This window comes from Cottoperca gobio, chromosome 19 (assembly GCF_900634415.1).
Source record: "Cottoperca gobio chromosome 19, fCotGob3.1, whole genome shotgun sequence".
Lineage (NCBI taxonomy): Eukaryota > Metazoa > Chordata > Actinopteri > Perciformes > Bovichtidae > Cottoperca > Cottoperca gobio.
This window is the reverse complement of record NC_041373.1, coordinates 12,217,444-12,352,989: the sequence shown is the minus strand read 5'-3', so window position 1 is coordinate 12,352,989 and position 135,546 is coordinate 12,217,444. Positions and strand designations below refer to the sequence as shown.

Genomic DNA, 135,546 nt, shown 5'->3' with positions numbered 1-135,546 from the left:
TATTACTTCACCTGACTGGTTTGTAACCATGTTGCTGAGTTTAGTTAATTTAACATAACCAAAATAATGTTACGTAACTTTAACCACACATCTACATCACAAAAAAAAATATCTAAAGATAAATAAAGTGCTTTTTACAATTATGCTGCAAAGACAAGTCTTTCAGTTTTATTCTGTCAGAGTATTATACAGAAATGTGCGCTTGGTTAAATTTGGAGATGGACATTATCCAGAAACATGTTGACTTTTATTATTCTGGATTCCAGCTGTTTAAGTGTTGGGGCAATTTAAACAGTGGCAGCTGTTAATGACCATCTAACACCATGTCATCTGCTGCCCACAAAAGCATTGATTTACACAGCACACAGATATAAATTGTCCACCACCTGTTATTTTCTGCAGAGGGAGGCAGATGTTTCGTATCGTGTCTGGTTTTGTAGCGGCGTAACACAGATATGTTTTGTTGAGGTGGCAGAGCAGAGGAGTGCTCTGTTGGATCCTGTATGTATCATAGAGTACAGTTCTCTTCCCACCTCTCCTGACTTCTATATTTCCCTCTCGGTCCCTCTTTTCTAAAATAGAAGTGGTGAAAAATGGCCCTACACACTCCAAGTTTAGCACCACTCGGTACTTTTGGTTAACCTCAGTGGCCCACTGTTTCACTTTGAAATCTTCCAATTAAAATAAAGGTTCTAATTGTTAGTTTGCTCAACAATTCTTCGTATTTGTGCCTTCTTCTTCTTCTTTCACATCAGACAGGAAAATCCTCTCCTTCACGTCCATAGGTCGTCACACCTAAAATTACACGTCGTGCGTCTGAATGTATGCGTTATGTATGTTTATCCTCTCACTAGAGTTGTCATTAGGAAGAATGCAGTGCATGTGAGGTCTTGCATGATAACAGGGTTAGTTGTTGTGCTGTGTGCGACGTGCACTCTATATAGACCATGTCTGTGTGCGCTCTTCTGGGATTGTGCTTGAACGCTGCAGCAAAGCGGGCAGACATCTCCAGCAGCAGCCACCAAACAGCTCCTGAAGGGGCGGTCAGGCAGCAGCTGTTTGTTTATTTAGATCTAACTTGTAATTACGTCTGCGACAGACTGCACCACATAGAAAAGACATATTTGGCTCCGCTCACCAGCCAGTCGTCAAAGGGCGCTCGCTGTCCCTCTTGATTACAGTTGTGCACTGTAGCCGTGCCATCCCAACGGCACTGCGGAAAATAAGCCACCGGGATCTCATTTAAGAAGCAATTGTAAGTGACTCAACTGTTCTGAATGTCTTGGTATGTGTAAACATTTCACATGACAGAAGAGCACTTTTATTTCTCACGATTAAATGGGTATCTGCTAAGTGCTGCCTCTAAAAGTGGAGGTTTATAACTAAGCAAACAGGAGCGAGTGTGATTGTAGGCTCGGTCGGCAATGCTGTTTTTGTGTTCTCAAAATGGCAGAACAGTCTTGTGATGTGACAATACTTTGTCCAGGTCGAGGAGGATTTTTGCTTATGATACAAACTGTATGTAAATGTCCCTCTACAAGCACAGATGCTTGCCGTGTTCCCTCATTTGGCATTCATAAGCAGTTGTGACGACCTCATCAGTTAGACGGAGCTGACTCCAAGACGGAGACGAGACAAAACCACAGACCTCAAAATGAGGTGAGCAGGAAGACAGAGACTCAACTTCACAGGAAAGTGTGCAAACTGAGCCAAATTCTCCCTCTCTCTCTACCCCGTCTCTCTTTTCTTCCCTACCCTTTCTTCCCTCGCTAGTTTAAAGTTGTCCTGGCTTTTATTTTGAGAAATATTAATTTGGTAGAAGAGTGGTGTCGTATCTGAAACACAACACAAAGAAAGAAAAAAGAGAAAGGGAGAGTGAGAAAAAAGGGGGAAAGAGGGGAGGAAAAAAAAAAGAGGCGCAATGCGTGCACATTTCTCTCGCTTGACGTTTTGCTGAAGTTTGTACGCCACTTGAGCCCGCCGTTTCCCTCGCTAATGATACCAGCGGAGCCTCTCTGGGGAATGGCGTCCGTCGTGCGCCTGGCTTTCACATTTCCAGCACCAGGTATTTTGGGATACGCAAGCGGGGACTATGAGGCACATCATTCCAAGAGCTCATCGGGCTCTTTCTCTCTGTCTCTCTGTCTCTCTCTTGCTTCCTCTCTCCTCTCCAATCGGCTTCACTCCTCTCCTCTTTCTTGTTGTTGTTGTACTTCTGCATACGCAGACATTCTCTGTCTCACTCTAGTTCTCTCTCTTTCTTTCTTCCTACCTCCGGTCCTCTCTCTCTCTTTCTCGCTCTCTCTCTCTCTCTCTCTCTCTCTCTCTCTCTCTCTCTCTCTCTCTCTCTCTCTCTCTCTCTCTCTCTCGCTTACTTTTTGATTTGGTAAGGATGATTTCAAGTGTGGAGGGAAAAGAGATGCGTGCACAGGAGAGGGAAAAAATCTTTTTATTAACTTATTCATTGTATGTGAAATCAAGAGGTTTCTTCCTTTCTCCCATCCGCTCCCTCTCCCCCTTCTTCTTGGTTAAGGCAAATGAATGTTTAAAGAGGTAATTTACTGGGCCCTGGCAGGATCCACATTGTGTATTACACAAACAGGCGGCAACAAAAGAAAATTCTAATCTAGACAGTAACACGACTGCACAGAGGATCCTCGACGGGGGGTCCAGATGAATTATACAACAATCTGTGTTCTCTCTCGTTTAATTTAAAGGTCTGCTTTCAAGGCTATCGCTAGCTCCCACTTCAGAGGAGAGACTTGGCCCGCTAAGGTCAAGCCCATATTGACAAATATCAAGAAAGGAGCGCCCAAAACGGAGATATGAATAAATAAAAGCAAAGAGATAAGCAAACATAAAGCAATAAGAGAGAGGGGAGGCATTCAGACAAGCATACACACAACATCGGCCATGAAACATGGGGGCCTAGACGAGGTTTTCCAAGGAACTGAAAGAAACATGAAAACTAAGCATGTGAATGCATTTCTTTTGTAAATAGGAAATAATCGTTTGTTTGATGGCAGTGTTTTCACACAGACACACTCACGGGCCTGTTGGACCTTGCTCTTGAGGTTTTGTCAGCCGAGGTAGAAATAGATTGCATACATACGTTTGTTGAGAAGCTGCTTCCAAAAAATGATCCAAGGCATTTCATGAATTTTAGTTTGTTACATAACAGCTATGTGATTGTGCCAGGTACCTCATGGTGCTTTTATTTTTAACTTCCACTGATGCGTTTTCAAATAACTCTGAGTGATGTCTGAGTCTTTGAACTGAAATATTCTTAGAAGAACAGCCCCCTGCTGGACATATTTTTCCTCTCCCTTTATCCTGTCTCCTTGCCTCCGCAGTTTCAGAAAAAAAAAGAGTCAGGTGGTGACAGAATTGCCCAGCCACCCCGAGTCACCTCTTGTCGCCACTGATTTCCTTCATAGTTCACGGGAGCCACACACTGCAGCCTCCCCCCTGCCCACCTCCCAGTCCATCATACCTCGGACAATCAACAGGTCACAGCCCCCTAACCCCTCCCTGTGGCTCACCACCAGCCTGCTTCTGACAGGATGAGTTTGACCTCTGACCCCTTGAACAGACAGATCAATCAGTTTTTTATGGCACCGGTCATAGCAGAGAAAGAGAGAGCATAGCCACATCACATAGCTCTCGCGGGGTAAAAAAAAAAGACAATGGCAGCTTCTTTGGCAGTTTCCTTTCTCATTGTAACCCTTCCTCCGTTGGTTTTGATTTAATAGCGTGACATGTCAAATCGCTTTCATCCTGTTACTCACCGCCTTTATTTTCTCAAATCATAATCAGACCTCTGTAGGAATCTAAAGCTTCCGTAGCTTTTATTTTGCTTGCCCATACCTTGAAAGTCATAACCTAGTGCTGAAGAATATGATTTGATTGAGGAGGTATTTAAAAAGAGAAGAGAACTCTGATGCAAATTTGGCCCCTCGTTCACAGCAGAACCGCCAGTGATGTTTGCTCCCCTAAGTCCTCTGAGCGCCACCGCTGATTTAACCTCCAGGGATGAGCAGCCAGTGATCACAACGCTCAGAGGAAGTTAGCGGCCTCCACTCTCCAGAGGCCAGCACTGCCTCTTGATTTCGCCTGTTCTGTCGAAAAAGAAAAGGAAGGTAAAGATAAAAAAAACACCCCTGCTACGCTGTGTGTGTGTGTGTGCGCCCGCGCGTGTGTGTGTGCGTGTGTGTGCAGTGTGTGTGTGTGGGCTTTACACAACTGTAAAACTGCGTCATCAGCACAAAGATGAAACTCTTGAGTGTGTGTGTCTGTGCATGAGAGCATGTGTGTGTGTGTGGATGTGTGTATTTTAGACAAGGTGCCTGCCCTGGAGCTAGATAATGTGAACAGAAGCAGATGGGGAAACTTAAACGCACTCCCACTAGGGTATAGCAGAGCTGGCACAAAGTAAGAAGAGGTCTTAGAACATCTCCCAGCTCTAGTGGATGCCAGCACTCTCGCTAGCACTGAGACTGGATGACAAAGAGAGTGGAAAAGAGAGAAAGAGAGTGTGTGTGTGTGTGTGTGTGTGTGTGTGTGTGTGTGTGTGTGTGTGTGTGTGTGTGTGTGTGTGTGTGTGTGTGTGTGTGTGTGTGTGTTTTGTACAGTGCCTCTACTTTTTGTTCTTTTTGCATATTTATTCTTTTACTGTCGGCCCTCTGTCCTTCTGTTTTGTGTCTCTATTGTGCCAACACTGAGCATGTCTGAGTTTAGGAAATGCCACCCAGTGCAGTCCACATACAAACACTGTATTTATTTGTTATTTGTTTAAAAATTAAAAGATGCAACCTTGAAAAGAAGTGAATGTAAAAGCGTTGAACTTGGATGTTGATTATGTCCAAATGTAGTAAATTTGAATTTAATCGAAGAGAAAGCAAAAGCACTGACTTTAGCATGACTTCACAGTGCATTATTACTATCACCGTTGTGAATGAGCATTTATTAAGTTTGTCAAAGAGAAGTGTGTTCATGTTTGTTTACATATCCCATTAAATTCCAGATCAAATGAGTTTACACATTAAAATAGCTGACACCAGAAAAGTACAACGATTTCAAACGGTCCATCCTGCAAACACCCAAATGCACTACACATTGGGCCTTGCTGATATTCCCCATCTGCCTCATCATTTACTACAATTAATATTCAATAAATCCTTCCATACAGGCTTAATGAGGAATAAATGTGTCAATGAGGAAATGCATTTAATTGGAAACATGGATAATTAGATTTGGGTTTATGCACTTTACAGATTATAAATAGCTTCCAGCACTCCAGCCTCCATAAGGGTTTACAGAGGCTTTGTTGTACAAATGTCAGTAAATGTTTGTTATAGGTGATTTGTCCAAGCTGCTGCTACACTGGTGACATAAAAAAAAACTAAAAGATGTTTCACACTTTCTACAATCACGACATCCTCAGTGCCAAAGTTCCTAATGAGAATTCATCCGTTACTGGATACAACTCATTTAGATGTGATAGGAAAAGTAAAGGAGGTGGTGTTCAATGTCACTGTACATCTTCTCAACATCTCATCAGTGCCTAAGAAATGTATTTATCTGTAATTATATGTAGATCTGACTATCATATGTTAAATAAATCATTTTCTGTGCGCTTTGATTTTGTCAAATCAAACCTCTCTGATAAAGTTCAAACTGTGGTTGCTGATGTTTTCAAATCAAGACCCCAAATGGTTGATGAAGGTGTCCCTCAAGGAACAAACTTAGGCCCCCTGCTATTTCCTCTCTACATAAATAAGATTTATTTTCCAACTCAGCAACTTAATGCTCACATGTATGCTGATGATACCATCATTATGCCACCGGCCGCACTCCACTGCTCATTACCTCAAGACATCCCTATTTGTTTAGACAGAATATTGTCCTACAAAACTAATGTTGATCATCACAAAAATAAATCATAAAACATTGATTCTTATGTTGACAAAGAGCTTGTTTCTCCTTTTAAAACTGAGAAACCATTTCTCCATCCGCCACACTGTCTGCATTAGATTATGGAGATACCCTGTGTGCTCATGCTGCTGCCATTACCCTTAAACCGCTCGACGCTCCCGACCACAGTCGATTCATTACACATGACCACTGTGAGTTATATGAAAAGGTTGGATGGTAATCAGCATATCCGCGTCTTGCTATTAAAGCTGCAGAGATATTTAAAACCCTTAGTTGAGTTCAGCTGGAAGAGACTCATTCTCTAAACTTTAAAACATTAATATACTTTACTTGTAATTTAAATAATATTTGTGATTGTTTTATTAGTTGAATTAACCGTGTGTGAGAGATAGTTGTTTTAAATAAAGGTTTGTTTGTTCACAGATCTCAATGAGATCTGCTAAATAAATACAGCTTAAATAACTGACTAAGTAACTCTGCCTGCTCAGCAATCTAACAAGAAGCACTTGTCCCAACCTTTAGTCATGCATCACATTTTGCAAAGCATCTGAGTCACTTGGGACCAATCCGTTAGGCCCATAAATCAGCTGTGGTTCTCCACACGAGTCAGCCGAGGCAGGCCGGGGGTAAAAAGAGGGCCAATGAGTCCTCCCACAATGAGATGCACATGTTGCTGCCTGGTGGGTGGGAGCTGCAGAGGTCAGAGGGGGTGTGTAGGTTAATAATGAGGTGAACTTGATCTTCTCCAGTCCCAGAAAAGACCGCTCTCTCTTCCCCCCCCCCCAGAGGGGAGGAGACTATTATCTCAACATGGAAAGAAGAGGAAAGTGATGAGGGAGTAAGTGGTGGTTTTTTCCGAACTGCTAGGTCAAATAATGGTCGTGAGATTGCAGATGAATAGATTATTAGTGGCGGTAATAATGACGACATTAGTAAAAGTCATAGTTGTACTAATAATATTCAGAAGGAGAAAAAATAACAGGATCAGGTTAATAGTTCATATTAAAAATGTTAATCTCAAGCAGCTGTACAAGAATGCTGCTTAAATAAAAAGAAACTATGTGTACAAAACAAGTATTGAGGTTATATACCAATATGTGAAGTGAAGTCACTGAATTTAATAAATAAAATGTGTTTGCCTTTTCAGTGTAATTGCATTGTGTAAACTCCACTTTCACTTTCACAGCTTGTCTGTACTACATGTAAATGTCATGTGTGTGTGTGTGTGTAATAAAAACACTGTGGTGTGCATTTGTCACGTGATCTAAACTCCAGGTACAGTGATTGTACTTGGCAAATCTAATTTAAGATATTTCCAATATTTAAAGAAATGTTTAGTGAAGTCTATAAACGGGCTTCTGTACGATGTCATGCTAGCTGCCAAGCTTTCTGCTGTCTGCTGGGATTGCCAGAGGCGTCTTTCTGCCATCATCAGCGTGGTTCAATTAAGCCAGTGGGCAAAGGTGAACCTCGAGCTAAGTTGCTTTTGGGAAAGCAAGCCCTGATCTCCCCAGGCACATTGTTCCTAAGCTTAATGGTCCTTAGACCTTTAACACAGTCTAGCCTTTGGAAATACCAAAAGGGCTGCGACTGAGGTCTTATTCACACATAAGAAGCCCCTCTGCTTGTCTCAAATTTAAATAGTTATCCAAAATAAAAACTCTATACAAAGCTAATATCTAATTAAACCATCCAGCACTGTTAATCGCCACTGAAGTAACCAGCGTCACGATATTTCATTATTTTAAGATTGAAGTTTCCAGTCATTGCTGAGACCAACAGGATTCTGAATAGGCTTTTTTGAGAGCAGTTTAAATACTTTCTGTTTAAAAGTGTATGAAAAATGTGCCAACAGCTAAGTAGCTGTTGATAATAGATTTAAAAAAAAGTTAGGACTAAATGTATTAAGTAGGTCTTTGGTGAATTTAGCATGATAACATCTAGTGGTCAGCTAGAGGATCTTATATGAGATATAGTTTAAGGGCTAAAGGCGCATTGAGTTCAATACAGCTCAACAGCTGAATGCTCTGAAGTTACTGATAGCAGGGCAGCAGGAAAGAGAGCGGGCTGTTTTGGAAAATAAAAAGATAAAAACCCAAAAAGAAACCCTCTCCTGTTTTCTTTAGCTAGGTTAAAATTATATCATGACTGCAGAGGGAATTCAACTGGAAATTTGTATTTTACAAAGGCATCAAAATGTTATCTGGACAAAAACTTCTGGAAAAGAAATCACTGAGAATTGAATCCATAAGATTTAACTCAAATGAAACAGAATTGAAATCTTACTCGTAGATAAAAGAGCAGTGGAGCGGATTGCTGCACTCTGTTGATGTGACTTAATGCCCTTCAGGTAAGGTCTGGAGATTGCTGATGCCTCTCTGTCTCTAGAAGTGCACACACACACACACACACACACACACACACACACACACACACACACACACACACACATACATAAACACATATCCCACCCCCTTGTAAGAACGCTCAAGTTTGATTGATGAGGAAATAGATGGCAAATTGCAGTGTCCATCCTGATGGATGACATCATTTGGCCCAATGTGCTGATCACGTATGCCAAACCAGAGCCTTGCCCCCTCCCTTCCTCCACTGCCTTTTGCTTACAATTGATCATTGGGAGTTTTGTACACCAGACTCCTTTGAATTTAATGCATGAGGAGGGAGAGCAGTTGACGCGGCTCTTTACTGCCTGTCCCAGTCCCTCGGCCCCCTCCCTCCTTTGCACTCCCCCATCCATCTTTATCTAGAGGGGTCCAAGCCATGACAGATCCAGTAGCACTCTGTTTGTTTACCCTCATACATGGACAATCACTCTGTGTTAAATGGCCCTTCTGCTTTTAGATGGATTATTGTTTACACAAGTTCAATTATAGGGGGTGTCTGAACGGAGACTTATTGAAGGGGAGACTAAGAAAGATGGGCAGTGATTGTCAGTCCTTGATATTTTCTGTCAGTGTTTGTTGTCATCATCAAACTAGAGCAAACATTGTCAAGTCTTTCATTTCTAGCCACCTTGTTTGCCAAGGAATTTTGTAAAAACAATGAGTGTCAACATTAGAGGCACATATTCAAATTGATTTATAAAAGCGTCGACTTTTTTCTACAAGATGGTGAGATAAGCCGTGCGTGAATAAATCTGGAGACGACCTCTGACTGGGGTGAGAGGGGTTGTCACATCCGTTGGCACCAGGAGAGCCATGCATATTCCTCAATCAAAATTCCTACACGTGTAAAACAGCTTTGCCAGGCCTTGTTCTCCCAGAGGCTTATTTTGTGGAAGCCATCCAAGCGCCACCTCATATTCAAATGGGCTGACAGGTGAAGAAGAGTTGGAGGAGGAGGGGTGGAGATGTCTTGATTGATGGGCCGATGGCACGCGTTGGCGGCTGAGTTTATGAGCCAGAGCAAATCTGAATATTGAGAATGCGGCCATCGTGTCACACTCGCCATATTAAGAATTATTTGACAATGCATTATGTTGGAGATCTGTCACGCAAAAAAGATGAGCATGCCCTCCCCTGTGGCTGAAATTACAACCTGCGGTGCAGTGAGGAGTAGCTCCCCGCCCCACTTTAGGAATTCTCTGTGGACGGCTTTGACACGGGGGCCATTGACAGGGGCCCTCCTCACTTACTCAGAGTTAGCAACTGCCAAAATAAATGATAAAAAATATCAGTATGCATGGATTCCACTGTCGTCCGATTTGTACTGTATTGTTGACCATAACCTTAACTTTGCAATGCATTTCTTTCCTCCACAGACATGACTTTTAAACTCGAGCTTGTATGCCTAAAAAAATGTTGCGTAATCTAAATCTAAGAAAAAACTCTGAGGTCTTGATGGCATGTCAGTTTACCAGATGATTGTTTAAAGACTTCACAGCTCTCTCCCGTCTACTGCTCTACTGTTTCATGGAAATTATTTGGCCTATAAACATGCCACCCGAGGTCCATCCCCAGGTTATTTTACTCTGTGAACGACATGGTGTTAACAAATAGCTTCCACCTGGGCCTACTGGATCGGGATCGTCCTTCCTGGCTCTCCACTGCAGCTAATTTTAGGTCTACGAGCAGCACGTGACCTATTTTTTGACCGTAAAGGAAGCTTCATATGGTTACAAGAGGCCTCGCTAGACGGCTGTAATGTGACTGATATACAAGCGATCTTTGACTGTGTGTGCAAAGCATGCGTCTACGTGTGTGTGTGGATATCTCATTACAAGGTGTCAACCTGTTTCGTATTTGGACATTTTAATGAGAGAAATGAACCCCGAGGCTGTTTCTGTGTTCTTTGTTCACTAGACGCAAACACATGAAAAAAAATGAAAACGAAAAAAAAAGAAGAACAAAAAAATCTCTGGAGCTTGATCACACTTGAGCTTGTTTTCTTTTTTCCTCTGTGTTTAGCTTGTTGTGGTGCACGGACTGAACATGACAATCAAGAGTGCGACGTAATGACTTCAAGGTGTTAATCTGACATTCATTTAGTTGTGAGCCGTGTTCCTCCAAATGGTGGAGGAAACAAATCATTGGCCCTTTAATAATAATCAATGCCTGATCCCCCCACCCACCACCACCAACACCACCACCCCCCCCCCCCCCCCCCCCCCCCTTCTTTCCCCGTGCATCATCTGGTGTGCTGTTTGTGTGTGTACGTGTATATGGTATGGTGTGTGGTGTTTGTAGGTGTACTCTATGAGCCATGTTTTTTCCTCTGGGGGTCTCTTTGGCTGACCCCCCGACCCCTCTTTCTCTGAGGACAGTCAGCTAAGAACCAAGCAACATATCAAAGAGTGGGGGGGCACAGCCAGGCCACTGGGTTTCTGGCAAAATCATCTCAATAAATAAATATCACAAGACACCGCTGGAGGGAAAAGCTTTGATGTGGGGGGGTTGAGCCCCATTCTCTCTTTTCTCTCTCACTCTTTCTCAACTTTAATACAGGCGCTTCTCCTCTAGTGTCTTCACTCACCGCCAAACCCTCACCGCTTGCTCTGACAAAATGGCTCATGTGTGCTCCTCGGTACACATCTCGGCAGCACCAAACGTTCAGGGGCTCTCAGAGGAGGTGAGAGTTGGAGAAGCACAGTTTTGTTATCAATAGATCCAGGGCGCTGGATTGGTTACGAGTAGCTGGCGCCAGGCGAGTCTTTATTTTCTTCCACAATGTTGAGATGCTCAGGAGAAAGACAAGTGCTCATGCTTTGAAAAGATATTTCGCAATGCCCGTTCACTTTTAATTGTTTCCACAAGGTAAAATGAGAAGGGATTATTGTGTGTAAGTACCCTGTCAATCATTCTTCTGATTTCTTATATTATGAGCAATGCTGCATGTCAAGGCCCAACTGTGAGGAAATGAGAAGGAATAGAAATTGTACAGACATGTCTTGATATCCACAAAGCTTCTCCACAACATAGAATAGTATTTTCCACCAAAGCTTTATCAGCATTCAGTCTTCCTCTAATTGTTTCATTATTATATATATATCAACTTTATCAGCTCTTATACATAATAAGACAGTCAGGAGTTTTGTCACCTGGGAGCGTTTTCAGCCCTGGAAAAGATAATAGTTGAAGAAAATGTCCTGATGTAAGTGTCCCAAATTTGTTCAAGGGAATTGCAACACTTTTGCCGGCTGTTGCCTCAGTGTGTCACTAGACAGAGAAGCTTTTTTTTTTAGGGTCACCCTTAGGGATGCATCACAATGTCTACTTTATGGAGGAATAAATACACACACTGGACAGTTAAGCTATTATGTTTTTGTTTCCCTTTGCAGAATTGCCTCATGCCTGTGTCTGCAAACACTAAACATGAGCATTAAAAATAGCTGACTACTCTAAAGCAAATCCTTTGCTCTTTCCAACAAATGATGTGATACAATCTGTAACTGTCAAACGCCGTCCGCAGTGTGAATGGCCGAAAGCAAAGCTGACAGCAGAATTTTCAGTTATTTGTTATTTTGTGTGATCTAAAATAAATATACAGCAGTATAAACGTGTGGTCTAAAGGGCTTCTGGTATTTTGTTAAGGAGCATTTGTACTCAACACAACTCCAACAAACCAGCCACATAATTTAGCTGTTAAAAAATAAAAAAAGATATTAAATGATGTCGATCACAGTGAGAAATCAAAAATGTTTGTTTTGTCAGTTTATTATTTGAATATATGACTTTAGATAAGTTTAGAAAGGAACGCGCAGGGCATGTCACATTGATTTATTTATTTATTTATTAGTAGGCAGGGCTATATTTTAATATAATCATTTGTGAAATTGTATCATGATGATCATATTTTGTTGCTTTGTCTTAAACAAAATGAAGTATTGTTGACTTTTCTGATGTAATGCATTACTTTTGCACATAATTTACTATTATGTGTGATTTTGCATATATTTGCAATATCATAATTTTTTTAATCATAATATCGATTTTGAAAATAAGTAAAGTACATTAAAATAAAATAAAAAGTAATAAAATTGCTTCTGTAGTCTTCAAGCAAGCCACATTTTTAGGTGCAAATAAAGATTATTTCCGAGGTTAATCTCCTCAGATAAAACAACTTGTTTTAAAATCATCAGCTTGGTCTTCGCTGTGATAACTTTCCCGCCACAACCCCTCGCATCACTGTCTCCCGTCGCTGACACACTCCGTCTAATGGTGCATCATGAATAAAAGACAACGTGATAACATGACGACGCCATAAAAGCGAGTGGACTTGGTGAGGGTGGATTGCCTGGAGGGTGAAATGTAGGTACATTAAGCTCAGAAATTGGTCAATAATGCTTTCCCCTCACTATTGAGAGGCAACTGAGTGGAATGTGGATTTAATACGCTGAGCAGTATGGGGGTTAAACTGCGTGTCTCTGGGGAGCATGTTATTGACTGTTGACCAGGCCAAATTAATTTTCAACAAGCCTCTTCAGGGGCACAATGGAGATGGATTATTCTAGCAAAGGGAGGGCCTCATGTGCTTTACTCCAAGGTCAACTAAGTGGATGACTGGCCTCTTAATATGCCTCTACCTCAGTTGAACAACTGCATTTGTTACCAATTGTTGTCTGTTGGAGTATTTGTTGTGATTGTGAGCCCCGCACATACACTTTAGATTTTTAACATGGAGGTATGTTGACAGAAAATAGCTTTTGTTATCTTCTTTCCACCCAAATTCGTTTCCCGATGACGCTGAGTGCAGTCATTATTTCCAAAGTCTCGTCCTCATATGGATTTAAATGTGCCTGTGTAGATGATGTGCCTCAGCTGAGGAAGTCAAGCAGCTGAGTTAAACAAGAGGCCTCATTGTTAATTTGAGCATCCTGGCTTATTAGTTTGGTTTTGATCTATCGGAGGCGGCTAGGTGTCATCTCATCGCTTGTTTTCCCTCTCCCACTTTGAATGGTACAAGTGACAAAAGGCCTCCCACACACAGTAGCTGGCGCAGTGTGATCACTGCACGCTGAGACACAGGGAGGTGTCAGCACTAATCTCCTTTAAAATGGCTCTCTTGTCTTACATCCCATGCTCACAGCATATCCTCAACACTGTAATTGTGTCGACTCGATGAGACTTGCCGTCCCACTTTTGTACCACTTTTGTTGCATACAGTGCGCCACTGAAGTTATGATACATTGCACTTGACTGAGCAGTACCTACTATTCTCAGGCACGTCTTGTGCTTTCTAATCTCCCATCACTGAAAGAGGTAATAAGAAGTAATATGCGGTACAAAAACACAATCTGCTCCCATTGTCAGCCTTGGGATGAAACCAACTTTTTAAGCATATACTCAGGCAGAGTGATTGCGACGGTTGAATTTCACAAGGACTAATTGACGACTGCCTCTTCTCCGGGATTTATATTCAGCATCTTGTTGGAAAATTGGAGCAGGATTTGAGGTTTTATTTTAAGGACTACTCAAGTTTTTCTTTGGCAACTGAAAAGAGGAGGACTGCTGCTACTTTAAATTGATTACAGTGAAGTTCTACATCCAGGACTGCAGCCGGTGCATTAGTGCTTCACTCTCCTTATGTCAGTTGTCACACACACACTTTATCTGTAGACTCTTTTTCTCCTCAAATTCAATGGCGAGTGATTCTCTGTAAGGCCATTCTGGATCTTGCTTATTATTCGTAAGTCGGAGGACAAACTACAGTACGTGTAGATTTTGTGCCTAATAATACAAACTGATTTTAATTAAATGTACACATTGATGCAGCTTTTTTTTTTGCGAAACATGTCCTGTATCAATGGAGCTACTTACAGGTGAACTTTGATAATAAGACATTTTGTCTTTTCAATGTCTTCTCCGTGTCCCCGTGGCCTCTCAGTGCCTCTCTTACAAATAACAGTTGATTCATGCAGCCGAGTGGACCAAGTGGAACAGATCTTCCACATTATCACACAGCATAGGTCAGGGTCATCTCTCACGGACGAAGAAGACTGTAAAAGAGAGGAGGACGTAAGCCACTCCATTGATTCAATATTAACAAAGGTTCAGAGATGCAGACGTTTGGCATTTGTAAGAGACGTTTGTTACTGTGGAATTTTCTACTTCTAATCCCTGAGCAGCGAGCGTGGTTGCTGTGTCTGCACGGTTCTGTGAATATGAGAGCAGGCCCACAGCTGAGGTAGTTTTCCCAAGGTCACAGCCCGTGATGATGAGGAGCAGAGCTGACTTGGTGCATCTGGACTTCATTATAAGAGGCTGGAACATGCACTGCTATCATTCCTGCTATCTGCTGAGGGAGATGGAAGACAGTCGCAGAATCTAACTTAGCAGGGGTTGTCTTCCATCTTTCCTCGTGTTTGGGGGTTCGCCTTCCATCTCCCTCTCGTTTTCCCTTTTGTTATTCCACTAACTTCATCTTTATCTCCACGTCTGCCTCTGAAGTGCTGTGTGTTTATGCAAAATCCATGTTTGGCATACTTGTCGAGACTGAAGCGAAGATTGAAGTGCTCGTCAGTGCTTTAACTTCAAGTCTGCCTTACTTGGATGATCCCCCCAAACCACCCCAACCCCCCCCCCCCCCCCTTTTTCCCCTCTTTTCACTTTGCTGAGAAAGTTTCCTCTTCCTCTCCCGTGCCTCGCTGATGCCCCGGAAAAGTCAGAGCTAAGTCAGAGCTCTCCGCGTCTCGCCCCCAGGACAGAGAGCACCTAGCCACATGCCTTGTAGGCTCGCCAGGAGCTCAGCGCCTCTGAACTGACTGATTGCCACTCAGGAAAAAAAAGAAACTCCCACACTGTTGCCATTCTGCCATTTGCTGCCATGCGTGGAAACATGGAGCACATCAAAGGAGCATATTCACTTTACCCCTCTCCGCTCCCTCATCAAGCTATACACCCCCCCCCCCCCCCCCCCCCCATGCGCTGCTCCTCCTCCCTACCTGTTTGGTTTGCCTCTCTCTTTGCCGATTGTACATTTTGCAGATGAAATCAAACAGACTAATGTTCATTGGTGTGTCAGAAGCGGTGCACTGGACTGTGTGGCTAAGAGGAAAAATCAATGCAGCCCTAAGTGGGAGATCAAACTCAATATGTAGGTTTGGTTTGAGCCGTAGTGTCTTCATTAATATCTATCATTCATTTTAAGAAACAACAGGGATCCATTATTGATATCTGGCGGCTAAAGTTGCATCACCTTGAGAGTTCCGAAGGTGAAAAACAACATAGCACAACTAGGTGTTTTTTATTTCTTTATTTCTTTCTGTTTCCCTCTAGTGAGATGTCACTTCAAAAACAACCCGACCAAGGAATGTTATTATGCTGAGAGAATGTCAGCCAGTTACAATAGGCTGCTTAATGAGGTAGTGTGGCAAACTTTCAGGCAGGCCATAATATGAATTATTTGTCATTGGCTCTCTTTCTGTGTGTGTGTGTGTGTGTGTGTGTGTGTGTGTGTGTGTGTGTGTGTGTGTGTGTGTGTGTGTGTGTGTCTTTGGAAAGGGCCCAGTGTAAAGCGGGATGAAGGCTGGCCTTGATGGAGAGATGTGGCACTAGCCTGGGGGCTCGCTCCACTGTGAGGGTAGTTAGCTCGCTGCACACCGCCATCATTAGGGACTAGGGCACTTGTGCTGGGAAGGTGACACACAAGCCTACATTCAGACAGCAACACATACACATAACACCTGTATATATGCTGCACCTCTCCTCTGCAGCCCTCTCTCTTAGTCCTGGCCTCACACTTGCTCTCACTGAGACAGTTCCCACATGAAGCTCTATTTAGCTGAGATGCAGTTAATAGGGTAGTTAATCAATACCCGTGACCTAATGGTGACTGGCAGAGGTTTCTGCCTTTTGCAGGCCATGGTTTCTCTGCATGCTGTTAGCTGTGCTGAGCTGGCGACATCGGCTGCCTAAACAGGTTAAATAAACCTGCATTAACTGATTTTCTGACCACTATGGGTCAGTGGAAAGAAGCTATCAGCACAACATTGATAATAGCATCATTATAAAGTTGTTCACAAACGGTTGCTTAACTACACATCACACAGAGATGGAGCAGCATTATCATTCCTTTGGAGTCTGGCCACCTGATGAAGATAAGTCCCGTAGTCATTCTTATTTTAGCTCTGTTTTGAATTCCCGAGAGAGATAATGTGACTCTTTAGCTGCTAAATAATCCAATGTTTCCACCAGCGAGTCTCTAGCTTTGTCCGTCTGCGTTTGGTTTTGGGCACGGTGAGTTTTAGGAGCTTTTTTTCTGAGACGGCTGTTGCTAGGACTGGAAACTGCAGTCTGATGATGCTTATCTGTGGGTTTGTCACTGCGTTTGTCCCCTTTCACTCACACATAGCCATTTGAGCCATCGTTGATATGAATACATTGATTATAGCAGCTTTAAAATCATACAGTAGATCACTGATTACCCCTTTAAACAAGAGGCCATGTCTCTTTCAGCATTGTCTTTTCACTTGATTATTTATTCCACTCATTTAGTCTATATAAATGCTTTTTAAATAACTTCCCAGAGGCACTTTTTCTTTCCAACCAACAGATTTCCAATGATGTAAAACAGACGAGCAGTACATTCTCACATTTGAAAAGATCAGCAAATATTTGACATTTTTGCTTAATCAATGTCAATGAAGGGATTGTCACAAGTGTTGTCATTTTCTCTCAATCAAATATTAAGTTAATCAGCTAGTCATTTCAGAACTCATCTCATCAGCCGCTTGTGCCTTTGACTTCATCATTCATGACGGCTACAGATTGGAGGACTGTGCATCGAAAAGGGTTACGACACTTACATTGTTGTCTAGTCAGACATAGCTACGCTTGTCCCACATGTGAGGGTGCTCTTAAAGCAAATGATTCTCCTGTCCTGAGGGGAACACGGAAAGATATTCAAATGTGTTTCTTCTTTCTGTGTTGTTGCCCAACTGTTGCCCCTGCGTGACCTTTGGTTTATACATCAGACGTTGTGGCATTTGATTTTTAAAGGAGGACAGTAAGTTCATGAGAGATTGAAGCTGAAAAGGGAAATGGGCTCTCCATGTTGTGGTCTGAATTGCTGAAATGTTCTCTGATGGAACATCCCTGCACTCCCTGTTGCTTATTCCTCTCCTCTGTGTACTTGATCGTTGCTTTCATTGTCCCTCTTTTAAGAATCTATTGTAGTGCAATACACACAATATGGCCTTAACGGATCCAAAATCTTTCTGATTAAAGATGGCCTTGTTAGTGGCACACCACAGGATAGTCCTTTAGGGAAAGCATTGTGCACCAAATTGTACCAAAATTTCCCTTGTGTGGTAGCCCTTATTTATTTCTTAGATAAAAGAGACTCTTTCATATAGTAGGAAAGAGAAAATCTCTCAAAATACCCACCTTTCATGTGCATCATTTTGTTCTTCAAGGTTAGGGGACAATTGTTACTGAATAAAGACGGGACTATTCTTTCAAAAACTAGTTCTGGAAAAGAGTAGGATATTTAGTCTACACGTTACTTGTTGGTGTGTACTGTATTAAAACGGATAAAAATAGACATTATGTTTTGAGCATCAAATGCTGATGACATACAGTATGCAAAGAAGTAACCACAAACATTTTACTTTCCAGGCTCCTGCCATCCAGGAGATCTTTCATGGGTTTACTCTATTTATAAAGAACTGGATTTATTTTTATTTTAAAACTGCATGTAGCTCATATAGCAACATATGGCAACAGATCATTCTAAATGAGATTTATTTCCCCAACAAAGACAAGAAAATGTGGAAAAGGGATTCATCCGATATCAAAAATAGATTTCATTTTCATTTAAATGAATTTAAATGAAAGTCTCATGACCTTTTCTTCTGCCAAATCAAATCAAATGTATTTATATAGCCCAATATCACAAATTATACATTTGTCTCAGTGTGCTTTACAGACTGTACAGGTTACGACACCCTCTGTCCTTAGACCCTCGCATCGCACAAGGAAAAACTTCCAATCTTTAAAAGGTTTTTTGTTTATTCGAGGAAATCTTCCCTTTAACTGACGAGGGCCAAAAGTGACGGCATCCGCATGAACGCTTTGACCTTTAATTAAAATACTGTACCACTAGATTCCTCTTTCAAGTTAATGTAATGTGATGTTAATGCATTTCGTGTCAGTCAGCTGATTCTGATAATATAGGCCGTACTCTTTAAAACTAAAATAACTTTCTAGAAAATGTCCAAAAGCTCTCTAAATCATTATCCTCATTCCTTATCACTCCACTGTACACAGATCCTTTTGACATGACCTCAGAATCCTTTATCTCTCTGTCTTTTTTCCTACAATACTGCAAAAAAAACCCACATTTGACTCCAGTTCATCCTGTGACACAACTAACATCTTTAAGATCATGAGATACGGCCGAGGCCGAGGTATTCCAATTCCCAAAGTATTACTGAAGTGCTTTTTGAACCAAAGGATGTTGTTAGCTGAACAGTGGTCTTCTTCAGGGAGCGACGTATCAAACTGCACGAGGACTGAATGAAGGTTTGCTCCTCGCTGATGAAGGTCACAGCTGGCCTTCAATGCATTGGAGTTGGTTTCAATATGTTCTTCTGAACTATCCGTGCAATTCATAATTCTTTATGTTTCGCTTCAAGAGCATTATCAGAACTCCTTTTCGTAAAAAAAAAAAAGCAGACAAACTAAAGAGCACCTTCGAAAACTCGCCTACACACAGAAGACGGACGGTAACCCTCTGCTCTCGTCCCTTTTAACTTCATAATAAACCTAATTGGGGTGAAAAGAGGAATGTCATTATGGAGGACAACATAAATCTTTGAATATGAAGCTGTAAGAAAATATGTGGAATGTTCAGCAAAGGAGATTGTCAATGTTTATGCTTTACGCCGCGTCCAGTTCTACTAACAGGGTCAGGGGTATACATCCCTTTTTTAAATAACATCCGAAACAACAGCTTTTTGTGTTTTGTTTGTTGTAACCTAGGGGACATATTTAATGTTCTGCAATGTTTTCTGATTTGTATGCTTGCCTGCAGCGATGGCCTTCAACATTGTTCCTCCATGCCACACCGACATCAAAACACGTCATTTCTTTACTCAGGTATTCAATGCCTTTCCTGCGTCTTGAAATGTAATAGAACCGTCACGGACGCTTCTGCGTTATATGTCGCTAGTCCAATGGTTTATAGTTCAAGGGTATAGCTCACACAAATGCATTAAGTGTGCATATTGTATACTGTACACTCAAAGGGAACAAAGACAAGTCCCTTGATCACAACTGAACCCATCCCCCGGTTTCAGTTCTTCTTCTCTTGGTATTCACTAGAGGACGGTCCATACATTATGGCTCTGTTCATGTACAACGTGCACGCTTGTATTTCAGCTACACTTTAATACTTTTTTTTCCGTTGTTTGCTCGGATACTTTGTAGATTTAAGCAAACTTCAAATAAATAAGAAATCAATGCGGCTCTCCTCAGCGTTCGGAGTGAATCCATAAAATGTTGCTCTCGCTTTCCAGCGTGTACACACAAAGATTGTTTTCTTGCAAAGCTGTAGTTGATCCATTGAGAACGTCACGTAAGAGGAGCCCAGCCCGAACAACACAGCCTGCTTTGACTGCAATGTAACGCCTGTGCTGCTTCTAATACTCAACATTTGTACACAAGATTCCTGACATAACTTCTGATAGAACTCCACGGGAGGAGCTGAAATGCTGCAATTAAACATCAAAACGTGAAATTAAATCATCACTATATAACATCCAACAACCTGAGCATTAAAAGCGGTTTTGAAGTGCTGAATGTCTCGCTGTCAGATTAACGGACACCCACAATACACACAGCAATGTACAAGCCCCTTTGTCGGCAGCCTTGTTTGAGTGTTCATCAGCGAGTCGCTGCATCTCTACCAGAGGTGCTGCTTTGAGCTAATCCTGAACTCTGACCTCCACGTAGACGGAAGCAAGGGAATAGAGAGGTTCCCTCCAGGGATTAGACTTTATTATTAATTTAGTGCTCGGAGTCCGTTTGCATGACATATATGGGCAGACGATGTAGGGATCTTACGTAAGTGTTAAGGATTGGAGCATCGGAGCAAAAGTTGTTTTATTCTTGCATTTCCCTCCAATTTCCAGCATTGGACCTAAAGTCTTATCTACGTATAGATGCTGCTCTGTTCTCACCCCCTTTTTCTACAGATGTGTACACAATGTAGTCTTCTTTGTCCTCTTTTTGATACTAAAATGCATCTTCGCTGACGCAGGCAGTTGAATACAGACTGTCTTTGTACTGCATGTGTTACAATGTGAACCTTCCAATAGGTTTAATCCACACCTGACAGAGAGCAACAAATACTGACCATGATCCTCCTCTCTGTCTGTATGTTTGGCCTTGTGCAGACGTGTGTTCCCCCCCCCCCTTATTTAGCAGCAGTTGTTGTTTCCTCTTTGATAAAAATCCAAACTGAGCGGAGAATTAAATCACAAGTGGTCACACAAGCTGCTACCGAGATGCATATTGATGCCCGTTGGAACACAATCTGGTCAATGTTAATATCTGGACAGATCTACTCTGAAGAAGACATTTGTTTGAAAAATAAATGATAAATCCTGCGCTGAAGTGTTTCAGTTTTTTGTCTATGTACTAAAAGACCTGGACAGAATTTAAATGATGTCCCAGCCTTATTAATATGTCAATTACATTGATCTCACTGACTTGTATTAAATGGGGGAAAGGACGACAGCAGTGAGTGTAAATGATCCCAGGTGTGCTTTACGCTGGTAAAATAGTGCACTACTATAACATTACACAGAAAACATGAGTTTGCAGTTATCTTGGTGAAAGTCTATGTAAAACTTCGATGTACGGTACAAATACGCAGTATGTAAAAATAAATCTCATGTCTTGATGTAACATTTTGGACTAACACGTTTATACATGATTTGCCTGCAGACCGTGCATATAATTAGATATTTAGATTCATTGGTATTCTTTTATCAGATGTCTCCCGTAAAGAGGAAACTATTCTCTTTTAGCTGATGTCCAAAGTTGCCTTTTTAAAAAATTCCACATCATTTGAGATAAAATGTCGCCGAGTAAATGCAGTTTAGGGAAGTCTGTGATCATTTGAACGCAACACCACGGAGAAAAAGTTTTATTATCTTTACAATAACCAGTAAATTGGAAATGGGTGAGGATCTGATCTTTTCTTTCAGAATGAGGCAAGAAAACACTTGATAAGAACTTTGTTGTTTGCAGCTCAATACATTGCTAAGTGAGGGACTTTGATGTGAAACAGGAAGTGTTTGATGGGCTGAGAGCTGCCGAATAATTACCCAAATGTAGCATTTTGTTAAGTTTGCATGCGTGCAAACACACAGTAGTGCAAACTGAAGATTATGTGGGAATTGTTTCTTGAGCTGACTTAAAGTTCCTCTCCGTCTTCATTTTTGTGTATTACATGTTTAAAAATTAGAGTTGGGAATACTTCCTCATTGATCATTTCTTGCTTTCAGTTGGTGACAGTGTGTACTTTGTTTACAAGGTTGCCGAGTTTGAATATAATGACGACTAATTTGGCTATTGCGTTTCATAAAACCTGATACATTTTTTTTTCCAATTTGCAACGATGATTCTCTATCAGACTTTAACTTCAAGGTATCTGTCTGTTATAAACTGCAGCTGAACAAGAGCTATGTGTCGAGATGCTGTTGAAACACTCTCGGGTCGCTGCACCTGCCGCTGGATTTCGTAAAATAAAAAGGAAGACGCAGATGTGCACATACTAAGTTGCTTTTATTAATACAGAACTGCATGCTACAGAGACTGTACAGCATAAACATTTATTCATTACAAAAAAACATGGTTTTGGAACCATTTAAAATAACAGGAAAAACAAACAAACAAAAAGATAAGAGCATAAAATAGAACAGGAACATCACAGCCGTTAAGGAAACATTCAAACTATTTATCATTAGCATCTTAATAAACCAGAGAAGAAATCGACAGATTACAGTCGCGTCATGTCAACTACAATGGCACCGAGTGGATGATTCTCTTGTAGCTTTTTTTACAGCCTCTTGCAACATCAACATGCCTATTTTTTCTATCTACCTATATGTAGTAGTGTACTTAAAAGTGGCAGTTTGTGTATTTTTTTGTATTTAATAGTTTTTTTATGAACCTCCTAATATACATAATTTGGCCCTTGTGGGTTTATACAGTATGATGTCCGCCTTTTTATTAAGTTTAAATTTTAATATTTGACAATTTTGCTACCAAACACATTTGTTATAGCAACATTTATACTACATACATAGCAATCTATGTAACGTCACAGCAAAGAATGGTATCGAAAAAAACAAAATAAAAACAAAATAAAAACGACAACAAAACAAAAAAATGGATCCCTACAGCATGGTTAGAGGGGCAGAGAAAATTATCACAAAATTTGGCACGGAAAAATCTGTACACGAATCTACAGTCTGAGAGATGTGACTGTGCAATAAAAAAGAAGGGCTTTCGACACTTTTCCAACTACTGAAGACACGGTACCCACTGTCTTGTTCAAGTTTTCTTTTCTTCTTTTTGTAAAATGGCTTATAGACGCATTTCTTGAAATGAAGTTGTGCATACTTCTGTTCATGAGATCTACACAGTACACTGAGTGGAATCCAGGTTTTCAGTGAGGAAAGAAATCAATAACAAAAGATTTGCCTTTTAAAACCTCCTTGTAAAAATGGATCATTCATATATAAGTCGCTTACCTTAAGAAAAAATATTTGTACAATGTATTAAGAAAAAAAAAGTCAAAAAGAGACACATACAAGATACAACAAGCAATCTCTAAAGCAATAAATACTACTGGTCCTAGCGTTGTGACATTTTGAATTTAATAACCCTCAACCCTCCCACCCCGACCTCCCCCCTCAAGCCCACCCAACTTGCCTGACTCCACCCCAAAAGGTAAACAACAAAGAAAAAAGACAACGCAGTGGAAGAATGCATATTTAACACAGTAATCCCCCCCCTCCCCATTATTCTGTACATTTAAACAAGAACAAGTAACATCACAATTAAAGTTGTTCCTCGGAGAGGTGTCACTGCTAGCCTCATGCCCTCCTAGAGTTTGAACAGATGTCAAATGATTGGTTCGCAAGCTCGTATTTAATACAAATAAAGAAGGAGAACCAACTCTTTCAAGAAAAGGGCTCACTGAATAATCTAGCCTACCTTTTTATATCCGTCTTTTAAACATTTTTGAAGTTGAACTAGATAATTTTTCTGTTTGCACTGTTTAACACTACAAAAAAAAAAAAGAAAGACAAAAACAAAATTCATAAAACTTTTGGCAGATTCACAAAGCTATACTACAGCTCATTGTATCATTTCTTTATAATAATTAGATTTTTTTTTTTTGATAATGACGGGTCAAATATTGACCAATGAACTTTAATAAAACAAAAATTAAAATTTTCAAAGCCTTGTGGCACAGAAACGAAGAGAAATGAACCGATAGCGAGTGAAATATAGCAGAGAGAGGGCCTAGAAAGGTGTGTGTGAGTGTGTGTGTGTGTGTGTGTGTGTGTGTGTGTGTGTGTGTGCAGAGCTAGAAAAGAGGAGTTGAATAGGGTAGACTATTCTATAGACTTGGTCACTAGCGATAGAGGCTGAGGGGACGTGTTGGGGAGGAGCGAGAGGGAATGACACAGCGATGCCGAGGACCGGGCCATTGAGGACGCCACAGAGGAGCCCGGCTGCCGCGAGGACGAGACGTCACCGTGCTCCAGGGCTCCGTTGTGGGAGGAGGCGCCGGGCGTTTTCCTAGCTGCAGCAGAGTTTCCCAGCTGAACCAAAGATGGCGGTGGAGGCCCAGCCAGGAGGTGCGGGTGGTGGAGTGGCTGGTGGGCCGGTTTCATAGTCAGTGAGAGAGGTTGCATTTGTTCAGTCTGAGGTTTGGACTCTTTTGAGGAGGGGGAGGGAACCACTGAGGAGGGGGAGGATGGGGGGGAGTCTAGTAAGCTTCCGTCCGTAGAGGGAGGACTGGCACAGCTGCCTTCACCTTGGATGTAGCGAATGCACTTTTTTTTTCTCCTGAGGGACAAGAAGAGAGAAAGAGAGCATCTTTAAGCATCACATCGTCAAACTGCATCGCACTGCAGCACTGTTGCTCGCTTAAATGCACCTTTAACTTCTCTAAATGTCCATTCCTTGAGACTGGTTTTGCGTAACGGATTTTTGCAGGTGCATTTAAGGAGCTTGTGCTAAGACAAAACAAAAAAGTGGTAGAAATGACAGTCGATTTTCCAAACACTAAACCGTCAGACAGGACAGACACGGAGGAGAAGACCACAGGTGAAGCAGCAGGGAAAGGAAATGCACACACAGAGATGATGAGGAGAGAAGATCGGATGGAGTAATGGTTGCTCTCTGGATGTAAACTCAGCCTTTTCTTACAGGCAAGAGCTACAGCTTGGGGATCAGCCTGCTCTCTCCAGCAACACGAGACAGGTCCTGTCCTACTGGACCTGTCTCGCTCGTCTAACTCAATCTGGCCCTGGTCTCTCTTCTCCTGAGGGGGCGGAGTTTGGATACGAGGCGAAAAAGTCAACAAGAGATCCACACTACTCCGCATCTGCCCCACAGACACGAGTCTGTGTGTGTGTGTGTGTGTGTGAGTGAGGGGTCAAGGCATCATGTTTGCATTCCTGCCTGGGGTCGGGACCCTCCCCCCCTGCCTGCTAAGTCCCGAGGCCAGGCCCGTTGCGCTCAGTGGAACCCGATGAACGGGGAAAGGAGGAGGGGGGGAGTTAGGAGAGTAGGGGATTGTTGCGTTTGTCTACGGTGACTCTGCTGCGAAGGCTGTGTGCAGATTTGGTTAAGGGGGAATCTCTGCCCACCTCATCTTTACCCTGACCCTGGCAGTGACCCCTCTCTTAGCTCTCCATTCTATTACAAGGATGCCTGAAGGCCATGGAGTGTTAGTATTTAAGACTCACGGGGACAGGGAGTAAGTAAAAAAAAAAAAGAAGACTAAAAAAAGTGTTTTGGAAAAAAACAAAACATTGAGGCTTTTGGAACATATGAGGCTGATCTACGCTTTAATTAAGGTCGTCAAGTTGAACCTTGTCCTGCGATTCTGAAGGGGATAAAAGTGTACTAAAAGAGAGCACATTGCTAAGAATGAAAAGGAAGAGGCACATCAACAAATCACATTTACAAAAAAAAAAGGGCTCACGAAACCTTGATCACATGCTAGGATGAAAGACAAGCATGCATTTGAGATGAGCTCGACAGTACAGGCACACAACAGCGGACAGTGTGGAAGGCTAGAAAAGAGTGGGAATAAGGCTTTTAGTGCGTCCTACACGGATACTGTAGCGCTGGGTGGTGCGGAGTATCGACCGGCCGTAAAAAGGTATCATTTGACACTACATAGACATCTTGCTCTCAATAACTGTCTGTCAAACTGCAACAAATGAGCTAATATCCATCTTTTAACAGACATATCGATTCATAGTATGTGCCTGTGTATGTTATTGATTTTCTACATCTCGGGGGAAATTACACCAGATGCATCTTTTAGGAAATGGAGCCCAGAGAGAACTTTTAACCTCTGCTCTTAAGACGAAGACTAAATCACGGCGCTTCCCAGTTTCCTGATCTCGTGATCTGCCGTTATTGTTTAAGGAATAACGCAGTATTTTTGATAATGCGTGTTTCAGCTGGGAGGGTAATAAGAGAGCCAAAGTGGAAACACCAACGATGGCGGGACTGCGTGGAGGTTAGGGCGACTGTGAAGAACATTTTCAATATAAACAAAAAAGCCTAGATTAAAATTTTGTTGGACATTCAGTACACTTGTAATTGAAAAACTATTTTAAAATAGGTTTATAAACGGCGAAGAATGACAGCTTATTGCAAAAACTACACTTTGAGCCGACACATATAAACGTTTGAAACCATACAAATGAAACGTGTAGCAGTAGGAAACAAACAATGTGTTACAATGGTTGGTGTTGAAAAGAGTCAAGAAAGAGGTGGGGCGGGGGGTGTGGTGTAAGCCAGACACAGAGAAGGGTATTACTTAGCAGAAACAAATACCTACCATGAAAATATTCCCAATTCAAAGACTGCTTGTGTCAGAACAGAAAGACAACAGGTAGGGACTAAGTAAGGGTTATTGAAGAGGAGTTTGGAGGAAGAAGAGGTGGAGAAGGAGGAGGAAGAGGGCACAGAAAAGAGTGTCACTGAGCAGGCCCTCAGAGAAAGCAGGGCTAAATTTGTAAGCATAACATTGTTATTCAAAGGACGCCAATTAGAACATACATGACAGTTACGATGAGAGGGGATTATCCACTGCATGGCGAGAAAATGGATTTCAATTGCTGTTCCGAAATGACATTAGGAAGCCGTGATCTTACGGCGAGATAACAAAATATTCAGTAATCTTATTTAGAAATCCATTTTCTGCCACTGGGCTTGAACTGAGTTCAATGGAGGAAAAGTTGCTGTGAGGGAATTTACAGCAGGAAGCTCCTCAGTAAGGAAAAGGAGCAGAGGAGTTTGCCATCTGTTACCAGACTGATGGAAACACGTTTGAGAGGGATTACTGAGCACATAATCAAGTAGAAGAAACTGCTCATTGTGGATGTCTTCCTCCCATTGGTACTACAGCAGTTATACCTGCATGGTTTGCACCATAAACTCAGCTGGTCAAGCCCGAACAAGGCACGACACTTCTTTGGGGTATTTGCATCTGTTAGCCAAAGAGGTAGACACAAACACACACACACACAGAGACAAATAACAAAAGAAAAAGAAAGAAAAAACAAAATGGACACGTCATTGCACAGACAAAAACATGTAGCCAGGGCTTAGGTTTAGGCTGGCAACACTGGGATGTCCTCCATATTGAACAAGCCATCAGGCTCCAGGATCCTCCAAGCCCCGACCTGCCAGTTTCTGATTTCTGACCAATCTCAGAGAGGCTTATTGTACTGTACATCCTGCAATGAAACCCCTGAAATGTTTCTCCATCAATACATACGCACAGACACCATTCATACAAACACTCTGGCATATGCTGTTAATACCCTTTTTCCCCCAAACAGTAGGTAAAAAATAAAAATAAAAAAAATAGTGGGAACCTAGAGATAGACCGGCAGGGCGTGGCTGGAGGAAGCTGAGAGATCATGATAGCCTGGCGGGACAGACAGAGGGGAGGGGAGAGAAGAGGAAGAAAAGGCAGCAGCAGAAAGCGAAGGAGGAAGTCCCAGTGCACAGTGTCCAGCCTTCACCTGGCCCTGGCCGGTGCATGCACACACCATACACACCTGCACGGGCCACACCAGTTATTCTGTTGATCGAGCCCAAAGCGCGCTCGACACTTCTTAGGAGCGCTCAGGTCTGATGCCGCAACAGGGAGGGGAAGCCAGCACAGAGAGGAGGGAAAAGAACCAAAACCAAAAACAATAAGGAACAGAAATCAAAAAGGAGGAGAGAAATGAGGAGAAAAAACAGGTAACAGTGAATCTATGAAGCTTGGCAGTGGATCATTGCAAGAAATCCCCTCACCCCCAAAAACACCCGTAAAGCCATTCTCAAGTGTGCCTTCAAAAAAGGACAGGACTGAACACAATTAGTGTGATTCAGACATTAGTAAAAAAAATCAAAATGCATGCAAATTATGACATTAATATGGAAACAATCGCTTTTAGTAATCTAAATTCTGACTGGAGTTAAAGCGGAAGATAAGATGCTTAATTGTTTTTCGAGAGGGTACAAAAGGAGCGAATAGCAAGTTGGATTAATTTACTTGCTAGATGTTATCAGTGCATGTTTTTAGAGAGAAGGTGGGGGGGGTGGGGGGGGGAAGAACTAGGCGGAAGCAGAGTGCTGAAACAAGAACGGACGTGAGTCGGCCCTAGTCAGGGGAAGGATTAAAAAAATAAAATAAGTCTGGAACCTGAAGAGGGAATCTACTCCTCAGACCTGGCATCAAACACGTTGACTGTTTTCCAGCAACACTGTAAAAGCTGCCAGTCACCTGCTTAGCTCTACCCAGTGACCGTGTGACCATCAGAAGCAGAGCAGAGTGACAGCAGAGTGTTGTGCTGGACGGTTTGAGACCAGGTCTTGGCTGAGTAGAGACAGATTTTTTTTTAAAAAGGGGGGAGGAAGCCAAACTCATGCTGGCCTATTGGAAAAAGCGCAGCTACTGAAGCGAATAGATTAAGGAGGTTTACCCTGACAACACATCCTTCAGGTCATACTGCACAATGATACTCTAACTTTATATAATGAGTTCCTCAAGCAGACTGCATAGTGATTATGCATATTACATGAGTACGTTAAATTAAATAAAGAAATCTAGCTTGAAGTTAAATAAACAATAGCAACATTTTAAGAAAGGATAGCAGCAAACAAAGCATAAAGAGCATATTTAGATAGAATTTTTATCTTAAACCTGCCTACTATTGCACATTCATTGATAAATAAATAAATAAACATTAATTTAAAAAAAAGAGAAGAAAAAATAAATAAACAAGTTAGTAATTTAATACTCAAAATGACATTAGCACCTGTAATCGGAGGGAGTGAAAGGCAAGGATTTGGAAAATATTCTCTGTGTTCTGAAAAAAAAGAACAGACAGAGAGGCCTTCAAGAAGAAATCCGTCACCAAACGAGCGCAAAATACATAATAACAAGTCGCCACTGCTCCTCACAATACGATCAGAAGAATATGAATCATTAGAATGGAAAATGGATAAATCATAGAATTAGCAAACCTCCTTAATTTTAAAGATGTAAGTGATTTTTTTTCTTCTTAGGTTGGTATAAAAGCATGCCATGAAAGCAAGCAAGGGGCAGCCCAACACACACACACACACACACACGCACACACACGCACACACAGTACTGTAGTGCAGTCTATCTGCAGGGCACAGGCATTATAAAACAGGGCCACGCACACAACACTAGGCAAGTTAATGGCTCTCACAATGCTTTAACTTCACATTCTCAAAACATACATATCACAATACCAGAACGCTAAGGGGCACAGTGGGGAGGGAGGGGGGTGTCAAGAGGGGAGGTGAGAAGGAGTGTGGGGGGGTCATGCATATTCAATTGTTATTAGCTGGGGAAGGCTAGGGAAAAATGGGAAAAGGGGGAGGTATTACAAGCAACTCTACTATTTAAATATTGCATTGGGTAGCATAACTATATATATATATATATATATATAAAAAAAAAAAGCCAGGCACAATAACACACACACACACAAAACATAAAACAAAAAAAAACTAGCTTGACTTTTATCTTGCAAGATGTCACATCTGCCTGACACATGATGGGGCTCTTCTAATACGAGAGATAATTGCAGCTCACTTACCATTGCTCTCTGCTTGCTGCTTTTCCCTTTTTCTCTTCTTCCTTTTCCCCTGTTGGTTAGCCGCCAAAAAAATAGAAAAAAAAAATAGACACAGACAGGAACCTTAGTTATTATATTGCAGAATGCCCAAAACATGAAACCGAGAATAGGACTTTTCTATGTGTATACTTATTTATTCATTCATTCTTTCCCAGCCTCTTTTTCTTTACTGTCTCTGCCCTCCGGTTTGTAACAGCCACTGCAGGCCAAACCAGAATTATCTCTGTTTTCTGCTCTTTTCTTCTTTTTCTGTAATCTTTTGTCTTATTTCCCTCTGCTCTGTTAACATGGAGACATCTTGACAAGCCTCTGCTTTGGAAGACACATTTCAGTTTTTGGGATAAGGCTGCTCGTGGTCAGCCTTATCCCAAAAACTGCATAAAGTTGATGAGAATCTGTGCACTTGTGTGTCAGAACAAAGTGTCTCGGGAGAAAAACTTTCATGGAGGACTCATACGAACAACATCATGGTCGGACTGTTACACATATTCCTTCATGTCATAACAAGGTGGGCTTAGGTGAAGCCCATTTGTCCAGTGTCAGATATACAAATCAAAAGGCAATTACGAGAAGAAAGTGATCCCTCAGGCTAGATAAGAGCTACATAAAGAACTCAGCATGGTCATGTCACCTAGTGAAAAGGAGAGAAGAACATCCTGTTACGACTTGTAAACTTAAAAACTTACATAGTTGTCTCGTGCTGACCAGCCGGGGTACAGCTGCATGTGGAGCTGTCGCTCTTTCCTGGCCAGCTCGTAGTACTTGGCCTGCTCCTCCCGCGATAGGGCGTGCCACTGTAATATGAGAAACAAGACATTAAAAAGAAGCCATAAAAAAAAAAGACAGGAGAAGTATAGGTGTGCCGGTAGTGAACTGGACTTAAACCTACAACACGGGGCCATCACCAGGCTGTTCATTTAACTTGAATCCCAGGTGTATATCAGCCCATGTTTAGAATACGATTGTGAGCACCAGGATTAAGAACCACTCTGGTAAACCTTTCAGTTTGACCATTACAGTGTTGTCTGTTCAGACTTACCCTCCTTCCCAGGATCTGGTTGATGGCAGCACTTTCCTTCAGTGTGCACTCAGCCACAACCTTGGCCCGCATCTCCTTCATGTAGAGCATGAAGGCATTCAGAGGCTTCTTTATGTGGACCTGTTTCTTTTTCTCCTCTTCCTTTTTAGCATCTGACTGTTTCCTGTGGAGGAGCAGCAGAGGGCAGAAAAGTGAGCAGAGTCAACCTGCGAGCGAAATGAGCGAATGAGTGAAACGCGTGTTTAGGGGCAAGCGGATGTTGTACTCACGAGCTGTTGAGAGAGATGTCGCTGTGGGAGGATTCCTGCTTGACGTTGGATGTGACGATGGCCGGGTGTGGGATGCCCGTTGCGTGCAAACTGTGGTGAGGTGGCACCATGTGTGGGGGGAACCTAGAGGACAGAAGACTGTGTAAATCGACACCGGTGAAATGAGGAAATGGAACACATGTATAAACAAGACCAAGTGGGCTAAATTACATCTTTCAATGACATGTCAAAGAACAACATGGTTCAATCTGTGTCATAGAAATGGAATTGGATGCCACAAGAAATGCACATACTAACATTGACATGAAAATGTCCCATGGCTGAGTCCAGTTAGCATAGATATATTTACTACTAAAAATGTCACAGACACTTCAATAACAACACAAGTTATGACAAACCATCAACAGAACCTTCAGTAAGATATGATTCAAATCACGAACGCTATATTGTGTGGCAATAATGAAGTGCAATTGTCATCTATGATAGCTGAGGAAACGCTTTCCGAATGAGATTTAAATTCCATGAGCAAAAAATAAAAAAGAAGCCAATCGCATAACTTCAAGTCATTGTTATATTTGAGGAAACTGCATTTTTAGCATTTGCGCTGATATGAAAATGCCAGGTTTACGGGACGGGTAAAGCTTGAACCATTATGTCTTATCAAGGAATATTGCTATATAACTATAACTAGATTAAAGAATGTTCTATCCAAGTCTAGTATCACTTCAGGTTTTGGGTCTCTATTTGCCTTCCTCTCGTTCTTTTCTGCCAGTCCAGCAGTCAGCAGCACTGACATTTGTTATCTTCATCCCTCTACGCTCCTATCCTCATTTCATCGTCTCCAAACCGCTCCGCATATCGAGGCCAGAAACCCTTATTTATTAAATCATTTCACCGGCCAGAACAGCCATAAGACACTGTGTGTGCCGGTGTCTGTATGACACTAATTATTTGTGTCAGATTATTTGAACGCGTACGCGTCTTATCTGCATGTGTATGTTTACAGCGCGGCTCCACGTGACCACACACACATTTAAGAAAGGAGAGGAGGATGAAGGAGAAGGAATAATTCTCCTTTTTTTCTTTCTTTAATATAAAGCAGCTCATTATCCGGCTGTGTCTGGCTGCATGGCTCCGAGCCAGAATATAATGATGAGGATAAACTCGCCAGGAACAACTACTTTCTGTTGGAGGCCATCTCAGGGGAGTGCCAGTGCGCTCCCCCCTCAAACTCTTTCCCTCTTTTTCTCCTTTCCCCTCTTCTCCCTTCATCACTGACACATTGGTGTTTGTGCCATGTCATCCGTTGATGGGGAGCTCGGCAGCAGTGGCTGCATATCGCCCATCATTAGGGCTGCTGCATTTTCCTCGCTCACTCCGTTTCCTCTCTCCCTGTTCACCCTCCTTACTTCTCTCTCTCTGTGCACTTGTTAAAATTTCCTCTGTTGCAAGATCTATTTTTTTCTCTCCTCTTCTTCTTCTTCTCTACTCCTCCCTGTCCCCTCCCCTCCTCCTGCTGCCACTGCATGGCCCAGGTTATGGTTTAAACATGACGGCCATCCCTTTGAAGCGTGGGGGCATCATCATCATCATCCGGGCTCATCAGCAGCAAGCAGCGCCTAGGACCAATTTAACCAACACAGAGAGGGAGACGCAGCAGAGAACCCCCACCCACCCCAACCCTGGGGCTCCTACGTCTCAATCTAAAAAGGTAAGAATGGCTGGCGGTGTATGGGGTGGGGGTGAGGGGGAGGGGTCAGTGGCGCAGCAAGCCCAGTGTAAGCCAGTGCCATTTAATTGCCAATGCGAAGCAGTAGCCCCCGTGCCTGTTTAATGTATAATGATCCGCCCCGGTGCGCTTCTCCCGTTCCCGAGGAAAAGAGAGGGAGCGGGATGATGGGGGAACATATCAAAGGGCAGGCTTAAGCATAAGGGGCAAAGGGGCCTTCACATCCTCCTACCTGTCACACTTACATTCACACACACAATATCAGGGACCTGCACTGACTCCAACCCCATTATCAAAATAATGTCTTTCATTTGCTCCGCTGACTGTCTCTACTCTCCTTGGCTCTTTTTTTTTTCTTCCTCTCGTCCAAAAAAAAAAGAATGCATTTTTTAACAGGACCTAGGTGTAAGGTGCTCATTGCAGGACGACGAGGTACCAGATTCCTTCCCTGCATCCTAATTCAGTTCGGGCTACAGCGCAGAGGGACCGATACTGAAGCAGCGCGCTCCTGCATAGAACTGGCTCCCGACAGGAGTACAAGGCCAGGAAGACTTTCCTCCAGTCAGCCTGTTCCCTACAAATCGTTTGAGCCATCACAGCCTGGTCCATTCTGTGAACAAGACCAACTGGCTGAAGGCTATGTATGAAAGGATTCTGCCATTTTGCTGACACAATTAGACGGATATTTTACTAGATTTACTCAACAAATTGATTTTCTTTTCTCCTCTGCCCTGTCAAAGCCAGAATTTTGTTTTTTTGGGAGATGTGTTAAACACTCCCATTCTCCAGAGAGCTCCCAGAGCCCTCCATCTATTCAGTTATACTAATTCAATTAGGGGCCTCATCACAGGGCATTAGCTCTTCCCCATGGCCAGCCCCCCCCCACACCCCAGCCAGTATATTCAATTAGCTGCACTGGAAATAAGATGATCACAATGTAGAGGCTGTCATTAAGGGACCACATTAGCAGTCACTTAAAGCCCAGGTTGGCTGCGTGCTGCTGCCAGATGCCGATGTCTGGACAGACCCGACGTCTGACCCTTTGCACCTGAGACCGGGATGGGAATATCTTACTATAATCCAGACACCCTTCTCCATGAATGAGTTTTAAATGTAACGTTTGATGCAAGAAGGTCTTTATATTGGAATCACTAAAAGGACGGTTTAATAGCAACAAAGAACAGCTGAAACACTGAATTGTACAAACTCAGTTTTCCTTTATTCTCAGGGCTATGCGTAAAAAGAAATGTCACCCCCCCCCCCCCTGCAACTCCTCCCTCCCTACATCTACATGATCCATCAATGTCACAGAGGTCTAAACACGCCGCCCTCAGGAGCTGCTTTTCCAATCAGACTGTAATTAAACTGAAGCTTGTCCTCATCCCTAGACTCTAAACCAGCCCCGTCCATAGTCCCCTGCTGCAAGGGCGTGAAGGGGAGGAGGGGGGTGTTTGTTTTCTGTGTTTAGTGCTTTTTGGGGCTTTTAGTGATCTAAATTTGATAATTTCCCCACACAATATAGAGGACATGCGTCCCTCAAGGGAACAGTAAGCAGTTTAACATCAACTGACAAACACACACATGTTTACAAGATGGCAACACATACACATACCCCCCATGGGTGCACTAATGTCCACAGCAGCACTTGAGCTGGACCCTAATGGGCTGGACCAAAGCACTAGCCAAGTGTCAGGGCCCCGGCTTATATCATCAAGTTCCCTTCAAAGTGTTGCTGTGTTTGTTTATCGGTCTGGCTGCTCAAACTCACAGCATGGACATGCCCCAGCTCATTTCAGATCTGCCTGACATGCAGTGGGGATAAATGTTCTTCAGGGGCCTCATTAGAAAATGATAAATATAATTAATATTTGAGCATGCTAGCTGCAGCCCCACACTGGAGAATTGGCCTTTTGAACACATAGATGGGGAGTGTGAGCTCCCCTAAGGGAGAAGTTGCAGCTCACTGTCTCTGCGTGTGTGCGTGTGTGTTGCTTGGGCATTGCTCTCAAAGCCATCACAAACACACACACACACACACACACAGCTGAATGTAAGAGGAGGTGTGTGTGTGTGTGTGTGTGTGTGTGTGTGTGTGTTTAGCTCTTAGGTCTCAACTCACCTTGACATGGATGCGTTGACAGTGAGCGCAGTTGGGTAGGGGTGTCTGAAACCCCCTGTTGTGATTGGATAAACAGGTTGACCTTGCCTGGGAAGAGGGAAGAAAAGAAGAAAGGGGAAAAGGTAAAGGAACAGGGTTGATGGAAGAGGAGAAGTTAAAGCCCTCTGTCTCTCTCGTCTCCCCACCGTGGGCCTCTTTATTCTCATTTGATCAGGACAAAAATCTAGGGGATTGCAGAGCGCAGATCAAAGGGAGGAAAACTCTGAACAATTTGAATGCCACAAATCTTGATAGCAATGGCTAATTAAATTTCATAACCCTTCGCTCGGTGTCGACAGAGTGGGGCCCTGTTCCTCCCCGAGCTGGAACTAGGTGTTTTGTTGTGATAATTAAAGACGAAGCGCGGGTCTCTTTAATGGAGCCATCACGCTAATTGAGGTCTACACATCCAAAGACAAACAATAATGAATGTAAATTTATACCAAAATAAAGTGCAGCAAATCAAAGGGCGCCATGGCTGCGCTCGGGGCCTCTCTCGGTATTTAGATCGCGGTGAGAAAACATTAAATTAACAGAGCTTAATTTGTAGCCTTTTGTCATATTAACAAGTGTTGACAAGAGTTACCAGGGGAAAGCCCCCGTGTGGAATTGTGGGTAAAGTACGGGCAATCGTGGTTCATTACTCTAATTGGACCATACAGAGACATGCAAAATACTATTTGCCACAAAGTAGCAAGTTGAGGGTTGGTGAGGGTGTGAGGACGCAGCGACGGGCTGTTCTGGTCCAGGAGCGAGTGTGTTAGAAAGTTACGCTATTATCAAGTTTTACACGCCTTAAAAACACAGAGAGGAGACAGAGACAGCTTCCATAATTGACTTTGTGTACGTAAAGAACAATGTATGTACAAGTTAGGTAATATCTGCAACTGTTGTTAGCGTTTCTTTCTCTTTTTAATGATCAGAGAATGCAGTAAAAACAAAAGTCATTAAAAACTTACTGTGGTACTAGCCATCCTAACGGATGGGGGATCTGGCCGACAGCTCCAGGTGACAGTGGGTAATAAGGAGATATATCTGGAGGATGCGGAGGTCTTGGAATTCCTGCGGAAGAAAGAGGATGACAGGAGCAGTGAGGAGGTGGACAGACAAGATGATGACAGAGAGAGAGAACCAAATCTTTGTCAGTGCTCAATTCATGCTTTGTTGAGAGTTTCACATCTGAACGGGGCACACATCACAGGAGTGCAGATGGGAGGATGAGGAGGAGGAAGAGGGCTTGCTGCTCGCATGTACACAGTGCTAAATCACACTTCCTGATCAAAGGCCTTTGAGGCGGCGGCGGCGGCGGCACAATGTGTTGGAAGAGGCAGAGGGGAGAGAGGTGAGGAGAGAACACCAACACGTTTCTTGTCACATTTGTCTACTGATTCAGGAGATTAATTATATAAAATGACTGAGGTTTAGAAGTGAACAAAACACAATATAATTAAAAGCCTTCTCTGTGATCAGAGAGCTGCTAATACAGGGCTCCAGGTTGAGTCAGGTGGATTTACACTGACGTACTGGCTGGATGGATATGGATTTTACCTAATGGTATACACGAGTACATGAGCTGAAAATCAGCATCAATGTAACTGCGAGTTTATTTTTCAGTCAAAGTCAATATTCTGACTGTTAATGTGAACGCACGTATAAACTGATCCTCATATTGAAGGAAAAGCAGTGCTGAGTTTAGATTGTTATCCCCCCACAGAGGAGCGGTGACAAAGATGTCCATTTTGAGGACAGCTCTCGTTGAGGGATTCTTCGAGCAATCGCAGCGTCCACGGTGTTGCCTTTGCTTTCTGTGGCAGCTGACAGGCGAAGAGACTGCATCGACAAGCTGCCCTGAATGAATGCCTTGAAAAGGTCTCGTACACAGCCTGGTGTAAAAATAACTTTCTCTCTCATGGCAAACTTGAAACAGGGAACACAAGACATGTGTAAAAGCACAGCAGGGAGGTGTATGCGCTCAGTAGACCAGGAACTGGGGGACTTTCATTTGGCTTTTTTTTTTTTCTTCTTCTCCACACAGCTGGCTCGCCTGTGCAGCTGTTGTTGCAGATATTTCGACCGGTGCAAAACGCGGCCGAAGGAGAGCCAGATCGATCTTCATAGATCAGAACTTTGGCTGATGTTGGTGGTTACACCCAATCCCTGCAGCGGATCCAGGTTCTGCAGGAACTGGCTCTTGAGAGGGATTCTGTTACTGATGGACAATGTGCTGCGCAGCACTTTGTGTCTAAGCGGGAAAAAACTACTAAAACAAAGGCAAATTATATTAAAAAGGAAAGCCTTGTGAACATTATCCAATCGCCACCCAGCGCTGAAGACCTAATACAGCTCATTAATTAATTAAACACTGAGCCCAATTAAGCGGTCCTATTAAGCACTACATTAAACAGCAGCTGGCACATTATTTCCCCTTTGTAAGAGCCATCATAATAAGGGAACATTATTACCTAAAACATTGACTGAATCCACCAGAGAGCATGAAATTATTCCTCGCACTGAAAACGCATTAACCTGAAAGGCTGGGCTGAATGACAGTTAGCTAAATGAAGTGCTGAGTCAAGATGCTCACGGAAATGAATGAAATTGCCTAAAAATGAATGCTGAATGGTTCTGGGAGAGGCAGAATCTGACTGCTTAACGGGAACTCTGCAGGATCAACAGGCTGTAAAGATGTAACTACACTTCTGACAGGCACTGAGCCTATAATCAAAAACCTCTTTAAATCCAAGAGCTCAGGTCACATCTTCCATTTTGAGGATTCTCGTGTACTTAGTCGAAGACATCGTTCTGAGCAGACAGTCTAGAGGGTTTTTTTTGGTATTCACTGGATGTCTTGTTTTGGAGTCTTGGCAAATGGAGTTGCGGTCACGAGCGAGTCGTGGTTGTTTGCTGAATTGCGTGTTTTACGAGGAGGTTTACGAGCCGCCGTTCAGGTTCTTGTTCTCGAATGTAAGGCCACTTTCCACTGACGCCAAACCACATTAATGTGAGCGCGAAAGCTAAATCAATCAGTAACAGATGAGGGCAGAAGTCGTCAACAAGAAGTACTTTAGGTGACTATGGCTATCGGTCCCAGTTAGGTTTCTGACGTTGTTAAAGAAGCGATTAATGACTAATTTAACATTTCCTTAAACTTTCTCGCTTAATATATGGCCGGTTTAACATCAGACAGTAGTTTCAACAACACAGTCTACTTAATAGAATACCTGGATTGTAAATATTGCATTTGAATTGTGTGTCCTACAGACTTGACGGCATTAAAAACAAACACAGTCCTGTATATGTGAACTGTGGTGGCAGGGCATAATAAAACATTTACACACCCCTCGGTGCAAAACACTTTCTAAGAGCTGACGTGCCTCATCGAAGGAGAGTCTGTGGTTTTCTCAACTTCTTGAAAGCATATTGGGGCGGTCAGTTTTATCCTGCGCTGTCTGATTCAAGCAGCATGTTGCTAACTGTAATACCATTTTTGAATAACTGGCAGTCAAACAAACATGCACGCAGCGGAAATAAGAGTTTACCTGTTTTGGGATCCACGTCTGTCTGTAGGTGAGGTGGGGGATTCCCCGGTGTGAAGTGCTCATTGCTGTAGGTGATCAGAGGTGTGAGAGGGTGCACATGGTGAGGGTGCTGTACCACTGGAACCTTATTAGACTGAGAGAAAGAAGAAGGATGGAGAGAGAGAAAGAGAGAGAGAGAAAGGGGGGAAAAGAGAAAAAAAGAAGAAGGCCAGGATGTTAATATTTGGGTTAAGGCTGAGAGATTTCAGGCGCCTGCCGCAGAATTACAACTTGGGTCTGAAGGCTCCCGAAAAGAAGAGCTATCAAATTCATGGTGCTCTCGAGGCGCCAAACCGCCGAAGCCACAGTGAAAATACTGTGGTTTGTAATTAAAAACACTTCTGTGGTGTCACCCTGGAAATTCAGTAACACAATCTAAGAGGCTTGGAGAGTTGCCAGTTCACATTTGGGTCTGATGTGTGATGGGGGCACTTTTAACCACGGCTGCAGTCGAGTAATCGATCATCTGTAAACCACGAAATCAAGGCAGCGCGTGTAAATCCACAGTCATTAGCAGCTGCAGTCAGCGCTCCGCTCTCCTCAGACCCGCTCTCAAGCCTCCTCCTGGTCTCCCCTTCCCTCATCTATTCCCCCAGGGCCCGGTTCACGGAGGGTAGGGGTGCATTGTAATAAAAGGGTTAGGAGAGAGGAGGTGGGGCTGAAAATCCATTTCTGCATTTTTGCCAAATTAGTTTTAGCTATGTAATCTTCTCTTTGTGCTCCTAAGTGGTGCAGGCCCCCTTTTTTCAATTACCCAAAGATTACAGTGGAGCTTTAGGGGTGTGCTGCCGTGGGCCCCTGTGTTAACCGGAGCTCAGCCCCTCTCATCAGGCCGGGCTGAGATAGACACTAATACACACACAGTCCCCCAAACCACAAGATAACCAGATTAGAGCTTCTGCTGTAGATTAGGCTGGTGGAAGAGGCTGCTCTCGCCTCTTTACCCACACATCCTTATCCTGCCCTCAGCAGTCAAAGAAGCAGCACTAATCAGGCTTATCATAACATGGATGATATGTTCAGGGGGAGAGGAGTTAGACACCAAGCTGCTTAGTGTGTGTGTGTGTGTGTGTGTGTGTGTGTGTGTGTGTGTGTGTGTGTGTGTGTGTGTGTGTGTGTGTGTGTTTCAATCTGCTCTCTCACAGGCCACACACCCTCATTAGTGACTTTAACCCATGCAAAAAGAAGAAAAAAAGCGCTCCACTGTGGCACATTTCCAAAAGACTTTGAAAAACCTTAATGGGACTAGATGTTGGCAGGGGGGCATACATACAAATGATGCTCAGTTGCCCGATGCTCATTGACAATACAAATGCAAAGCTGTGGGCCCAGGGCGAGACAAATGTGAGCAGAACTTAATGCTGCAAAATAATCATGTGCCCGGGCTGTTTGAGGCTGAAGTTAATATCTGGCCCGTGCGAGGGCTTAATACACCAACAGTCCATTCAGAGACACGTACTAAATTTTCACTGGGTAGTTAAAGCTGTCCATCTGTATGGTCCATACAAGCCTGGCCATCTAGACCTCTATTCTGTAGTGGCAGTGGTGGGGGAGTGGAGAATGGGAGGGGTGGGAGGGGGGTGCGGGGGGCATTCCCTATTGCCATGGTCCCAATGAAAGATTAATGAACCCCAGCAGAACTCCAGGGAGGCAGAGAGACTCCTGGGACTCATTCACAGCCCTGAGCTGAAAAGGCTATGGAGGAGAGAAGCAGAGAGAGGGGTTGGGGGGTGTGTGTGTATGTTTGTGTGTCGGGGGGGTGGTGGGGAGGGTAGGCGGAATGGGATTCGTTAAAAAGAACACAAACCAAGGCTGCGTAGGGGCTCCTGATCTGATCTGCACATCTAGAATAGTGGGATGAAAAAGAATAAACTGGTAGAAAAACAATCAGGATGGGGGTTATGACAGCTGCCAAATGCAGCTGATGAGTCTGCAGCTGAATGCTAGAAGATGGCCTCTGTCTCCCTCTCCCTTACACCCTCTTTTTCTCTCGTCCCCCCCCCCCACATCTCTCACCTCCTAACCTCCTCCTTCACGACTCTCTGCTCCTCCCTCGGGTAATGATGTGAAAGAATGTTGTCAATTCTTCATCTCTTGGTGCTGAAAAGCTTTAGTGGCCATTTAAATTAGTTCTTTTGTCCAGTGGCCCGGGCCATTGAGAAGACAGTTCAAAATGCCCATCCACTGAGTCCACATTTAGACAGAGGGTGTTAGAGAGGGTGTGTATGGGACTGAGAGAGACGGAGAGAGCTAGAAGCCAGCAGATTTACATCATAGTCACTTGTGGTCAAAGAGTGTGCTCTTTTGCTTTCCTGAAAAGCCCAGAGTGAGGCAAATAGCAACGGGCTGGACAGGCTGCTGCCTCCACAGTTGGCTCAATCCACTACAGACAGTGGCTGGATGTGGCAACATAAACTCAAGTTGTGGTATTGAGTATGTTGGAGGCCTTTGCTGCTTTACCAATGAATTCTCATTTTCTATCTTTTGAGTGAAAGCTGCCAGTGCCATCAGTCAAACTCAAACTCACACCCACAGTGTTGATCACCTAACACATATATAGTCAGTCAGCTGATGTGGACTTCCTGTGGTCTTCAAATCAGCTCACCTGCTCACTCTCTACATGCCATGCGAGCATCCACTTTGTCTCCCGCTGACGTTGAGACAGCACCCGGTGGTCCTTGCGGGAAAAGAGGCCCAGCACCTGCCCTGTGGCCACTATGGCACAATACAAGCCCGGGACTCGTCTGGCAGGCTGTTGGGGTGCTTCAGCCGCGGAGCCCAAAGAGCGCCGAGAAACAAAAGCAGGCAACGTGGGAGGCTTTACTCTCCCTGCTCAACAAAAGCCAGGGGAAAAGAAAGAACACTTCCTGCCCCTACACCCCCGCTGACTTGCATCCTTTCGCACCACCTCCGTCATTACAACAAACAAATATAGCAGAAGACAAACAAAAACACATTGCTCTGTAGTCATAAAGACCAGGTTCTCAAGCTTTAAAAAGAGATTTGGCATTCAAAAGACCCTGCAGAAGAATTTAAGAGCACACTCGTGTACGAACATCAATGAGCACATTGACTCTTTCCTCGTCCAGGACACATACAGCGCCTGCTGCTGAGGAAGGCCAGTGCTGTGAAGTGCAGGCAGCACACTTAAGTACAGCAGACACAAACAGAAGCAGTAGTTGCCGCCTCTGGTTATGTTATTGATATCGCCTTGGCTCTATTTATTCTATTCTATTCTTCTATTTCCAGCTGCAAGGCTTTCATGCTCAAAAGGAAAAGATGCTTATATGCCTGAATATATTTCGGTTTTTTGTGTCATTGCGATCAACCACTATTCACAACGGTGCTTCTCTACAATACCTGCACATTGATGGCTAACAAACGGTTGTTTGGTTTAAAATCTTTGAACAAAAGTACCTCTGCAAGTGTTAAACTCATTTCACAACGCTGCAGGACTTGTGCTAGCAGAATACTCATCTCAAGTATAAAAATGTTTCCTACGCTAGCTGGTGAATAATGCTGTTGCGCCACCGTGTGAAAAATGTAAGAGCACACTCGTGTACGAACATCAATGAGCACATTGACTCCTTAAAAAAGGGGCCTTTTGGAAGTGGACAAATGAATGAGCTGCTTCAAGTCGGACCTCTGGGGAGGGAGAGGGGAGGGGGGTGGTAGAGGACAAGGCAGAAGGGGTGAGAAAGTGACAGCAGGACGGAGTGAGACAAAGAGAGGGAGACAGAGAGGTGGAGGCCGGACAGGAAAAAGCTGTTGGCCTTGCATTTCCGCCTGGTGGCACCTCGCAGGGCCAATTTGAGCCCTAAATGTGAAGGTGGCGACCTTGTGGGCCCAGGGGGTAGCTGGGCAGGGGGGGGGGGGGTGATGGGGGCTCTGCCTCTCTGCTTTTTGTCATGATATGATGAGTTGTCACAACAGCTTGCGGGGCGCTAATGAGCTGTAGTGAGGTCGGGGCAGGGAAGGGAGGCCGGCAAGAGAGGAGAGAGATGCGGGGATGACAGTGCCGTGATGGATTGGGGTCCTCTCAGGCCTCCGAAATTCCAAAGCAAGCAGAAAAAGCTGCCAGAGCGCCCTGAGCCTCTCCCAGAGCGTGCAAGTGGCTCACGTCCAAGGGACATTGAGTGACACCACACGGAAAACACACAGACAACAGCAACACTGGGGAGCTAGGGAAAGTGTCAGAGAAGAGTAATTTGTACGTGTGTGCTGGTATGTGCGCACTATTTGATTTGAGCAAGACAAAAAAGTACAAACTGTGCTGCCACCAATCTAATGAATCATATGGTATCACTCAATGTCGTCTTGTTGAAATCTGTTTACACACACACACACACACACACACACACACACACACACACGATTGCTGTGTTTGCTATGCTATGTACAGTGCCCCCTCCAGGCTAAAAGATCTTCATCTCCTAGCTAACCACATATCATACCGACCAACATTCACATTCACACACTAGCCCTGCTAGAACTCAAGTCAAATCAATCCTCAGATTCGAGCAGACAATCTAAAAGGAATACTTAGAGATGAACGGCAAAGGAATATGAAATGCTCCGACAAATTAAAGGCTTATCACAGTCACAATCCTCCAGCATGCCATGCTGATTAAAAAACCCTGCTACATTTCAGAAATAATATTTCTTGGTTAATCACTGCAGATAGAGAGAAAAAACCCCTCCACAATATTAAGAACCTGGGAATTGTAGAGGGGGAGCAAAGGGATTTAAAAAGCAGATATGGAGGTGTTGATCAGTTTTCTCTTGCAGAGAAGATGCGTCTCTGAGGGCAAGGGGCTCCCGAGACCATAGTATATTTAAAAGTTAATCTATTCACTTTGCTGCAGTGACATGCCGACTGCTTGATCAGAGCGCTGAACAAAAATATTATGTGGGCCAGAGCCTTTGCTCCCCTTCCTCCTGCTCTCTTCGCTAGCACTCAAGTCATTCGTCACCATTTATTTTTGCTTCCCATCTTTGATAGTCGGCACATCAAATAGAATCGCAGAAAAGGACATGTTCTGATATGTCACAGACAAATAAAACTGCGCACAAATAGCTTAAATATGAAGTGGTATTTGGTAGAACTGTTGTATTCTGTGAAGACAAATCGCCTCTTAGACACACGTGCGTTAAAGCTTTTTCTTTTCAATGTAAACAGCCTCTTGAGCTCTCATACCTGAGTTAAAGGGGCTTCTCTAAGAGGTGATATTGTATCACAGTGGTAAGAGCCAGACTGAATTCTGCCTTTTGAAATGCAATCAGCTCCTCAGAATTTCAGTTGAAAGCCAGGCAATTAAGAATTTGAATTGAACGGCAACATTAACAAAGGGATATGTTAATCTGTGAGGTTATTGAAATCTTATTTTTACATTTCATGGTTAAGACATGAGCTCCATCAAATAATGTTTTGTCAAGTAAATAATATTCCTCTCGAGAGAACAGTGTTTTTTTTGAAAATGTACTTCTTTTTTTATTTAATTAAACTTAACACTTGTTTTCAACATTTATTATTTAGGCCTCAATTTAAGAGTATCAATAACATTTGGGATTCTTTTTTTTTTTTAAAGTGTGTGACAATTACTAAACAGTGTGGAGCATCAATCCATGGTTTGAGCACATATTTAATAGTGTTACAATGTCTATACAACACACAAAAAAACTAAACACAAAAGTTTTCCATGTGGCTGCACATTTTCTACAGACTTAAAAATCAGATGGCCACCAAATAGCACCCCCCCTCCCCTTCCACTCGCCAACTTACTACCCAACCTGCACCAGCACAACAACAACAACAACAACAACAACAACAACCTGTCAGATTAATGCTAAAAGCCTTCAGTGGTAAGAAAAAGCAGAGACAGTGAAGAAGCAGGGGAGCAGTACTGCGTTACTCACCCAGCTGCTCAGATTGAGGTGCCAGCAGCCCACCTGCTGGAGGAGAGAGAGCCCGGGGCCCAGGACTCCTGCCTTGGCTCCCGTCTCCTCCGGCCCGGCTGAAGCTCCATCCCGCGGGTACATGACCCCCTCTGTCCCACCCCCGCCCCCGTCTCCTCCTCCTTCCACCTGGCCCCCCCAGCTCCTCCTTCCCTCTCTACGCCGGGGAGAAGCTCTCTTGCTTCTCTTGGCCGCTTCTCTCCTCCACTTCTCCTTCTTTGTCTGTTTCTGCCTTGGCTCCTTCCTCCACTGTGTGCGAGCGTGTTGCTGGGCATGTGTGGTGTGTGTGCACGTGTGTTTATCGTCCCCCCTCTCTTTGGTGTCGCGGCCGGCTGACCATTGTTCCCTCAGGTTTTGACATTAGAGTGTGTGTGCATCTCTTGAGGCGTCTAGAGCAGGTTCAGGTTCTTAGGCCTTCCCCATAAACACACAGTCAACCACTCCAACCACAGAAACTCTTGCTCTTAGCGGCCCGCAGTCTCCTCTTCTTCTCAGTGAAAGTTTTGATGCCGGTGACAAGAAGAAAACAAGAAGTGAGAGCCAGAATGTGGAAAGAGAGAAGGAAAAATGACTGTGAGCAGCTTCTCAGCACTGCAGCAGTCTTCCCACTAGCAATACTCCAGAAGAAGAAAAAAATACTCACAAATACACACACACACACACACAGAAAAAAAATCAGTTATTACCCAAATCCCTGCAGTACGTTGGGTCTGTGTATGTGCTTCTTAAGAGTATGTGTGTGTGGGCTCTGCTGTGCCTCCAGGATGCCCAGAGACGAACTGGCAGCTTGAAAAGCTTTGGCTACAAGGTAAAGCGAGCAAGGCGAGAGATGGAGACAAAGAGGAGAGAGCAGGAGAGAGAGAGAGAGAGATAGAAGGGGAAAAAAAAAAGGAACAAGACACAACAACATCCACAAAGGGAGGGCAGGCTCAGCAAAGTGTGGCCAACAGTCACTTTATCTGTGTGATGCTGACAGTCCCCTCTTCAGACCCACTTTCCAAGGAGGAGGGGGGGGGGGGGGGGAACAGAGGAGAGGGGGAGAAAGTCTTCACTTTGACACGGACGTGGCACCTTTCGTGGCTTTATCCCCCCCCCCCCCACCCCCTCAGCCCACCTCAGAGTGGAGAACAATTCTTCTCTTAACTCCCACCCTCAACTCTGTCTCCATTCAAGGTTCACGTGAACAAGGCCTTGAGCCCCCTCCTCACTGCCCTCACCTCCACACTCTCTTTTCTCTGCATCTATTTTACCTATCAAATCCATTATTCTTCTCAATAGTTCAATCAAATGATGAGCTTCGGTCAAGACTTTCTTCCAACAAGCGCAAAGAAATTCAAGAGATCTATTGGCCTTCAGAGCGCACACGCAGACAACGTGCATTAAAGGGCAATTCCATCAAACACATGACTTTTGCTTTGTTATTTGGGAAAACTAAACATGTTGCTAAAAAAAATAGGCACGTTGTTTTAAAAATATATATGCGTCAATAACACAATCTTTAATTGTTTTTTTCTGAGAGAAAAGATTTGTTCCCACACTAAACATTTATTATATTAGGGAATTATTATTTAGCTCTTTAATAAAAGAAACAGGAACAAATGAACACATTTAAAATGTTACACCCCTTCAAATAAAGGATTTATTTTTATAGTAACTTAAAAATTTAAACGGTTTCTTAATGTAAGGATAATTTCCTTTTTTACATTCTATAATTAACAAGCCTTGTCATCCGTTTATTACCTTTTATAACCTCTAACAACTTCAATCTGATTAACGTGACCATGACAAATGAAATATTTATAGAATTAATCATCTCCATCTAAGCACAGTAACATTTTATATATTTTTAATATAACCTGATGAAGGTTATTGAAGAAAATAATATTTAAGTGAGGGAATTTAGAAACGTTGAAAAGAATTGAAACAAAAATATATGTAAGAGTGAGGCCAATAAAACAAACAGATGAATGTTTTTCAGCCGCATTAAAGGCATTTAAAAAAAGTTGGCTACAGAAACAACTAAAAAAAACTTACAAAGACTTTTCTCTTAATACGCTGTTCCTTTCTTTTTCTCCTGCACTCGCTCAGCCTCTCTGTCACTGTTGGGACACTGCTCTTCCCCTGGCCTGCAGCAGGCAGTCCAGAGGCCCTTAAAGCCAAAACAAAGCCCTGGGAATGTCCTTTACACAGCTTGGACAATAGCGCCGGGGCTCCAGCTTGACAAGTAAAAGAGCCCCGACAAGGCGGTGGCTAATTGCCTGCCCTCCCTCTATTCAGCCGCCCTGCCACACTCCTGCCATCTCCTTTTGTCCCACGTGCACTTTCTTAAGTAAACTGCCAGTTCACCAGCAAGTGATGGACAGCTCCCAATCACCCAGCCACAATGGCATCAACGCGACAACACAAGAGAGCACAGAGGGGAGAAAAAAATACTCCACTGTCTGAGATGTTCGCACGAGACCAAAAAGTGTGCAATACAAGAGAGGAAAAAAGGAACAAAAACTTTTAGAAAACAGGGAAACGGAACGGCCTCTGACCTTTACAAATTCATTATTTTCACAGATAAATTTAAACAATGTAGGATAAATCCGTAAAGAGAAAATAGATTTAACAGGCACATCTAATATTAAAGTCCTGGTTTTGTTCTTTAAGTATTTACTGTAATAATTATGTTATTTAAAATAATCGGATTTCATTAGAAATGCCAGATACTTAAAGCTTTTAGATATAAACTATACAATAAATATTAGCCCTGTTTTATTAATGTTAGCAGAAGCAAAGGAAAAGCAGATACAATCAAACTTCCTTAAATCTAAATGTCAATACAACATATAAATTGCTTCAATAAAAAAAAAGGTATTTATCAATTACATTTAATATAATTGTGTTATACCATACAATAAACAATAATACTATTTAGCGTGATGTCTTAGAAAAATACACCCCTGTCAGGTTGTCAAGACAAAGCAATCAAACACTGCCTTTCATTATCCAAATTGTCAATCTGTCACTTAGCAACATAAGTGTTATAAATTGCCAAAAGGACCCCAGAAAAATAGCCATGAATAAATACAATCAACACATAATATATAAATCCAAACAAGCACCGTAAAATAAAGCATAGCTGTAATTAAAATGTTGAAAAGTCTTACCATTTAAAAGAGCTGTATTTGGGATGCTGCTCGGTTCCTGGTTAAAACAAGCATGCTGGCACTCGTGGTAGTGCACAGACTCCAAGCAGACTCCCACCACCATGTCAGCCACTAATCCACTGGGGGGCAGCACCTCATCTACGGCAGCCCCTCGCTAAAGCCCGATGAGTTAAGCCGATAAGAGAGCGTCCGGAGGACCGGGCAAAAGAGCCAAGGTATGCTGGAGCAACTTAGGACGGAAGTCCTTCAGGTCCCAGAGCGGAGAGGACTGTGGTGGCCAGAGCTGGCTGTTCACTCTCAGCCCCCTCATGCATTCAAACTCACACTCAGGCTCCGCTGCTCTTCTCCGCGTCTGACCGAGACTCCCTCTTTCCCCCTCGCCCATCTTCATATCCCCCCTAATAAGCTCTTTTGTGACCATCTCTCTTTCTTTGATAAGTTGAAAGAACAACAAAAAGAGGGAGAGAAAGAGAGAGGCTTTCATTCAGCGGCTTGGCAGACATAAAGGTAGTGGAGTGCCGTCTATAGGAGTTGCCCTAACTTGGCTAAACTCAAGCAGCGGGGTGTCTCTCGTCATGTCATTAATCCCCAAAACTAGCCACGCTCCATTCACCGCAAGTCACACTAAATTAAATACAAAATCAAAAACACAAACGCTGGGCAGAAAAAGTGTCAGAAAAAAAGGCTAGAGAAAGCATTCCGATCCGGGGCAAAGGGTGCGTGGTGTCGCAGCCACGTTTGCCCCTCAGTCCTGCCTGTCGGTAGCCCCAATTTTTGATGTAGGAAGCACCGGAACAAAAACAGCGACACAAAAGACAAAAAAACACAAACATTTATCACCAAAAGAGCCTGTCATCGACTCAAACTCTCCCGCCTGAACTCTCTTAAGACAAGTGCGAGGGGGAAAAGGAACCCCAACTCCAAAGTCAAACCTGACACACAAGAAGCCAACAACAGCAGTTAAAACAATACAAAAAATATCAATAAATGGATACAAGCACTGTACGGTTTTCGGGAGAGCTGGCAATAGAAAATTCAACCCGGCCAACTGGTGGCTTGAAGAGAGGAAGCCCACTCTTAAAGCCGTGATCCGACCATCCACTATACCACCGCTGTGAGCCTTTTAACCACAGCAGAAAAAAAATGACTATTGATCTTCAAATAGCGATAATTGAAAAGATCAAAAAGATTAAACAAAAAATCAAGAATGTGCTGACTTACCATGTTGTGCTCCTCTTTTTGTTGCAAGTTTTTGTTTAAATAAAAAAAATATTTGCTCAAAGATGCAGCATCGGAGGTGTCAGATTTGTGTAGCCGTCTCTTGATCGTATTACTTCCACAGTCCCGGTTTCCAATGCGTCTGAACTTTTTCCCTTTCTCTTTTATTTTGTTTGTGGTACCTAGCCTTTTTTTTTTCCCCTGCTTAAGACTTAAAAAGCCTTCAGCTCAGTAAAGCAGCACAAATTATCTTGCCACCTTGCTCAGCTCTGATGCTTTGGCCGCTAACTTTGGAAGGCCCTTTACTACTGCATCAAAATTAGCATTGTCAAAGCAGTTAATGAATATTAATATTGTATTTGTCATTGGAGCTGGCCCATTGCTGAACTCCAAGTCATCCATCAGGGACAAGATTAAGCACACAATTATTTCTGACTGACAGGGACCAAATCTGGAAGATTTTTTTTTTTTCCTCCAACAATTTAAAGAAAAAGACACAACATCATCTTAAGGTACCTCCCATGAGACGAGACGAGATTAATACACTTTTAATGAAGCAAGATTGCGTGTTGCATGAACAGCGGGAATCTCAAGAAAAAAGGAAGGATGAATATAGAAATATATTCGCTTATAATTTTAACCTTTTTTTTTTTTTTTTTTAAAGGATTGAAATCATAAATCATAAATTACGGTTTGAAATCATAAACATAATTTTGATGACGCCAGACACAATTTAAATTCAAAGAACATCCTTTTTTTTCCCCTCCCTTTTCTTTTGATGAAATACAACGGATTTATTCTCCTTGATTTTCTTTTTACAAGAAGATCCGGATTTGCTTTTTTCACCTTTGTTGGAACATTGATAGAAATAAGATGTACAAGTGCTGCACTGTGAACAACGCTGGCAGTAAATTTAACATGAAACAGTCATTAAAACCCTGGACCTCCAGCACTCTCGGCAGAGCCCAGCGGAGCCCCGACCGCTGAGGACCACACAGGCAGCCTCCATCAGCACCACCCCGCTGCAGCATTTCAGCTCCATCCTGGAGCTTTCTCCCTGCTCCGCCACCCGCTTCCCACTGAAACAACTTCACACCGGGAACCACGGCTCTGTCATACACGGCTCTCCGCACAATTTTCCAAACCTTCATCAAATATGTCACAGTGCAAAAATGTTAAAATATTTTCTACAGAATGATTTTTCCTCATGAAAATGATTTCTCGACTTGTTTTATGAATATAAAGCTCTCTCACATTTGAAATATTTGAAGCAAATAAAAAAAGCATTCCTACCGGTACCTGTCTTGAAAAATTAAGCAGATGACATGCCATCTTCCTTACTCCTCTGTACCCGAAGCGTCATTTGAATAATTTTTAAGAAGCAAACCCTTTTCTCTCTTCTCACGTATTGTAAATTCTGAGCAACGCAGAGTCAAGCTTTGAAAGCGGCATCCATCCTTTTCCCTACAATTATCTGATTACTTTTCTCCGTTCAACGAGTTCCATCGGAGGAGCGGCTTCATGCAAAATCTTATTTGGGTCAAATCAAAACTTATTTTCTGCTTGCGCCCTTCTGAAGAATACAACTTAAAAATAAAGGGAAAAACACTGAAGGGGGGGTCGCACAAAAAAATGGCAGATGTGGGGCACTAATGCCAGCAGCCCAGTGAATTGGTGTGAGTGTGGGGGTCAAGCTGCGGGCTCACCTTGGAGCGCCGAGCCCCTGCCGACCACCCTGCCGGCTCCCTAATACCATTAGCAACCCTTAGATGAACATACTAAATTGGCCTTTTGTTCTCGAGGTGCTGATCCAGCCTCACCGACTCACCGGTGTCACGGAACCAAATACAGATGGTGCTGCCTTTTTATTAAATGAATAGCGCGCATAAGAAAGCGCTCCGCTTTCCTGATTCTTCCAATCTCCAAAAAAGCCGTCGGCTTTGCGGTAATTTTTTTTCCAGCGCTCCATTCACATATAAAACTTCATATAATCACTTTGTAATATTTTTCGGCAATTTAATAAAATGTTAAAATCTTACCTAAATGTGTGTTATTTTACACATGATTTGCCGTTACAATTTATAACTTATAATTACAAGATCTCCCTGTGAGACGTCTAATGAATTAGACTTGATCCAATTCAGCAGCAAAGAATGATAAATGTAATAAAATTAGGGAGACAAACAGGTTTTAATCAAAAATAAATTCTAATTTTAAATTACATTAATTTGAGTCTTTTAATAATTATAATAATTATTTTGAGCCAGACTAATTAAATAATGTACTGCCCAAAATATCAGAGAAATAGAATATCTGCATTGCTGCTCACATTATTAAATAACGCCTTTATAATAAAAGCATTAAAAAAAATGGGTCTACGATGTACATCTTAAAATTCAAATGGCTGCGAAGGAATGCTGTAAATTACGTTCTAATTAAACAAATGATTTTGTAATTGTTGTGACACGAGCACAGACACTGATTAAGTGTTCACGCGAGGCTGTCGATGAAAACAGGCACGGAACACAGAGTCCCACCGCGGCTTAATTCGAGTTGAGAGCCTAAAACAGGTCCAATCTAGGTGAGGAGGAGAGAAGGGAAGGGAGAGACGAGAGGGAGCAGAGCAGGCAGCTCTGTGGCCCAGCGTGATCACATCAGCGCTAGTATCAAATTAACTCTCTGACTTTGAAACTTATTGATCTGCTATTAAGACACTAGTGAACTTGATGAAGTGAGTGCTGTAGGTGACTCTGAGACTTCAAAGTCTCACACCAGCCACATAAAACAAGCCACTTTGATCCCCGCTCCGCTCCTCGGATCTGGAGAGGGGGCTTCAGAGGAGCCCCCCAATTCTACTCTCCTCTCTTCTCCCACTCACCCCGGGCCGGGGCTCCAGCTCTCTCTCTTTCCCCATTTTTCCACGTCTGCCGATGCCCCAAGAATAGGCAAAGCACCGGTGCCACACAATGTTCAATCGCAACCACATTTTACAGAACAGTCAGCAAGTTGAGAGCACAGTAGTGTACAGTGGTGCAGACAGATCTCCTTTCTGATTCACTGAGAAATAATAAACCAACACGCGCACAGAAAATGCAATACGATGTCAAAACAACTAGCAGAATAAGGCGGCCATGTAAGTGTATTCACATTAAAATTCAGTGTCGATAAGAAGGGGATTCTTCATGCCAAATACAGCATGTAATAAGGTTGGCGATGAGAGAGACAATGCAGAGTGGGAGATAGCAGTACTATTGTGTGGCGAATACATCCCCCTCTTTGCTTAAGGCAAGTCTTCCCACTACATTAAATACTACTGCCAATCACACCTGCCTTTTTTTTTTATTTTGTGCCACTGGGTGGAGGTAGTAGTTAATGTTTTCAACATGCAGCGTATCACTATGATATACTGAAGCAGACACATCATCACAACCGGCCCACAGAACTCTTTCTCTCTACCAGCCTAAACCACTATGGGACAAATTAAAATAAAAATAAAAATAGCAGAAATCACAAAAACAAAATAAAAAAAATATTTTCCATTTTGCAACGAGACAACCAGCAAGACTGAGAAACTAAATCTAACGTTCGCCCTCCACTGAGCTGCTAACTTAGCGGGACTGAGTAAAAATAAATATTAACGGCTAAATTAATCATCGGCAGGACAGTGTTTGCGCTCAGGCTCCAGTGCTCAAAGGCAGGGTGTGTGTGTGTGTGTGTGTGTGTACGTGTGTGCAAGTGTGTTTGCACTTGGAGTGCCGGTGCTAAGCTGCGTCTGTTTAATTAAGAGGGGTAAAACAGATGACAAATGCGAGACAGTTAAACATTTAATGTGTGCTTATCTCCCCCCTCATTTATTTAGTTGGGAGAGATTCAGAGTGGGTGGCGTTTAAGAGTGATGCGCCGGCGAAACGCGGGTGGAATTAGAACGCAGCCCCGTGTGCCGTGACAAGTCAGCAAGCAACACACAGCCATTTCCTGACAATTGTTTTGACATTTTGCAACTTAATTCTGTTTGATGAGAAAGAAAGGGATTATGTGATAAATCAAATAAACACAAATAGGGATTCTGCTACACAGCTGTTTGTGTAGAGCAAATAAATAAATGAGGTTTCAACGTAAATGACACAGTGTCACTTAATTATGGATATAGTATTTATAGCAGCCTTGCCTAAATTATCAAAAATAAACCATGCAATTAAAAATGCAATGTATCAAAGTTCTAGTTTCTCCTTCATTTCACCTGACAAAGATTACTTTTTTTTTCTTTCTGCATGATCCCCATTGTGTATCTGGTGTTGATGCACATTGCCTAGAGTCAATGTCAAATCCCAGCGCCAATAGTCCCGCAAAAAATACAGAACGAACAGTGCCCGCGGCACACACATCCCTTTACTCAACCCACTTGCAATATCTCATCCAAAGTTATCACTTCCATTGTGACAATGTTAAAAAAAAAATATATATATATTATATATATATATATATATATATAGGGGGCGAAAGAAAGAGAGAAAAATGGGTGGCAGCGGTGGGGGTATAGATAGGGAAAGAGAAGCTAAAAAAGCAAAAAGAGGGAGAGGGAGAAAAAGAAGAAAAGAAGGAGGAGGTGGAGGAGAAAAAAAAGCCCTGTGCCACGAGCATATATAAGAGAAACCTTCACCAATTAGTGGGGAGAAACGGGAGAGGGAGCTGCCGTGGCGTCGGCACTCAAAGAGCCAGGCCTCGCGGCGAAGCTGTCATGTCGGCAGGATTGATCAACAGGCCTGCTATTTCTAATGGCATGTTGTCATGAAGCTGCAGCCATGGGGAGCCACCTGCCTTAGTCCTCGCACAGCACTCTGTGTGTATGTGTATGTGTGTGTGTGTGTGTGTGTGTGTGTGTGTGTGTGTGTGTGTGCATGAAAGATGGGGTTGGGGGTGTACTGCAGCAGCCATACCTGTTCTGTGCCCATATATCTTTTACTAACAATTTAAAAACAGCCTGGAATCCTCCTCCCACTATCTGGCAGTCTACCTTGCCTATCCCTGAAGGTGGAAGAAATGTGCCAGCCTGGATTGCTCTTTATTCTCACACAGCAGAGCCAAGCTATTGTGAAATCCAAAACAATGGATACAAAATGTATACTGTGTTGTGAAGAGGGAAAATGTAAATGAAAGCAAACACAGTTTTGGTTGCTTCAGAATAAGAATTCAAAATAATACCATTTATTCTTTTTAAAAATCAATTTCACTTTCTTCATGGGGAATATTTTCACCGTTCAACACATTAATTCCTCAAACGCTACATTACATGGATACATCTATCCTGAGTTATCATCTGAAAGGCATTGCATTTGATTATAGCACTCCTTTTTTTTTATTAAAAATAAATAATCAGCGGACAATAGAAACCCGTCTGCAAAATGCCATCGCAGGAAAAGCACAATCAAAAACAAGGAAATTGCTTCATAAAAAAAAATAAACCCCCGTCACGTTATCCGAGTTTTTCAGTAACAGAGCGACAAAAAACTGCTTCGTTTTCGGCTTCGGCGGCCAAACAAGCCCGGCCGCGCAAACAATAAAAAGTCAAATAAAAGTTACAGAACTTGAGAGTTCAAGGTACCGCGGGCTACTTGGAGTGCGTGTCACGTACAGTTAACCTTTTTATCGGGCGTGCCTGTGGTCTCATCAGTCGATGAAATTCTTTGCCCGCGGCGGTGGCTTAGCCGAGGGACACGGACCAATAGAAAAATATTTCATTGTGTTAGCATTTCAAATGGCGAGTGGAGGGTGGAGAGGAGGGCATTTGGAGGGGCGGTGGGGGAAGAAGCTCTAACCGATCGTTGCCAGCGGAATTAATTGCCTATTCTGAGAATAATGTCCCTTATCCACGATCCTCGGAGGGCCGAACGCAAGCAGAGGCCACTTTTTTTATTTTTTTGTTTGGTGTCTTCAAAAAGAAGAGCGCTTAGGGGTACTGGCCGTATTAGGGGTTTAGCTCAGTCCCCTTTAGGCCAGGAAAAATAATCAGAAGCACTGAACCAAACTCAACTAATCCGTAGCCCAATTAAAAACGCAGAACCTATTACACTTTACGTTAATGTGAATCAACCAAAAAATACTTTTAAATGAATGATATTTAGTTATTAAAAAAATCGGCAAATTCTGACCAATAATTTAATTATACGATAAAATTCACTTTAAGAGAAAGAACATTAGAAGTAATGCGGCTACGTTTGGCTTTCAGCCAGCTCCCGATAAATGGCTCAAGCTGGAGCGACCCCGATGGTGCTTCTATCCTTTTATTTAAGGGGATTTAAGTTCAGGCTCTGTTACACATTGGCCAAGCATATGCAATGACCCTAACTGATATTGGTGCATCTTTTAGCCACATCTTAATCTAACCTTTGTTAAGCTCTGTGGCTTTTCAGACTCAAAATAGCATTAAGAACGAGTATTGTTCGTAGCGAGGCCGCCCTGGGAGACGACTCCACCGAAAAGCTCCACCCGGGCCGGGCAGGAGCCTTCGGAAAAAAAAACAGCTGCTTATACACTCCAATCAGTGTGAAAACAAAACCCAGATTTCTTTTTCTTTTTTTGTTTTTGAGGTGGAGGGGGGATCCCAAAACGCTCCATCCCTCCACATCGACCTCTACGGGCCCATTCGTGCTAGGTGTCGATTTCATCCCTCGGCAGATGGACGGGCGAATTCGCAGCAGTCCCCATTACACGCCTCTCCTTCGCTCATTGTGAATTCAGTCAACGAAGTCAATCTTATTAACTTCCGCGCCGGTTCACACATGACATTTTCTTCAATTTTCTCGCCGACATCAAAAACATCAATTAGCAGCTCGAAAATGGAAAGGAGCGAATGACAGAGTCCGATAACGCCGACTTATTTGAAGCCGAGGGTAAATCTATTCTCCAGTTTTGAATGTGTTCATTACAATAGCATTTTCAAAGACCTCCAAATAGCAAAGAAATTAAATTTATCTCCTAGAAATGTCCAGAAATTGTTTTTTCCCCCTCTTTCTTTTTTTTTTTTTTTTTAATCCTGTGTCTATCTCTCAGCCTCAGTGTGTGACACAAAGCATTGTGGCGCTACATTTTCTTTTTTTCATTAGAACAGATCACAACTCCCACAGAAGTTGAAACCCTATACTGTAACCTCTAGACTAACCCGTAAAAATTCATATTAAAAAGAGTCCAACATTTCTTTAAGAAGAAAAGGAAGCGATAAAGTAGACTGCCAGTGACCTACAGTTTTAACAAAAATACTATGATGACGTTGATAAATGCAGTATCTATTCTTACCCAACAAGGGGAGCTATAATCAGATTAAAGAAGAAAAACGCTTTTAAAAAAGGAAAAACGTCTTTCATTTTCCTTTTATTTTTGCCATTTGTCTATCAATCTTCAAAATCAGTCTTCTAAATTATCCTTTTTCTTACAGCCTCATGTTTAAAAGGATCCTCGATGCAAATAAAATAGTTTTTATTATATCATGTATAATTTGTTTTTTCTATATATAGTGGTTATTACTAAAGAAATCCTGTATTCTCTTTGTATTAACACATTTAAAACGGCATTCTTTAAATAAATAAATATATATATTAGAATACATTTCTTATATAGTGCGATTTAAAATCCTGAGATAGTTTTGTGTGTATTGTGCTGCATAGATTAGATGTTGCTCTGTTGGATTAAAACAAAAAACAATTTCCTTCTAAAAGTACCATCTTATCCACAGTCTCATTGATCAGTTCCTGCTACTCCACATCACGGCTACATCAAAATGTGAAATACAAAACTACACATTAATGAAGCTCTCGCTCTCTCATCGCTCAAGTCTTCTGCCTCGCATCACTGATGAACATGTAACTCAATAAACCTTGGCCAGTAACCTTTAAGTAAAAGGCTTTTTTCTGCCGATATCCAAACATTGTCAGACGGCTTCCTCATGCTTGAGTTACATCTCCGAGGGGGTGAACAAAAGCAACTTTAGTGGCTGTGGAAAGACACTCGTAATGCGGGTGGGGGGGGTGGGGCGGTTGCACATGGAGCCGTGCGGATCACGTTCCTCCGGCCCATTGATTTCTGATCTTTCAACATTATTTAGTTGCTTTTTATTTTCTTGCCCGTCTTTTATTCCATGTCACAAAAGACAGAAATGTCCAAACATGTGATGTTGGGAATATCTACTATCTGTCAAAAGAGCAGGCCTTTCCCGGCATTAAAGCGACCAAATGCTCTGACGCAGTGCCGAGAATCGGCGGGATGAAAATATCACTCTTTATAATGGGGGCTAATCAGATTTCGGATGCCGTTTGTCTTCTAGCTTAAGGGAGATGGAAACGCGTGGAGCAATGGGGCTGTAACCAATACACTCCCAGTTCATCGCCATCCTGACCTCGAGACAAAAGGCCTCGGCTTTTATTCTCACATCTAATCTACGTGGTATATATAGCCAAGAAAAACGAGTCCCACAGTCAAAAATCTAAATGAACACTAAATGTAATTTTTGCCGTCTTTTTCTGTTTGGAATAGACATGGCTTAAAGGACAAAGCGGACATGCTAAAAGCAAATAAAGACGAAGAGATGAATCTGTAATACGGCTGCCGGCTGAATGTTGAACACACAGTACTGATCAGTTCCATTAAGCAAGGATTTGATCATCTCCCCCGTGCGCTTTCACAGCCCGGCTTCAGATTAGATCACTGTGAAAATGGTCAAATGGTGTGTTTATCTCACTGTAATTATTTTGATGCAGATGACAGAGATTGGTTGTTTTTGCATGTGGCTTGATGGGTGTGCACAGTGTGAGCCAAGACATGCACTTGCGAATGCACACGCAGACACACACGCTGGCGAGGAAAGGGCCTGAATGGTTTCCTCTCAATGCCATTAACCCATTAGATAGTTTCAACAAAAGGCCTGGAAATAATGTTTTATGTGCAGAAGAAAAAAAAAGAAAAAAAAAAGGTCAGAGCACGGTGCACATGCAATTATTGTGCCGTAATCCTTAAGTTATGACTAATATTAATGTTCTTGTTGGGTGACACAAATGGACTTTCAATGAGATTGAAAGACAAAACCAAAAAGGCAAACAATGGAGCGCGTTGAGCTGAGCTTACAAATGCAACCAAAGCAGGAAAACAATATTTAGCTCTCCCTCTTTGTTCAAATTCCAGGACGAGCCATATGCTTACGTAGACATTTATCTTGCAGGAAAACCTGCGATAAAACTTGAAGATTTGAAGAAAAAAAATCGGTAATGATGTCAGGTCGCTGCTACCGAAATGACTTCTGGAACAACTCCCCTGGCATTCATTTAAGCACTAAGTGAACTGACCTCTGTAGTGTGACGGAGATGTTTCTGTCTTTCCAGCTGCTGTTGCACTCAGGATGTCCCTCAACCATGTGGTGACCTTGAGTGAAATTGTCTTAATCCCGTGGGGTAACTTTAAGAACTACGGCACACTGTTGCCCTTCCAAAGCTGATAATATATTCATATCGTATTTAGTTTTTTTATGAGATCTGCACGATGGATCCGTCCCCATTCTCAATAATCACCTCTATTTTCACTTCACTTGAGTTAGGCTGTGTCACTCGATTACTGGCCCTTCGTATCTACCTTTCCAATTACTTTTAAGAGTTTTGGATGGACAAATTTGTGCTTTCAAGTCCCGTGTTAGCGGATGAGTCGCTGCTTCTGGCCTTGAAAGGAGAGTTTTAATGAGCTGAGGTGAGGTTAATTGGTTCGCTAAGATCCTCCGAGTCATGTGCCTCTATATGAAATTAAGTCTATTTCCTGGAGTTTCCCCGGACGTGTTTAATAACAAACACTTCAGCCCAATTTTCATTTCCCACAGAGAGGGGGAGATAGGGCGGTTGTTTGTGTTTGTTTAACTCGCCTTCGCCTCCCCACACTGTAAACGCTATCTGTGTTTGTGTTTCTTCAAAGACCAATGGTGTAATGTCAGCTCCCGTTCAGAATTAGCGCAAATGTCGCGTTACTTATAACGTGCAAACACAGCAGTGTTTCCCACAAGATACCTGAAAGCTAATTACCAGGCAAACACTTTTTTAAGGTTTGTTTTAAAAAAATCTGCGAAGAAGCTGGACACTATTTATGCAAGTAACCGTGTTAGCATATCTTACATTACGACATAATTACATGCACACAATTCATAATTAATTGGAAGCGTACACTTTTCACTTAACACACTTAAATGACTTACTTTTCATTTAAATCCGAACGCAAGAAGACCAAATACAGAAACTACCTACGATCAAAACATAGTAATAAGTATTGCAGGCTAGTTCCAAAAAAAGTGTGTGTATGTGTCCATAATGGGACAGCAGGAAGCTTTTGCTATTGTTTAAATGTTAAGTAAATTTGCAGAAGTCGACCAAATCACTGTTGTTGAGTCAATGCAGGGAAGCCGCTGCGTAAACACCACGATGCACTAATCCTCCGCAAATGACTGGGCCTTTCACTAGCCATTAGGACCTACATGATGTTAATCTGCCCAGACTAAGAGACCTTGTAATCAACACTGGTGCAAATGTGTTAAGTTCAGCGTCTCGTTGAGGGGGGGTTCAATGGTCCTGACAGTGTAATTACGGGTTGCCGCCACAATACAGCGGCCAGTGCGCTCAACACTAATTCAATCCATCTTCATTTCCAAGAGCAACGCCCCTACTATTGATGGATAGTTATCATTAGAGAGTGACAAAGCACTGAAACAACTGAGGCGTGAGCGGCAAAGTGTGTGTGCGTGTGTGTGTGTGTGTGTGTGTGTGTGTGTGTGTGTGTGAGCGCTGAGCGTAAAGTCAAGGAGCAGGAGGATGTGTCCTCTCAGATACACACTATTGCCCCAAACAGCAGGATTATATATTACCACAGGGATGGATACGGAGAGACGGAATAGGGAAGGCACTTTGGGTCAGGGAGTGGGGTTTGCATCCTTCACACACACACACACACACACACACACACACACACACACACACACACACACTAAAAACACATAGAATACACACACAAACTATGTGTAAGTATTCACAGTTTGGCTCACTGTGACCCCGACACACAGAGAGGCTATGGCTCGACTCACCAGCCTTTTATAGCATGCTGCTCAGACTGCTGACAGACAAACGCATACACACACACACACACACACACACACACACACACACACACACGTCTGGGCACCGTCTACACCCAAACACTAAACCACAGGCTGTGATTAAGGCCGACTGGTCTGCCCCTCTATATTTTCAGTCTATATATTCAGTCCACCATGGGCTGTATATCTTAATTATGTGCTCTGCCTGTTTTCCTAAAAGAAGGGGTGACAGCGTCTGCTAGTCAGGCACTGAAGCAGCAGCAGACCACTGAAATGAGGCCCTTCCAGTCTTTATGGGGCCTTTAGCTCAGCAACTGCATCATTACATGACTTTTAAGCTCTGGACAAAAAACACCGTGGATGCCTCGTTCCCCGTGTCTTTCCTTGCATAACGTGCTCGCACGCCTCACGCTACAGAAATCATCTTTGTTTGTGGCATTTTTCCGTATCAAGCTGTATAGCTTCAAAAACAAACTGGAAGTCCAAAAACTTTCCGGCGACGACTAACAGGCTGTGAAAGGCTGTAATGAGTAAATAGCTCAGAGGGTGGAAAGGGGGAACAAATGGCCAGAAGAATTTTAGCACAGTGCTGTGCTCAATGTGATTATCTCCTTTTGCCTTGCAGGTCGCAGCTTTAGGGGTCACCGCCGCCTCATACTCTCCATCTCACACGCACAACACACACGTTAGGCTTTGCCATTTCAATGACTCAATCGCATCTGGAGCTCCCCATCGATTGTGCTCAGTGACCCGGCAAAGGCCCATGCGGCGAGTTTCTGCCCCACCTCTCTGAATTAGACCACAATCCAACGTGAGGCAGCATCACGGTCGCCCGTGTCCGTTACCAGGAGGTGGTGCTACTGGGATGTAGAGCACTACTCTGTTTTATTTCTGCTTGTACTGCTGAAAAGCAGACGGGGATATGTTTGGCATGAGGTTTTTCATAATAGCAGGGATTTAAAAAAGGCTTTTCTGACACCTAGAGTTGTAGACACGTCCTCAAAGACACAGACGCACTCCGTTTTACTGTCGGTGTCGATTTAGTGGCAGAGAGCTCATGGAGGTTCACAGTCAGGCGACGCTGCCTGCTTGAATGCATAAGATTCTCAGACTTGTGAGCTCTTGTTCAGTTGGCTCACTGTAAGGAATGAATGCTTTGCTACATCCCTCCAACCTCAGCGCACATCTACACCCACGCAATTACAGTTAAATGCTTACTCATGTTCATTCCTAATGTGCTATAACACACGCACACGTACTTTACATTCACGCAACAGCTCTGGCGATTTGTACACATGCATGCAGGCATGAGCTCAGTGGCCAATGCGCTGCCGTAGACTGGCTGGCCTGCTTGCAGACCCTGCAGTTTGTTTAGCAACACTCCTTTTGACGACGCCCGAAGGGTGCAATTAAGCCCAATTAGAGCCTGTCAGTTTTATTAAGAGGCACAGACTGGCCAGGCTCGGGGGCAGTGAGGGGTAGAGGAGGGAGGAGGAAGAGGAGAGGGAGGAGGAGAGTCTGCAGCATTAAGCTACTGCTACTCTTGAGAAATTAGGCAAGCACCACAGAGAGGAAACTGGTGTAAATATACTGTATGCCAACTACTAAACAGAAATGACAGCTGTGACAGGCGAGATGACTCAATGGTGTTCCCGGTGTTGGACAAAAAATGTAAGACTTGATCGGGGTCTGATCAAGTGTTCATAACCAGGTTAGGTTCTGCAGGTAACCTCGGGTGCTCTCAGTTCAAATACACAAAGATTACCTTTATGATGCCACATAAAAGCTACTTAAAAGAACAGTTTAGTGATCAGAGAACCCAAAAGGATCAATGGATGACAAAACCAACTCGTCTATAAATACTCACTGGCTACAGTGAATGCAGACATGTGTGGATGCAGATGTCACAAAGCATTTTCAGAAGGGGGATAGGGGGTGGTGGCAGTGTAGTTATGTGAGCCTGCCCTGATATATTAGTGTGGTTGTGAATAGAGCAATACAGCTGGCTTGGAACAAAAACTGCAGCATCTCTTTCATCAGCAAAAAAAAAAAAAAACGCAAATGAATGTATCATTACCTCACAATTCCTTTTCCGTCGACCCCTCGACAGAGATGTTTACAGATAGCTATCATTCCCCCTCTTTTACACATTTGCGCTTGGACATGTTTCAAAAGACCGGGCCTTTTTCATCTTCCCTCTTGCTGTGAGGAAATTTGCTCCTTAATGGCTTTCAAAACAGGAAGCGCAGACAATAAAAAAAAAAAGGAGAAGTGAGAAAAACGCTTCGCTCCCTAGTCCCCCCTTCAGTCGACGCATCCTTTGCGGCGCTGAGTGCTGCGGCACACTGCTGCTGTGCCAAGGTGCCAACTGTGCCAGTCACACTGACCTCCATCTGCAGGCAACTTGATACCATCTCTCCAACCGCCGCGTACTCCCACTGAATGGGTTCGCTCAGTCACAGTGAAGTCTGAATGCCATTCAAGGCTCAGGCTTGGAATTGTGTTTCGAGTTTGTGCGCTATTGTATTCTTTGTTCACAGCTGCTGTGTAAAAAAATCCTTTATCACTAAACTGAATACTAAAATGGTTGTATTGGAGGAATGCACACAGGAATACATTACTGCCAATGTGCAAATCATTCCACTATCAGGCAAATTAGAGCTGATTTTTCACAAGTCTTTATCAATGACCCTCAGAAGAGTAAGGTTGAACTACTACGGACCAGCTCAAATGATTACTTAGGCGGCTCTCTGGCAAAGTACCAGGCTTACTATGTTAATAGTATATGTAGGTGTCTGTTTACTCATGTTGTATTCATAATTCCGCATCCTGCAGGGCATCCGTGTCCACTGAGTGCCCTTGAACATGCCATGAGTAGTCTTTCTGCGCCTCAACTAAAAAGAAACCTGAAAGACAGCTACACACGCTTCCGCACAGTTGGATAAAACAAACCTTAACCACACAACTCAACCTCACCAAAGAACTTGCTTTTTTTCAAAAGATGTTCAGAAGAGTGTTTTTTTTTTTTCTCTCTCCTTGTCTTTGCTTTTTCTCTCCCTGGGTAAAACAAATGCATCATTTTTCAGTTATAAAAAAAAAAAAAAAAAAAAAAAAGAAATCTTCACTCCCTCCTCTCCCTCCTCTCCCTCCCATTGTGCCATTTCCGTGTACGGAAGTGTTCCCTCCCATTGATTTTCTCCCAGCCAGGGCCCTACCCAACACGAGCCGCTTCCTCGCTGGTGTCATCTCCTTGTGCCTTTCTCCTTTCAACTGTGTTTTACTCTTGTGGCATAATGCGCAACTGCCAAACTGGCGTTGGGGAGAGGGGGTGCAATGGGAGGAAAAAACTGATACATGCGCTCAAAAGTTTCGCCTATTGATTTCTTTTTGATGCAGATGGGGGAAAAAAAGAGAACTGTTCAAAGCTGCCGAGAAGCTTTTTGATCACCACTACAGTCGAGCCAGTTGGTAATGTTGTTGGTCGTAAGGCTCAAGGATTGTGCGTGTTTGTCTGTGTCTTACATTGCTTTGTTATGCATTGTGTTGTGGTTTGGCCTCCGACTCTGCGTTCCGAAGGTTTATTAAATGTAATGACCAACATGCACTCTGGTAAAGGCGTCACGGTGCGATTGCACCATTAATGTGGCGCAACCGCCTGGAGAAAGTGTCAATTCAGATGGTGGTTGTGAAAGTGAGTAGATTAGGCCAACATTTTCATCTCAGAAAAAAACAAAAAGGAAAAAAAAGAAAACACAACCTGCAGGCTTGCGAGAAAACAAAAAGATGGGCAGGGCTACTCGAGGGAGTTGCCGGGTTTACAGAGCCAAGAAAGAGAAAACTGAAATGTGCGGCGCAAGAATTATATTTCTGACAAGATACTGAAATCAAAAAAGGCACCAGAGAGCCATTTGCAAAAAAAAAAAAAAATCCAGAGATGGAGGGGAAAAGCTAGCAGGAGTATTTTCCAGCCACTGCAGCTTCTCATCCAACAGCTTCAGTTCCCGGCCCTCTGTGATGTGTGCCTGTGTCCACTGGGGGCTACAATTAGCCCATCAAACTCATTCCAGCCGGGAATCCACACCACCTCTCCGATCCTCTTTTCTGGCTCTCCCAAGCCTGGGCTCCTCCAAAGAGACAGGCAACTTGTAAGACTAGGGGAGGTAGCCTTTGATGTGCCAGGTTCTGCAGAGGCCTTCCTTTTTGCTCATATCAAGGCTGAGGAGATATAACAATTAAAATGGCGGGAGAGGCAGGCTGACACCGCAGTATGCTCTCGCGCAGCTTGCGTGCCATGTGTTTGCCTGTGCACCTTGGACCTGGCCCCTCACAGGTAGGGTGTGCCCCTTAGTATTAGAGCAGATATCAGTTCCTCAGTAAATGATGACGCAATAAGAAGTCACGTACCAGTTGAGAGATGTTCTTTATGCCAATGCTATAAATCTGTCATGTGAGCTTTCTAGCCTATGGCAGTGGTGCAGCATTTCACAACATTTCCTGGTCTGTGGACCTGTGCTTACTTTTGGGTTAAAATCACTCCTCTATCAATTAGTCAACGTAAAACTATTTTAATTATCCATTAAATGTAAGAAATAATTTATGAAGCAAAAATGCCAAACTTTGTTTTGTTGACATCTGTAATGTGGTGGTTTTTGTTTTATATTATTTGATATCGGGGAGAAAAAAAAGGCATTTTGAGCATTTAAGGTTTTATTCTGACAACATAAAGGTAGCTCCAAATGTGTTATATAGAAGTGCTGATACACTTCAAACCTATATTTTCTACATATATATATATATATTTTCTTCTTCTTTTTTATCAACCATCTTTACAAATCTCCCCTGACCTCGCCTGAGTCTCAAGAGATCCCATGTTGTGTCCCGACCCCAAGCTGAACAAACTCTGGGCCAGTGGTTCAGATGGGCTGCTGCGTTACGTTGTGTAAGACACAGCTCCACTTCTGTCTCTGCTCCAGTGGGGCTCGGTGGCAGACAGCCAGGTAATTACACAGCACTGACTACCAGCCCGGAGAGAAAGGCCCGCTGCCTCACACACACACACACACACACACACACACACACACACACACACACACACACACACACACACACACACACACACCAAAACACTTATTTGTATGTGAGTATTCAGATCACACAACCCCACCTGCACACACACACACGACATCTTTCTCCCATTCTCTCTCTCTCCTCCACACACACACACACACACACACACACACACATACAAAACACAAGGACTACATTATGTCAAGGAGGATTACAATGACTCCAACCTGACCCGGCTCCGCAGCTGCTCTGCCTCTGGCGTGAGTGTGCCTGAATTTACTGTTTGAGGTAAAAGACTGCCCACAGTTTAAACAGGTGTTTACTTATGCAGATACGCAGCTCAAGCATGTGGCTTGCATTAGTTTCTGCAGTAGAGCCAGATTGAGTCTTCACTGCAGCAGGAGTCCGCCTCAACTTGTCATTCGGGGTTGGTCTAATTACTTTCAATTCCCTGAATTCAGTGAGGTGAACATTTCCTAAAGAAATCCCCCAAAAAAAGGTACATGAATGAATTCACTACTAAGTGGTTGTTGTATGCAGATTTAAACTCTAACAACATTTGCAATTGTGAGTAAACTGCTTTAATCTCTGTGAAACATGCAGTTGATGTCTGGCACAGGAATAGAATGGTGTAGTTGGGTCTCTTTATATATGATCGCATATTCAAAAGCACTGCATTAGAGCATTTACTCAGGTTTCCACATCTGCGGCGTCACACGTAAGCACGTTTTATCAGCTCTGTTTAATTCCTTTGCTTCGGTCATCACGCGTGAACTTGAAGATGCACAACATTTCCTAGTAAGCCCCACGCTACAGCTTAAGAAATCCTAACACAATGGCGCATACCAGAGTCATAACTAACTCTGTCACGCAGTCTGAAGACTGAATGTCACTTCAAAAAGCAGATATTTCAAATTATCGTCATTGTTATCGTCACTAATACCAACAGGCTTTTACCACTTGCTTTGACTTAGTACACTGTCAAATGAAAACATGAAGAGTGCAATGATAATTCATTATGGTAATGTGATTACTTCCGTCATCACGAGCACATTACCATTTCAAAAACCTTCACATGAAGTTGTAAAGTGAAGGAACCTATAGCTGGAGCACAGCAACAACATGGGTTAGCCATTTTTATTCTGACGTTACAAAAGCACCAAAAAAAGTGAGTTGGCATAAAGTCAAGTAAAACTGCACCAGCAAAACAAAAAAGGAAGTCATGCCTCCATGAAGAAGGAGGTATTCTCTCTTCCTTGTTGGTTATTCCAGACTTTATCCAAAGAAAGAATCTTGTTTAAAAAAAAAAAATGCAATGGATTTCAGTGAATGCCAGTGAGAATCAAGCGAGCTATTCATGCTGCCAGTTGATTTAGGCACGCCTCGCTACACACCAATCAGCCCGGCCCCGGCCTCGCCAGCCACTCACTTGTCTGCCATTCCAACACAAGATGGAGACAGTGCCAAAAGTTCCAATTAAAATATCCATTTGTGATGTCTGTGCAGAAATAAAGAACAAAAAAAAATAAAACTCTCTCAAAAAAAAAAAAAAAACAAGTACCAGGCTTTTTCGATAGCGTAGGAGAAAATACAACAAAAGCTGCCAAAATTCTGTGGACAAGCCACATACTTAAGAGTTTTCTGTCTACACAAACTAAATAAGTATGAAGAGTGTGTATGTAGGCAGAACGTTTGTGCGCGAGAAAGGGAGACAGACAGTGCGTGTGTGTGTGTGTGTGTGCGCACGGGAGTGGGAGCGTCTTGTTATGGAGGAACAGAGCATGTTGCAGATAAGAGGGCGACGCTGTTCAAAGAAAAAGGCAGGCCGGTAAAGTGCGCGCCGATTCGACATCATCGCCTTACTGTCCCTTAATGAGCCTGGAGAGGAAGTCTGGTGTCCATAGAATCCTCTCCTGTCTCGCTCCAATCACACTGCTGGGCTTTTTATTCAAATCTCACACACAACTGTCACACAGGCAGTCTGGCCGCGCTGTTTATCTTACTCCAGGAGGATGTTAACAAGACAAATGAATGAATAAATACACAAATAATGCGTTTAGGTAATGTTAATAATGTATGAAATGGAAGCTGCTTTTTGACAGTAGCGCTGCACTAAGGATTCTTTCCAACTTTAGTGACAGGCTTGTTTATTCTTTTCCCAGCATGCAATTCTCTGCATCTTTCGGAGGCGACGTCTGGCCAATACTATAGCACATCGCGCTGATGAGAAAAAAGCGCTCTGACACATTAGTTTAGAATTCTCTCCCATGAAAAAACAGCTCATACGCCGTCAGGAGTGAGCCATCTCTCCCTTCATCCAAAACGTCTAGTATGATGATCCTCCTTAATCTCGTGGAATCCAGGTCTCCTGTTCGCCCCATCACACTTCCCTCCTGCTATTACATGACTGATTCCAGTGACGTTTTAACAGGCCGCTCAATTAGAGTACATTGTTTTAATGGAACGGCTGGATAATATACAAAAAGCATGTGCACACCTGCACAGGTATGCGAGAACAGTCAAATCGCAGCGTCACCTGCCTCAAAGAAGTGTCCCAAACTTCCAGGACTATTAGAAAAAACTAAACAAAAACAAACAGGAGCGGGAGGGGGGGGGGGATGCTCAAAGAAACTGACTGGGTAGGAAAATAAGTCTCACATCAAATTCCTTCCCTGGGCCGAGACAAAAGCAGGGCCTGGCACTCAGGCATTGTCGACTACACACACTTGGAAGACGGAGAAGAAAAAAATAACAACACGCACATCAAACACGGAGCCAAACAAATCCAAGAAAAGTTCAGATAGGTCTTCAGTGGAACTGCCAAGAGGAACAAAATCAAATAAATTGGGGGGTTAGTCTCGTTCAGGCTGGCCCGACAAACCTGAAAACACTGTTTAGAATATATGAGGAAGGTGACAGAGGACGACGCTAAATGACTAAGAAAGCAGATACCCAGTGTTTACCCTTGCAAACTCCAAAAGGTAAGCCCCTCTCCTGTTATAACGCGGGTGGGAACAGAAAACTGAATTCAAGGCGGCTTAAGTGCTCTCTGGAATCACTCAGCATTCCACTGCCTTCAACACACACACACACACACACACACAAACACACACATTCACAGATTTCAAATTTGACTGTGACAGTGTATTCATCCATAACTGTAAATTGTTCTTTGGGGAATTTGGCTGGGGCTTCATATTCTCCCCCATCTTTCCATCTTCTCTCCCTGTCCAAAAAGCTGTCTCCATCACTCTCCATCACAAGCTGCTTCTACATATGTATACAACAGACAGTCGCCATAGCAATTGTGGGATCGCTCAACACTTAGTCATTACTAAACCTGGAGGGATTCATGAGGCCACGCAGTGATCGGGAGCTCATGATTACACAAATAACTTCAACCAGATATTGTAGTTTGGTTATAGATAGTTTTTCTGGTTATTGATTACTTTGGAAACATTTGGCTCCTAGTTATGGTAGAATTCTTAAATATTAATGTCATAATGTATCTTAGCACTCCCCCGTTAGCCCATAAGATCAAGTGAAGGGCATACATATTTAGGCTTCAAGTGTCAAAGCCTGAATATTTATATTTCATTTAATTTGTTTTAATTTAAATTTTAATTCCCAGTGCTAATTAATTTACTCCTGCTTAATAATAATAATAATAATAATAATAATAATAATAATAATAATAAGTATTATTATTATTATTATGAAAATAAATTATTATTAATAATAATAATAATAATAATAATAATTATTATTATTAAAATAAATTATTATTAATAATAATAATAATAATAATAATAATAATAATAATAATAATAATAATAATAATAATAATAATAATAATAATAATAATAATAGGAAAACAGGAATTGTTCGGACCATTTATAAAGATTGAGGGAAGCTTTTTAACTCAAATCAACGCTGTTTATTCTTAAAGGCCTTATTATGGCATGTCAATTAGTTGTACTGTACTGTGCCATGAGTATTACTTATGTCCCTGATATTGAACTCAAACAAGGCGTCCCATGTACTGCCTACAGACTAGAAGATCAGACAAACGGCTACCTCCCAAATTGTCCTCTGCTACCACAGTTATAGTCTGGTTGTTGTAGTAAACTGACAGCTTCCTACATATAGACAAAGCCTGACTTCTCTTTGTTGTGATTGGTCGGCTCAAATACACACACACAAAAAAGCGTGCTCCTCAAAAAAGTGAAACTTTTCTCAACTTCAGATAGGCTGTCAGTTTAAATGAAGCACAATACTGCAAACACACGCTCATTAGTTATATATTTCCAGACCACTTTTTGACAAAACAAAGTGATGTTGGTGCACCAAAGTACATGCATACTACAATGTGTTTGCATCAGTGTCATAACAGTGAAACAGGCAAAAAAAAAAAAACTATTCTAAATTCTGCAGGCCACCCCTGTGTAATTCATTAATCACTTCACCCCGCTCTCAAAAGTTCACTTCCAAACTTCCTGGAAAAAGGAGCAGACATTTCTGAGGAATAACAAAGAGGGTTAGTGAGAGTAATAACATTGTGTTTAATCCCACACAATTCTGCCTCGTACCAGAGTGAGAACAGCAAGCCAAGGGGGACTTACAGCGAAAACAAACCAACGCTCCTGCAGACAGATGTGCGTTAGCAACGCATAACAACGGAATCAAGTGTCAGGAGTTTATCGATAACAAATTACCTAAAATATGCTTATTTTAGTATGCGCCTAAATCGAGAGGAACAACACAAAGAACGTCCGCTGAGATATGGAGCATGTTGAGAGAAACATGTAGTCGTGTATTAACACTGCGTTTCCTCTTTTCCTCAGCTGCCCTCCTGCCCCCTTCTTCTTCTTCTTCTTCTTCTTCTTCTTCTTCTTCTTCTTCCTCTTCTTCTTCTTCTTCTTCTTCTTCTTCTATGTAGTTCTCTTTCTCTTTGTGGCTCAGCTGAAACCTCAGCCCCTTCCATGCTGCTGCTGGTGAAAGAAAAAAATGAGGTCACGGATCGCCTTCCTCCAGCCTTCCTCCGTATGGTCATAACCCCTCCCTCCACACCTTCCCCTACTAGCACCTCCTCTCACTCAAACCCTCATTCCATCACTGTGGCCAAATCTGCCTCATCCAATCTCCCTCCACCCGCCCCCTCCCTGTTTCATTACTTCCCTCCCCTATTCTCCACTCCCACCCTTCCTGTGCCCTCAGCCCAGTGCTAATTGGTAAATCTGTTGAACCATGCCAGCCCCAACAATGAGACACCTGGAGTTCTGTCAAAACAAGTTTCCCTGTGAAACGGCCTCCAGTGTTAATACAGTAGCGCAGGGAGCTGCTGAGTCTGTTGTCGCTCACGAGTCTTGCGGCAGCAACGGAGCCGGGAATCGTGATCTCTGGGGGAATTTGTCAAAAGATGAGTGCACTCGACCGTCGGCCTTTTAGGAGTGGTTCATCATAAATTAGGTTATTTATCAATATCACTTCTGAACCTTGATCCTAGTTCTTTGTGCAAATGAACTATGACCAAACCCGTGCTTACCACATCTCTCTAAAAAGCCTTCCGAGTTCACTTTCTTTTCTCTCTCTCTCTCTTTTTTTTTGGTATCCAGCCTGAAAGTCAGTTCCCTGGGTTAAATAAGTTCATGTTGTATACAAACACATGAACAGTTAGAATCTGGCCTGACCTAGCTCTTGACTAGCCTGTCATCTAAAACTCCAGTCACACCTTAGACACAACGATAGTACATATAGGCTGGTGTAGACAAAGGTTTGTTTGTTTGTAAGACACAAACGCACGCAGAAAGACAGACACACCCAACGGTGATCCTGCCAGACCTTGTCAAACAAGTTCTAGCACAGACGCTTGTATAAGAGAAGGACGGGAGGCAGGCAGGCAGCAGGTTGACATGGCAAGAGGAATGGGGTTGTGGTTTTTTTTGTGTGTTTTTAATCCTAGTAACGCCATCATATTAGAAGCTGTTTGTATTTCTTCTTTCTTTTAGACTTGTGTTATGTACTGCCAACAATGGCCCTGCAGAGTGTGCAAAATCAACAGGCAATTGATTAGTCAAACAATTCAAGGAGGCAATCCACAGAGCCGTGGTCGCCTCAGAGGAGGTTAATAAGTTATCCTTTGGGTTTCACAATGCAAGCGTCGATCCAGCTCCGCACAGGAAGCAAACCCAATCAAGGCCTCAGCAGGTCACAGTAAAAATCAAGACTAACTTTACCTTCAGGTTCCACTTTCTTTATCTTACAGCACCTATTCAAGGGTTGCAGGACAACGACGAGAGGAATCTGGACTAGTGTTAAATTAGACGACATGCAGTGTTATGTCACATTAAAAGGTTAGGTCATTTAAATCCAAATCTTCAAGCAGTGGAGAGAAAAAAAAGCATTGTGTGTCAATGCGCCATCAATGTCTCTGTGTTACATTTAGGCCCATGTGCTGTTAATAAAGACAGCAAAAACAGTTTCTTAAAGAGATACAGATACAACAGAAAGATTGCTTTCTCCTGCTGGTGGATTGGAGGCTAATTCAAACCAAATACATCCACAGTGACTGCCAAAGCTAAAAAAAAGATGTCGTCATTGAACCAGAACGATACAGAAACCGAGACCGGTTAGTCATAAGACAAATAAAGAAGGCAAACAGAATCCTGAACACACAGAAATGAATTAGAAGCCAAAACAAGAAAATAACTTGACTACCCCGGGAAGCTGGACAGCCTCTTTTTTTTTTTTTTTTGCTCTTAAAATTTTAAGTAAGCACTTGAACTGAATGATAAGGTATCCCTCCCCCACAAATATCCCATCCGCTGGACTGACATTTCAGACATTACAAAGCACACCAGCAACAAAGCAGCAGCACTGAATATTAGCACAAAGCACAACACAGCAAGATTATTATCATCACCAGAATTTTTGGATTATTCATTCATTATTTTTGTTTTCAATCATCAATTATCAGTTGTTAATTTGCGTGTGGAATCAGCCAAAAAATCCAACAAGATATTTTTGGAATTCAAAGGTCTCTCACCAAATGAAATTGGTGAAGGCTCAGATCTGACTGTCCGGGGAATTCCCAGCAGAAGGGCCCCTGAAAGGCAAAGATGGACGTTCCCAAGTCACACAATTATATCAGCTCTCCATCTCTTGTTCACTCTCTCTCAAAACACATACACATCTGCACACACTCCTAGCCGGCCAGGTTTTATGCAAAAAAAAAGAAACGTGTTCTCCCTTGGAAATAATGCATCCCCTGGCTTTTTAGTTATTTAAACTACTACCTTGTCTCTGCTGGCTCAGCTTTCTCCTGGGTGCATGTACGGCCTCATTATTATTAATCTTACACAGATGGAATAGGAGAACACTGGCTCTGCACTGGTTACATGGCTGTTGCTACTGGCTGGCTGGTTGTTAAAACAATATTTCACTTTGGTAGAACATTGTATCTCCTCAGCATCCGCACCTTCGCAGACGCTTAGGAGCAGTCGGCTGGTCTGGGGAGCCACTGTCGTCGCAAAGTTTTGGCGAGTAAATATCATAAATCGGCACAGAAGAGTAAATAATATCACCTCCGTCATGTTTTCCTTGATATTAAAGCTAAAAGCGTCATTATCAAGTAAAACTTAAGAAAAAGTGTGCCGACTATGGCTCCCCAGAGCAGTCGTGTCTGCTATTTCTTATCACTTCACTAGGTGCCCTGAAATTAAACTTCCTAGTCTTACTAGCTGTTCAATGACATGTTTCTTTAGCGGAGCAAGGGATTCAGAGTTTAACCTGGTAGATTTGTATCTACTGCTCCTAAGAGCAAAAAACAAAATCACATCTTTCTGAGAGTCAAGAGATGATAAGAAAGACAGGAAAGGAAGAAAGAGTAAGAACATAGGGAAAGGGAGTTATTGATTTCCTAAGAAAGAAAGGACATGCTAGTGGAAGTCTCAGAGCGTGCAGAGAAAAGCGACAGGGCCTTTAGTTTACTGAAGGGCTCCGGGACCTGAAAGCTACTGTTCAGGTCGCTTTCTCTGCAGCAACATCACTGGGTTCTATATGCACTTGTGCTTGACCGGGGCAGGCTAGATAACTTTCCATAACAGCTAGACAATGAACACTGTGGTTATCATTGAAACACACACACACACACACTTACAGACAAACACACACACACACACTTACAGATACAAGTATGTGTTATCCTCTTAAATGTGCATGTCCAACATAGAGTCACACATTCCCTGGGGTAACTTAAGTTCACAGGGGTTATTTATCGGTCAATAACAGAGCAAGGAAAACAGACAACAATGGCCCTAGAGCTATTCACACAAACACACACACACACACACGCACACACACACACACACACACACACACACACACACACACACACACACATAAACACACAGAGACAACATAAAAAAGCTGCTGTTCACATTTCCTACAGTAAAATGTTATAATGGAGAGACTGCTTAACAATATTCCTCACACATTCAAATATACAATTTTAATTTAGAAATTGAAAATTTGACATTTTTAAGATTCTGGTCCTCACCACTATCCTTATTTTTACCCGGAGGAACCTCTTGGCAATTTATCAGGTATCTTTACTTGTAAATGTTTAGGTGTTCTGTTAAGGCCATAAAGACTCTTCAGTCATTGTTGTGGTTTTGTTGCTGACTAAGACAACACTGAGTGGATTGTCTGTGGGAACACGCTGCCGTCCAGACTGCCGGACAGATACAATGACTTAGGTGCTCTCATTTTCTTTGTCTGAGTTCCCGGGCCTGACGCCACGTCTCGATGGCCTCAGATTTTGGCCCGAGCTGATGATGTAAGCGTGACCCCTTGAACGAACGTCTTGTCTGGAGAAGACAGTGAGAGACGGGCACAATGGTCTCTGTCTGAGGTCTGGATCGCGTGCCCAAGTGAGCGATATGGATAAAATCTTTAAATATAATGATATATATTGAGTTAAATCATTTATAGAAGAGACATTTCAGATGGGAATGTCTCCTTTTATTAATCCTACATGTCAAAAGTGGCCACAACGATAAATAAATGTGTGAGATGTGAGCTCTCTCTCTTGCAGCAAAGGTTAAGGGTGAATGGAGGGTTTCATGCACGGAAAGAAGACAAAAGCGGGGGAGAGGTTATTTGGAAAAAAAAAAGGCTGTAAAAACAGACGGAAAGAGCAGTTTAAGGTCGGCGTAAGTCAGGATAGAGAAAGCCTTCTAGGTAAAGCCTATGGACAGTGTGTGGGTGGTGCCTGCTGACCATGGGGTCGCTCATTAACAGCTGAGGAGGCCAGGCATCCCAGAGTTCTGGGCAATTGTCTGCCTAACCCAGGTGCATGGCCCATTCAGACCACAGGAAGCCCCCTTTATCCCCATTCCTCTAAAAAAAAAAATGGACAGAGACGCGGTCAAGGAAGGTGAATGTGATCCTGGCCTGTCTTTTCTAACACGAGTAGCAGTCACATGCCCATACAGTCTTTTGGCCCATTGTTGGGATCCACAGAGTCATTGTGGCGTGTCTTTCCTGAACGCTCGGCTAAGATGCGGTTCTGTTAGTTTTTTTTAAATATATAATATCAAAAACAAGTCAGCTCTTTTCACACAGCCTCTTTCCAGTACACATTCTTCAGAGAAACAAGACTGAATGGGAATAAAATAAGCATGTTCAGTAGTTGTAAAGGCTTAGGTGGGAGGTCTTGCGGGCCATAAAAATGGCCAGATTCCATCACTTCCTCCACACTAATTACCATACACTTGGAGCAAGTGCCCTCCCTCTCTTCATCCCTGTGCCCATGCTTCACTACCTCTGACACACACACACGCACACACAATAACACACAGTGAGGCGCAGTTGGGAAATGGTTAACACTCTAGCCGTCCCCTGCTGCCAGTGAAAGCCCACAAAACAATGGAGACATTGTTCAACCAGGGCTAGGCTCAAGACTCTAAGGCTGTGTGTGTGTGTGTGTGTGTGTGTGTGTGTGTGTGTGTGTGTGTGTGTGTGTGTGTGTGTGTGTGTGTGTACCTCAATGTCAGGAAAGTAGTTTGTGTGTGTGTATGCTGTTATCATTTGCATGTTTCTGCCCCAATTCCCCAAACGATAAATTCTGAATTGTTGAGTTAATAAGAATAACTTAATGTTTTTAAATGTCTTATTTTTAAGAGGTGCTTTTCTTTATCTAAAAAAAAGTTTGATCACATGATCATACCTTTCAGCCAAATGATGTCCTGACATTACCGACATGAGCCTGGCTTCCTGATTCGAGTCTTTTTCTGCACTATTGTTGATGTTACGAAACAATCTGGTGTGGTATGGTATGTCGTGTTACTGGGTTAATGCAATAATTACTGTCTAAATATTAAAAGTTTGTAAACATGCATACACACACACACACACACACACACATGCCGCTTCCTAAATTTGGCTACCAGCCTTAAGCTACTTTCTGCTTAGTAACCACAATGTCAAATTAAAACATCACAATAAAAAGGCAAGTTGACAAAGCAAGGGCTGTGATCTTTCCCTCAGGAGCTGTGTGAAGCATAAAAATATTTCTTAGAGTGTCTCCCTCACATACACATCAATAGGTGGATAAATATTGAATAACTTTCAGCCAATGGCATAAAAGTTCAGCGGCGGCAGCTTTTGAGACTGCCTGCGGGGTGGTCAGGCACTTCAAAGGGTCCTGCGTTGCCCCCTTTGAGGGCATGGTAAACAGGGGCATACAGCGTGCCCCCCGAAAGACCGGCCTGCGCGAGGTCACTTCCTCTTTTCTCTGCTGATCCTCCAGCGTTCCACCTCAACTGAGCCTTCCAGACAGAAATGAGACCGTCTGTCCGCATCTCCATCCCTATCCATCACTCTGCCATCATTCTCCTCGGCCACAACATTCTAACAGGCTTTATCTACAGCCATCTACATCTTTCCCTCCATCTCTCACTGTCTCTTTTTTATTGTTTTAACTCATTCAGGGTGACTTAGGCTTCAGATTGCTGTTATCTAGCAGGTCAATCGGCGGCTCCTTATCACTGCTAATGCAGCTAGCTAGCGCTCCGACCAGGGAGACATCAAGGTGCTTCTTCGCATTTGTAAACAAAAAGGAAACTACCATTTACAGCCCTGTTTATTGAAAAGGGAATCACGTACTGGAACATGCATGCCTACATCTTCTGGTAAAAAAAGAAATGCTCGGCTGATTGAGTGACACCAGTGGGAGTCTGTGTGGGGTTATCATTGGCATTCTTGATGCCGTCTAAAGTAATCTGTCTTTTCTATATGTACAACAGCCAGTATGATGCAAACCAGGGAAACATTCAATCACACTTCCTTCTCAGTCAGAGGTGGATGCTGGAGCAGGATGGCAACTATACAAGCTGCATTTCACATTCAATTTTATCACTCGGTGCTAACAGCGAGATGTGTGCCTGTGCAGCGATGCTGCAATGCCTCTGATCTTACCAGCCTGTGTATTCTATCAAACAGATCACACTAGGGCTGGGCAATATGACCACAAATATTACAATTTATTCTCTCATATTGATCAGTGTCAGTGCTAATCACGATGTCAGTTTAATAGTGCTCCCACTGCTCCATTCTGCTTTTGCTTCTGTTTTCATCTTAGAAATAAAGCCCGAAGAAAGAAAGAAACTAGAAGGTTCATTAAAATTTCAGATACCGAGTTGTTTATCATCAAATCTAACTGGTTTTTTTTTACCCTGCGAAGACACCTTTAGAATTTGGAGTGGTCTCTTTTTCTTCATTTTTAGTTGTGGCTAAAATTCCCACATCACAATCACGGCCAAATCTAAAATGGGTTATTCCTTGGCCCAGGACCTATCTGTGCTGAAAATGTAACAGAAATCCCATGATGGCTTGCACAATATTGTATTTTTGACGCAATGGTAAATGTAAATGTCACTTTTTTACCCACGTTTGTTTTTACATCTCGCTAATCTATCATTTATAACGTATTTTTGTCTAATCTTTTTATGTAGCTCCGTAGGTGCAGTCACTACAGTGTGCAGTGTGAAGGGATCTGTACTTCAGCAATGTGCAAGCTTATTTCTTTTTTTACATCAGACTGGTTGTCCATCTTTGTTGTTTTCGCCCCACAGCCAGTTTCTGTTTTGGTGTTGCCTCTTTGTTCTAAACCTGTTAGTGTTGCATGCCTGACTGTTTGCATTACAACTTTCTGTGTACACTGAATTTATTTTTGCCAAAACATAAAACCCAAAAGTGGTTTAAGATCATTTTAGCACCAAATCTAATAAAACATTTAAAAAACGATATTACAACTGAAATAAAATGATGTCACTGATGCATTCTGAAAGGTTTGAGCTGCAACTATAACACTTTACTGTTGTTCTCAAATATCCTTTAAAAGGGAATGTTACAGCAGGAGTTTAGGTGGTAAGTATTTACAGCCAGATGACTCATAGCAGGATAAAACCTCAAGTATTTACCTGCAACCTTTGCTGCCTACGACCAGTTTAATGACTTCATAGGAGTTGGGACTCATTTCTCAGCGTCTCCTAAAATAACAGAGGAAGAAGAGGCCCCTGAACTCTTTGGTATAAAAATAACACTCGCATCGCAGGGAAAGATAAGGAGGGCCTTAGCTGGGCTTGTTTTGTTCAGAATAACGCTGTCATCGCTAGCTCTTTGTCTTAAACACAACTTTTGACAAGGTTTCTGTTTCAAATAAACAGCCTTGTCGACTCCTGCTATTTTAAGACGTGCTTAACTTAAATGGGCAAAATACCAAGGAGGCCTTGGCTTGCCAACTTTTGAGTAGCTGTTCGAGATGCTATTTATTACAGACCATAAAATGAACTGAACTGATCAAATGTCAAATGTGACTCAGAGGGACACTCTGTCTCGAAAGTGTAATTTGTGTGATACAAACTCATCGCTTCCTTCTGTGTGAGCTCCAGAGCCATGACGACTACCTGAGTGCATAAACAAAAAGGGTCAGCCGTGTATTATTAGCTCCAGCGCTGAAGGGTTACCACAGGAGATATTGTATTCATGAGCACACAAACTTGGAAGGCTTCGCCATCTAAAATCGTTATGCTCTTATCAAATGCTCATTTTCATAACGAAATGTAGAAGATGCCCGACTCCAAAACAAAAGTAACAACTGTGCCAATAATGGCCACGGGCATTCATGATCACCTCACTAATTCTGCTCAATCCCCACTCTCATTGATTTTCCTGGCTCGCTAACCCTGTGACCACATACGTACACCTCCCTACGTTCAACCTTTCCAATGACCTCCTGAAAACTTTACGCCTTTAGCCAACTACTAAGTTCACATTCGACTGTTCATTCTAGAGCTGCTTGCCTCTCAGATATTGACATGCCTCGGGTGGATGCTCCGTTATGTGTATGTACTGCCTGCGCCCCTTTGGCTGTCCAGCCAACTCTCCTGCCAGACTACTCCTCCAACTCCATGAATAGGGTAATCAATGTTGAAGGAACGCCCACACTTCCCTCAAATACGATATGGTAGCAGCCCAGCATTAGCTCATTCTCATGAAAAAAAGTTGTCAACATAAGACCAGTTTTCCATAATCTTTCAACTCAGTACAAGGTTGGGCTGCGGTTATCGTTTTCTCTGGGATTACAGGCGGCGTCGCTGTCCAAAGAACAACTGCTGCACCTGCCACAGTGGCAGCCCCTAGTGCCATTCGCCTCCTGATCACTCACTAACAGACAAAAGCTCTACTTTCTGGGATCCACAAAACTTTCATTGTCAAAACGTGCACTTAAAGAACAAGTTTACATAAAACTGACTGGGTGTGTTAGTGACTGTGATTTAAGGGTAAATGCAAACAAATGTGCATTTTTCTAGTCAAAACATCCATTCATGGGGACAAGGGGAGGGCTTTAACACTGAGGACGTTTTCAGGATGGGTGAGAGAAGAAAAGCAGGGTTTGTTTGTCTTTCTGTCATGAATAAGGGAAGACGAGCTGGTGAAAGAAGAAAAGTACCGGACGGAGTGTTACTTACAACGATGTGTGCCGGTGACGGGGACCTGGCATCTTTAAGTGCTTGTCTACTTTGAAGAGCTCCTTGTTGAACATCTAGCAGGGGCCATTTCATCTGTAGGTACTGGATGGTAGAAAGGAAACAAAATGGAAAGAGAGAAACAAAACATGTTAACAATGCAGAAAGCAAAAACAAAACAGAACAAATTAAAAATAAGACAAAAAAGGAAGACGACATTTCTTGACAGGTTGATGGGTGTAGAAACTCAAAAACATCGAAAAGCAAAAAAAGTTAAGGTGGATGGTGAATAGTGTGAGGGTGGCCTCAAGCATGTATCAGTGAGTACACACAGTAGTTCAGAAATATATATATATATATATATATGGCACAAAACTATTTTTTCGTAGCCAAGCTCCTTTGCCGTGAGCAGGAAGTAAGTATATATATGTATCGTTTCTTTTGTAAAGGAGCTGACACGTGACTTTGGATTGCATTCAGTCATTAATTTGGAGTTGGGGAGGGCAGAGGTTAAAAGGTAGTACTGTACACAGCTCATGGCTTTAAGATGACCTAATGTCATAAATATTGTCAGACTTTTATTGGAACCCATAAAGAGGTTAAAGTGTGGCGTCTCACCACACTCCTCTGGGGCTAAGCCTCCTGACTGCTCCCATAAATGATTGACTTGGCCTCTATCAAAAGTTTTTCTCACACACACAACACACATAACACACACACACACACACACACACACACACACACACACACACAGAGATAAGTAGAAACAAGGGTCATGAGAAACATATGTCTGTTATAAACTGGGTGGAGTCCTTTTAATTTGATGACATGTGCTGTGTTGACTTTAACTAAACTGGTCTACCTTGAATCAAAAAGGTTCTTGTCTTACAATGAAATACGCCAAATACCCAAATCTGCCGTCACTTTACACAGATTCATATGAAAGTGAAAACTACTCTGTGGCTAAAAAGCAAATTCTCTGTAGATCTGTCAGCCATTGACTGCCTGGTGTTGACCTTGCTATAGTATGCAGTCCAGACTGCTTGTCAATGTCACGGCCACCTAGTTTGAGGTAAAAAGGTCACAGCTGCTGTTTCAGCTCTGAGGCCTCTGGAATGGGTCCCGTACTGAGAGGTGAAGGGCCTAAAAACTGTGAACAAGGGAAACTACTGAGTTAGCAGCAGTTCCATTATGTTCAAATATTAACCTCAGTGGTCCGAAATTAGCTTTTTGGCTCACCGGCCAAGGGGACTGGTAGATGAAAAAAATCCATCGGCCAAGCATACTGTTGAAAGTCAATTTTAAGGTTTTATTTATAAGAAACCAAATGCAAGAAAAGGAACAACCGTCGGTGCTGACTTATTAATACAAAGGGCCTATTTTGTAACCCTGGTGCCACAGATACTTCCCTATAACACAAAGGCAGGGTCAGTAAAATGCATATATGCTGCTCTATTACACAACAAATATCCACCATCTGACAGGTCAACTTGAACTTAGATCTGGGCCTATGATGCCATTTGCACATAAACCTTCAACATGATCAAGAAATCTAAACTCTGAAGTGCCTTTCCACATGTTTGGAGTTTGTTGCTCCACTTAAAGACGTTATCTGAATCCTATTCAATTACATCTCATGAGTGATTGAGATCATGTGCTCTTTGCAGTAATGACACAAGACCTGAAAAAGGCTTATGCAATCCTGTAACGTTTCATAATTATCTTTCCATCATTATTGGCCCAAAGCCCAGGAACAGATTTTGGCAGTTGGTGATGAAAAATTTAAGTTTTTATAAATTACAACTTCAGTGCAATCATTATCATCCAATTTGGCAGTTCTATACTAATGCAGGTACGTTGTATTCAATTTCTTTGTTGCTGCTAAACACTAATGGTGACAGCTAGTTTGTATGCATGTGTGAGTCCGGGGGTGTGTGTGTTTGTCTGTGTATGCTGTATGTGTTTCAGAGCTGGTCAGAGAGTGAGTGTGTCGCGACCCTTCCTGAGACTGTGTCTAAATCAGTGGTAATTAGCGAAGAGTTCACTGTGGGGTGCCTGCCAGTGGTAGACGCTGGAGGGAGTTATTGACTCCATGTCCTCAGTTACAGCCTATGCAAGGGAAAAAACTGTCTGCTGCCTGGTCTTTCTCCACCACTACCACTCATTTATGACTCCAAGACTGTTTTTATTGCAAGAAAACGGAGTTTGTTTATGCTTGTTTGTATGTCCTGAGAGTGGAAAAAGGAAAGGTTGTTAAAAAAAAAAAAGTTGCGATCTTGTGGGTTTTTATAGACCCCCTCACTGGGTTTTAATTGCCATGAAGGAGGGAGAGTAGGAGAAGAGGGGGGTGGTGGTGTAACAGTAAAAGAAGAGGAAGAGAGTGACGGGGCTGCTGTCATCTATGAGGTAATTCAAGACAGTGTCCACTGGTGCCAGGGGGGGTCTAGAAAACGGGGCAGTGCGGGAGAGAAGTGTGGGGGGTGGGGGGGGAATTGTGAATCCAGCCATGGGAAAGTCCTGCCATTGCATGTGCACACATGCTCACACATGCAAGTATTCAAACACAGCTGCAGTCGGAGAAGGGGTCGAGCAAGAGGACATTCTGAGTAGGTGGGTACGGAGCGTGAAGGTGACACCCCTGACTGTGGTAGAGAGACACTGAAAGACTGCAGAGAGAGGGAGGGTGCCGCAGCGCATGCCCTGACAAGTGGCTCCACTTCAGCCCTGCTATTGCAAATGTTCTCACACACTAATCTCTCCTGCAGGTTTTACAAGCATGCCAAGGAACACGGAGCCCTAGCAAGCACCGAGGCTTTCCGACCACCCCCTACTTGGCCTCATTCCTCTTCCTCCACCCCTCCCGCCTGCCCTGCTAACCGACGCACCGCCTGGGCTTGAGTAGGCCATGACCTCTGACCCCTCTCTGCTGCTCCAAGCCCCTCCCTGTTCCCCACTCTGCGACCTGAAAACTCTCCCGCTATGAGGGGGCCCCCCGGGTAACTCAAGAGCCATTCCAATGTGACAAATTGCTCCGGAGTTCCAGGATAACTCTCTCTTCTCCTCTGTCTCTCTTCCTGGCCCCCTCCCACACACACACAAACACTAACACGCCCCCCTTGACAGACCCCCACCCCGTAAGAACCACCCAGTGGCTGTGCTCCGGCTTCGGGTTGTGCAGCAGACAGCTTCTCCTTCTCCCTTTCAGCCTCCCCCCTTTCTCTTCCCCTACCCTGCGCCCCTCCTCGCCTGGCCAGCCCCACAATGGGAGCTGAATGACTCAATTGTCTCTGATGAAGTGAAAGACAAGGGAGTCCTCTAAATCCTTACAGAGGGATGAACTCACTCTCGCCGTTCCGATTTTCCTGTCCTCTACTACTTTCCCAAGCACAAGAAGGGGGTTGGTGGTGGGGGGTGGCAGCTGTTTACAGGGGCTATGACTAATGATTATTGTCATTATTGATTAGTTTGTCTGTTCTTTTTTCAATTAACCGTTTTGTCTGACCCACTGCGCAAAACCCAAATACACCCTTATATAAAAGAAGCCAGAACAAATTCAGTTTGGCATTTCCCCCCCCCCCCCCCCCCCCAACTGTTTTGGCAATACACTTGTTTCAGCCATTTCTTTTTTTTTTTACCATATTATGTTTGAGCAGGTGCTTTCTATTTGCATGCTGGACTACTCACCCATATGTGAGTTACTGCTGCTGCACCGAGGTCTGGCATGTTATGAGCTACAGATTGTTAACCCAGATCCACACTGACTGTCATCGCAGTGAAAACAAGCTGGGGCCGCGGTCCTGGTGTCACAGCTCGTGGCAGAGGGGAAGTAGGCTGGAGACAATTGGAGGGGCATCCTGAGTGCTCACACATCATCCTCACACGTCTGCACACACCGGCCTTCAACACTGTTGTTACTAATTGAACAAGCTGGCAAGGAAGCAATTTGGCATAAAACCTGGTACCAGCGCTAGACTCTGATCTTCCTAAATATAAACCATTTTTTCCACATCCTATCAAACATTAACTAAACGTCAATATGTGTATTGACAAAGACTGGGGGGGGGGGGGGAGTCTTACTCAAATGTTTTAGCGAAAATGAACGCAGGATCATTCTGCCGTTCTGGTCAACAACCAGCTTCTTTTTTTTTTTTTTAAAGCCCCCATCTGATGTGTTTATCACATGCGGCCTGGCGGCTGGAGCAGAAGCCATCGCACGGCTTGTTCGTTTTGTTTTGGATTAAGAGCAGAGGGCTTCAGACCAATCAAACAAACAGAGCTCCTTATGTGCCAATGTGGCTCCAAAACACTGGACCACTTTCCAGCAGTGAACCAAGGGACAGATGATGAGGACCACTGGGGCTCCAGCAAGCATCCCAGCCATGTGAGCAATGTGAGAAATGAGGGGAGACAGGCAAAGGCAGAGAGACAGATAGCAGCTTGGGTTTAGAGTCAGCATATGGATACTGGGTGTTGCTCTAGAGAGTCCAGCAGATCTTCGACCCATCTGTGGTCGCCTCATATGACAGACATGACATAGCTCTACACGGGAGTCATAGGCGACGTATACAGATAACACATGTACATTCACAGCGATTCCCCCCCCCCCTCCCCCTCCCCCCCTCAACATACTGTACATGCTTACTCACCCATTCACACCTGAACAACAATGCTCACCCACATTTGAACATACTCAGGCCTGGCAGCTCCTCTGGGAGAGCGCATTTAGAGATAGGATTGACAGCTTGCAGATTACACCAATCAGACCTCTACTCTAAAGAGCTTTATTTAAGTCTGAAATGATCAAGGCTAGTAAGAGGAGCCCATTCAAAGCTCTGCAAGTAAACTGCACCGAGCTTAAAAGATTAGTCCATCCAGTTTGACTACAATTTTATCCCTTTAAAAACGAAAGCTGAGCATATTGTCTTGATCTGCTGCGGATATTGCCGGCAGTCTTTGTCCTCACTCACAGGTGCCAGAAAAGAAGCAAACACGTGCTTTTACAAACACGTAATTTGTTGACGAGGGGGGCAGTCATTTTCTGTAATTGAGGGAGAAGCTGAAGGCAACACGGACCCTTTGAAGAGAAAAGAGCTATATGATACATTGTTGTGTTGGTTTGCGTGTACAGTACCTGCCTTTAGAGGAATGGGTTGACTGTAAAGCTAATAGAGTAACGCAAGAATACCTTGACAAAACTGGGAGAAAGTTAGCAGACACAGGAGGGAACATCACTGCTGCTTTGGTTCTAATAATGCACATTGTATGAGTAAATATTAAAGAAAAGAAAAAAAACACCCCACCTGCTCTGATAGCCAGAGGCATTTTGCAACCAGGAAAATAAAAAAAGTGGAATGTGGGAAGGCCTGGGGTTTGTGTGCCCTGGGGCGGGAAGGGGTCCGCTGGGCCTATATTTACTCCAAAGCCAGAACCGCTTGGGGGTTCCACTGGCCCTGACTGCACTGGGGCCGCCGACCTGATCCAAACCCTCCCCTCCTCACCTCCTCTACCCCTACTCCCTTTGCCAACAATCTCCACCTCCACCTCCCCTTCTCCTCCTTTCGTGTAGAAAAACTCAACCTGACACTTTTCATGTAAGCCTTTTTTCCACATGGAGAATGTGCAAATGACCTCTACTTCCTCTCCACCCAACTCAGACTTTACTCGCCCCTTAAAATGAGGCTGTAGAAACAGGCTCGTGAAACTACAATTCAAATATCTCAGAAAGTATGGCAGTCTCGGACAAAAGAAAACAGGGAGAATGACTTAGTTTTTAACTGGTTTGGTGGGCTTTCTTCAGATTTTATATTAAACACTTGACTTTTATCTGGCGTGTTCTGGGAGTTAGTTTCACTCTCTTAAACACTGGTTCATGAGATAAATATGGCTTTGCTCTGACACTGTTTACTTAGCAAGTGTGGACAAATGTGCTGTTCAAACACCAGCTGATTGAGCGGAAAGTTTCAAAGGTTTACGCAACACGTAGCAGACAAATCTGTCTACAACAATCACAAAGAGACTAAATTTCCACCAGTCAAATGTTTAGCGGAAATGTAGTTCACTTCCTTCAATTAAATTGATTGGATGATGATATACAATAGCAAAGAATAAAACACACACACACACACAGACACACTTACAGTGTTCTCAAAGGAAGTGTGAGGGTGACATGATTGCAGTCCAAAACACACCAACTTCTCAACAAGCCTCAGAAAGCCTGACTTTTGTACCCCCTCCCCCCATTTCCCACTGTCCCTTTCCCTGTGTCATTAAGAGTATCTCTTGGCTGCTCTATAAATATTGTGGCAGGGAGGGTGAAGGCCAGCAGGAGCTGGCTGGTCTTCCGTCAGCCCCGCTAATGAACAGGCGCTCTGGCACCTTTAGCATCAGGCTCTGCAGCAGAATGCCTCTGCTTTCAGGTGAGAGCTACTCTTCTATCTGAGTGACTCTTCCTCTTTCTTTCTTTTCTTCTTTTACTCTTACACAAATATAACTTGGGCTTTGGGGTGCTTTCAGTGGCTTCTATGACTACTAGGGTGACGAACTGAGTGGGTTATATGTTATGTATGATAATTACAATGGTCCTAAATTGCAGCTTCATTGAGTTGTCTTAGTCACTCCTGTAATGGTTGTAATTACAGTTGATACAACGTATTAACAGACTGGGATTACTCGTCAATACTCCCTAGTCTGGTTAGTAAAGGCCAAAAACATATCTGGATGCACAGTTATTTAAAAAAATAAGAGCAGCATAGATGAAGCAAATCTTTTTGGCGTGATACCAAAACCTCTTTTATGTAACTTCTAAAAGCACAACTTAAAAGGTGCTGTATCAAATCATCAACGTGATAAACAAGTCCCTCTGCTTTCCTTTCTATTAAGATTTCCAGTCATCTGTGCAAAAGGACATCTGGAATTACTTATTCAGAAGGCAACTGGATTTACTGGTTTTGTCCTGAGGACATTTTTATCTTATCAAATTCTGAGAACTAATGAGCATCTTTGGATGAAGAGTGAAACATCTTCGAGGTAAAAACAGTCACCTTTGACACGGCGTTTGTAGACACTCTCCTGTAATTTCTTTCTTATTTCATATTAAATTGTAGCCTACCACGCATCCATCCATCCATGCATCAACTCGAATTTGAAACAACCTCATCTTGTCAGATTACTGAGATCCATGCTTGAACTATAACCTCAGTGTGGGTGTTCACGGTAATTTGTGGGCATTCTTGACATTCTGTATCGTTAAATGAGCATTGTTATTAATGGCTGTCAGCAGAGGACCCACAGCTCAGTGGAAGTAGGCTGATATATTGGCCGGCCGAAGATCAGGTCCTGGACCTTTCCTGGTTGGAGTCGTGTACACACCGACCTACTTACAGGCTACATAGAAGTGAGCAGGCACGTCCACAGGCCTAGGTGTGTCTGAGCCCCTTACGCAATGCCAGGCCAGGGGGTAGGAGAGAAGGGGTTGGGCAACTCATGCGCACACTACACGCTTACCTTTGTCTGCAGGAAGCAGGGTTTGGGGCGTGGAGGGGAGAGTTAAAAAGGTGAACAGCAGCTGAGCTCTGCTGAGGGAGGAAAGTAAGCTGATTGCAGCGCCCACGTTCTGCTGGAGAATGTTGTATTTGGTATTGTGCTGGAGGAGAGCTGAACGCTGCCCTTGATGTTGGGTGTCTGGTTTTGTTCTGCGAGAGTTCACTAAGAATTAGTTAAACGGTAGACTGGATATAAGGAAGCTATGAAACATGCCTCAGAGGGAGAGAATGTGTACACTCACAGGCTTTGCAAAGACTTCCGATATTGTGAAAACACTACACGCTATCACACAATTCCACCTACGCATATTTATCAATCAGAAAACATTATGTTGAAGGCATCACACACACATACCAACAGGCAATTAATCTTCACAAACACATCATACGAAACCAACAAACCTTCAGTCTGTTTTGTGTCTCTTTCACACTTGCACATACACCTTGAAGCAGTTCAGCCTCCATATTCATGAGGCCTACTCCCTCAGCATACCTAAAGCCCAGGATTTTAAGGGTTTCAACTCAAATCTCAAATGTGATTTCAGGATATGGACTCATAACCAAACCATCTAGGCTATTGATCAGCTTTAAGTCATCTATTTTAACTTCAATTAGCTTTAACTTAACTTATCGATGTTGTTACGCAACAAGGTATTTACTACGATATCATGCATGAAAGGAGGGAGAAAAAATATTCCCACACAAGCAATTACATGCACACTCACACAGTGGGGTACTGCTGCTTTGCCACGGTGGCTTAATGAATAAATAAGTAATAAGGGCTTGGTTATTGGAGCTCATTAAAACGGGAGATACTTCGATGACAATAAGACCTGAGGAGGGTCAGGGGAGGCGGCTGTGTAGCGCGGGCCAGTGTGGGTGGCTCTCCTCCACGTCCCCCCATAACCTGACCACATGGCCTCAGAGCTCACCTCCAAATCAACTCTGTCAGTGACGCAGCCCCCGTCTTACCCTCTGCATCTCCACAGCAGCATCTTCATGCATACGCATACACACACACACACACACACACACACACACACACACACACACACCTCCAAGCACAGGCTCAAAAAGACACACATGCACACACCTCTCTCATGGTTAATTACCACTTAGCTCAATCACGTGGTGATCCGTCCATAAGAGCCCCCCGCCTTCCTCCCCCACAACACACAAACAGCAGCACACATGCCAATTATTGATGAATCTTTAATATGGCGTTTTACAAAGTCTCCATCTCATTTCCTACCACTGAGTCGATGATTATTCTTCCAATAGGACAAGTAATATAAATAGAAAACGGCTCTCGCATATAAAATATTACAAGCATACGATTAAATAAATTAGCTTAATGTAATATCATTTCAGGGTTGAAACAAAGTGGCCTAAGCCATTTGGGGAAGACGGCTAACTTTTTATTTTTTTCCCTCCTTCCTTGCATCTCTATCTAGCACAGTATAAAAACCCCCGCACAAAAATCCCACGCCGCGATAACATGTCAATAATGAGCTGAGGCCATCTATTGATCAGCTTAATTTTGCATCTATTAGCAAGGGAACGGCTTGCTCCGGGGGCGAGGGAAGCCAGGCGCTAACACGCACCGACAGGCTGGATGGAGATCATTACAACTGATGTTCACACACACGCTGTGATTGACATGGAGATAAGGCAGGGGAGAGCCCAGGCTCGCACGCCTCCCCGCACACTAAGCTAATGATACACCAAACGTGTGCGTGGTGTGTGTACGGCGGTGTGTGTGTGTGTGTGTGTGTGTGTGTGTGTGTGTGTGTGCGCATGATAGAGAGCGTCTATCTAGAAAAAGAGTAGGAGCAGGAAAAAGAGGAGAAGAAAAGCAGGCCACACGCCTTTGCTAATTGGCACAGTCAGACAGGGAAGCTCATAAAAGACGAAAAAGCATTTAGTGGAGTACCTCAGCTTTCTGGATCGCCTTATCAACTCGGTGTCATTTAAGCACAGTTGAATGCACCACAGAAAAGCCTGGCTTTGACCTGGAATGCACGGCTTCATCGAATACTGCCTTAATTTAGAGAGTTTGCATAAGGCTTTCATTATGAAAATCATTTGTTTTTGCTGTGAACGACACTCTTTTTCTCACATTCAGAAGAAGTGACGTAGAGAGTAAGGATGGATCCATACACGGAGAGGGCGTGCGGAAAACAATATGGTGCGATGCCCCTTTTCCCCCTGCTTACCGATCCACCTCCACTGCTGCAAAGAGCCTGGTTTTGGCATTGATGCAACCAGCTGCAATATAGGATGTTGCATGGTATCCACACAGAGAGTGGAAGAAACAGAGAGAAAGAGAAGGGCCGGGCACTGGAACTGCACCTTTTACCACACCATCAAAAAGAAAACGACACCATCTGTATATCTGAGTTTTTGCGGGGAGGAGGTCTTGTTTTGTGCCAGATAGGTTCTATGGAGGTGAGGTCAGAGGCACAAAAAATAAATAAACCTTGGCTACAAACTGTGTGTTTTTGTCAGCTGAGGGATGCAGCGAAGGGATCGAGGGAGCAGCGGGAGGAGGGAGGGAGGGAGGGAGGTGGGGGAGAGGGGGAGAGGGGGAGAGGAGGAGAGAGGAAAAAAAGCCCTCAGCCAAGCCATCAAGTTGAACATTGAACTTCACAGTAGTAGCTGCCTTTCTATGCCTCTCCTTTTGATGTTACCTCCAAAGCAAAGGATCAAAGGCTTGGAGTGTGGCGTGGGGAAGTCCCAAGCTCTTATCCTGCCAGCCTGTGATATATGCAAAAGTCTACGCCAAAAGAGAGAGAGTGGGGCAGAGAGAGAGAGAGAGAGAGAGGGTGCTTGGGAGGAGAAAAAAAGAGAGGAAGCTTGCATGGAATGTGGATAAATAGTATGTTTTCTGTCTAATGAATGACAAGGGTATGACGCAATCAGCCAGTTAGTTACAGTATGACGTAGAGCGGGATAAAGTGCACACACACGTGTTCTAGAGAATAGGCGGTTGAAACTCGGAGAGGGCTGGGCATGAGATGGGATGGGGCGGATCAGGGGGTGGGGGGTGGTGGGGGGGTGCTGGCAGTGTTTGTTGCCCTCACAACTTCCCCCTCCTCCTTCCTCCCAAACCCTCAACAAGCAACGCGGGACAGCCTCTCTCTCCCACTTCCACCTCGCACCAACCCCCAGCGCCTCTCCAACATCAAGGGGGTGAGAGGCTGTGTCGTCTCGACATAAATATACAGTGTGCCGTTAAAAGCGAGGACTACAGTAAACATAGTGCACATGAGATCCTGGTTGTCTCTCGCTGGAGCACAAACACTCACACAACACACACAACACACACAGTGGGCTCAGCTGGGCCAAAGAGGGGAGCAGAGGTGTGCTAAACTTGACAAATCTCTACGAGACAAACACAATCCACACACAAACACACACAGAGACACACACACACACACCCTTTCCCCAAGGCTGTAGGATTAAGAGGTCCAGCTGGCTGACAGCAAGCCCTTCCTTCCCACGTATCCCGTCGATCTCATCCCCCCCACCCCTCACACAGATAACCAACCTCCACCTCTCAACAGCCCCTCCCATACTGCCAGCCATCCAGCTCACCAAGTATGCCAATAGGACACACCTGAACTTCACATCGACCGACCCTGAGCCATTTTCACCTCCCACCGCCCCGCGCACATTATCTCAACGTAGGAAAAATGGACTCCAGAGTATTCAGAGACACGGGAAATCCTGTGAAATATAGATGTTGGGTGGGTACGGGATAGGGAGGAGAAACTTAGGAAGAGCCACAAATACGTGAGGCTACACGACATCAATGCAGTTTGTCAATCCAACCCGTTGGTCTGTGCTAATGGGTGTATTCTTTACGTTACAGATTCCTTGAGAGTCATGGCCTTGAGAGATGGAGGAAAGAGAAGGGAAAGAAAAATGTAGAAGGGGGTGATGAAGATCAAATATAATGAGCCCCGTTGATGGAGGATTAACAGAAAGTGAGACCAAATGAGTGGAGAAAGAGAAAGCAGGAGAACAAGGAAGGATATAAACCTCCCCCCTGCTCCTCCACTTCAACAACAGCTGCCAGGTCACTTTACGAATGTCTGGAAGAAAATATGCAGCAGGGTGTCGTTTGAGTGTTATATCATTTTGTCGACAGGGAAGCATGTGCACTTGGATGTGCAAGGAAATAAGGGTTCAGTGTTCCAATATTTGAGATAAATGAAAGTGCATCTATGCCTGGCGGGAATGAAGACGCCAGAAAGAAATGATCAACACAGGAACCGATATCGGATTTTTTCGAGGAGGATACCGATAATATTTTGAGAGTTCAAAACGTCTTAAACAACTCACTCTCCCAAAACCAAAGTGTTTTTAAGAAACCACGACATATAAAAAAGAGCTTCATACAGTACCACAGCAGTGTATTCAATTCCAAAGCAAAACAAATGTACCCATAACACATATTTCATATTAACTTTCCCCAGCCTAAACGGAGGAGGTTGTGTTCAGGCTATGACTACATATGAATTCTTCAACTTCCTTGTTACTGAGCCAGAAGTGAGTGACAGGCATAACGTGGAGAAAAGACAGCGGGGAAGATTTAGGTGAAGACGAAACAAGAGTGGCAGCAGAAGGGTAACATTTTGGTTGTGCTCACAACTAGAGGATGCTAAAACCGTGCTTAGGGCTGCCTTGCCCCAATGGATACCTAATGAGAACAGAGAAAAATCTATCCGGCGATTCACCATGATACCATCGACAGAGGCAGATCGCTACCACAGAATGGGCTGGGTGTTGTGTGGAAGGAGGGGAAAGAAGAATGAAGAAGAAAAAACAGACAAGACAGTGGTGTAAGGAAGGAATAAGAATTAGGGAGTGAGAAATGGAGTCAGGAGAAAGCAAGAGATAGACGGGAGGGGAGAAAAAGAAATTCACAATGATGACACGTAAGTGCAAAGAGCGATTAAGGATTTACTTTCAAAAGGACTCCCATTGATCTTTTTTGATAGACCTGCAATAAATCAAACCGGATTGACTCGCATGAGAACCAAGCCTAATCCTTTAGTCAGATCCAGGAGAACTCCAACCAAACCAGCTGTTAATTTAGGCTTTACAAGATAAAGCGGGAGAAATCCAACCTGATGTACCCTAGGGCAGAGGCTTACATCATCTCTGTAAAGCAATCAACTTATTGCCAGTTTGGAGAGGTAATCAGAGCACATACTGAGAGAGGGGAGGGAGGGAGGGGAGAGTGTGTTGGGTGGAGAAAGGGAGGTGGCAAAAGAGAAAAGGGAGCGAAGAGATGGCTGCAGAGGTTAGAGAGAGAACAGAATGTAAGAAAATCTAAATTGAGTCAACTTGAGAATGTTGTTATAAAAAACAAAAAAAAAACTCAAATGCAGTTTTCTGCATGCTGGGCAGATACACAGATCCTCTGACTGAAACAATGAAAGTTAACTTTGAAACAAAAAACATGTTTACACAGAGTACATCTCCAATTATCTCTGGAGGGTGAAGATGAAACAGAGAGGAGCTAGCTAGCTGCAAACAGTAGCTCTCTGGGCTGACAGCAGGGAGCGGAGGCCGGCTTCAGCTCCCCTCCTCCTCCACACCACCCTGTAATTTCCCTGGAGGCCGGCCCAGACCTCGTCCCCATCCCCAGTGGCCGGTGCCACCTCAGCCGGGCCCTGCCAGCCGCGCTGTGGCTGAACCATAGCACAACCATAGTAATTTAAATGGTTATTTTTGTTTGGGGGGAACAAGAAGGAGTTTTTTTTTCCAAGCTCTGGGCGGAAGTATTGCAAGACACCATCCAGCCCACACTGAGAAAAACCATACTGATGTCTTTTTGCATTCTGTGTTTGTGTGTGGACTGTCATCAGCGTACTACGGGGGTTTTGGTTCCTCTTCTTCCCCGGGTGTGTGACACCACAATGGAGGATGCAGAGGATAAAGCCTGAAAACCACACAGACACACCTCCCTCTATGCACACACTGACACACAGAGTCGTTAGCGCACCATCTCCCCTGTCTTTAATGTCCTGTTTACAACGCAAAACAACCAGATCAGGGTTGAAATCCAATCACAGTGCTTTGCAGGGCCCTTCACGTCGGCCTCGCAGGAGAGCTGAGGAGAAGCAGGCCTTGTAATCTCTGGACTCTGTCCAAGAGAAACCAAACCTCAGGAGTCAAAACAAAACCACACATAAAATCAGAGTTAAAACAGCAGCCTCTATTCTGCCCGTTGTGACCCCACCAGCACACACAAACATACACACACATACACTCTCTTTGGGCCCAGTGTCTCTAACTTCTCCTGGTTACACTGTATGCACACAGGGATCAGTCCGACTTCAGCAGGGCGTCTCTCACGTCGCCAAATTGACTGAGGCTTGGTGACACACACACACACACAGACACACACACACAAAAGGAGACTGCCACTTAAACTCGACGCACATCAGCCTGTGCTATCTTTAGCAGCTGGGCTAAACTGTTAAAACCGCACAACAACTCCCCCCCTCCCTCGCAGCCAGCCTCCCCCGACTTCAAATAAGATGGCCTGGCTCTTTGGCAGTAGCTGCCCACTGGCACCTCCCTCCACGGCCACAAGGTCACACGTTTAATTACACAGAGAGTAGTAATCTCACCAGACAGATGGCAAGCAGGCCGCCTCTCAATTACTCTATGCCCAATTGAATCATTACTTATGTTATTTGCTAAATCATGGCTCACACAGGAAAAGACCATAAACACTGGATTTGTGCGACAAGTGGAGGGAGGGGTGGGGGGGGGGGAGTTACAGGGTCGTGGCAGTGTTAGGACACAGAAGCAGATGTGCCTCTTGCCAAGCAACTGTGACAGAGATCAAAAAGGCGTGAAGAATACATACGCATGACTGTGTTAGCTTTTGGAAAAAACTTGGAAGTTTAATACCACAGTGATCAGTGCCAGAAAAAACAGACCCTTATTTTTTTCTCCAAACCAAAAACTGGTACAGAACATTGGACTATGTGGAAACAGTCGGCTCCCGGCAGCCCAGTTGAGGAAACCGCATGACAAGGCCAATTTAAAACGTGAAGAAAGTGTCTGTCTCTTAAAAGTGAGCCAAGGAAAAAGAGTTCGGGTTTTTTTTGTCGGTTTTTAGGACAACCAGTTTGTCATTGGGGCACATCCCAGTGGGCACGAAAAAACCCAGAACGGCAAGTGTGAGCGGTCTCATCTCAGCATCCATCCCGTTGATGCCTCACTCATCATTTCTCAGCTCCTCCTGCCAATGGCTTCTGTGAACAATTAGAGGTTGACTTTCCCAGCGTCTCCGACCACAGCATCTTAATCTCTGGCCAGGGAGCTGCAACAGTCGAACTGTCCAGCCAAGAAACAAGATTTTCCTTATTTTCAGGCCTGAAATTTGCTATTTATTCATCACAAACTGTTGGTAAGACCTCTCTGAGCCTGTTTATGATTTAACACTACCGCAGAGCTAAATAACAGCAAATTAACTGCGCTAACTGGCCTCATTAATGTCATAAAATGGTTTCAGTGAGATCATTTCTGAATGTACCACTAATGTTAACTTAACCACCAAAAAAAAGGAGAAAAATAAAAGATGTTGACTGTAATTTTCCAGGTAATTGGCTGCTTGTTGGGGCACGTTTTTTCTAATTAATTACCTCTTATGGGTGTCCTATTAAACCACAACTTTGTGTCATACCAAAAGTAGCTAAAAGTAAGCCATGTAAAAAAATAAAAAGAAGAAACGTGTCTACATAACGTACAACTGAGAACAATGTTACTTTTAAATGTACCGAAGCTTTAGAGGAAGAACATCAACTGGTTGGTTCAATGGCTCGAATAACTTTACAACAAAGCCGCATCGTATGAAACTGCACACAGCGGTAGTGAAAAAACATTTGTCCTACTGGTGACCGTAATAAGACTGACAGCTCGCCACTAACTGGAAACAGTTGTGTTGAGAGGCACGTCTACTGATGTAAAATGATCTGTGGGAGCATATATAGAAAACTTCCATGCAATTTTCTTTCTTTTTTGGAGTTAGGGTGACGAATTTCCCTGGCCTATAGACGGCAGCCAGCAGTTGTCCTCCCATGAGGGTGGGCAAGCATCTAGGAAGAAGCGAGCAGGCGGATTAGGATAAGATGATGACTAGATCTGCATATTTACAGCACAGAATTTTCAATTTGCAGGACTCAAAGTGATCCCAAAGGCGAATGTTGAAAATTAGAAGAAAGGGTCCATGGAACTTCCCCTCGAAGGCCCAGAGGGCTTACAGTAATGGCTCCCAGGCACATCTACAACCCCACTATCCTGAGAGGACGGGGGAGGTTTCCTGTTCCACTTTCCAGTTGTGAGATTGCTCTGCATGGGAGAGAAGCTGCACTGCTGTTTAATACCACAATGTTCACAGGGAAGTCATAAACGTACCAGAGAGAAGTTAAAGGGGCATTTTTACATAATGATTTTCTTACCAGTTGGTCTGCATCCCTAATACTGTCTAGGGTTACTTTTGAATTTAGATGAAACTGCAACCAGGTAGGAACTGAATGTGATAATCACACATCCGGGGCTGAAACGCAGAATCAAGAAACATTGTGTGTCTTTTTCTTATTCAGACGTCATCGTAGCATGTGTGCAGATCTGATGACTAGCTCTACAAATTCAAGACATTGCCGGTATGCTAACTGCCCATTGCATGTCCTTCTGGAGTTTGATGGTCAGTGTGTGCGGTGCGACTCCAGATCCTTCAAAATGCAGCTGCATAACAAAAGAAAACGACCGACTGGACTTCAAATATTTTGCACAATGTTTAATTTTGACCTATACATTTCTATACTTTAAGACCAGAATTTGTTCAGCTGTTAAATTAAGTTTAAGATTAAAACAGCTTGGTTATTTTGATAGCACAAAAAAAAAAAAAAAACATAAGCAACTGTGCTTAAAGCAAAAACAAGGATCTTCAAATGTCAAAGTTTATTTCCGAGCGCAATAACATCTCTCCGTATAGTAGACTCAAAGACAAGACCGAAGTATGTACGGTATACGGAGCGGCTGCAGAAGGTGCATGCACAGGCGCATACAGCATGTTTCAGCCATAAGCCTCAGGACTGTAGTGAGGCCTGCTCATTTGATCTCCAACTGGGAGGGAATTCTAGCTGATGCTGTCTCCCAATGGCCCACACTTGACTGTGGGCCTTGCAGTTTCCCCCCCCCCCCAGCTGCTGTACGGCAGGCATGGGAGGCAGCGCTGGCACCTGTCTTTGACAGGCCTCTGCATTCACACTGACTCTGGTTTCCTGAAGCCGGCTGCCTGGCAGTCAGGTGACAAATGCTAACACACACACACTGCCTCCGAAACAGACTGCAAACGCGTATGCACGCCGGCAAACCAAATCTGAACCGAGAGGCACTTAAGTGTGATCTCAACCACTTAAAAAGCATCGGCATCCTAGTGAGAGAGGTCTTAGCCTCTCATGTTTCTCTGTCTGATAGCAAACCCGGCCCTGATTCAGGCTGTGGCTTGGAGCTGTAAACCAAAGCTTCCCTCAACGCCTCTCACCCACCCGGCTATGCTCTAACCACTGTTTTTGCATACCGCTCAGCTTGTGTAACCATTGAGTGGTTTTGCTTCAGCTAGACAATGGCTGTGTAACAGACTAAGCAGAGCGAAGCCATCTAATGTCAATGTGTTGCAGGAGTTGATCAACACAAATGTGTCCACGCTATACAAGAAACACGGACGGAAATATCTTAAACCATTAAGCAGATGAAGAGCTTTCATAAAATGTATCATAGGTGAAACTGCAAGTGCTCGGGCCAAAAGGAAATATTTTTTCCGGTGCGCAGGTCAACGTGCCGACGGCTTTGCCTAGTCAAAGTAAACATTGCCATCCACATTGTAATTATAACTCAATTTCAAACTCCTTAGTTCAGGGAGGGTATGAAGTGAATTGTAACACCATCAACAATAACGACGGCGACATTGTATCGTCCTTTTTTATTTTATTTAGCTTGCTTCTCTATTATCTTTCACTTTCTTCTAATTACAAAGCAATTCAAATGTTTGTTAAGACACTACTTGATACATTGATGACAGAACCAGAAATTAGGTTACAGGTCTGCTCTTTTGGGGTATATAATTACTATGGCTGGTCACAGTGTGACCACAACTGCTGCATATAGAGAAAGCAGTCATTTAACTTGCAGGATGTGATTGAGCTCTCGGCATGGCAAGACATTGTGGTACTCACTCTGCCGCCCAGCGGACCACAGCCACGTTTCCCCACCTCATTTGCAAAGCAATCGCTCTTCCCTCTCACTCAGTGCACTCAGTGCATCTTTTTGTCATTTCGATGTCCAGGCTCCATTTGTTTTGTCCGCTGAGACGGCAAAGGAGGGTGGAGTGGAGAAGAAGTAGGGAACCAGGTCTCAAGGAGACTGCTCTGCAACCAAAGAGCATCTTCACATGACAAAAACACACACACACCCACATCCACCCAACCCACTGGGCCAACACACACTCACCTCTCCCCCGCCTGACTAATGTGCCCTGACACTCGTACATCACCCGTAAATTGGCCAAATGAATTAACCACGGACCCTGCTTAGCTTTACGGGCTGTAAATGGATTTTCTCCTCTCCAGGTCTGCTCAATAATTGCATTTATCCATCTTGTTGAAGCCAGGTTTACACACTCGCAAAAGATCATGCCAATCCCCGGTTACATTTTCCGCTCTGGTGGCAAGAGTGTGAGAGATTTGTCATCGGATCATAACAGGTCATTCAAACAACAATTAGCTTGACGAGTCCCGCCGTATGTCAATGTCTCTTGTTGGACAGGACCTCGGTTAGAGCAATGAGGTGCTGTCTCTTCATCTGTCTGTACATCTCTTCTTGTTGCTCTTCCCTTATGTCTCAGACAGATAAATTGAGCCTTGTAAATGCTTTTTATCTATCATCCAAGCCTCTAGGTTAAAGCAGCAAACACCCACAGTAGGGAAGAAAGTAGTGGCCATGAGTCTTCATTGTTCACAAACACACATTCAGACAGAGAGCAGGGTGAAGGCAGAGCTGTGAACACCCGCATCAGTGGGGGTCATCTCCACACTTGTGAATGTTTGAACAGAAGTGCATTAGACACTGGGGGGGCCCAAAGGACAATTCAGCTATGTAAACATGCAGCAACTTCCTTCCCTCGGCTCCTCCAGGCCTGCACTGAGACAAGCCACTGTTTAAACAGCACACACAGCATTCCTGTGCCTGGGCCCCGGCCAGCTGCTGCATCCTCACTGCAGGCCTGCCTGCCTGCCTGAGCAGAGACAGATACAGGCCTTACAACAGCAAGGGTCATCCACAACAGACAAAGGGCTTTTATAGACATGCAAAACTGGACTCATGGAGTAGAAACTGCTCCAGAGCCCTGCGCCGGCTACTTAAACACTGAGTTCTAACCTCCCATGGTAAAAGAGATTAGCGATTTAAAAACTTTGCTAAAAAGGAACCATTCTGAAATCTTAAACCGCTTGGCGCCACCTGTAATGACGAAGCTGGAAATTTATCTTTATGGATATTTCAAATATGCAAAGTGTGGCGGCCATAAAGATAAGTAAAGGCAGTAAAGAGAAGATAAAGAGCCTCCTGGTTCTAAAGGGCACTGTGACGTGCATCACATGACACAAAGGCCACCCCCGCTCAGTGATGCCAGTCTCTTATCTAAAGTTTCAATATGAGCGTACAGCTTTCGGATTCACAGTTAATATCTATTAACGTTTGGCTAACATGCCACGGTAAAGTAAAAATGTCCTTTCTGCTGAAAGATAATAATAATAATATTATCGTTTACTGCAAGTTTGGGAGAACACAAGGATTAAAAACCATATATATCTATAAACCAAGACATCCAAAAAGTTACAGGCCAGTATCTCCTTACTGGTTTATCCACCACAGACTAACTTTGGACATTTGTGGTGTTAACTTTGGACTTTAACAGGAGCTGCTCCACTTAAGTAACTTCCAAACCAAATAAGAAATGTAAGCTCTCACTACAACAGTTTAGAGAAATGGACTGACACATGGAAACCTGCTGGAATAAGACTTGGTGTCCCTTTTTGGGTCAAGACCCATCATTAGAGAAACCAGGATGCAGAATAATCATCCTTGGAGCATTCCTGTGCCAAAGTATGTAAACTCAAGTACGGGAACATGTGCAGCACTAATCTACATTTAATACTGAACACAGAGGTCTACTACATCAGCTGTCATTCAGGGTTTTATTATAGGAAGACTACCATCATTACATCCTCCTTGTGTCAATGCCTCAGCAAGTGGACACCATCAGAGCTGCCAACGACGGTGCACTGCAGGTCATTATTTCAATCAAACGGTCATTTCAGGGTGACTCCACTGCATTGTTTTCCACCACAGCAGTGCCACGTTCCCTGTCGCCTATCTGCCAGTTCATTTAGTTTCTCTGTCTGTCCGTCAGTTCATCCCATCTGGCTGAACGGTGAAGGCCACTCATCTCACCTCGGGACGTTGTCCAAACAAGACACTCTATTCACTCTGACCCCTGGAGGGAGGAAGCCAATTGACAATTCACTCATAGCCGTAAGTCAATTTGTTCACTTTTGGAATTGACCCCGAACCACGGCTGACAAACCGGCCTCTCACTGGAGAGGAATGAATAAGAGGACCGTGGGGGGCGGGGGGCGCGGGAAAGGAGTTTTTGTATTTTCTTATTTTAAGATAAAAACATGCTAAAACAATGTCAACATATGAAATATGCTTTGAGTTTCAGTGCTATGCATATTACAAGTACAGTTTCATATGCGAAGATCCATTTATAAAAAAAAATAAAAAAAAGAGAAAACAAATATTATTTTAAAGTCTAAAATGTAATTCATTTAAAATATATATATATATATATATATATATATTATATATATATATATATATATATATACAGTCAGAGTCTTTAAAAGTACTGCTTACAGACAGTATACAAATATATTGTAATGTAATCAAATTAAGCGACCAATCATATTTTTCTGATGCCGCATTTTGGAGCCAAATAAACACACACATTACTACCTGCACAATGATTGGCAATTCAATGCTCACATGACCATGTGTGGATGTAACAAGCTGTTCACATGAAATGTTATCTAGTGCTGTACACAAGTTGACAGCTGTCTCTTTATAAGACGCGTATTATTTTTGTGTGCAAATAGGTTTCCAACAGCTGGTTAAAGAGCTAACATGGGAATTTACTCTTAATCTGTTTTCCACTGGAATTGGTTCATCAACAACAACAAGAAGGAGAAGAAGAAGAAGAAGAAGAAAATAAAGTGAAGAATCTAACACTGCTCCACACGGCACGCCAGTGTAAAGGGGTTACATTTTATTAGCATTGTGCATTTTAAAAGTAACCTCGACAACATTTGTCGTCCCCCCCCCCTCCCCTAAATCCCACCATAATCCGCAGATTAGCAGATTAATTTATTTCTGCTTGCACTCTCAAACCTCCCTCACCTTTCGCGGGCTGTTATGAATCCACCACCTTTTATGACAAACAAGCAGACGATCACCTCATTAGTGGACTCACTCCGCTTCCAAAACAAGCACATAATCACACACGCACTCCTCGGAGCTTATCCTGCTACAATTAAAAGTTTAATTAGTAGATCAAAAATACACTGACTGGAGTTTTATCACCTTAAACTCCTCCATTATGTGTTTAGCGCACACAAAGTGCCTCCTTCCCATCTGAGCCATTTTGAATCTGCATACAGACATTCCCTTGACTACATTAAGACTGGAGATATAAACTGGGTACAAAAACATCATCGGCACATTACCCTGTATGTAGATGAACTTATTTTAATACTGCACATAGTTTTGATATTATTTTTGTTTAATATGCTGTGATTAGAATTCAAATATTGTAGAATATAGGAGCTGAAACTACCACAAGATAAATACGATGAAGTCATCTTATGTTGAAAATAAAAATGTACTGAAGAGGGAGAGTATTTCCTACCACTACCGTCTGATTATTCATGTACAAGAGGGAAAAGGAAATCAAATAAACAAAAGTATTTAAAAAAAGAAGAAGAAAAAAAGACATTAGCATGAATGAGATTCTTCTTCTGTGGTACGTTCCAGAGCATTCTACCACATCCATAAAAGGCTGGTGTACCACAGGTGTTCACTGCACACTGGCAAGGCTATTCATTATCTAACCCGACATGATCATTAAGAGCTGGGATGGCAGTGTGGCACCTCCTCCCTGCATGCACACACACACACACACACACACACACACAGACACACACAGACACACACACACACACACAGACAAGCTGGGAAAAAGAACCTCCAGTGGAGACTCTACACTCCCTATCAGTTGTTGTAAAAAAAAAAAAGGGGTGAGAGGGGAAGCTCCTTTCTCAACGAAAAGCATGTCAGCGCTGGTGCACTTTGACCCTTGCCAAACACACTCCACAATCCAAACAGAAGGCCGGCACCACCAGAATTCCTCCAGCGTCACAGCGGCCTTCACACTCGGGGCTTTTAATGAAACATTTTTTTGATGACGATGAGTGGGGAAAGAGGCAGAAAGCACACACACACACACATGAACACATGCCTGCTCGTCAAGCGTGGCTGAAAACTGAAACTTGCATGCTCCAATCTGTGTTCCTCTCTGGGTTATTTTTTATTTTTTTCTTCCACAGGAAGATAAATGTGAAGCCTAGGGGCACTATTGTTTGGACATCTAACCAGGAACTGTCGCTGCTCTCATTGCCCTGGCATTAACAGCAATTATGCGCTCTATTCAGACGGCTTTTGTGCGTCCGACCCCCAGCCCCCCCCCCCCCGTCGTCGCCCCTCCACTCACTCACTCACTCACTCACACACACACACGCAGAGCCCAAACACACATTTCCCGCTTTTCTCTGCCCCCTCCTGCGCCCACCCTCCTGCCCCGTGCTCTCCCTCCCTCTCTGCTACTGGTGAACTCATTTGGCTACTGGAGCACTCTGGTCCCATTATGAATGAACTTAGAGAAATATGCACATTCAAGGCAGGCTTTTCCAAATGTTTTGTAATTATGACACTTTGTGAAAAAAACACCATTTTCAGGTAATCGTCTATTGAAACGACCTAATCCTGACCATAACCTTCATATCACATGCGATCAATCAATAGTCATTTTAACCTTATCTTTCCAGTGCACAGGCACAGTGCCACCGCCAATACAATCTCATCATCTAAAATCTTTTTTATCACCATTTTCACTAAGACTTTATTGGAAACAAGCTCCATGCAAGTTCCCTCTATTGGCTGGTAAGTGAGAGGAAGCTCCACGTTCTACCAACCTGAACATGTGTGTTTGTACTGGAGGACACTTAACAGGGATTAATGGACCCGCTATGCACTGTCCATCATGCATTTTAAAATTCAAGAGTAAATAGAAAATACTGGCAGGAAGTTTGGTGAATACTAAGTATGGCAAGTATTCCAAAATGTTTTCCTTTGGAATGAGAAACTGAATGAGAAAAAATAAACTAAAAAAACACTGATTTTATATCTTGTTCTGTGCATATTTCTGCACTGCTTTTCAAATAAAGTGAATTAAAGTGAACTTGCCAACAATTCTAGGGAATTCAAAATGTGCCGTCCACCAAGGGGGAAAAAAAAAAAACAGCAAATAAAAATAAAGTAATGTGTATATGGATACTACTACTTACTAGTGGCTAACATGCACGCACACACACACAATAATTTAATTTCCATGTTTTAAGGGAGCCTCGAGCCCTGTGGGCCAGCAGCAGAGCCAGCCTATATTTAACAGATGACAAAAGTTGCATTCCAGATGTACAGTACTATCTTTGTGTTGAGCTCTATAGAAATGCATGGGAGAAAGAAGGAGCAAGGGGTGGGGGGGGGGGGGGGTAGCTGAGAGAAGAGGGGGGTTACACAGGGGCCTGAAGGGGGGGGGGGGGGGGGGGGGGGGGGGTGCACCAGTGCACAGCTGCTAAACTAATGCCTTTTTTTTTTTCTTTGCTCAGGCACAGAAAAGCAGAGTGTGGTGGCTCACTGACAGAAACAAGGAAGGATACAGGAGGTGAAAATGGATTTATCCATTCTGAACATAATTTGTTTTACCAAAAAGAAAAGAGAAAAAAAATATCCAGGCTGTGCTGTGACTTAATGAGTAACAGGCATAATCTGTTACATTGAAGTCAAAATTAGGCATCAGATTAGCTGTTATTACATTAAAAACAATGAAGTCAATGATTTAATTAAAAAAAAAAAAAGGTTCAGCCCCAAACCAGACTTGACTGCAGCTGAACGTTAGCTACACCCAAACCCAGCTCACACTGCCACCAGGGAACTACTACTCCCTTTGCACTAGTTAAAAATCTGATTAGAAACACACTCACAAACTGATTTCTTTTTTTTTTGCCTCGGTGGAGTTTTTTTTTTTCAAGCAGAGTGACAGATCGACGAGCGCGTAAGCTCTCACACGGCTCAGCCTGCCAACATCATCAGCATTAGACAATTAAGCCCCGCTAGCTGAGAGGAAGAAAAAAAAAAATATCTCCTCAGTAAATATTTACTGCACAAATCTTTTTCCATTCATTCACCAGGCACTAACAAAACCTTACTGTACTCCCTCTCTCCCTCTCTTTCTGAGTCCCCCACCACCACCACCAGCACCTCCACACCCCTACATCTGCGATTCATTGACTTTACAATTTACCACATGTCGAGATGGGAGAGGTCGAGCCTCCATCTGAATCACGGCACAAATATGCTAGTGATTTATTGTTTTAAAAACCCTGGGCCGATTTAGTGCAACTCCACTTTTCCTGAGCATTACTCCTATTGGCAGACCATGAACAATTACAGTTCGGACTAATTAAGCTCTGAGAATGTGCTGTGCACCACTAATGTCTAGCAGGCCCCAATTTTAATTTAATGGTGCCAAACTTTGCTTCCCAGAAACCCCCCACCACCACCACCACCTCTTCCCACCCCCCCACCCCCTTTCTCTAACTTAACTCCTCAAATCCAAAGCAGATTGTGCTTTTTATGACTGTTTATTGAGTCGAAGAAAAATAAGGACCCTTTCTTTTCCCCTCTCCTCGCATAGGATGAGAGAAACAGCAGCGAGAGAGAGAGAGGAAGAGATGGAGCACAAAAAGGAGCAGTGGGAGGAGAGAGAGAGAGAGAGAGAGAGAGAGAGAGAGAGAGAGAGAGAGAGAGAGAGAGAGAGAGAGAGAGAGGCTTCCGCCATACTTTGTAAACAAAAGTGATTTGCAAGACAAAAGGAGCGCAACCTTCCAACTAAATTCAGAGTGCATTTTGCGGCTAGAGGCACAAAATACGGCCGCGTTGTGCCACGAAACCCCCCGCGGACACCAATTAGGCCCCATTAACATGTAAAGCCAATTTGATAAGGTGTGGGCCCAATCCCTTAAATCCGCATTAAACTATCTTTCCTCTTGTCACAGCCAAAAATCCATTTACAGCAGCCGAACACACATAATCCATATGATATACCATTGTTATGCTTATGCTGCTGCCAGGTTTAGGAAAGATACTGTCTGTCTGTGTCAATTATAACAGATAAGGCCACAGCAATGTGTGCACGTGAGCACAAAGGAGGTGGCGCTGCATTCACTTCTGCATGTTCATTACAATAATCTGACCAGAAAATCCTCCATTATGTCTTACATAATGAATAAAATAAATGATAAAAGGGAGAAGTCAGCCTGTACGAAAGTGGATTTATTTTTTCGAGAAGGTGAATATGCGGCAACAGGAGCGATGCTGGCACGACAACACAGCTGAAACAAAGAGGGGGAAGAGGGAGAAAAGCTATTGTTTCAACCGCACAAAGCATTTCCAGCGTCTTGTAGTAGAATCGCCACGGGTTCTGGGAGCGTCCTTTTCTCACTCTAAACACAGCGGTGGATGCTTGGTGTTGCGTTTTCATCACCCCCCCCCCCCCCCCCCCCTCTTCACTTTCTTGTTCTTTTTTAAACTACTCGTAATTATACGTCGAAACTCAAAACCTCCGCCAAAAGTCTCCAGGCTTGGAGAATTATGGGGCCAGGGGTGGCGTCAAATATCTTAACATTCATAAGTCCGAGAGGCAGTAAATAAAGCCAGTGGATTTACGGCCCTGCAGCCCCGATGCAGGAGAGCTGGCCGCCCAGATCCCGCTCTCCCTCCCTGAGCCTCTGCGTCTCCAGACCTGTTGAGGTGTGATGTTAGCCCACAGCACCGCAGTTAACCCGCCGCCTTTTTTCACAAGCCCTGTGTTAGCATCGGCAGGAAACAAAAGGTAGACAGAGAGAGGAAGGGTGATAGAGAGAGCAAAAGGGAACCGGGGGGAAAGTGAAAGGAGATAGAAAACCGGGGTGAACTGGGCAGGCCACTTCTCCAATTCAACCTGCACCCAGTGATCCAGCAGGCCTTTGTGTGAGGTTTGGGGAGGAGGGAGACGGCAAGCAGAGGAGAGGAAGAGACGAGGACAGGAAGGCTTTTAAAGCCCAGGCACAACGTCATGTCAAATTGCTAAATGATACTAAATTGTGAGCCTCCTTGGACTTAGGTGGTAGGAAAAACAAATTCTCACTGATTATGGCTCCCAGAGGTCAGACAAATTATGGTAACAGCCACATGCAGGAATTTTTTTTTTCTCCCACTCAAGTAAAGCAAAAACAAAAATCCCAGAAACAAGGGGAAATGTCCAGATAGATCAGGATTAAGTGCCAGCTGACAAGGGGGGGGGGGAGGGGGGGAGGGGGATCTAAATTGATCAGAATGTTGCTCTGAGAAATACCTGATAAATGTGCAACACAGAAATCGAACATTTAAATTGAAATCATTTATATTAAATACAAAAAGATAGAATTTATTTATTTATTTATTTTTTAAAAAGGCCTAGATGTTGAAATTCACATCCTAAAAATAATATCCCAGCATCGCCCAAACCAAGAGAAGCAGAAGAATAAAAATGAAGGGAAAAGCAGCGAGAATCAAAGCCTTTCATGACAAGACAGAGAAAGTCTCATTCCAATAATACTAGCAGTCATATTCAGTGCCTCACATGACACGTTAGGGAGCAAGACAGCTAATCAATGTCCAGGTGAATTATTTATGCCAGCTTTAAGTCTAATACATTTATATTACAGCGGCCGCTGACTTCAAAGCTCTAATGGCTGGACACACAGGGCGCTGCAGACAGTGGGGGCCGAGGCTGTACAGTAGGAAGATCACCGTGAGCCGAAAACCATGTTCATCATCTACACTGCTCAGGTGGATCTGTGAATTCAGCTGTGATAAATGTCGTCTCTTAATATGCGAATAAAGCATCGCCTCGATAATCAGCGGTGTGCTTTTTGATTGTGTAACGACTTTATCTTAAAGTGACCGAAGAGGAATCTAAAACAACAGGTTAAGAAATCAAGGAACATGTATTTAAATAATAAGAAAAAAAAGGGGCCTTCTTTTTCTGAAAATAGTATTTCAGGGGTGGAATTAAGAGAGCAAAGATCAACTCTGTCTCGCCGCAGCATCCTCCAGCCATGCTACACAATTTACTGCTTTTCTAACTGCTGCATAAGCACAATGAAATGAGCGCTCCTCGGACTAGCACTGGGCTCAGTGCTGTGGTACAAAGAAAACTACAAATCTCTGCCACTGAAAAAAAGGAAGTGCCTCAGTTTAAATCATACGTGTTGTTGTGAATGTGCGTCTGTGTCAGTACTGATGAGAATAATGAGTGAACATAGCGTTAACAAGGCTGGCTGACTAAGAGGGAAAGAATGGCAAAATGTTCTCATATGTGCATATGCCGGGAATGATCAAATCTTTTTAAAACTATAAAACACATTCACACACACACACACATGCGTAGAGAAGGATTGTGTAAGCAGCAACAATTATTTCATGTTGAAACCCTGGGTGATCAACTGGAAAGCTGAAATTGTGTCAAACACAAAAGAAGGCATTATGTGTCAGATGTGCATTTATTTTCAAGGTGTGCACAGCGCAACACAAAAAAAATGGAGGTAACAAATATCAGTTTCGTTAGCCAAAGCTGAGGTGGTGGTGGGGGTGGAGGGGGTCATATTTCCTAATGCCTGGTCTTTGCCTTAACCTTGTAAAATGAGATGACAGGTCCTAAAGCGCAGACTTGTAATTGCAACCGTTTAAAATAGGGGGGCTAAAAAACACCCATGGTTGAGAAAATTATGCCGCTTAAGGATTGCTATTGCCCAGTGGGACTAGCGAGGTGCTGAGCAAATGAGTAAGTGTACATAATTATAGCATGGCTGATTGTGTCTAAATAACATGAATTTATTTATAAATATGGGTTTACATGGCACATGCTTTTTTATTTTTTTTTATGTTATAAAAAGGGCAGTGGATTCCTCATTAGAAGCACATGCAGAGCACAGCATATTGTTGCACAATCATTTCCACTCAATAGACCACTTTTAAATAATATATATTAAATCAGAAATTATTATTATTTAACGATTTAGGAATAAAACTAAAATTTTTAATGCATGCACCTTTCACATAATGTCTTTATAGGTTTTGACACATGCAAATCACTTTGAAAAGCTCATTTGCATATTGGTTTTATTTGTGTGCTTTTTTACATTGCTTTACACGGCTTGCAGAGTGTCAGAAAGCCAGCGTAAAGGTCTGAATGCTCATGCAGCTTGTGATAGAAAAAAGGGCATGTTTAATGAGGCTGTGCAAACACAAGCCAATTGCATTATTCAGTGAGGTAAAAAAAACATGCACTTGTAGCCTGGAATACAAGGAGACCCCTTGCACAATAATAACACAATAATAACAATTATTATAATAATATTTTCCCCTCCATTTCTCATGCATTTAATTCAAAAAAAGTTGTTACAGTAAACTTCCAAGAGAGCATATAAGTAAAAAATAAATAAAAATAAATGTCAAGTGCACATGACCTGCCATATAACCAGAATGACCATTTTCATTGCAATGAGTCCTAGCGCTTAGCACCGTTAGCATGCTAGCTGCTGTCCACGACAATCACGCAGGCTTGGAGCTGCAGGCGGACATGCATGCCATTGTACTGTACACTTCACGAGTGGCAAAACTTGGCCCTACATTTTTATCGGCTGCACTTATGGGTGACAACACTCCGTGTCCGGCAGCCTCCGTGTCTGCCCGGAGTCCGTGTGTGTGTGTGTGTGTGTGAGAGGAGTGTGTGTGTGTGTGTGTGCACATACAGTTTGTAAATAAATGAACTTACTGTGCGTGCTGTTGGAGAAAGTGATCCATTGGGAAGGTAGGGGCTTGTGAGATCGGGAATCATTATAAATGGATAGCCCGGGTACGGTGGGCTCTTGAACAGCCCTCCATCTTGCCTTTTCGCAGCTAACATGGCGGGGGGGGGGGAAAAAGAAGAAAACTTTTTTTTATAAAGTGGCCTTGAAAACTTTTTTCCCACAAAAATGCATTGGAGGAATAAAGCGGAGGAGATGACCCTCCGTCCGGCACATATAATGTCATGGTGCAAAAAAAAAAAAAAAAAAAGCCAAGAGTGGAACAATAAAGCAGAAACTCACCCTCCTCTAAACTTTCTCTTGTTTTGTCTCTGAAAGTTTCAGATCTAGGCGGAGGCCGTCTTTCCGCCTTGAAATGCAATGAAACACAGGGATTGCGTTAAAGTTAACACAACGGGCGGATGAGTGTGATAGTTTAACTTTTCTTTTTAAGTCTATCAGTGTGACAATGGGAAGAATTGTAGGCCACTTATTTTTTTTTAACAGAGCCAGGGGGGGGGGGGGGGGGGGGGAGAGAGACGATCGAGCCCCGTTTTCAATGCTGCAACTTACCTCTGAATCCGAAGAGCTGTTTTGATTCGTTTCCGACTCGTTTACAAGAGAAGATTTGACATCGGCTAAATCCCTTTCTGCCGAGGAGTTCTCCGAAATTTTCTCTTCCTGCTCCCCTTCGTCTTTGAAGGAAATCATTTCATCGTTTGCACCCAGATCGTCCCCTCCACCGCCGTTGAGCTGCGGCATTTTTTCCCGTGCGAAAATATTTTGGGGGGCAAAAACACGAAGTTTTAAACCCTTGATCTCGGTGATCTAGAAAGTCCCGAGTTTAAGTTTGGGGGGTCTTGTATTGGCGTTTTCCAAAAAGCTCTGGCGGGTTGGTACAAAACTAAAAAAGAAGGGAATCTTGGCAGAAAAAGGAAGCCGGAGAAGGAGCCGAGCCGCTCGGATTGAGTGAGTTGAAGTTGGTCGGAGTGGTTTTCAGTTCAAAGGCGGCGCTGATTGACAGATAGAGAGGGATGGAAATAGAGAGAGTCTGGATTCAGGATTATTGACAGGGAGAAACACACAAGAAACTAATGAGATTCAAACAGGGAGGGACTTGAAGTGACGTTTTCATAAATAGGAGGAAAAAAAAAAAAGGAGAGAGGGGGGGGGGGGGAGAGAGAGAGTGAGAGAGAGAGAGAGAGAGAGAGAGAGAGTGCGGCTGGAGGAAGCCGGCGGACGACTGCAGTGAAAAGCATGTGAGGAGGAAAAAGGCAGTTTGGGAACAGGACAGTGATGGTAAAATAGGAGGAAGATAGGAGTTGCTTGTAAATGTGGATTAAACGCACATATGGGCGGTCTCCCGGTGGAGAAAAAAAAATGAAAAGAGGGTACTTCCTCAGGCTGTTTGCAACCAGTTTGACTCCACCATTCCCTACCAGTCTGTCACACTGGGGCAAAATTAAGTTAAAGTTTATTTTATTTCCCAATCCTTCTTATTCAGGCTCTACGTTTTTATGCGTGCTCCCTTTTTTTTGTGTTTTGCTCATAAGATTGAGGCCTATCAAAGCAGAATAAAAGCTATTAATCCAAGCTTGTTTTGTCTGTGCCTTTTTAGATCTACTTTTTTTTTTATTATATTAGATAATGTTTCCTCAGATCTATTTTTTTTTTGGGATGCAGGGTGTTATTGCATCCTGCTTTGTTGACAGGTGTGATGTCCTCTGGGACAAACCTGAATTCCTCACTGGCAGCACAGACAGGGCTGTTTTTATTTTTCCATTCTCCCTCAGCAACCAGACTGGACACAAATAACTGATGCTCCATTTTCTTCAATAAGAGTTTTTATTGTTACAGAATTACAGCTTTAAAAAAAGACATAAGTAAGATAATGCCTGTAGGTGATTGCATAATAAAAAAAATAAAGAAATTGACATGAAATTATAAAATAGTATATATGTCTACAAAACTATATTTATTTTTTGTGTCTTTTTTTTTTTCATTTGACATGCCCAACAGTTATTCTATGAAGATTTCTTTTTTTAAATGAGTTACTATTTATGAAAAATTAAGAATAACAAAATGGAACAACAAAGAAAGAAAATATAATAATACTTCTTCTCATAAAAAAAACAGATTAATTAGAGATAAACACAAAATAACATACAAAAAAACCTGCTGTTGCATATAATAATCTATATAAAAGCAGAAGGAGGGGGGGGGGGGGGGGACCTGAGCCTGCTCCAGCTGAACAAGGGGATTGTGCATGTGTGTGTGTGTTTCCGTGTGTGTATGTCGGTGATGAGCTCAGCACCGGTGATTCACTAACCTTATCTCATCAGCTCAGGAAATGCAATTTCTATTATAGCAGATATTTGATGGAGCAATCACAAAATCAACAATGAATTTCAAATGTAACTGCCAGAAATAGAGCTGATACATACATCCAGGTGACACTTACACTGTGTTGCAACATGGCTGGCTCCTTCCAAGCGAAAAAAATATATCGCTATAAGATCAAAACAAGACACAGAATTGCTGATTAAAAAATATTGTTTCATGTCATCATGCTGTTAGACGCATAAAAACAAATGTTATGACAGTAATTCCTCTGTATGTGCTCTCGGCAGTGTTGTCAAACAGCAGTGAGGAGGAATTATGTGCACAGTGTAGCACCAAAGTGTTAGTGTGAATCTGCCTACCAATGCACCTAGACCAGGCAACACCATGAGAGCAGACTATTCCGCTCAATGATCACTGATGTGCTTTATCTGGATGAGGTGAAAGCAGTGTTTGTGTTAGCTGGCTGCAGCCCAGCCAGCAGTGTTAGGGAGCAGGGAGGAAGGTAAAAGGGATTGCCGTCTCTGGTTCTCATCCAGTGTGTCTGTGTTTAAGCACCCGGTATAAGAAGAAGAGGCACCCCGTCGCTCGGGGCCCTCCAAACCTGAGCCCACACAGACCAGACCAAAGCAGAGGAGCTCCAAGCTGGCCTCTCCCCGGATTGCCTCAGCAGGTACCTGAGAGTTTACTGTGGGCTGGCAGCGTGTAATCATGCCTGCCGCGGGGACACCTGCCTCTGATGCCGCCCTGGTGATTCTAATCTACAGGACCCTTTAATTAGATGATGATAGGCTGAGTTGCCGCTGCTGCTCTGAATGATGGAGCAGGAGCACGCACGGCTTTTCTGTTGAGGTTATTTCATTGTTTTGTTGTTGTGGGTTTCGCGTGCTCACCTCTGCTCCACGCGCAGCTGTGGTTTGGTACAAGTGGGGATCGTCTCATGCACGCACTTCCCGTGTCTCAGCACGTGGAGGAAGTCAGAGGCGTCACCAGTTCCTGATCACATGACTTTAGCTCTTTATCGTGGTCTTCATCAGCCCAGATGGTGAATTGTTGGGTTGCAGATTTATTTATAATTCTGTGTCTGTATTCAAGATATGAAAACACAAGTACTTTAAATAATACATGATATCTCATTGTGAAACCTTACAGAAAACTCTATTGGAATTTTTTTTACTCTATACGTTTCTGGTCGGGAGCTTTGAAATTAAACATCGTAACACATTTCCGCCTCTTTTATCCTATATGTGCGTTTGCTTTTTTGCCTTATCCTACCTAATAAGGCAAAAATAAAACATAATAGCGGCAAATAATCTCCAAAATACCTTTGTTTTGTCTTGACATACATATAACAATGTGCACAATGCATGTGCAATATGTACCAATTAATCTTGCTTTGTTTAAGGCATGTTTTTTTTTTATTTGCATATTTTTAGGATTGCACTCTTACAGGTTGTCAGAAAGCATTTTTACATAATAGACATTTCATCTTTAATCATGTTCTGGTTTCAAAGGATTCTAGGGACATGATTTCTTTTAATGTTGAATAATTAAATAGTCGATCCATAGTCAGTGAGCACTGTTTGAATAAGCAGAGTAAATAGAAGAGGGGTGAGTGTTTAATACCATGAGTCTCTTAAATCCTCTGAATCCCACTGCACATATGTTTATGTTTGTTGATCCTGTGGTTTAAAAGGGAATAAATAAATAAAAGAAATAGAAGCTGTCAAATGTAATTAACATATACAGTATGTAGTCAGTGCTACCTAGTGTATACACACTGTACATGGGATAGCTTATATATGATATTTTACAGATTGACGTTTCAATACTAATTTGGTCTTCATCATAAAATGATGCGTTCGAAAGTACAACTTTCACTGAATGTTTTGTGATTTTGATTTAACAGCTTTTACTCTGCTTTTACATCTACAGTATGCGGCTAAATTAATGTCTCGAACAACAACAAAAAAAAAGAAGATGAAGAAAGAAATGCCTGGTAAAATAAATTCTACACAAGTACTCAAAGAAACAGATTTGAAAAATCCTCACACAGAACACCAAACTACTTTGAGAAATCACCTACTTTTCTGTGAACACCCTCTTTGTTTCATCTCGAGCAGGGGAAGGCAGCAGCAGCACACAGTGCACATCCTCTGTGTTTGCAAACAGTTAATTACCCATCATGCATCCATGTTGCCAACCACACCAGCTAAAAGGTCTCTCATTGCTGATTAACATATCACTGCTGGACATTTTCTCTTTTTTTCCCCCCTCACAGAAATATGCTTGTTTTATGGTAACTGTGTTTTGATTTATTCCAGTAATGAAGTTTGTTCACTTGTTAAATGAAACTTAACATTTAACTTTAGTTGCATTTAGTCGAGTGCAAATTTCCCTCTATTGTTAGGGAGAGATGCTGTTAAGTATTTTAGCATTTATTGTCAGCACAGCTCATATAAATTCTATCACCGGGATAATACTGTGGTTAGCCGTAATTACATGTATACTAATGGTCCTCATCATTTTTTTTTTTTTTTTGAATGGACAGGAAGAAAAATGTCGGATTTACCTGATTAGGAAAAAGACTGTTTATACTGTATGCTATTCATATATTATTATTTTATTCATTACAGTAAAAGCAAATCAGACAACAAATATTTAGATTGCGCTTGCATTTGTGCTTAAATGGTTAATTGTGATTTCTTTTTTTAATAGTGTTTTTATTACTGCGCTTGTTAAATTCAGCACTTCTATGTTGTGCAGAATATTACCGTGTGTACTTATTTCAATTACTCTGAGAAATATTTGCTCAGTCTCTTCAGGCTTGGGATTTGTATTCTATACATCAAAAAGAATGAGGAAGATTTTCTTTCCTGGAAAATGAATTGTTACATATGTATTCTGTGTATATATATATATATATATATAGCTTATATTTATTTTTGTGTCTTATTGTACTTGTAGAAAAGGAGCTTCTCTGCTCTCTTGCCCCTCAGCGCTCTAATCATTCGATACAATAGGACAATGCATTTGATGAATACGAATATAAGCTTTGTATGAATAAAGTATGTTCTTAAGTCCTTGAATTTAAAATGCTAAATGCTCAGTGTTATGTTGACCAATGCTAAGGTTAGCGCTGAGGGTGACATCTTTTATCGCATATAGAAACGATTGGAATTGTTATCAATGAAGTCAATGCACACGCACAGAAATACAGTACGTCTGCTTTCTGAAAGTCAAGAGCACATTTGCATTGAAAAGCACCTTGTTGAATCTACGATCCACAATCACAATGAAGACAGCGGAGGAAGAGAATAATAGGGTAATGAAGAGTAAGTCACATTGGCCTGTGACTCTGCACTCATCTAAAATCCATATCGCCCTCCAAGGACGTCTCAACTAATATAAAAAACAGCTCAACAAGCATTTCATTAGGTTAAAAGTTTATGAATCAATAATCAAAATCTCAGGATGCAGGGCCTCATCACTCCCCCGCCCCCAAGGAAAATCCCTGGAGCGGGATCAGGAACAGCTCGGACACTCATGATTAATGTAGGCGCACTGCTTTTCCTATCACTGTAGGTATTGGACTCAAGACAGAGCTGAGTGTCTCCAGAAGTCATCCACACAGCATCGTGGGAACCATATTAAGCCAGCTACGTGAGCTGTCTCCCGTCGCCTCCAAAACAAACAGCCAAGCGTTTTTCAGAAATGGACGCGATAGTCATTAATCAAGGTCCGAGGCAGGTCCTGAACTCTCTAAAACATGGAATCCACCAGAGAGGCGAGGTAACCTACGGTATGAACCGACGGCCAGCACAAACACCGTTCACCTGCCTGTCACGGCAGCATCTCGCAGTGAGAGGAGAGCCAAGCCGCTGCTGGATGGTAAATGTTACTTAAAGGTCAATGGTATACATGCCAGCGGGTTAATGGTTTGACTCATATTTTCATACTGGCTTTACAGTCAGGTAGCCAAAGGGATTTTATGTCTTGATTGGGAGAGAAGATGGTGTGTGTGTGTATGTGTGTGTGTGGACCTTCTGGGGACTCATATGCAATGCAATGCAAAGTCCAGTTATCCTCCTGTACGCCCACAACACGGAACATGGGGATGATTTTATCACACAGAAGAAGAAGAAGAAGAAGAAGAAGAAGAAGAAGAAGAAGAAGAAGAAGAAGAAGAAGAAGAAGAAGAAGAAGAAGAAGAAGAAGAAGAAGAAGAAGAAGAAGAAATTACTGACTGTTTAATGAAAGCAGAAAAGGAATCAGAGATGGACAAACCCGCACGGGTGTTCTTCTTAAGTATGTGGCCCTGTGTGAAGAGATGGATATAAGCTCTTATCTCAGCGTTGTCAGTCTTGATTGCGAGACTCTGATGAATTTGAGATTCACAGCCGGTGAGCCACTAATGCAAAAAGTCAGACAGCCAATTTAATCTCTGACCTCTGTGTTTTTAAACCCATTGGCTGGCAAAACAAAAAGGCCAATAGCAGATGCACAGGACAAATGCAGAGAAAAGTGGCTTCCTGTTGACCCCTGCTTTGTGTTTGAGGAGCACATACTCTCCCTTTCTCTGATGGTCTTGTATGCAGGACCCTCCACATCTCTGCACTTTTAATGGGGAGAAACCCTTTTTGGTTTTTTTGACTGCTGGTTAAGAGACTGGGAGCATCTCATAGAAGGTACTTTCTCAAACAGGAAGCAAGAGGCCTTATTGTGCGAGAAGTAAAAGGAGGAACAGTGTCTTCTTCATGTTACTGACAATAGAAGCCATAATTAAAACCACGGTGAGGGCAAGTTGACCTTTTAGTGGCCTGAATGAAGGGTCATTATGTGCACGGTGGAGGCAGGTCGTCTTTGTGAGACCGTGTGTGAGTTTTGAGCAAAGTTTTGTGCCCATTTCTTGGGTCTAAATTGGCTACGTGTGTTTATTTCGAGCTTTACTAAGCCCTCATTATATTCCTCATGCCATGTGTCCAACTTTATACAATTATTGAAATCAGATCATATTGATTTGAAAGACATTAGTTTGTGCTGCTCTTACTCATAGAAGCACTCCTTGATTTCCAGTGCACTTTAACTGAGTTAAGGGTTATTTTCCAAGATATTCAAGGCACTTTAATCTAATGAAGGACAAGTTGCAAAGGTTCTGCGCACATTATCTCATCATCTTTGTAGAAAAATCTAATGAAATCACAGAGAAGAACTTAAGAAATTATAACAAACCTAAAGTAACCTTTTTCTCTCATTTGAACTTGTCACTGCTCATTTATGGAGTTGTAAAGTAGCGGCTGTTTTTCTTACAATGCTATAAATTATTGGAAACGCTTTAGTACAAAGAAACAATTGCTTCCTTTACGCTCTCCATGCACACTTACTAAGGAAGCCTCACAATGGAGACGTGACCTTGAGGCAAACGAGTTGCCTCTCAGCACAAAACAGAGCACAGTCATGTTCATTTGGCATTCATGTTGTCATTAACAGAATGAAAGATGAGCCCATTAATGAGAGTACGCTGAAAAGAAAGCTAAACATACTCCAAGGTTAAGTTGTGCGCAGGTTATAGTTGATGCAAAGGCTCATATTCACATATTTCTGACACTATGGCGGCAAACAAAGAGAACAGGAAAACACCATGTAGATCTAAACTAACAGATATAAACTCTGTTTTTATTCCTTTAAAAGATTGAGAGTGTTCATTCTTAATGAAATAGTTTACATTTAGAGATTTTAACAACATTTACGTACCAAGCGGGATTGTTTTTAACTAGTCTGTATGCATGTACTGGGCCATCAGTACCTGTGAGAATACATATAACATAAGTACATATTTGGCATGAATATCAACTAATGTTTAGTCCAGTAATATTCCTTAATCAATTATAGCATTCCTTATTCAACGACACATAACATCCTGTTATACTTCATTCCTCCATAAGACTTTAGATGCTTATATTGTGAATGCTTTTGTATACTTGTATAAGTGTGTATAACTCAAACGTATACATTGCTGGGGACAACCGGGTCTATGTGAGGACACACACCAAATGCTATTATTAGTGCATGAGTCAGACACTGTTGGGAAAGAGAGTATTCTGCTTAAAGTCATGAATTGAATGTAAAAGTACATGAGTTTTTTTAACAGTAATATACTTTAGAATATAAAGTAAAAGTACTCATAATGCAAATAAGATATTTTGGATTAGTATTACTGATGCATTTAAGCAGTCAGTGTTGTAGCTTGTTGAGGTGGAGCACATTTGAACTATTCTAAATACTGTCGGTTATTAATGGGGATAAAGTGTCATTATGAAGTATGAAGTTATATGAATGTACCCGGTTACTTTCCACCACGGTGTCTGTTATTGAAGTTCTTTGCATACAGTTGTGGTCATGGAGGTTTAGGCAGGACACTTGTGGTTCAAACATTTAAATCCACAACTTCAATTCAATCAATTGTTAGCAACATAAGTGCATTTCAACACTCACATTCTACATTGTTATGAAAAGTCTGTTGTTAACTAACCTTGAGCCTGCAACTACTATATTAAAAAATATACAGTAGTTGCATGGCCCTGGACAAAAATAGTTAAACAGTTGTTACTTTAAAAAGGCAACAAAAAAAAAAACAGCAAACAAGGACAAAAGAAAATACAACCGAACTACGAATTTAGTGGCGTAATTCCTCTCTTTCTGTTGAGAATATGACAGACACTGTATACTCAAAAGCTGCTGTAAAAGGTCTGCCAGCCCTTTGTTTTAAAGCTTCGCTCTGATGGAGGGATGTGAGTGTATGAAGTTTGAGGGCACAGTTGGTTCAAATATTGATTACCTCTCAGGTATTACTTTTTCTTGAAAAATTGATCCCAAAGTCGTTCATTATCATACAGATAGTTCTGTTTTAGGCAGATCAAATACAGCGTAAACGCATACTGTACACACACACACACACACATACACACAAACACACGCAACATTAAGGCCCCAAGACTTCAGCCTCAACTCGAGTGTTTTGGCTGCAGCCCTCGTGGTCTTCTTCAAGGATCCTAATTGAGAAATTAATGCAGAAAAATCAATTGGCCTCAAGTTTTGTGTCCAATAGACTCCTGAAGGCTTCAAGAGAGCAGCAATCAATGCTTTCCACATGGGTGGCTCCAAAGCTCACTCACTCTTTTGTTTATGTGGTCATAGCTGGAGGATTTTGATATGTGAATTTCAATGAAATAAACACTAATGAATTTTTCCTACCTTTCGTGATCCCCTGTGATGCACAATGTATATTCCCGGGCATAAAATGATCTCTTTGGTCAGCATTTAAGTATCGCTTAACAAGAACAAGCTTTCTTAGAATTGGGATACATTGTGCAGAAATTGTGCCCTTACCGGCAACACTTTGTTTTTTTTGAGCCTGCCTTATTTACACTTCAAAATGAGGATCTTTTAACATTCTGTGATCATCCGCGGCATTGTTGGTGGATGAAGCGGCGTGTTTTGTGCATCCCTCTTGCCTAGAGGACATCATATTTAGGGCCATTTTAAAGCACTGCACATTATCATCAGGTCAATGAAAAAACAACCTTGAATTCCCTTTGACACAACTGTCTTTTCCCAGCACTCAAACAGCGAGAGTGTGCATCACGACTGAAGGCAAAAGGCAAAACAGAGAAAAAGGGCCATTAGAGAAAGATGTGAGGCTAAAATCTTTCGGCATTTTAACAATTTCAGTCCTCAAACACAACTGCGCTTTTTTCCCGCTCTTTCTCTCTTTTGTGGTCAAAATCTCAACAAGAAGAAAAACGGACATTTGCTCGTGGTTGATGCACGGGGGAAAACGAGTGCCATGTTCTTCTTTGTGCTCGTTAACCACCTTCCAAATTCATCATAAGCCCAGAGATCAGATCACAGTAATATTTGATCAATATTAATAAGGATAGGCAAACTCCTCCAGTAATTACCACAGTCTCTGGGCTTTGATTTCGACCATTACTAACGCCTCTGCATCTTTAGATTTAAAAAAAAGCGACCCCCTTTTATTTCATAACATTAAATCCCGACATGCATCTTCTAAAAGCTCTAATAAGACAAAGATAAGATTTGCATCCCCATACAAGTGTCTTTTTCAATTGATTATGAAGCCGCCATTGATGTGCGAGAAATTGATGTTTTCCTCTGTTCTTAAGGGCGGCTAATAGAAGGGGCGGGCTTCGAGGAGGAGACTTTGCTACTTTGATCTTCAATCAGTAAAATATCCCACTTCTTCTTTGTCAGACTATATTTGGTAAATAACAGTGACAATCTGCAGGGCCTAGAAATGGAGAGAAGGAGAGATGTGTTGAAGCGATAAAGAGAGGTTGCTAAGTGGGAGAAAAAGGGAGGACAGTGGGAGAAAAGGGAATTGAGACGGAAATATCTCGCTTATTAAATGTAAGGTGTTAAACAGTGAAAAAAAAACACCATGTATTGAGTGATACAGTCTCAAGACGCCAAAATGGCTGAAGCCGTCTGGTGCTGCCACCTCACACGGTCGATGACGGGAAATATTTCTTACCTTGTTTGTTTTGTGCAAATCAAATTTTACACAACTGCCCCCGTGTTTCTGTGAGTGACGTTACATTATGACACACACAGTAGGCTTCTAATTAGGCCCCATGAAAAACAACAGGTGGATGTGAGAAAAGTAATAAATCATTCAGCCAATATGGCTGCCAACAGGAATGTTTTTTCCCTCTTTATGTGTCTGCAGAGGGGACTTGTTGGTGGACAGATGCACTAGATGCTGTGAGCGTCCCACGCATATTTTACAGCAGATCATTTCTGTGTGGCATTTTGTAGTCATATTCTCAATGATGTTGCTCGTGGCTAAGTATGCGTCCCCTTGGCATCAGAAAATATATATATATATATATATATATATATATATATATATATATATATATATATATATATATATATATATATATATATATATATATATATATATGTGTGTGTGTGTATATATATATATATATATATATGTGTGTGTATATATATATATGTATATACACATATATATAAATATATATATACACATATATATAAATATATATATACACATATATATAAATATACACATATATATATATATATATATATATATATATATACACATATATATATATATATATATATATATATATATATATATATATATATATATATATATAAATAAAGCGCTAATAGCTACACGCAGTAACAGTAAAATTATTAGTGTCTTTACACACGAAAACCTACGGCTCGGAGAAGTGAAGCCGATGCGGTAGTGCCTTAAACTTGCATTATTTATAATGGCCAGCAGGGGGCGACTCTTCTAGTTGCTAAAATAAGTCATATTATATAGAAGTCTATGAGAAAATGACTTCTCACTCAACATTTTCGTAATGAGTTTATGGTCTCAATCGCTAGTTTCAAGTCTTCGTCCATACAGCATGATTTAAACGATCTAAAGTAAAGTAAAGTAAACGATGGTCACATTTACAGAAACATAGCTGATAAAGCAGTGTGCTTTGGGGCGGGGCTACCTTGTGATTGGCAGTTCGCTACCACAACTGTTTTCTTCACCTATACTTTGTGAATTCGTCTGTGAACATTGCAAGTCTCCAATTAACATAAAAGCTGTTATGTATACCAAGAACAAAAAAAAAACTTTAAGCATTTTATTGTTTGTTCTACTTTCAATTTATATCTTTTGAAGGAGACAAGTGAAGTTTACACATGGGGAGATAGAAGGTGGAAAACACCTGTGGGAGTCTTGAAGGGGATTCGTTCTTGATGTGCTAGCAACAGGTGAAGTTGACAGGAGAACAATTAGGTAATGAAAAGTGTTGTGTGTGTATAGGTTTGATTAGGATAGGAACAAAGGAAAAGAAGACACTTCCCCTGTAAAGGAAACAATAAAACAAAGTAAGATAAAAGAACAAACAAATAAGCTACATAAAAAATTAGAAATGAGAGAAGGTTGAATAACAAAGGCTTGTATAGAACCTTCATATAAAAAAAAAAAAAGCCCACAATTTAGTTGAAAGGGACATGAGACAGGAGGCGGGAGCTGCGATGGTGAGCTGGATAGACAGAGCTGGAGATGAAGCCAGAGACAGAGGGAGCTCAGTGGGAGGTAGTGGAGAGGCTGGGGGCAGGCTCCAGGCAGAGGAGAGGGCAGGGAAGGATTCATGGCCCAGGATCAACAACAGCACACTCAATAAATCCCCACGGACACCAGGGAGAAAACCTAATATGCCTTCAACACATGCAAGCACTCATTTACAAATGTTTACAACCTTTAAGGAACAAGAAAAAAGTGATTTGATGCCGTTCGATATCAACCCTGCAATGGCCAAACCGCAAACTGGAGATGCACCTGAAACAGAGGTCAAATACAGAAGACTGCTGCTTCTTTTTCTTGGTCTTTAAAACATTAATTTTTTTCCCAGACTTATTGTTTTGTTTTACCTTTTCATTGTTAAAGAGTTGAGAAAATAAGAGCAATCTAAACAGTAAAGTGACCTTTCAAAGTAGCAATAATGAAACTAAGGATATTCAAGTTACAAACTCACAAGTGGAATGATATAATCAACTCAACTTTAAGAAGACTTTATAAACATTAAACATTAAAGATCATATTCAAAAAGCAGCTGCTCTTGATAAAGTGAATTCAAAAACACTTGAAGTAGTAGCATGTGTGTTTTCAAAAGATGTGATGAATATTCCCGTTTGTAATGATCTCGTATCCATTACAATAATATTACAATGCTTTATTCATTTAGTGTATAGTTGAGTGTATGATTTGCAAATAATGAGACCGTATGACCTCACCACAGTGCAATTGTAGTGCGATATTGATTTTCAAATATATAAGTGATTCATGAATATGGATTAAAAGAAAAGGGCATTTTAGAGAGCGGTACACACACTACTGATAAGTCTGACTTCCCTCCCTAAAGTGAGAGGATATAAGGTTGTGAATGTGGCGAGGCGCTGCTGCTGCAGAGAGCTCCGGTGAGGACTGAGGGCTTCGTGTAGTGGTTACCGGCTCACTGAAGCCTCTGACCCGGCGACCACCAGCCTCTCAAAAGTAACTCAAGCCAAAAGTGAACATAAGAGGCTCTTTCTTCCAGCCCTGTTAGAGTTCGCATCCATAAACAGCTCTGCTGGTTCAGTCTAAAGATGGCCGAATTCTCCAAACATCTCCAAACCAAAACTATTAAAACTCTTGAGAAGAATCCACACAAGCAGTCCCCGTCACAAAAACACGTTTCATACAGAGTAATGAGGGCTTGAATAAAGCGTGCAGTGGCTTATACAGAAGAATCAATTAGGTTTGCTCTTAAGACAAAGCTAGAAAGTGCTCATTTGTTCCCTGAGTAGCTTAAACTCAAATAGCAGCATATGGACGGCGAAGTTGTAGAAGAAAACTTTGACGTCTTTCTCAGGCAATGAACATTTCAGAAGAGCTGTTGCTCTCCGATCCCTGCAGGTCCATTAGCGGCCCCCGTACCCCACCCCGACGGGAAAGGAAAAACCTGTGTCAAAAAGTCTGTTTTCTAACGGAGCCTCATCTGCATATTTGAATAATACATAGTGCTTATAAGCATATTAAATGGCATGTGGCCACGCGTCATTTGAAGGCAGAGATTAGACCTTCCCAGTTAATTATAAAGATGTCAAATGTCAGCGGATGAACCCACGCCCTGGGGTCACCCCCTTTAGTTTGGTGATTATATGCACAAACTATAGATAAAGTGTCATCATACAGGCTATTAAGGTGCTGAGGCTTAAAGAGAGGCTTCCCCTCGTCTTTATTACTATGCAGAATCTGTCAGGGGAGGAAAACGAGACCACGCGCTCTTAATGGTTTCTCTAACAGCTAATACACTCAGCCTTATATTTCCCTCACACACTTTGAAACGAAGATTAATAGGGAGGCTCAACTGATGTTAACTTGCTAAATTAGCGGGCTTAGACCTTTAAGTTTCTGAAATCTTTTGAGATAGCGTGCCCTTGGCTCAGACAATAGTGAGGCTGCGTATGTGTGTGTGTGTGTGTGTGTGTAGATGTGTGTGTATGCTTGTTTTGGTCATTACTGTACCATTAAGGCCCAATCAGCCCAGCAGGGGCAGCCTTGTGGAAAGCAACGCAGGGCCTGAGAGAGCACCTTGGGTTCACCTTGACAGGACCGCCAGTCAAACGGGGCAGCCCTCTCTGTGTTCCTGTCAATCTGACTCCCTCTCTGAAGTTCATTTAAAGGGAGGAGCAGCGGCTCACTAGCTCCTAACAGGTAAGAAGGGCTCATATTATCAGCCCTTAGAGAGAGCAGGGCAGAAGTCTGATGTGCTCTTTCAACTGTACTAAACTGTCTGTACTGTAGCTCAGCTCACTGACTAGACACACACACACACACACACACACACACACACACACACACACACACACACACACGCAGCAGCTCTGTCGGCTGATTGGAAAACAGAGAGAAAGAGAAAGAGCAGAAAATGAAGGAGAATAGGCATAAAGATGAGAAGAACTGATTTGCATGGGGAAATGGAGATGTAAAGAAACGAAAAGATTAAGGGTACGGGGAATAAGGATGAGATTAAATCTCGGAGAGCCTGGCTGGTGTCTGTGTGTGTGTGTGTGTGTGTGTGTGTGTGTGTGTGTGTGTGTGTGTGTGTGTGTGTGTGTAAGACTGAAAGAAAGGGGAGAGCGGGAGGGGGAAGAGGGTGAGAAAAACAAGAGAGAGAATGGTATATTTTCAATGGAAGGTATATTGCAATCCACTTTTCTGATTTTAGGAGTACACTGGGGGGCTAAGGAGTTTGTTTTGGTTTGGGGGAGCTGACACAACATCCACTGCTTCCACCGTCAGGCAATCCCCACCACACACACACACACACACACACACACACACACACACACACACACACACACACACACAAACACACAACACACAACACACACACACCCCTACATGAGGCCGCAGCCCAGCCCTTCCAGCTTCCTCAATATTTCATGGGATGAGCCCACGCTGACTAACTCAAGGCCATGCAAGCAAGGCTCCCTAACCGACCAAAGCGCTGGTAGTCTGCAGAGGTTTCTAGTTGCCAATATCGACGATCATGGAAACAATAACATTTAGCTGCAGTTCCCAGGAATCAAATAAATGAGACAAAGAAGAACATATTTAACCCAAGATGACTGCCATGAAATGTAAAGGATGTTGTGTTTTCCCCCTTTTTTTTTTTGAGTGCAGCTCAAAGAAGCGAAGGTAAATGCGTTAACTGGCATCAATAAAAAGTCCAAACATTTTGCACATTTTGGAAGGCTGGACTCAAACACGAATACAACGTAGGCTCATCTTTGATAGCATCCTGTGGGTCTCAGACAAGTAAAAGTTATTCAGCTCAAACTTGTCTTTTTTTTTTTTGGGGGGGGGGGGGGGGGGGTGATTGCATAAAGTTACCTCATGCAAGGTTCTTCAACTTTTTTGAGGGGGGAGCTTTTTGTCTCCACTTTGGCCTTCCGCTGCTCCTCCTTTACAATCCCAGTTTCCCAGAAACATAGGAAATAAAAATCCCTAACTGGTCACACTTTATTATTTATTATTTAACACGCTCAAACTAAAGGTGCTCTTACATTTGTTTGATTCTGTGTGAGTGGTTGGGTAGAAGGTAGCACCGACGTGCACACGGTTTGTAGTTTAATCCCAACTGGAGATCACCAAATGGCATTTATTACTTTCCTGTTTAAAGGATAAGGCTGCAAATATTCTGCATGTTGTGCAATTGTTGACAAATTCCACGAAAAGACCAAAACCAACAACGCAATAATCCATCCTCAATACTTTCTGACTTACACATTACGACCAAGTATGTATGGCAAAAGATGGTGACTGTGGAATCGACTTAAATAAACTACATTGCCCATGTTTATCATGATGAAGTGCAACAGTGTGATTGATTGGTGTATATTTAATATTTGATGAAGTGTTGGAGCTCTATGGCAGAATAAGCACTCTTTGGCAACGCAGAGAAGAACTTGTAAACAGGAAGTCATTGTTCTTTAGGTTTTTTCATGACAAACTTGTCATCTAAAAGTAATTTAGATAAAGTGTAACATTAAGTGTTGGCGGTGATATTGATACTTGAGCACTGAGCCACCTTACATTTGATGAAGGTGACATACAGTACCAGTTTATCCCCTCAATGAGTAACTGGAAGACATGAGGATAAAGATCATTGTGTTTGTTTGTAGATTCTTTGTTTTCAAGTCTTTTCCGCGCAAATATCGAACCATCAAACGATCCAATTTTCGCCACTCTGCCTTGTTTTGTCTAGATTTTCTTCAAGCCGAGTGTCATTGGAGAGTAAACTATGTGTATGCTTTCAGTCCTTTGTATCTTTTTCCCTCCGCCTCCCTTTTCTCTCTTCACCGGATGTGTGCGAGAGAGCCAATGCACGCTTGTGTGTGTGTGCGCGTGTGTGTGTGTTTGCAAACGAACGTGTGCAGGCTTTGTTTTTCTTTTGAACATCTCTTTGATGTTGCTGTTTATTTATTTATTTCTCTTCCTGCAAAGGCCCTTTCTCGGCGGTTAGGGCTACAGCGGATTGGGCGCGCGTTGCTCTGAGTGCCATCCATCAGCGAGGAGCCTCTCTGACGGATGAACCGGTGACCTCGGCTGCCTATAGCACATCAGCTTGAAGCTGGAGCTGCGCCGGGGGATTTTTGTTTTTAAGAAGACGTAGTGTAACCAGGAGGGCCTCTGCTTCATCATCACCACCCTGTCTGGCTGAGTATCTGTGTGCGTTACATGTAAAACAACTATTTCATCTCTGGCCAGGAGGTATTGCTTTACTTTGGTTTCCCAATAATAATAGAGCTCTTGCAGTTGTGGGTGTACTTTGTGCGGCTGATTTGATACCTGTGTTTTTATCTGCTGTGGCTGAGGCCAGTCCAATAAACATAGACTCAGACTACGACTGAACACAGAGCTTCATCAGAAAGTTCTAAGGCCCCTTAGACAGACAGACTCAAAGCAGATAGGACATGTTAGACATATAGAAAGATTCTTCTGCTTTTCTTCCCTTTGACTGTTGCTGAATCTGTCCATGGTACTGAAACGACCTGGCTAATGTCAAATGAGGATACATATCCCAGAATGCAATGGGTGGATAGGCAGACAACTGGGACAAAAAGAAAACACAGAGTCTCTAATCAATTAATGTTTGTCATTCTGCCATGTAACGGTAGTTTACGCAGCTCTGTATAAACCTGATCTGCCAAGCCACGGCGATGAATCATGGCATAACCACAGTCAGGTAAGTTCAATGCTTTTTTACTATTTTATCGTTTGCACGAGCGACATCATGATGAGCCTAATGCATCGAGTGGAAAGCAAAATAAAGTACAGAAATGAAATGCTTCTAAATGACAAAAAGTAATAGATAATGTCCCTCTTGTACACATTCATGACACTTCTAGGACTTATATAAAGTGTATGTGTATTTAAGTAAAAAAAGACTTACCTTGACCATCTTTCTCCTCCAAGTTCAGATCCTTCCATCCCTCTATGTTGATTTCTTGTTCCTCCAAGCAAATCTTTCAGACCATGGCTTCCAGGTTCATGTTCAGCTTGTCTTTGACCGATTGTCTGGCATTCCATGGATGGTGTCTTCTCTGGTGGATAGCCATCATCCATCAGTCTGTATGTCTTAACCTGTGGAGTTGAAACTCTGACAGACACCTACTGAGACATCCTGACAGCTGAAATAAACTTGGACCCTCGTGTCCTTTTGTCTCTGCTTACTCACAGAAGTGTGTCGACTGACATGCATCACTCATTATTCAAGAACACTCTTTGCATATATTTACATTTACATTTATTTGTTAGCTTGCTACTGTAAGAAGAGTTTCTTTTTCAAATCTTCATCAAAGCCATGTAAGTGGAAGACAATCGAAGCAGACGTTTCCGGAAGGTACGGTACATATATAGCAAACTGCTTATCATTGGATCCCTGAAACTTGAACTCACATTCCTGCCGGTGCATAATCAGCGGCTGCTACCCGCTCCGATGCCTTGTAAAGACTTCCCTTCTCTGAATTCCAGTGGCGCCTCGTACCTGGCAGACAGAGGACAGATCTATGTCGCTGTATGTTTCCTCAGTGCTGCTGCCTTAGCTTAGCTTAGCTTAGCTTAGCTTAGTTAGCTTAGCTTAGCTTAGCCTTCAGGTAAGAGTTTTATTTGATATCTGAGTCAGTTCCTTCTGTGAATTCTGAAGGAACATACACGGTATTGTTTTATCACGTGGTTATAGCGGGCGGTGATAGTAGCCGATTAGATGTTAAAGACCCAATGAAGCGACGCTCTACCTCTCCTCGACAACATTGAATCGTTGATGACCTCGATAGAAACACATCTACTTAAAGAGTAACTTAACACCACACTGAAAAAAAGCATTGACTCGCTGTGTTCTGGTTCAAAGTGGCACACTTGTTTCACCCCAGGAGCAATTAGGGTCTTGCTCAAGGACATTGAGACACGTGAATAGGAGAAGCCGGGAATGAAACCGCCTACTCTGCCATTAGAGGACGAGCAGCTCTATCTGCTGAGTCACAGCCGCCCTTGATCCTCTGTTAGGAGGCAGGTGTGAAATAGATGCATGAAAGAAACAGCAAACATCTTTGACCCATATACCCTGAACGCATAGAGTGGAGGAGCGTCATTCACCAAGTTAATTAGTGAGATTTGGGAACACGTATTGCAAAAAAAAAAAAGAATTTGAAATCAAAGAGGTTTTAAGCAAACTCCGAGTTTAACCAAACTCATGAGTAAAACCGTCTGTTGTAAAGATCCATCACAGTTTACAGATCGACCTTTTGGTCAATATTGAACTTTTGTAGTTTTAGCTATACCTCTAGTAAAAGTGGTTTAGATCAATTATAAAATTCACAAAAGTAAAACCCAAGTTGTAATAAACTGGATTTTTCCATTTAAAAAAAGTAAAGATATCATTTTATGGGGCCAGATTTAATCTTTTAGGTTGCAAAAGAAGGGTCTTGCTTTTAGATGTTCTACATTCACTGTAATACAGCGATGCCAACAAAATGTAACTGTAACCCCTTACCTTAGTGAGATCCAAACTAGACAGCATCACGATGATGTCTGGATCCACTTTAAGGAACCCCTTCAATGACAAAGCAACTTTAGTACACAACTTTATCTTCACAGAGGAAAACTGGGTTCCTGATTGAATCTGAATTGCAGACATGTTATGGGGAAATAAAATAAAAACCTTGTGACAATGCCTCAACATGGCTAAACGATGACAGCCAGCACTGTTAGATGTTTTTGTCTGTTGACAAAGAAGAGAAATGCTTATCTGAAAGAGTATAGAGGGACATTCGGTGGGTCCGACATGATAAACACAATGGTGCTGCATCAATAGGGACCCAAGGCCACAGCACTATAGATACAGATAACCTTTATTCAATCAGGGGAAACTAATAGAGAGCAAAGCTCTGTTTCACAATGGTGCCCTGAAGATACATCATCAACAATGCGTTATACAATAAAAAGTGTGAAATCTACATTCTTATACAATTTTTTTTAATAAAACGCAAACACAAGACTAAATCAATAGATAAAATGTTGTTTAATAGGAGCTTAAACTGTTCAAGGGTTAAAAATGCGTTCCACCTATGAGGAGCAGAATAGATGGACAAAACTTCAGAAGTCTCACACAGATTTACCAATCTTTCTAAGGCACTTTGATGAGCAGATGGAGAGCGATAGTCCCGCAGTACCATCATGTTATTATTAGGATTTAGAGACATTTAACTTCAGCCATTCAAATACTTTTGACAGAGACGTAACACACTGACAAGAGAATTTCCTTCACCACTATCTGTGCTGTAACCATTAAGAGTGATGACATCATCCTTCATTTTATCAGCCAACCGGGTTTCTGTTAGTATTAAGATATCTGGATTGTTTCTCACATTCATATGGATTAATCCAAGACCCTTGCGGTTTAGGAAGTCAAGAGGAGTAGCAAAAGTAGGATCAGAAGGGGGATTGCAATTAGATTAAAAGGTAGTAACTGTACACTTTGAATAATAAATAGGGTATGTAGCAGGGATTCGAGTAGGAATGATTGAAAAACTAATATATTGTTCAATGTTGAGGCTGATTGAAGGGATCAGATCAGTTACACTGGGAGGCTTCAGAGGCTAATGTCTAACACAGCCGCTCGACATGGGCGAGCCAGTGATTCTGAAAGTTTTGAGTGAGGGTTGTGGCAGACAGAAGAAGTGATGATTTGTGATTGGAGCAGTCACTTGCTGGCGGCATTAAAAACACAATAAAATATATTATCTGTTCAAATATGAGTGCCCAGGCCATTGGCCATCTCTGCCAAAGAACGATCGGCGGGTCCAGAAGAGATTAAAATTGTCAATAGAAGTTACGTTGCGTGGAACGGGTTGACTGCAGCCAGGTGTGGATGCTAAGCGTGCAGCTAAAAACAATCCATGGAGTGGAGGGAAGGGACTGGAGATAGAAATCTGATTACTGTGACGTTTAAGTATTTCAGAGCTCCGGTTGGGGATATCATTGCCGCAGAAATGGACAACATAATATCCCTGGCGAAGGGGTGATCGGCTAAGATGCAGCCACCTTAGCATCTGGAAAGCACAAAGCACGGGGACTGAGTGGATGGAGACGGCGGGGACAGAGAGCTGGGCAGGATAGTGCTGGGCCGAAGCTGGAGATCACTGCTCTAGCTACTGACCTTCCTGCATTCTTCATGGAAGGACAGGTACTCACGATAAAAAAAAGTTCTTAGTTACACCATCTCCCACTTTTACTGACTTTTCCGTCCCATTGAAAGACCTCCCACTTCTATGAGCATTCGGTGTCCATTGAAAGGCACTAGGTGTGTGTATCTTTTTAACAGAGCTGTCCTTCAACCAGTGCCATCAGCTCAGCACACACGATTACATTGGATTTCAAAGGGTGAATAAGCAGCTTGTCTTATAAAACTCATGAAAGAGATTTCTTGTACATTGGCGTTATTTCTATGGGCTGTACTTTTCCCAAACACTAGAACGGCTTTTGTAACGGCACCCCTGCCACCTTTAGTGTGCCCCCCCCCCCCCACCCCCACCCTTCCTCCGTCATAGACAAAACCAGATAGAGCCAAGGTTAAAGTTTTATTAGCTGTATGCTGACAATTGTACGGACTCGGAGATGGAAAACAGAACATTCTTCCACAGCCCAACCAAATTAGAAATCAACAGGCAATAAACAACACAGTTAGCTGTTTAGCCACAAAGTCTACATAAAAAAAGTCCTTTACTCAAGAGAGTGGTTTTACTCGCTTTTGTTCTTGCGGTGGTTTAACCCGACTTCACGATATAATAACACAAACAAAGGCGTGGTTGCGAAACCTGGCCAAATATTTGATGGATCTTTCACAGAACAGAACCTCGACTTATTTAATATCTGCAACATTTAGGAATAGAAAGTACTATTAACCTCGTGTTGCTGTTAGTTTTGAAGCAGGGCAGAAGTGAATCTACTTCCTCTTACGTACTATTATTATACTAATATTATCTTATTTCTATAAAAGTGAAAGATGAAAGTAGTCATGCATTTTAGGAGAATTATGACAAGTGGGGAACATGTAAATTCAAGAAAGAAATCTGCCAATCAAAAACACTATACCTTTCTAATGTTTTGATGTTGTCACACAATGGCAGTTTAAAAAAAAAAGTGAGATATGTTATATCAGCCTGTATTTGCATACCAATCTGTCAAGGCGTAACTCAATCTCTCAATCAGCTCTCAATCTTCCGTACCTCCAAATGTCTAGAAAAAGAGGTGGTTTGATCAGTTTAGTTGTGTTTACCTTACACTGCCACACTAGGCTTTAACGGGAAGTGGTCTGCTCTCTCCTGCACGGACGAGGAAGTGTTCGCGTTCTACCTTTTACCTCAGTAAACACAGCTAACTATGATTTGGGCAAGGTAAATGTTAATTGTTCTACCTCTACATGCTTTGCGGTTGTTTTTGTACAAACTTGGACGTGGCAGAAAGAAGGTGATTGCATTATTTGGTTGTTAAAAGACAAAGCAGACAGTCCTGAGAAGCAGACTGCTGGGTGGTGTGTAGAATCTGCCTGGCGAAGGTCTCTGGACATTTTTACTCTCTCTCGCTCTCTCAATCTCTCTCGGGGACTGTGTGAATTCAGCATTTTGATCCCAGAGTGTAATCGAGCGTCTCCTTGTCTGGAGAACCGCTGAGGGATTGAAGCGCGATCAATCACCCTCTCCGGACTGTCCGGGCCGTTTTACATGCGGCTGAGTCCGAGCTGCTCGCTTGCTGGGACCGATGAAGAGAGGAGGTGTGAAAAAGTTCTTCAGGACACCCGTGACATGCTCGTGCGAGCCGAGTTGATGGCTTTCTGATCACATCAACGTAGCATGACTTTCACTTAAAGGAATATTTATTTTGTGTACCTTCAATAAAAGAAAGTCTTGCGTGTATTTTAGGAGCTTTTTCTTTTTGTGTTGGATTCGCTCCACAGTTTATGCTAGATATATTTGTTCTTCACTCTGTGGAAAGATAACATAAAATCGGATAATCTGAAGCAGTATTGTCCCAAGAATGATCCTTAGTTGGGTCAACTTTAGTGGTTCACTTTAACAAGCATGCCAACAGAATAATTAATATGTTTTGACCCCCTCCTACGTCGGTCAAAGGAAGGCCTATAGGCCAGAAGTGTTGTTGGCCTGTTTAGCATTAAATGAGCACATTAATACCTGGAGACTCAATTATTTTGCAAATAGTTGGCACTATAGGTTACGGGAAGCTGCCGACTTTGAAGACCTCTAGCTAGAGACAATGCTTGCATTGGCACTAATTATAGATAACAGTACAGTATGCATTACTTGAAATGATGTGTTTCATTCAAAACATCTTTGTCGTATGCAAATTTATGGATCATTTATTTTGTGTCTGTATATTTTTTGTGTATTAGGAATATGAAAAAAAAGTAATTCAAGCCTTAAAAAGATAACACTGGTTGTCACTGGATGTTGTGTTTCTGGGTGGATTGTGTTGCATTGACTTGATTTAATTACATTTTTAAAAAGGAAATATACAGTCATGATACAGCTCGCGTTTGAAAGACGGTCCATTCTACTACATGGTACAGCGTTATGATTGCTATGATTTGGGTTCAATCCCACCTCTATGTCAGCTCCTCACTCTTGGCCAGTAGATCCAGACGATTCTCTTTACCCATAATCCCCCTGCTGACTCCTTCCCCTTTCTCTCACCTGATTAGAATTTCTGCCGTGGCCTCTGGGATTGGACGATTTCAACATATTTTATTTAACTGCTTTTGTAAGCCCTAATATTCAGCAGCTGTGATCTATGGCTGAATTACAATTTTCAGGGTCAAGGAGGGACTTGGCTGTGGAAAAGGGGTGGGTACAACTGCTGTGCTGGTGGGGGAGTGTGTGTATGTGTGTGTGTTGGGGGGGGGGTGATGGAAAAAGGAAAAAACAGAGAGGAAAGGGGAAGGAAGAATCTCACGAGTTGTCTTTAAAAATGAATGAGAAAATGGGTAATCCCAGAGTCGCAGCATGAAAAGAGGGAAAATCAATATGGCCTCTCAGTTCACTGGGGCCCTCACAAGTCCTTGAGATGAACAAAAAGTTGTGCATTTTGTTGCCACATCCATACGTCTCAATAGAGAGGTGTGTGTTTTGTGCGTGTAAGCCTAAGTGAGTGTGAGTGTGTGTGTGTGTGTGTGTGTGTACTGTACAGTAAGCCTGTCTGTTTTGGGAGATGCAGCTTTGTGTGTGCAAGGCTGTATGTGCCGTGAAGAGGCAAGGCAAGGCATTTCTGGGAAGGTTTGGTTCATAATTTGGAGCTTGACTGAATTACGTGAGTGAATGTGACTCGTGCAAACTGTAACAAGCTTCTTCCAACTTCTAAACGGATCAAATGCACCTGAGAAAACATCCGCCTTTTAATGATAAACCAGCATTCCACTGTGTGCTTGGCTCGTGCGTCACTATTTTCCGAGAGGCGGAGGGATATGAGAGGACATCATACAGGTTCGGTGACCTTTGGACTCCCAATTCAATTGACCCCATGCACAAGCCTGAAATAGGCCCCCCTCATAAGAATCCAATTCCACTTCCTGGCATACGTGGAGAAAACTGTCCGCCGAGCTCTGGGATTGGATGCCCTCTCATAAATAATTAATTGCCACCAACCATCTGAGGCGGAGGTTTCGTAGAGGGGTGGGGGGTGGTGGGGGTAACAGGCTGCTGGGGGTATTGGTATTGCCCTTTCTTCCAGACAATGCAAACACATATTCGTGTCTTTCTTTCTTTCATCCAGCCAACCTTCCATCCACCTGCATGTCTAGGAGCGGGGAAAAAAAAAAAGTGCACACCTTCTCCTTCCATCCATCTGTCCATCCATACAACCCCCCCCCCCGCCCCCCCACTCCACCACCCCTTCTCCTCCGTGCTGTCATGCTAAGCGATGCCCCCACCTCCCTCCCCTCCCCAGTTGATTAGCGGGCTCTTCAGTAGCCTGTCATGGCGGATGTGCTCCATCAAAGCTGATCGACTCCCCGTTTTTCCAGAAAGATGTCGCAGGTTATCAGTGCACGCTCAGATCTCCGGCTACGGGAGGAGCGTGACTGGCAGGCCGTCTTTTGAAGACAGTGATTCCTCCACTGATGCCTCCCAGTTGGAAATTTAGAATCGTGTCTGCTAAGACACCATATGCAAAATAAATTACTGTACAGGGGCGAGCCCGACTAAATCCTCCTCTCTCTGAACGTCCAGGCCACTGAGTGCCTCCCGGGCAAGCTCACCTCCTTTGCGCTCATCCCCACTTTTCTTCTCATTTGTCTCTTACGATCATTCGTCCACTTTTAACATGGACAGCAACACAGGAAAAACTACTCAGAACAAAACCAGTCATGAATTTGCTGGCTGCTATTGCTTGAGGACATCCATTCAACAACCACGGCCAAAGAAACCCTCATTAACGATCATCTTTAACATCTATTTAGGCACATTCATTTACTTTATTTCAAAGGGCAAAGGGCACACAAATACTGAGAAATAAAGAAAGAAATGGAAGCAAAAGCTTCTGCCACTATAAAACAGCTCCAACTCCCCATTATCATGCAAATGACATTGCTGGTTACAACTGTATGCCTTTGTAGTGGTAAAGTGTTAATTTCAGTTCAAAGGCTGTGGCAGTATTCTACAGGGAGAGAGCGATGGAGGGTAAGATGGAGATGGAGGGGAGAGGAGGAGGGGAGGTGTGCTGAGTGGTTTAGCCTGGCTCAGCCTAGCTCTGACCCAGCTCTTTGTGTTTCTATTGTCTCCATGGCAAAGCAGAATTTGAGAGTATTCGGCACAAGGCTAGGTGTGTCTTTAAAATAAAAAAAAGAAGGCAGACAGCGCTGCTATAGGTTTGAAAATGTCAGCTCCTGGCTTTACGTCCTCGAGGAGTAAGTCGGGTTCCTCGCCGAGTGTTCGATGACAGCACGCGGCTGCTCGAGGAGGGAAAGTTATGACACAGCGTCTTGCTTACTGAGATTCAGAACTGCTTTAATGACAGATGTTAACCAACATCGACACTGACAGAGATCACAAACGTCACCTTTATAGTTTTTAGTGCAGCTCAGAGTCTGAAGGAAACAAGACGAATTGAAGATCACGGTCGATGGGAAAGATTTGTCATACGGACACAAACACAAATGTGTGCACGCAGACATTTCAACATAGCCTTTATACACCGAGCCCTCCAGCTCCTTCTCAACCACAGGGGGACACATCCTGCACACACATGCGCACAGACATCCATGTATGTATGGCTGCAGCCCCAGTGACTTCCTCAAATAATGGGGGGCATTGTCATTTCTTTGCGAGCGCAAACACCATTAAAATGGTCGACAGCGCTGATGGGGGGCGAAAGAAAAAGACAGATAAAGGGCAGAGGAGAGAAAGAAAGCCATTCTGCTAGGACTGGAGCCGTGTACAAACGGAGAACATGGCTCCTCTTCTATCAGCCGTACACTAGAGCGTGTGTGTGTCTTTTTATCGGAGGGGGCGTCCACCATACGTGCAGCAGTGCATGTGCGCTTTTACTGTGTGTGCTGAATCAAACAGTAGAAGATTCATTGTAGTTCCTCAAACAGGGGCATTGTGGGTTTTACTTGGGTAGCTGTTGTTGCAGGGCCTCCTTAAATACGTATGTGTTTTTGTGTGTGTGGTGGGGGGTGGCAGCATCATGGACACTCCTGGAGATGAGGCGCCCACCCTCCCGTCGTGCTCCCACCACTGTAGCTGTTTATCCCGTTTAAGGCCCGCCCTTCGCCAGGGGACAGACAGCTCAAACGACGCTTGTCACAATCCCTTGTCGTCTTAAATGGCTGACAAACATCAGGCTTTTTGTAATGGTGGTGCATCACAGAGGTTCCTTGTTGAGGAACCTTCAATATAAAAACTTCTATGTAAACCTAGAAAGGACCAGGGAGAACAGGAATGACTGCTGAGCCGTGCACTTGGGGACATTATCGAGACAGACTGACGCAAGATGGAGGTGTAAAAGATCATTCTTCTGGAAAATTATTTCAGCTGATGAAATAAGAGACCAAAACCATTGCTATATGATCACTCGTGTTATCATTACCTTATCAAGCGAGGCACAGCGGAGCAGGGATCTGAATGTGATTCGAGTGGTAATGTTCCAGCTCTCTCAGGACAGCCATGCTGAGGACGTGGTTGGTGTATGTAAAATGAACAGGGACACCCAAAGACTCGATCCTTCTCTCTGGCAAACAGGAGAAGGCAGGGAGAGGTTCAAAATCACATTTCAGACATCAAATAATTAATTGCTCTCCCCTCTTGCTCAACCCCCCCCCCCCCCCCCCCCCACTTCTCTCCTGGTGTCTGTATGGAAGACACAGCTCCAGTCACTTAAGGAGGGTTAACACCCGTCTAAATTAAATATTAAAAGGTGTCTGTACCTGCTGCTATTGTTGCCCCTTGGAATAAGATATAACCTATTTTTGACAAGTTTTCATCCTCAGCCTTCTGCGGTGAGACG

The 135,546-nt window shown here is 42.9% G+C and overlaps 1 protein-coding gene across 33 annotated transcripts; it reads right to left on the bottom strand.

Annotated features, from left to right (window-relative positions):
- Positions 1–22,165: 22,165 nt before the first annotated feature.
- On the bottom strand, positions 22,166–109,118 carry tcf7l2 (transcription factor 7 like 2). 33 transcript variants are annotated; one of them, XM_029456819.1, is made up of 16 exons: positions 108,597–109,118; positions 108,327–108,393; positions 108,011–108,135; positions 79,136–79,237; positions 72,148–72,207; positions 38,559–38,691; positions 35,979–36,081; positions 34,981–35,067; positions 31,133–31,270; positions 30,864–31,026; positions 30,511–30,618; positions 29,786–29,849; positions 28,973–29,023; positions 27,725–27,797; positions 27,075–27,147; positions 24,349–24,482 (listed from the first exon to the last, which is right to left on the bottom strand). In XM_029456819.1, exons 1-15 carry the CDS (start codon positions 108,783–108,785, stop codon positions 27,105–27,107), a joined length of 1,506 nt encoding a protein of 501 aa, XP_029312679.1. In that variant the 5' UTR covers positions 108,786–109,118; the 3' UTR covers positions 24,349–24,482; positions 27,075–27,104. The 33 variants fall into 33 exon arrangements, with proteins under 33 accessions (XP_029312655.1, XP_029312656.1, XP_029312657.1 ...); XM_029456817.1 differs by lacking the exon at positions 27,075–27,147 and adding an exon at positions 26,497–26,557 and having other exon boundaries at positions 24,359–24,482; XM_029456821.1 differs by lacking the exon at positions 27,075–27,147 and adding an exon at positions 26,497–26,521 and having other exon boundaries at positions 24,368–24,482.
- Between the last annotated feature and the right edge of the window lie 26,428 nt (positions 109,119–135,546).

Coding starts and splice junctions, on each gene's coding strand:
- tcf7l2 (XM_029456795.1), bottom strand. CDS start 108,785: ATGCCGCAGCTCAACGGCGGTGGAGGGGACGATCTGGGTGCAAACGAT. Junction 72,208..79,135: donor CGTCACCGGCACACATCGTT/GTAAGTAACACT, acceptor TTTGCCTTTCAG/GGGCCCTTCTGCTGGGAATT. Junction 31,271..34,980: donor GTCAACGCATCCATGTCAAG/GTGAGTTGAGAC, acceptor CGATTTACACAG/TCTTCTGTCCTCTAGGTTCC.